This window comes from Caloenas nicobarica, chromosome 3 (assembly GCF_036013445.1).
Source record: "Caloenas nicobarica isolate bCalNic1 chromosome 3, bCalNic1.hap1, whole genome shotgun sequence".
NCBI classification, from domain to species: Eukaryota; Metazoa; Chordata; class Aves; order Columbiformes; family Columbidae; genus Caloenas; species Caloenas nicobarica.
The window spans coordinates 56,093,205-56,210,452 of NC_088247.1; the positions used below are offsets into that span (position 1 = coordinate 56,093,205).

The following is a 117,248-nucleotide window of genomic DNA, read 5'->3' on the forward strand; positions in this document are numbered from 1 at the left end:
CACCTTTTCTGGGGCTTCAACATTCCAGTGTCATGAGTTACTTATTATTTAAAACAATAATAACAACAAAAACTCTAGGAGAGATGCTTCTTCCATCTGTTAAAAACAAGTACTCTGTTCCTTCCCTCCATCATGTTAATCTAAGGCCCAGGAAACAGGGAGTCAGTCTTAACACTGTCACAACCATTCAATTAATGCTGAAGGAGAACACTTATTCTGAAGTGTTTTCAACCCAAATGAGGAGATCTTTAATCACAGTGGAACTGAGGTGGTAGGACACCAGCGAGAGGACTGGTTTCCACTCCTTACTGAGTGGATATTTGTCCTCTGCACAATGGCAAGCTTCAGGCTTGGCATCAGACTGAGAAGGGATTGGGAAGTCCATTAGGCAGCTTCTTCAGAGATTATGCTTCCATTCCTAGCAAAATACTGGAAACTGTACTCTTTGTGTGCAAGAGCTATTCTGGTGACTTTTCCAGGTTTCTAAAATCTTGCATATGATTATCCTTTCTCAAATGAGTTTAAAGCTGGACTTATGGTGCTAAGAGTGTGCAAATATACTAACACAAAATATGAGTTAAAACTGAAAAAAATGCTTCTTTTGCCACCATTCTGTAAAACCATACCTATACCTTTTCTAGAAGACTAGTTCACTCCTGAAATTCGCTTTAGCTGCTTCTAAAATGATGCACCATTTTCTGAAGTAGAAAACAGTAACTTCTTCTGACAACTTGGTAATGCATTTCATTGAGACCGAAGAGACAGAGGGGAATGTAAAAGCCCCACACAGCTATCTCAGTGCAGCTCATATAAGCTGGTAATTATAAGGGAAAGTCCAAGATGAAATAACAAAATTAGGACTTCCAGAGCCTTAGGAGACCCTTGGAGCTATTCCCCCGGCCCAGCCTGAGACCTCCAATGAGATGCTTGCCCAACCTGCTCTTAACAACCTCTAGCCACATGAATGCAATAATTCCTCAGGTTACATCCTTTGGTCCCATTGCTCAGCTATTGTTGGACAGCTTTTCTTAATATCTAAATGGTGACAACCGCCCTTTTGACTTTTTGCTTTGTGCATTAAGGCAAAGGTGATCCCATTCCTTTGAACCCCTTTAATGCTTCCTTGTCATACAAAAATATAGGGAAGTACCTTGGTATTTCTCATGAGATGCTCCTGTCTGCATCGGAGGGCAGCCCAGGCTGCAGTACACCTCTGGCACACCCTGGGAAAGGCAGCCAAAACCATTATTTCCAGTGGTGCTTTCACATCAGAGCAAAGTACTCCAGCATAAAGCGTTATCTGACAGCATTAAGGAGTTACACAGGGGACACAATGGCCATGGCTCACTCCTGGCAGCAGCGAGGATCGCTGCTAAATCATAACTTGCCAGGTATGCTAGCCTCTGTTTTGCAATCTGTCTAAGGTAACTATTGCATTCATTTATTACCAATATTTCTTGTTTTACCTGTAGCAGTGTATTGGATCTGACTGGGTTGGAGTTAACTTTCCCCATAGCAGCCCTCATAGCGCTGTGCTTTGTATTTGTAGCTAGAAGGGTGTTGATAATACACCAATGATGTAGTCACTGCTGAGCAGTGCTCCCACAGCATCCAAGCTGTCTCTCCAGCATTCCCCCTTCCCAAGGCCAGTAGGCTGGGCATGGGCAAGAGTTTGGGAAGGGACACAGCTGGGACAGCTGACCCAAACTGACCAAAGGGGATATTCCCCACCATATGGCAGTCATACTCAGCAATAAAAGCTAAGAGAAGGGGGAGAGATGGGTAATGACACCAATTATTAAGGTGTTTTTCTTCCAAAGCAACTGCTACATGGGGCCCTGCTTCCCAGGAAGTGGCTGGACATTGCCTGCTGATGCAAAGTATAGAATAAATTTTTTTTTGCTTTGCTTCTGTGCACAGTCTTTGCTTTCTTTCATTAAACTGCCCTCATCTCAGCCCATGAGTTTTTCATTTTATTTTGTTCCCCTGTCCTGCTGAGGAGGGGGAGTGAGAGAGCGGCTGGGTGGGCAGCTGGTGGCCAGCCAAGGTCAACCCACCACAGGCAAGGCACTGCTCCAACCCAAAAGAAGAGGTCCTCCCACTGCCCTCTCTCTCACCCCGTAAATCATGGGCAGAGGTGAGAGGTGTGGGACTATGGGGGGAAGAAGAGCAGCTTGTGCTGGAGCCTGGGATGCAGGTTTGAGTGTGCAGCCGATGTGCTCTGCTATGGGACAGAACTGGCTGCTGCCAGCCAGCTCTGGGAGGAGCAGGGGAGGTACCCTGCTGATGCGGGGCTTCAAGAGGCTTTACCCTGCTCTCATCACCTCTCTCCTCCTCACCTTCCATGGCACCTGTACCAATTTTAGGAGCTGAGAAATTGTGCTGAGGGCTTCCTTGCAGGAGGCAATGGCAGGGAGGTATTAAAACCCCTTTTGCCCTCTCTGTTTATTTCTTTCCACCTCCCAAAGAATATCTGGAATCTCTCTTCTCTCCCTAACCATTTACCAAACAACCCTGCATCATGGGAGCTGTGCAAATACACTGCAAAGAGACAGTCTGTTCCTCAGGTGAGGAGACACCACAGAGGCTTGCAGCCTCTCTCATGCCAGGTGAGAGGTGCAGGAGACAAACCCTTCCCACCTTCTCTGGGGGACATGACACTTGTTCAGAGAGGCATGCACAGCTGGACAGCTAAGGAGGTCCCAAGGATTTATGACGGCAGCAAATGACCCTTTATCTGTGGGGAAAAAGGCGTGGGAACACCCTCAGCTGTCAGAGCAGCCCAAAAAAAAAAAAAAAAAAAAAAAAGTATTTCTAAGCAGTGGCCAACAGCCCTGCCTGTGCCCCTCTAGGCAGACATTACTCAGCAGCCATCTGCTGACTCCTGGAAAGCCTGCAGATGGGCATGGGGGTGTCCATAGGCAGTTTTGTGAAGGTAAGACCTCTAGACAGATGCTACACCTGGGCAGGCTTCCTGTCCCTGCCTGTACCTGCCCAGGCTGGTGGGACTTTGGATGCTCACATTTGGCACGACCTCTCCAAGCTCCCAGGTATCCCTTAAAACTCCCTGCTGGGCAGCAATGCCAATGCCTCGGGCTCGCAGAACAGCCGGCTGGATGGTCCCTGAATTGTACGAGAAGAAGGTCGGGGGGAATACTCAAAAGCAAAACAATCCGGGTAGGGAAAACGAGTAGAAAGAAAAGCTAGCTTCCCTGACCGGGAATCGAACCCGGGCCGCGGCGGTGAGAGCGCCGAATCCTAACCACTAGACCACCAGGGACTTACAACAGCTTCCTACGAGTCCTTCCTCAAGAACTAATTTACATAACCACATTCCGCCCCGCCTCCCCCCCCCAGGCCTTCCTGCCCTGCTGCTTCCTCTTCTTTGTGGTCCCCCACTCTGGGCAGCACCAAGTCCCGGAGACAGCTGTGTGTAGGGTGGGACGTTCCATTCTACTCCACGGAAAGGGGGAATCGGCGGCGGGGCGGAGAGGAGAGGGACCGCCTCAGGCAAGGCGGGTGAAGGTCCCTCGCCGTGGGCGGGAGGTGGGATGGTCGTGAGTGGCCGCGTGGGACAGGTCCCCGGGCCCTGCCGTCGGTCTGGCGGTGCAGGAGTGGGAGCCCGTCATCCCCGCACAGCCCGACAGGCAAGAGCTGCGAGGCCAGAGCAGAGGGCGGGTCGTCAGGAGGAAGACCGCGGGGCGGGGCGGGGCGGGCCTCCCTCCTCCCGCCGCCCCCGGCCGCTGCGCGGGTGGCAGCGCCCGGCGGGAGCGGGGCTGAGCGCGGTTGTTTTTGCTCACTTGGGTGTTGCCTGTTCGGGCTGTTCCTTGCGAGACAGGCCCTCTGCGGGGTGTTGTCGTAACGGCTCCTGGCAAGGCCCCGTCAGCCAAGCGCTCTGCGCGGCCGGTCGCGGCCGGCGGCTCCCGGGCCGGGAGGGCCATGTGTGCCGGGGGTTTTCCGCCGCTCCGCGCTAATTGCTTTCCAGGCAGGCTGTGGGAACAACAAGCCACACAGCTTCTCCGGTGTCTGGTCTGCTTCAGGTGGGAGCCCGTGGCGCCACAGCGGGAAACCAGGTCGGCAGTTCTCTTGCCTTGCGCTGCTAGGGCCGCCTTAGCCCATAGCTGTGAATCTGTGACTGCTTTTTTTTTTTTTTGGTAAGGTTTCAATGAAAGGAGTGAAAACTCTGCCGTCGATGCAGATGCTCTCTCCATAAGTGCTTTTTCCTCTGGCGCGTTGATTTCATAAGCAGAGCAGATCTGCGAGCTGTTCTAGCAAAATAAATTTCCCTGTTTAAAGTGTCTGTCAGAGGGTTTCCTCTACACAAGGACATTTCTCTAGTTCTCAAACCCTCTGCCCCTGAAATGCGTTATCTAAGAAACCTTTTCCATGTTAAGATAGGTAAACTTCAGACTTTATGCTTGTGGACTCTGCAAATATGCATTAGCTTATATCTAAAGGCTTTAGAATCTGAAAGCAAACCTACCGAGACCACTTTCCTCAGGGGTGTTCTCAGGAGGTTTGTGTGTTTGGTTTCTGTCTCACCGGAGTCCCTGTTCAGCCAGCAGTTCCTTCCATCCCAAACCCTTCACAGTAGCAGACTTGAACAAAACGTGTATCTTAATTATGTTGAAACTTTCTTTTGTCCAAACAGCAATTTTACTGTGCAGTGAGGTAGATAACTTATAAAATATAGTTTACAATCAGGCCCTGTTAGATACAGTCCGATGGACTATATACTGCAGGAACTGCATTTCACATGTGTGTATCAATAGCAGCTTCTTTGGTAAGACCAAGGCATTTCAGGCCTTAAGGAGACCAAGCTGTGGAGCACTGGAGGCAGAGCACAGCTCAAACTGAGGCACACCAGGGTCTGAGGCCACTGCAAAGAGGGTGACGTGATTAGGTGAGTGAGGTCACCTGGTCCCGGCAGGTCACCTGTGCCCCTTGTTGAGAACCTGCAAGGAACACCAGCGAAATAAAATGGTTCTGCACTGCAGAAACTGAGCTAGCTTTAAAGGAATTTTTATGCTCTGCTAGGTCCACAGTGTCGTGGTTAAAAGCATAGGCTGGGTGCTTCTCAGGTGGGTTTTGCAGGGTACCGATTTCTGTGTTTTGACAGCTGTGATACTAGCACACTTGAGACAGCTAGGTTAAAACTAGGGCAGGTCCACACCAGCTGCATTTGCAGTGTTGAAGATATTTGTCACAAAAGGATAGTTTGTTCTTCGAGTGCCTCTGTTGTGTGACACCTCAGAGGAAGGTAGGGGTGAGCTTCCTGATTCTTAAGCTGCTGAGTGATAGAGATAAAATATTCCTCCTGAAGATTTCGTAAAAGTAGCTGAGCCTATGAAAGATCTCATGATCGACGGCAGCGTGAGCAAATGTGTTTTGTCCATGTCTTAGGAAACTCTCAGATGTAGAAACAAATAATTCCTGCTCTATTATGCTTGACAATCAAGAAGTTGTTTTCAAGATGTGTAATATGTCATACTAAATTCCCGTTGACCAGCGAAAGTGTAATTGATTACAACCAGAAGAGTAGTGAAAACTCTAATGTGTGTTCGAGAGAAGTTTTACTGAAATAAGAAATCTTTTCCTGGATGTGAACGCAGGTTGTGGAGAGTGGGGGGCTGACCACTAGACCATCAAAAAAGTAGCACTGAGACTCATATGTTGTCTAGTTATTTTTAGAAGTATCTTTTCTGTACAAGTCATGTGCACTGACAAAAGATGATGCCGCTTCTCTGGCTTCCTGTACCCGGTAGAGAAATGCATCAGTGAAGCTGCCAGCGATTCAGCCTCCTGCCAGCGCAGAAGCAGCCGGTGCCTGTGCCTGCATCCCTGCGATGCTGGTTGGAGAAGAATGCTCTTCCTGAAAGCGCCAGGGAAGGAACGTCTGAGGCCAATGCTTCTTTTCACTCAACACAATGGAACGGCAATGTGTCAGTAAAACCATGTGAGTAACGTTCAGTGTTAGAGGTACTGTACCCCAGCTTTCAGAGTCTGGTATGCAAAGCTGAATTTTGGAACCTGAAAAAATAGAGCGATTACTTTAAATGCAAGCTGTAAAGCAGCATGCAATTAACTTGTCTGTTCCATATGAATATATTACGTATTATAATTGCTTTAATTTGCCACGTTAATTGATGTGCGACCATAGACTTATTATGTAAAAATGAGTAAGAATAACATCAAAGTAATGTGCTAATTTACTGAAAGTATTAGGGTATGTTTCTACTATATAATGGTAAATACAAATAGTCTTCAGTACCTGGGGTACATGCTTCAGCAGTAGCGAAAATCCTGATTTGCACAGAAGCTGTAAATGGTATTTATAACTATGTATAATGTGTGCATTTTTCACTTCTCTCTTTCCTCAACTGTGTATTTGATCTGGAAAGTCTTAGCATCAGCTTTTCTTATTTAAGTTAGCCTGATTTAAAATGTACATCATCCTGATTTCAGGGAGGTGGAAAGGGGAGGAAAAGATGGTGCGCAATCTTTTGCTATTTTATGTTTAATTTCCATGTATGGTCAGAACGGTTACCTAACTGTTAGCTTGTAATGATTTTCTGGGGGGAAAAATACTATTGTAGTTTATATTTCTTATATCTATTTTCACTGTAATAGTGTTTTTATGAAAAGAATCTAAGGAAAATCTCAAAAGGGTTGTCCAAATGTTACAGCAGTTCTGATAGTCCTCTCTACAAGATCGTCTTCCAAGCCATGCAGTGACTTGTTCTATCTTCTTGCAGTTTAATTTAAATAGAGCAAGGGGGCAGTATGTGAGAATGTGCAGTGTCATGTCTTAATACTGTGCGGACTAGTCATTTAGTATTTACAGAAAATATTTTAAAAATCCTGAAGTAAAATGAGGGAGTAACTCACTAAGAGTATTTTTATAAATAATTTTACAGGGTTTTGTATTGTTTTCTTTGATCTTCTGTTCTTTCCCTCGCACTATATTTGATCCAGGAAGACCTGTGTCAGCTTTTTTTACCCTTAGCCTGTGTTAAAATGCATGTGATTCTGGAGTTCAGAACAAGGTATGGCAGTGTGGTGCTTCATCCAGTGTCCACTGAGCTCAGCAAAATACCTTAGTTGAAACAAATACAACTTTTTTATAATCTTCTCATGTATCTGAGCAAATGCTTTTTCTTTTACAGTCTTTCTTCTGCAAAGCATTTTGGAAGAAACTTCTGGTTTGCTCTGTTAGACAGTAGAAATGTGTGCATAGAGCCGGTTATTAAGGCAGAACTTCTTATAAAGGTTTCAAGCTCTAGTGTCCTTTATTTTTGTGAAACTTGTAGAAATGTTTAATACCTCTGTCAAACTGAGGGATATCTGGACAATCAATTCAAAGTTACAGGGTTAGTTGGGGACACTCAGAAAATTCATCGTTACATAAACTGAAGAAACCAGGCTAAAAATAGCGATGTATTGTTACAGAAGTCAGCCCCCAGTGCATGGTAGGATCAAGCAGAGCCTCAATTATGCATAAAAATCTGCCTGTATGAAACCTATTTTGTGACTACTTCATGGTGAATAATTCTAAGAGTAATTGGGAAAACCAGGATGACTGCTAGTGGAAAAAGAAAATATTTGTGTCACCTTAATTTTTATGCCTTTTCAAAACTGGACTGTTATGGTATTCAAGCTCATCAGTGTAATTCTTTATGGCAGGTTGTCTTTCTTAAATAAATGAGCCATAAGCTAACAGTTGCAAATGTTGAAATTATTTACATGAACTATACATGAGCAATACATTTTTTTTTCTTAAATTAGTGTAAGCTGATCAGAGTGCAGGCCATAAACTTCTTGCCAGTAACTCTGACGGTTTTTCTGTGTAATGTGTGCAGCTCTATTAATATACACTGAAGTGTGTATTGTGGGAGATCAAAATCCATTCAGACATTGTACTTAAGTGTCTCAAGTCTGTTCTGTTTTCCACGTGTTATGTCTGTGAGTTTGAGTGAGAAATATTAAAAAAGCAAACTTGCATTTTGTCTCTATCAGAATAGTGCAGTGATAAAACAAATTTACCCAATCCTGAAATGAATGAGCGACATGAATGTAAGATTTTCTCAGATATTCTAAGCATTGATATCACAAAGACAATGAATTAAACTCTATTAGATCATTTTTTTTCAAATCAATTGCCATGGAGCATATTGCCGTGAGAAAGAGCAAACCATCCAGGCTGTCTTCTATCCTCCAAGCAGTAGAAGGACGAAAACTAAATTTTATTCCAAAGGTTTTATTTCAAAGGTGATGTGTGTGTGTATGTGTGTGTGTATATATATGTATATATCTTGTATTCATTGTTGTAACAGATAGGCATTACCTCTTACTTCTAGACTTAGTAAAATAAAATGCGTGTACACATACGCAGGCACATCACAAGAAGAGCCAGAGGCCACGAATGCATTGCAAAGAGCAAGTTTTATTTTAGTTACCTCTCTACTGGGGGATCTCCGAAGTCGCACCTGAGCTCCCAGGCAGAGGTGACACAAGCGGGGACGCAGGCGCTGGTAAGTTCAGCCCTGCTGGAAGATCACTGGGCCTGCTGAGCTCTCCTGTATTTCAAGGCTTCAGGCAGGCGCAGCCTCCCGCTCCTTCTCACAACAAAGCAGGAATCTCAGACATAGTGATAAGGTCCCCGGAGTTTCTCACAGGCCTATGTTATCTAACACAGAGGTTCTACTCATCAAGCACACAAGGCCAGTAAAACAACTAGTGTGATGTATGTGCTTTTTCTACAGACAGGTGCAAGTCACTTTGAGCATATTTACATTTAACTAACCTCCTCGCCAAATCTTCCGCTACATTCCCATACAAAATGGTATATTAGATCCCACTCAACAGTTTATTCCAATGACATGAACTCTGTGGGTTGAGCTTCAGGCAATAATCCATGGCGCAATACCCAGAACTTGTACGATGCTTCTGTTCCAGTCCTAGCCTGCTTATTCTGTTCCTCTGACAGGAGATTGAGTGATTTCTTCCCTGTGCCAGCAGGCTAGAATATGTATTTGAAATGCTTGTGGCAATGCAAATACTGTAGAAATGTGTAGTTACTTTGTCTGCTGTATGGAATGTATGCATTGTCCACATAGAGCTTTCTACACAATACAGTAGAGGTGCTTGGAATGATGATGGAGAGTGAAGTGGTACATGAGGACAGAGACACGTTTTCCTGGAGCTAAAATAAAGTGTTAGTCACTGTCATTGTTGTGCAAGTTCAGCTAAGAGATAAGTAGGTTTTCCACCACTTTGATGGCCAGGGCTGCATATCTTCTATTGCAATTTGGCAAATGCAAAAGAAGTCAGGTAAGTGGTACTATTTTAGGTCTTTAGTTTTCCTCTTTTTTTTTTTTTTTTTTTTCCAATTTTGTTACCTAAGCAGTGCCAGAGGAGTAACTGAGAGCAGGGCCCTGTTCTGTGCTGTGTTAGAGAACCCTAGTGCTAGTGAGGTCTTTGAGATTTTAACCAATGTAACCTTAGGCTTTCCTGTCTTTTGCCTGGGTAATGATATAGATATAATAGGTAGTAACTGCAGTACGCCATCAAAATGTATCCTCTAAGCAGGAGACTCTGTTTTAAAGAAAATCTATGTCTTATAGAATACGCTGGTTTGGAAAAAAAATATATCAGGTGCAAACTTCACGTTTAGCTGGAAGTACAGCAACAAAGGTTAGCAGAGGAGTCGAGACAGTAATTGTCCCAGTACTGAAACTGAGTGGTAGAAAGCACATGCTCTGAGTAGGGTAATGGTAGTGCTGGGAGATGGCCACGTGTCTGTATTGGAGTTGCATTTGGTCCTCAAAATGACACATATGATTTTGAAATAGATCTTTAAGCAGCTTCTGACAAATACCTCTCTTAAAAGTAACACGTGTTGGATTTGTAACATAGCTACAAAAATATTCTTGAGACACCTCTGCACCACTTGCTATTTTATTTTGGCACGTTCTCTTAGCATGTCTAGTACATGTGTATGTATATACTTTGTGTTTTTATTTATGCAGGTATCTGTCTATCTTCAGGCTTTTGCCTTGCAGAATCTGACATTTAATGGTGTTGCAATACCGTAGGCCTTTCCCTAAGCTTTCCGATCTTTCAGAGCTGATTACTGATGGAAGGAGGGAGTAGGAAGCTAGGTCTCATTTACGTGAGAAGCCAACGTCTAGAAGGGTTACCTGGAGTTACCTCAGGTAAGGGAATGGTAATTATAGCAGGTTTTGATTTTGGGGGGTTGGGTGAAGAAACCTGAATGCTGGCAATGTGGAAAGAGCAGATAAAGTTTGTAGGCTTTTCTGTTTCCCGTGGATCTAAAGGTTTTGGTTAACCTCAATCTTCAAAACAGGTTGTTTTGTTTTAGTACTGTCCTTGAGAAAACTCCTCTCCAGCGGCAGAGCCCGGCACTTGCGCTTTACGAGGAATTACTCGGCTTTTTTTTTGGTCTCAAAGGCAGCCCCCTTTCCCCAGGACAGGGCTTGCCGGCACCGCAGGGGGTGCCGGGGCCCGTGGAGCGGCTCGGGAAAGGCGCGCCCTTCTCCCCCCGGTCCCGGAGCGCTGCGCCCAGCCCGAGCCTGCCGACCCCCGCCCCGCGGCGACCGCGATCCGCCGGGGCCGAGCGGGAGGCGGGATCGCCGGGGCGGGGCGGAGCGGCGGGCTGGGGCGGGGGGGAGCGGCAAGGCCGACGCTGCTGTGGCCGAGCGGGGAGCGCTGCAGCCGGCGCTGCCGCAGCCACCTCCTGCCGCCGCCTGGCAGCGGGGCCGGGGCGCAGCGCCGCGGGGCCGCCATGCCTCCCGCCCGCCCGCCCTGCAGGTGCGCGCCGCGGGGGGGGGGCGTACGGGACGCGTTGTTTTCCTGTTTACGCTGTGCCGAGGGAAGGCGGGCGGTGGGCGGGCGGGCGCGTCTGCTCGGCCACGGCCTTGTTCCCTGGCGGGGGGCGGCGCGGCGGGGCCAGGCCGGGAGCTGAGCCCTGGCGCGGCGGGGCAGCGCGGCCGCTGCGTTGCGAGGGAGCTGTGTGCCTGCTCGCCTGTTCGCAGAGCCAGCCGGCATCGCAGCGCGGGAGGTGAGGGGCGGCCCCGCGCTCGTCCCCTGTGTCCGCGGGTGCGTGTGCGGCCGCGGTGACCCGCCCGCCGGCGGCGGCTCTGCGGGGGCCCGGCCGCCGGCCCGATGCCGCTGCCTGCGGCGCTGCTGCCGCCAGCCCCGGCTTTCGCCTTTGCTGCCGCGCTTAACCAACCGGTACAGCTGAGTGCGGGGCTTTGTTGGCTGTCACGGCTTCAAACCTCATTTATTTCCTCCCACCCCAGATCTTGGATGATTTACTCGAATGTTCCAGGCGCTCTTTCTATATATTTAGAGTCTCAGGTTGTCGTGATAAAGCAGTGCTGCTGGCTGCCAAAGATGTGTTAGTAAATAATTTTTGTCGCTTAATCTGTGCAACGGACTTTTCCTCTGTGTGCCTCATCATACACTACTTCAGAGTTGTTTTTTGGCTGGAGGGGCTTACCTGTGTGTTGGTGATGTGTGTGCAGTATTACAGTGCTGGAGGATGCAGTTACTGTCCTCTAGGTGATGAAATAAGATGATGGACGCTTAGACTCAAAACCAAGCTTTTACCATGTGTTTACTTTACATGCCACAATTATTGTTCTCTCATTAGGCAGTTATACGTTTCTTGTATTAATGCATAATGATGGACTTTTAAGATAGGTTGGTGCCCATTAATCGATTATGGTTTGCCTCAAATGCTGTGACCCAGATTAGGCCTGTGTTTGGATGATACTTAAAATGCATATTGATGAACTCTCCTAGCATATTGTATCAGCAAGTCCTTACATAGTATGGAAATCATGTTTTGCTAATATTGTTCTTTTGGATGTGTATGTATACACACGCAGACTTCAGAAAATTAATGGAGAAGGCAATAGAAACTGACAAGAGAAGTATATGTGCATGTGTATTTTCTGAATAAAAAATACTTTATCAGGAATATATGTCTTTAAATGTAAGTCATGGTTAAAAAAGTAGAAGTTCTAGTGCATTTAATTTTAGGCTGCTTCCTGTTTCATCCTTTTACCTGAAAAATGTCCATAAATATGCACAAAATATTCTAAGAATCTAAGCATGCAAGTACTGTTAGTCCCGTGAAGAGCTGTATTGAAGCTGATGGGACTGTTTGTAGAGAAAGCGCTCGCCCTCTTTTTTAATCTTTTTTTTTTTTTTTTTAAATAATAGGTCAAAATCATGTGCTTGGGAGGAAATTTTGTACTTCAGTTGAAGTCAGCACTTTTTTTTCTCATTGTGTATTATGTTATGAAAAAGAAACACTTTGAGAAAACCTGACTTGTCACAGTCGGTTGTGAGGCACGGTCTCTGAGTCTCACTCCTGCCTTTGCCCAGCGTCCTGTTCTCACTGCACCAGCAGCCACACTCCCATTTGGATTCGTCACATCTGCTGCCGGAATGATAAGCGATTCCCTTGGGAGTGACTTAGAATTGATTGGAACAGTCCTCGTCTTGTCGTATAGGAATACAGCTTTGTTGATTGCGCATCCAGGATTTTAAAAGAGTAAAATTGGCTGGGGATTTGCTGTAGTAAATATTTGGCTAGCTTATGGTTCTGACTTCAGTGGACAGCTTGCAAATCCCTTAAGGTGTTAGGGAATAAGTCCTTCTATTCAAATAGAGGTGAATTCATTGGAGAGTGATTTGGGTTGGAGAAAACATTTATTCAAAAAGGTTATTAACAAAATTGTGAGAACCCTATAGAAGGGCACTGCAGCAGGGGTAGGTCCCTGCAGTCACCTGTCTGGGTGAGTGTTTCAAAGGTGGAAAATTAGTGTGAGCCTCTGGAGTATGATCTGACACAAGAAATTGCTGCTCCAGGAAGCTGGATGTGTTCACAAACAATAATTATGATGGAATTGAGGGATGAATGGACTCAGTTTCGCTTTACTGTCCAGTAGGTTTTGAAGGAAAGCTTGAACTTAACCAGTGTCAAGAAAAAATGGTAAAACTCCCTGTCTGGCACCAGGCTTGTGCCCTCTGTGTCTTGACAGGTGCCCAATGCAGCAGCAGGCGGTCATGGTCCTCAGCTCTACTGGCGAGGTGAATCTTGCCATCACCCAAGAAGCAGCAGACTGACACGTTTCTCCCTCTTTGTGATCAATGAGCCAAAAAATTCCAAGGTTTTGTGGGCGCAGCTCTTGTTTTCGTGAGATATCCGCTCGCTGGTGTAGTTATTGATGGTGGGGATGGCTGCCTGCCATGGAGTTGGTGGCTTCCCGGGCTGGGTCTCGGGATCTGTGCCCTCATGGAGGAAAATGCATGAGTCACGCTGTTACTGCTGTGGGTTTGTCCTGGGGCTTAGGATAACTCTCCCAAAAAGAGGAAGCGTAACAATACAGTTGAGTGAAGTCAGCATTAAGAGCACTTACCTAGGCAGCCCCCTTTGACCAGGAGGAAAAGCAGAGTAGGAGAAACAAGTGTTCAGATCTTTTTTTTTTTTTTAAATCTGACTGGCTTCCTTATTCCCATGTCATTTTTCCCTAGGGTCGATTCACGAAACAGTGAGGCAGTGACAAAATTCACTGCAAGCTAGAGGGATTATATTCCCCCTGCAAACATCATGTTTCAGATTGACACATTAAATGCATACACAGCAGTACTCTTTTTCTTCCCATTTTCTTTGCAAACCCTCCTGATTGCAGGCAGAAAGCTATAGTTTGTTCTTGATCAAAATGTCAGGCAGGCGTGAGCAGCTGTGCTGCTGCTGGAAGGTGTGTGTTGAGTTTTGGGGTGGGCAGCGCGCTGCAGCGGCGCAGGGGCTGTGGTTGCGTATCTACAGCGTCTCCTCTGCTTGCCTGCAAGGGCAGGCGCAGGCGGGCTTCATGGGGTCTGTTGGTACTTCCCGGTTGCAACACAGAAGGCAGTATTAAGTGCTAAGAAGAATGAGTTAGTCCAGCGCTTTGCTCTCACATTTCTGCTGCTCCCAGTGTCTGACCAAGCTTTGAGAAATAGTACCAGTATTTCAGCTTGGTACTGCATGGCATCCTAGTGACACGCCTGTACTCACTTGAGTCTTAGTGACTTGTCATGGAACCAAAGTTTATCCTTTAAGACTTCTGGCTTAGACTTGGAACTCTCAGTGGGTAGAGTACTTATTATTATCTTAATAAGCCTTTCTGATTGTTATTGATCTTGTTTTTAAGATGCAAGGTGTGCTTTCAGTTGCATACCTCAAACTCCATGTGTTGTGTGGTCCTGTAGCCTTTTCAGCTAAATGAAGCTGTTCCCTGTTCTCAGTTACTCTGTCCCCCGTAATACTAATTGTAATTAAGCATGAGGCCTCTTTGTGGGGTATGTGTAGATCTCACTGAGGTGCCACTTTTTTTTCTTTTGTTGCCTTTGTTATGGCTACTATGTATGTTTTACAGGGCTTTTTTTTCAACTTCCTTTTTGAAATGCAGGCTCTGTGACTACCCATCATTTAAGTAATGGTAATATCAACCTGGTTTACAGAAACAGAAGACATCCAACCTGAGCAGAGATGTTTATACAGGCAAGATTTGCATTTACCTTTTGGTTACAGTGTCAAATCAAGATTGTTTATGTTTCATTCCATGTTCACTTAGTAGGATTTAAAAGCCTTTTTTATTAGTAGCTACCAATTTCTAGAAAGGAAATTTTTTTACAGTAGTCTTACTGATTTTAGGATCTTCCCATAGTGTTTCCTTAAATACCTGAGAGCCATTTCCCTACAGTCTAAAACACCCTGGGCAGACAAAGAGCTGTCCCTGTGCACCAGCTAGAGGAAATCACAGCTTTGTTCTACAGAAGTTCACAGTGAGAGCTCCTGCTTCCTTGAACTCAGCCTTATCTTAAGAAAAGGTAATTTATTCCCTGACTCATTTTTCAAGTAAATTTCACCTTTTCTGCCAGCACTCGCTCTATCTGCCACTACTCCTGTTTATTTTTTGGGGTTTTTTTTCTACTTTCTGTCCCACATACCATCTGTCTTATGTTCTGGTTTGTTTTCTTTTTAAATACTCTAAGCTAATGCAGCAGATAGAAAAGAAGCATGAATATTTATGAACCATCACTACCACCTTCCTTCTGAGGGAAAGAGGTGTGGATGGCTTCCTGCCAGGTCAGGTGATGCTGTGATCACAGACACTGATTGAGATCTGCCTAGGTTGTTACTTGGAGGGGATGCTACAAGGAGCAACTCCACATCGTCAGTGGCTCAGCAGTGTTTGCATGCTGTGTCAGTAGTCACTGCACACAAATAAAGTAGTGGGTACCCCTAGTCTTTTGTTGTAGTTAACTGTCTCATGGTTAAGTAATGCCCCGGTGTGATGGCAAGGGCTTTATTTCACCATCGACTTAAGAAATAGCATTTCTATAATGGTTTTTCAGTAGCTGTATGAATGCCAAAGACCTGGGCACTTCTGATAAAGCTGGTTATAATTCTGTATGCAGGTTTTGGTAGCTGTAACAAGCTTGGCAAAACTTTGTAGGCCAGAGAGTGGCTTGAGTTTTTTATTTTGTACTGGTTTTGGCTAGGATAGAGTTAATTTTCTTCCTAGGAGCTGGTATATCGCTGTGCTTTGGATTTAGGATGAAAATAATGTTGATAATATAGGGTTGTTTTGGTTACTGCTGAGCAGTGCTTACACAGAGTCAAGGCCTTTTCTGCTTCTCACACCACCTCACCAGTGAGTAGGCTGGGGGTGCAAAATAAGCTTGGAGGGGACACAGAGGGGACAGCTGATCCCACCTGACCACTGGGATGTTTCCTACCACATGACATTATGCTCAGTGTATAAGCTTGGGGGAGAGCTGGCCGAGGGTCACTGTTTGGAGACTGGCTGGGCGTTGGTTAGCAAGTGGTGAACAATTGCATCGTGCATCACTTGTTTTGTATATTATTTATGTTTTTTTTTTCTCTTTCTTTTCTGTCTTTAGACTGCCTTTATCTCAATCCATGAGTTTTACCCTTTTTTCCAATTTGCTCCCCCATCCCACTGAGGAGGAGTGAGCAAATGTCTGTGTGGTATTTAGCTGCTGAGTTAAACCATACCACCTTCATACTTTCTTACAAAGGTTCAGATAATTCAGAGAAGCATTGAAGAGTATAAAAAAGTAATTTTACACATTAAGATTATTTGTATGATATTTAGAATATATATTAAAAAGAAATTATTTTCTTCTTATGTATAAGTAATGTTTGACTTTTTGAACTCCCTTTTTTTGCATCCTGGTTGCCTATCAGTCCTTTTATAGTGAAGCTGCTGAAAACTGATGGCTAAAGGTAGCAGCTGTGATAACGCATGACATAAAATCCAGGCAGTTCCAGCTCCAAAAGCTTCTGAAATGCAGGTGTTGTCCAGTAGATGCGTAGTGCAAGTGGTAACACCGTGGTGACAATAGGTGGAGACCCAAAGAGATAAAACTTTGACTCCAACTTTGTTATGGAACAGTGTGCTGAAATGTGTCCAGCTATGTGGTGAAAGATTGACTTTGTTGTAAGCCAGTCACTTGTGTAGATATGGGGCAAATGATTGACAGCTGTGCAACAGCTGCTGAACATGAAAGCTACCCAGATGTGCGGGGTCAAGTAGCAAGCAGTCTGAGTAGTCATCAAAGCAATTAGGACATGAATTGAGAACCACAAAGGAGTGACAAGGGTGGCTTTCTGCCAGTGCAGTGAGTTCTTCTCCAGGCCTTCTGCTTTATGGATCAGTTGAAGAAACTGAAGAAATGTCATTTGATTTTCAAGTAATTTTTTTGTTTGTTTCTATGGGGTTTTTTGGTGTGGGATTTTGTTTGTCTGTTTGTGTTTTTTGTTGTTGTTGTGGTGGGGTTTTTTATTTTTTTAGTGTATGATGCTGAGCTGTGTTGGTTAGGTATGCCTTCTTGTTAGGGGTGAGTAGCTGGTGGGAGGTGGCTGTCATCATCACATCACTGTGTGGAGGCTAGACAGGAACTTGCAGTGACATCTACATTTTGTGTCTTGCTACAGTCATGCTTACAGAATGGAATGTAAAATCTCCTGTGTTGGGCTAGTACCAACGTGATTGCTAATTGGGGCACATTTGTTTCCTTATATACAAGAATTCTGGATTCCCTAAAATTGAGCCCTGCTGCTAACTGATCACTCAGTGGATAAAATTTTTAAGTGGGTTATTTGCTTTGAAAATTGGATTGCCCTTTGTAATGCATAATTTCTGTTAGTGCCAGTAACACATTGTTTGTCATGAAAAGAGATTAAGGAGCTGGAGATTAGTTTTCTTTTCTCCTGCTCTGTTGACACTGTGCACTTGATGCTATTGTGTGAGTAATAAGTTCCAGTGTTTTGTCAACTAGTTGTGTCCTTTCCTGAGCCCTGCTCTGGTAGTTCCCAGTCCCAGGCTGAGCTTGGCAGATAAGAGGCAGGTTTTACTGGAGGGGGCCTAGAGACAGAACTTGAGACCAAAATGGTACAGCAAGTACAAGAAATCCAGAATCTTCTACAGGTAGGATGGGAAGAGCAAGTAACGCGAACCCCAGGAAACAGCCAGATCTTATGCAGTGGTGCATGTTGGTGAATTCTCCTGAGCTCCATGGATGGTGAGCTATGGAAAAAAACACTGCACCCAGGAGACTGGTTCCTAGCCCTTCTCCTCAACTCCGAGCGCACTTTGGATTAAGCTTGTGAGAAGAGCAAGGAAGGTGCTTTCCCGTCCTTATTTTCCTCTTGGGAAGGAAATGCAGACCCAGGCCTGGCAGAGCAGGGACACGCTGCTCCTTGCAGGGTGGGACTCAGCTCTGCCTGGGGCAAGCCGGGACTGCGGAGCGCTGTGGGCAACCTGTGCCAGTGCCAGCAGAAAGCTGAGGAGCTTTGCAAAGGGAAGGGTCGCGGAGCTGAAGGGGTCACCTGTAGTACCCAACCTGATTTTAAACTGCTTCTGAGGAAACATGTATTTCTTTGTACTTGGTAACTGCAGTGTGTTCATTTTGTCCTGTGGACCCTTGCAGGATTTGACATGTAAGGGCTTCAAGTTAGAAAACATGTTTCTTGGACAAAATTATTGTAATCCCTGAGTAAGTGGTAACAGGCCTTGAAAAGCCTCTCTTCTGGCCGGTTGTTTTGTTTGTTTGGTTGGTTTTAGTATCTAGAAACTTTGTAAACAGTCAAACTTCCATGGATATCACTGGAATCAGGACTTCATCTTCAATACTGAGTACAGTTTTCAACTCTTAACTGCTTTGCAGTCAGCATTATATTGCATTTAAAATAAAAGTTTTTCCTGGTACTGTGTTTTGTAAATGTCGTTCAAGTTTTGGTTTCATTTTCATCCCATGTACAATTTGTTGTGAATTCTGTGATGAAAGAGCTGTGGATGGTTATTTTCTAACTGAAAGGGTCTGGGATGACAGCATACTGTATTATGAATTGGAATTTACTTTATCTGGTTTCGAAACCTTTCTTCCTGCTTCTCTTGTTTTTCTTTTTGCTTCACAAGTCCAGCAAGCTGATAGCTCAGAAAAGCAATTTTGACCTGTGGTAGCTAGTGCCAGGTATTACCTGTTCATTAGGTTAGCCCAGCCATATGTTTGAGATTGGAAGTGTGTATTTTAATCCTAGGTTTTGTAATAGTTAGTGATAAGAACATGAATCTAGCTCTGGGGTCATACACTTCTCACAGTTAATGTGTCAGTCCTTTTTAACTACAAATCACTAATGCACCCAGATGGTGTAGATGTAAGATGCTATTCCTGTTTTTTTTTAAAGGTGTAGGTCTCTACCCAGTTTGGACAGATTTTCAGAGCAACTGTGGAAAGATCTGAATTGCTCTGCCAAATCTTAAGTTTTAACACCAAAACTGAATGCACTACAGCCCCTTTAAAAAAGAGGCTTTAATATGGACCAAAAAAAAAAAATCACAAATTTATTATACATTAACTGTTTGGGCTGGCTTCAACCTGAGGAAGGGCAAGCACAAGTGAAGGCAAGGTTTTGTTTGGAACCTGTTGGGCAATGTGAAACAGCACTACCAGCTACATCAGGCATAACTTGTGGTGAATGGAAAGTTAGCAGCTCCAATTTTTGGGCCCTGATTCTGCAAATGCGTGCTTAGGTATCACACGCATAACTCATGTAAGTGAGTCGCCCCTCTGAATGCACTTGGTACCTGAGTAGAGAGCTCAGCGACATTGCGGTACCTGGTGATGTGGCTGAGATGGCTTGCATGAAAATGCAGCGCTGGAGGAACTGAAGCTATTTGTAAAATTAGATCAAATTTTGTAGAGTTTTTCTTTTTTCTCTCCCTAAGGGGGAAAAAAAAATCTAGCTTCAGCAATGCCGAGTTACTTTGTTGATACTGTCAGTGTAAGATGTTTGAATTTTAGTTTCAAAATCAGCCTGTTTTGTTCAACAAGGGCACCTTGGTTCAATAATGATGTTTAAAACACTTGAATAATCTGAAAGTATATACTGCTAGTGTTTTACCAGAAAATTTCTACACTTCTGTTTTTCATGCAACAGTACTCAACCTTAATTCCAGTGTATTTTTAACTTTTGTTTTGGTAATTAAGCCCTGAACCATCTTTACTGTCTGATACATCCAGAGTTAAGCAAATAAAGTCCAGATTAGATATGCCGAAAAAAGAATAGCATATAGCTGTTTTGTGTGAACCATTCAGTGGTTCTGTCTTTTTGACAGAACACTTTGACAGAACAGGTTGCTAAGTTTATTTATTTACCCAAATAATTTAGACCAGACACTTAGCTGTGCACAAATTGTTAGAACACAGAAACATAGAGAAGACTTATTTTTTTCTTTCTGGAAAGAAGCAAGCATCTATTCAGAGTGACTCTCTAATTAGGTAGGTAAATGTAACTGTGCTACGGTATGTAGCAAGGGGAATTCAGTTTGAGAGGGGAGGTTTTGTTTTGTATATAGTGCAAGGCGACTCTCAGTACAAGGCCAGAAACTGTGTGTAGTGTTGTACAGGAATCCGGAGATGGAGGAAGGAAAAATGGTAAGATAACAAAGCTTTTAAGGATGTTTCAGAAGAGCAAGAAAATGAAATCATTCTCGGTTACACAATACCTAAAGGAATTTTGCAGGAAGGAAGGAAATAATTAGAAACATTGCTGCTTTTAAAACAGGTTTCAGACTACACAGAGGGTGGAGGGCGGTTGTTGTAATTCTAATGCACCTGATGCTGCCGACATCTGAGCACCTGTGAAGCTGCGTGTGCTGGTGAAATACAATGTCACACTCAACAGACTGTAGTGCAATAAATGTTGCAGGTCGAGGAACTGAAAAATAAACAAATGTTTCCAGTGTTAATTTTGTATGTTACAAGTGTATAGGATTTTCTATTACAATTAAACTGTTCAATGTGTTACTTAATGTACGGTGTCTGCAATGTGACACGGTTAAGGTTGCTATAGAAACCTGGCTTTTTGTTTCTGTTAAGGGTGTTTCAGATGGGAAAACATTTGCATTGCATTACTGTGAGACTCCTTTCTCCCCCGCTCCTCAGCTCCTTCGCTTCTCAGTTGGGAAGCAGGTGACAGAGAACAAGCCACAGCCTGGGATTTGCATGAGTCAGGGCTGATTGAAAAAAGGGACGTTGAGCTGAAACTTAAAAATTATAGTTTTCCCTTCAAGTAGCTTTTGTGTCTTGAGCTGCTTTTTGAAGCGAGGAAGTATTTAAACATTAATCTTTCACGATGTAGTGTCAGTGGACTGTAAATTTGAGGGTCTTTTTCTAAATACTTGAAAATGATGGTTACTTTCTAAAGAAAAGATTCCAGCAGTTTTCGCAACCTGATTCTGACCATTGTTGGAAATGTACTTGACCTAAAAAACAATGACCAATTCTAATACTTCCTGTTAAATCGATGGGTTTATTCATATTTTAACACTTAATTGTTGCCTGGCCTTAATCTGTAAAGCATCGAGAACACGTTAACCAAGTGTCATTGAGTATAATGGGAATACTTACAGGTATAAAGCTAGCTTTATGCTTAAACGTTTTGGGACCTAAACTAATTGTAAGTAGAAGGTGATTTATGGTACCCGTGATTTACAGTACAGGTATTTGTGCGAAGCATTAAGCCACATCTTTGTGCTTTAAGTGACTCTTCAAACACGTGTCTCTTTCTGCTCTCCCTCTGCTTTATTTACTGTTGGAACAAAAGCCTTTATTTGGTCAGTGAGGAAAGAACTGAGGAACAAGTGAGAGAGCAAGTTTGCTGTGGAGATGAGAATATGCATTTGTCTTTTGTCTGTTTCTCGTCTGATGCAGGCAGCCGTAGGTCTGGGCAGCGCTCCCCTTGCCAAGTGTGTGGCTCTTGAGGGCCACCGAGCAAAGTGGCTGCTCAAGGAGCAACGTCAATGGTTCTGTGCCCCAGCCTCTGCTGCGGGTCAGGTCTGCCTTCTGTGGCAGACGTCAGGGCGTGCTTGCAGTTCAGCTGTGTGCAGCCGGGCCTGATGGAAGCGGGTGTGAGCTCGCATGGAAGGATGTAAATAGAACTGCAGATACAGAGCTGCTTCTGCTGACTGTGCTGCAGGTAATCTGTGTGGTAATTTTGGGTGGAGGAGTGGTAGCAAACAGCTTTAAGTAGGTGAAAGGGAGGAAGGTGAAGGGCAATAATACTTCAAACTGGCAGTGGCTTGCTGTGTGGGTGCATTTTTACAGCTTGAGACAGGTGAGTGAAAGCCCAGTTTCTTTGGCTTGGCATTTCAGCTGGCCAGGGTCCCCTCGATCACCCAAGCATGTTTCCTGTGTATGTGTCTGCAGTGGTGCTGCTGTTTCCCCAGTGCAAATCCCACTCAAGCACTGTGGAAGCTGATTCATAGAAGCAACTCTGATGTGTGGTGGGGCCTGGGGTATGGGACACTGTGGATCCAGTGGCCCTTAACAGCTTTCTGTATATGGGACATTGGACAGTTCTTCTGGTGGCTCACCTGGCTTGAAGGTGGCACCAGGCAGCTGGCCAGTTTTGTTTGCTATATGTCTTGCTCTCGTAACACACGCTGTGTGTAGGAGTGGTGAGGGTGGAGTAACTTTCTCTTCACTGCTTCTGTCCCTTTGCTTGGTTCAGAGGGAGGAATCTAAGGAGGACTTGGTTACATCCCTTAAAAACCTGGTAGAGAACCTGTAACTCAATGGCTGTGGGAGTGATGCGGTTATCTGTACGCTTATGTTTTGACCTTGTCAAAACAGATGTGCAGGCTTTCTTTGAAATGTTTCTAAATGGATCATGATAGTTGTTATGAGCAAGGAACATGCTGGTGTCAACTGCCAAATCAGCAAGGTAGTCCTACGGGGATTGTTTAAATGCTAGTTGATGTGTTGAATGTTCATAAATTTTTATTTTTTAGAAAACTTGGTGTTTTAGTTGAATGCTGCTGAGCATGTACATAAAAATCCTTTGTGTGTGTGGCTGCATGCTCCAGGGAGAGGTAAGAGAACAGTGATATCTGTCTTATCCTCTCTGGGTATGGTAAATTGCATCCTCCTCTTGTTCTGTCTTGATGGAACTATAATGCTTTACATCAATTAAGATCTGACTCAGAAATGCAACAGAAACTGTGATAGAAATGCCTTAGTATGTGGTGTAAGCACAGACTTTGCTTCATTCAGCGGGTGTCCCAGGAAAGAAAGGCACGAAGGGTAAGCCATTTGCCTTGCAGATAAAAGATCTGCGGTTTTGTAGTAACTTTGCAGAATGACCACAAGGTCCTTCTGGGTCTCAGTCTCTCCCTGTAAAATGAAAGCAATGTTCTTGATGAGGAATGTTTGAAAAGCTTAGTTTTTTGAAAGTAGCTAAAATTTACTGGAATCTCAATTGACTGGAACCAGCACCCTGCGAATTCTTGGGTGTTTCTGTTGTTTGTATGTATGAGGTTTTCTTTATTTCAGTGGCTACAGAATTAATTGAGTTTATCCAAATCTAATGTTTTTCTGCTGTCTTGTACCTTTTGTTACAGTATTTGGTAGGAAGAGACCAGTGTTTTCTGTCAACAGTCTGTAAAGATGCGGGATTTTGGCGTTTAGACTCCGTATACTGTGTGTACCTATACAATGTGAGCTTGAAGGGCTGCGGGGTTCAGAAGGCTTGGGGCTGATGCTTACTCGAACCAGGGTGAGTTAACACAGTGGATACAAGAAAATGAAGGCATTACTTTTTAAACTTGTGCAGTAATGTTCTTGTTGATTCAAAAATGAAAATATTCCCAAGTGGCCTGATTTCAAACAGCACTACACTATTATGTTTGGCATGGCGTAGCACTCTACCTGGTAATAGTTTACACTATGTTTTGTAACTGGTTTCTGTCTAGCAACCACAGCTGAATTACACAGTAAAATACATTATTGTTCCTTATGGAAGATGCATCTGGTGATGTTCAGCTGCCAATGAGGAAAGATTAAATGTGGATGTTTTTCTTTCTTGACAACTGTCACTGGTGATGTGGAACTTCTGGGAGCTCTTTTGCTTCCCCTTATTCTGTGTGCAACATGACAGTCTGAGTTAGTGGGTAAAAGTCTCCTCCCCAGCAAGGCAGAAATAATTTGTCTGGGGGGTCCATTGGAGCTGAATCAAGTTGTATTGTTCTGTTTCTGAATCAGAAATGTTTCTGTTACATTGATTCTTACTTATTTTATTTGAACTTTGTGCATGTGGGCAGTCTGTTGCAGATCCAGTTTATGAGCTGAAGGTGATCTAAGCTTAGCCTGTTCTTACTGCAGTAGTAGAAAATGAAAATGCTGGGACGGTTAGCTTACTAGATCTCTGTAATGGTGATAATAACCTCCTAAACATTGCAGCCAGTTGCTCAAGAGCAAGGGTATTTGTTTCCTGTGCTTAACTTATCTCCAGATCTTATCTTCACTGTCCTTGAGAGTCCACAGGGTGCAATAGCCACATGGAATCTCTCCCTCTCCATTTGGAGATACAGAAGTGGTGATACTGGCCTGCGTTTAATCTGAACAAGAAGTCCAGAAATCACTTCTGCATACAAATTTATTTTCAGTCTTTTAATGTTTGCATTTTAATTATTTGGGTTTTTTAAGAGTGTTATAAGAAACATGACAGGCTTAATGCTGTAAAGGTCAGTGGCGTTGTGTGCATAACTAAGAGTTTTTCACCTAAGCAAGGGTTGAGTCATCGGCCTCAACTTCACTGAGGTGGAGAAGCTCTCCTATGTTAGTTTAGCACCCTTCAGTTATGTATAATGGACTGGAACTTGTTTATAGAGTTTTTTAATGTTTTAGAAATTATGTTACACTTTACATGGTAATTATAATGTAACTATATAATTATTTTAAAATAATTATGTATTTATCTTAAGTTAGCTTTAGAATAAACTATTTTTGTCCATTCTACTGAATGTGACTTAATGTAATTAGTCTGTGCTGAGTTTTATTGGCTTGAGCTAGTGCTATCCTGAAAGCTTCCAATCTCACTTTTATGTAGGTTGTTATGCCTGAAGAAAAGACTAAAAAAGTTGTGGCTTGCTCTCCTTTGTGCTGGCTCTGCATTTCTGTTACCTTTCATCTTGAGATGCTGTAGTGTTTATTCTGAAACTTTTATCTTTACTATTAGCACCAAATGAAATACGGTAGCAGAATATGAAAGCAGTAAAATACAACCCCATTAGTCCAGTCAGTGAGGCATTAATGAAACACTGCAAAGTTTACCGTTTCTGATAGGCTCGTAACATGCTTTCACCCTCCTGGTTTTAAAAATGGGATGTCTGTTGAAATGAATGCAAGAGTTGATGTTAGCACTTTGGCTTGTAAAGCTTAGTCATATGCATTTATATGACCGAGTAGCAAATTATAATGCCTCTCCCCTTCCATGTTAACTTATTTGTGTTGCCTTACACTCAAAGGTGTGATGTGTGACCGTGTGCTGCAGCCTTGTTGGTGTGTGTTTCTATCTATTTGCATCTGCATAGTACCCTGGAAACTGCTTTGAGCTCACCGGAGGTGCAGATAGCAACCCCAAGGGTTCAGTTTCACAACTGAAAGTGCTTCCCCTCTCTCTGTGATTTGTTCTACAATTTCTTATCCTACCAGTTTGACAGGCATTTTTTATATTGCTCTTGAAGTACTACATACATATCTTTCCTTTTTTTCAGTCTGACTTGTTCATGTAATCCTTGAAATTTCTCGTGGTGTACTTTTCTAGGAGTCAGAATTGGCAGATGTACTCAAAAGACTTGTAGGAAGACACTCTGCTGCGGAGTTGCAGATCTAAGCAGAATTATTAGTAATGCTTCATGTCCAAAAGTGACCAGTGGCAACATCTGAATGTTCAAATTGCAGCAGGTGATAGTAAGGAAGCCTGCAGTGGTATGAGCAGAAGGGTGCCATGTTTGTCTGTAGTGTCAGGGGCAGAGGTAAAATGGAGAAGCAAAAATAAAAAAATGAATGTTGTGTGAGATGCTGCCCTAGAGAGCAGGTGCAGACTACATGGTGTGTCTGGGCAGCATCCTGTTCCCTCAGCATTGTGGGGTGTCCCTGTTACATTCTTGGTGTGACTATGTCCACTTGGCTGCATCGCAGGGAGTCTTCTGCCTTAATCTGCTCCATCTTCCTAATCGTGGAAAATTTGTGCTTGGGTCTCTTACCTTCCCTGCTTGCTTTTCACAGTGTGATCGTTGCCACCATTGCTTGCCTTGTGGGGGCCCTGCTAAGGTATGGGATACTACTCTTGACTTGGTTTCCCTAAATTCAGTTCATTGCTTTTTTACATATTTCCTAACAGAGCCAAAAGTGCCATTTAAACGTGGATCCTCAGATGAGTTAGGCTTCCTGTTTCCTTTTGTGAATCTGAGCTTTAATTTATATGCATTTGTCTACAGAGCCAAATAAAGGTGAGACTGTGTTGTGAGTCTCCAAAGTTTGTCAGTTTAAATTTTACACAGAAAATAATAACTGGCTCTTTGTCAAATTAGTCTCGTGTTCTCATCGCTGCTGGTTATTTGGGCTGATTTGATTAAAGCTGGTGGGAGGATACCTGTACATGTTGCTCTTCTGCTCTCATTTGAGTGTGTGGGGGTACTTCATGTAGTTCAGTTCCCCATTTGCAAAGTAGGGATTTACAGCATTTTCCTACCTCATTGGTTAAGAGGTATTGACTCTACACGATTGTGAAAATATACAGAGAATTGCATGATCCTGAACATTTTTTTTTTCAATCTGTTTGTCTTTCCAGGACTTGCAGAGGGCTCAGATGGCCAGAGACAAGCTATCAAGTTCATTGAATGTTCTAAAAATAATCAGACAGTTCATTTGCTTCTTCATTGCTAGTGCTGTTGGATGTGCTGTTGTTCATGTGCGTGGTTTTGGAAAGTAATGCTCACAATCGGAGGATTGATTGTTGATCCTTTAGAGCCATTAAACAGGATTTCTGGGTGCTTACCCTTGAGCACAACAAGCAGGTCTTTTGTTGGCTCATGAAAATGCAGACTGCTTAAACTGCAAGTAGCAAGTGATATTATTCTTCAGGGAGGAGGGAGGAAAAGTAATTTTTAAAAGGTATAAAAATTTATCAAAGTCTTTAGAGGACTTCAGGTGCTACGTTCACATATTTACTTGCTTTTAATGGTCCCATCAAAAACACAGTCCTCTTCCCTTTTGTTTATCCTCACACTTAGAGCATCTTCCTCTTCTGCTGCTTTGAATGTTGTGAGCTGGGTGGCTGCTGTCCTGCGGTGCCAGGTGGCAGGGTGGGCAGCACCAGTGCTCAGCAGCATTTCTGGAGGTCTTGGGAGGTTGGTGGCAGTTGCAGTGATGTGGGTACCCACGGTCAGGCGTTCAATCTGTTCCTGTGTTGTTTTTTTTTTTTAATTATTTGGGGCAGGGAGTTCCTTGCTGGAGCATTCCCACCTGCATTACAAACTTCCAGCAGCCATCCCCATTAGCTCCCTGGCAGCAAGCTTAAACACTCAAAGCAAGTATCCAAAAATATACTATTAGAAAAAAAAAAAACAAACAGTAATAGGACTAACAGCAAAAAGTACAGTGTATTTTGTTCTTTATATAATTATCAGGTGAGACGGTGTTACCTGACGTTGGCTAAATTTGGAGAATGGAAAATTTTTAACAGGATCCTTACTTAAGTGCATTGTTTCCCATCAGGAATGTCTTTCCCCTTGAAATGATCTAAAAAAAGAATTAGCATTGCTGTAGAAATGTAATGCAAGCTTTCACTGTCTATTTCAGTTTCAGTGTAGAGGTGGTTAAGCTGAGCCTGAAATTTCTATGAAATCAGCTTTGTCATCATTTGAGCTTGGACTGTACTCATGATATATGAGTAAGATGTCTGTCTCCCAGCATATAAATATTCCCCAAATATGTGCATTTTTAATAGTCTGCCCAAATCCGTCTTCATCTCTACCAGAACGGAGCTACCAGGAAACCAAGATTCATTTTAATCATATATCCTTTAATAACGTTTTAAGCAGTTAATATTATTAGAGAATACTAGGGATTTATTTATTGGAAGATACAAAAGGACAGGTAGAGGGAAAACGTGGAGTAGGTTTGCTGTTTTTTTGATAAAACTTTAAAACGTCATTGACAACCTATAAAGTAAGTGTGGCTTTTGACTGTTACGGCTGAAAGAACTACAAATTGACAAGGGCATTTCAGAAATACCAGTTTTCAGTAGCAATTACTGCAGGTTACACTGTGATCCTCCTAGCTTTCAGGCTTTTTTTTTTTTTTTTTTCCTTTAAGCCAGCTGCTTCTGTTGGGAATTTTTCATGTGCTAAACTCAGAGGTTATGAAGTCTGCAGTCCTAATAATTTTGCTTTTCCCAGTAGTACTGGAATGAAGTATTTTCAAAGCACGATTTTCAGCCTTAAATATGCCTTCCTAGAACAACACCACTGTTTTTTCTAAGAAGGTGAGTTAAATAGGTTTTAAGTCAGCAGAGTGGGACCTGATGTTAAATTATTTTATTGTGAAAGTGTTCACAATAAAAAATGTGAAAAATGTGGCTGGATATGAGATGCCTGTGTATTCTTATTTCCAAAATAAAAAGAAAAGAAACCATTTTCAACTGAATGCCTTTATGTTACTTCTGCTCTATGGATAACATTCTAGTTTTCAAAGTTCTTATCTGTTCTGAGTACAGTTATCTTTTGTGGTTGTGGTGATGTTGTTTTGGGGGTGTGTGTAATTTATTTGGGGGAGGAGGGGAGTTGTGTGTGTTTGTGCATGTGTTGTGTTTTGTTGTTGTTTTTGTTTGTTTGTTTTTTCTTTTTTTTTAATTTATTCCTCCCTCTACCTTGTTAAAGGACTTGGAGTTGCATTTAGCTGATGTGTGAAGAACAGGTTCCACACTTGCGTTTTCATTGCTGGCTTTGCTGAGCGTTGGCGAAAGCAAACAGCAAACCTTGTACTTGTTGAGCCGAGCAGCGGTTCGGTGCTGGCACCTCCTGCCGCGTCTGCGGTGAGGTCTGGGGCCTCAGCCCGACCTCCTCTCTGATCGTGTCCCTCTTTGCCGAAGCAGGGGGTGGCTGCTCTGGCACTGGGCCAGACAGGGCTGTGGGCAGGCTGGGTTTTCCCCTCCTGGCTCCCTGGGCTGTGGTGCTCCCTTCATCTGGGCTGGTGTCCCCCTGGCTGGGGACCGTAGATGATGGGAGAGGAAGGGAATGGATGGAAGGAGCACGGCACTGGCTCTTGCACGGGGTGAGGCCCTGAGGGCAGCTGTCACTTCCCTCCATTCATCCCAGCTGGTCATGTTTCAGTGAGGTGAGGGGGGCTCTCCCCACTTTAATATTAGCTCCGCGCTCTGTGGTTATTTGGTAATTCTTGGTGTCAACATGTGGCTCAACTCTGGCCTGTCAGCGCCCTTACGCACATATCCCAGAGCGTAGTGAGGGCAAAGCAGGCAAAGGGGACAGATTCCTCTTTGAACTCTTAGTAGTTTGCTGTAGAGGTTGCAGTTGTATGCTTTGAGGGGTTTATTGTAGCTTTAAATACAGTGCTAACAAAGCCACCATTTTTAATTCTCCGAAGATCCGAGCACCAGCCCCAACAGGGAAGATAAGGATGCATCAAAATTCTCAGGAAGTATGTTATATCTTCATACAGACTGGACATCTGAGCAGGACGATTTGTTTTGATGCTGTTCTTAGGCTACCGTCATGTAGGTTTCTGTTTCTGGCTGAAGACTGTGACATGCATTAACGTGCAGAGATAAAATAGTGTTCTCTTTATAAAGCCAAAGATGCCATTTACAGAGTGACCGTTATTGCAAGACTCTGCCTGCTGCATAAAGATCAGAGAGACTAGATTCTTTTTGATGCACTGGATGTATTCAAAATTAATGAGTAAGAAAAGGTGCATTTTGAAGCAGGGGACTTTAATTGCTGTGGACTCATACTCCATAAATACGGAGAGAATATTAAGGCAAGTATTTCTGATAGTCTAGCATGATGTGTTCCTGGGCTTTCCTGCTAGATTACTCTGTTTTTGCTAACATTATCTCTTTTGTTGACATCTTGCAGTTTGTAGCTTATGATCTCTTAATGGAGAGGAAAATAATGGGAACTGATTAGGTCCCAGAAGAATCTTTCTTCTTTTGCTACGAATCATAATTTGTGTGGCTTCCATGTCTTTGTTACACAGCCCATTAGACTAAAATGTTTAGTAGTAACTTCTGGTTTGAACTTTAATCTGGAATGCTGTTAAAGAACTCTTAAGAAATAAACTTATTTTGTGCATGTGCACAAGCCATTGGGGTAGGTTGAATGTGTGTTGGAGAGGGGAAGAAGATAAAACCTCCTGGCAGGAATCTTGGACAGCAATTCTGGCGTATCGTTAATTGCAGTAATTACCAAGCAGTTCTGAAATTCCCAACTCCTGGTTTCCAGGTGCATCAGTACGGCATTGTGCAGAGGCAGTGGGTTTGTGTCAAAAGCCAGTGTTACTGGCCTCTTTTTTAACTTCTGAGAAAACCTTCTCTAGTCCTGTCAGTCTCAAGGTGACTGCAGTTCATCTAGAGAACGGGGGGTCCCATTGCGCGTCTCTTTGTATGCTTGTTTGAACTTGTATATTGTTCACAACAGACAAACTGGTGTAAAGAATACAGATCACTCTTTTATTTTTTTCTTCATATTGTTTTAAAACTTCCTTATTTCTCACTATTTTATGGAATTATTATGAAGTGAACATCATGTGTCTTTCTGGTTATATTGTTTGTACTGGTTATTTCCAAAGCTTCTGTTGATCTTCCTGTCTATAAAACACATGTAACCAGGAAGATGTTTTGGTATAAACTATGTAACAGCTTGCAAAATATTTTAATCCTCCCCATGTTTTAAAACTTGGTACTTCTCTTTGGGTTACCTGCTTTGCAGTAGCTCTCTTCCTCTACTGGAGAAACTGGCCTGAGTGAATTTATTGATTTTTGTCTCGTATACTAAATGGATATCACATCGAAACCATTTACTGGTTAAAGTTTTACTTTGCTTTGTCCCTGGGTCAGTTGCATTTCCACAACCCTGTTGTTTTTTGTAGGTGTTGTTAACATGTTGATTTATGAACTTCCTGTTTTTAAATGTTATATACAGGGAACTCTGCCTGGATATGAGGTACTGAGGGGAAAAAGAGCATCGTGCTTGGCTGCTTACCTGGCCCATTTGGCTGTACATAATGGAGACCAAGGAAGAGAAGAAAGAACGAAGACAAGGCTATTTTGCTCGGTAAGGTTACAGGGTTTATTTCAATGTTGATTCAAATATGGAACTCCTCATTCTGCCTTTCTCACAAGGCTTTACGATTTTTCAAGTTTGTATAAAAATGAAACCCATGCTGCGTTATGTATCCAGAAAGTGCTTTCCTTGCTGTGTCCCTAATGTTGGAGTGCATTTTCGTTTTCCATTTGGATAGTGGAGATAACGTGAATTATAATTGTTATTTGTGACACAAAACTGTTCTTGGGTTCTCAATTGCAAATTGCACTGCATTTGAGCTTCCAGCCTTTAGTTCCTGAAGAGTGTTTATAAAAACACTAAGTGTCTAAACCTAAAGTTCATCTGATTTCAAATGAAGCACAGACTAAGTAGTATTATCTCATAGAACAAGATCAGCTAAGAAAGGGTAGTTATATGCTGATAGGTTAAGCTGCCTGGGCTGTATCATCTTTACAAATACAAGTGATGTTTTTTCAATAATTTTTATTATTTGGAATTAACGATTGGTAATTTTTAAGAAATAAGTGATGTTGATTTCCTAATATCTTGTCTTTGTTAATTTAACAAGTCTGTAATCATCTCTGAACTGCGATGTACAAGGAGAACCGAAGCTCACTTACTCTTGGGAGAGTAGGATGGGGAGGAAATCAGTATAGAAAATGTCTTTGACTCAAAGGTACTTTCTGCACCATTGAAGAGGAAAAGCGTACACTCTCTCTGCTCTGTACTAAATAACTATTATCGAAACTGCACTAAAACACTAGCCTGAGTGCATTACAGACATCTAAAGACATGCTTGTCACACCATTTAGAAGTAGTAGCATGGATAAAAGTTACAGCACTTTTTTTTTTATTGCTGTTCAGGTTGCACATAGTAGTGGCTAAAGGCTTGAGGAGGTTTTGTGGTGAAGGACCTGTGTTAATGCCAGGTAACTTGCCTTCCATTTAAAGAAATGCAATTATGTTGATGTTGACAGAAAAGAGTGGTGCAGTTTGGGATTTTGAGAAGGGTAAATAAACAATGGCACCTATAGCAGAGGAGATAGAATAAAGCAGAAGTAGCTGAAGAGATTGTACTGAGGAACAAGTAATTTCTTGTCAAGGAAGACTTAGGCTTTGAGAGAGATGTCTGAGTAAGATGCTTTAGTACTGAAGAGAATGTTTTTAGTCGTTTCCAAATTCTGTCTGCTAAACGAAATGGAAAGCCACAAGAGGCTTTCAGCAAAGTCCTTGACACTTTATTTAAATCTGTTTTGCAGCTTTCTCATGTCATCTGTGGCTATTCTCTTTTAAAAATTCACAGGGGCAGTGTGTCTTGTATGGGCAGAGAACACTAGGCAAGGGTCAAAAGGACCTGAAATTAATTTTTTGTTCTAGCACTTACCTGCTATATAACTTTGGCTAGGTCATCTGTCTCTTCCCCTTCTGGCTTGCGTCTTTTTCCTTTATGTAGGTCGCAGGCCATTAAGTGAAGTTCCCACTCTAAACAAACCCGTGTATAATTTCTACAAGAGTGTTCTTGCAGACCCTCAAGTCATATTTTAAAAGAAGCTAAAGTAGGTGAGAAGGTGGTCTGCCCACCTCACGTTCACATACATTGTCTGCATGTGCAGTCAGGGACAGAAGCGGAACTGAATTTACACGTCGTTGATTTTAATCTAGCATTTTAAGTCAAGCATGCTTCCTCTAGTAAACAGGTGTTCCGATGTGTTCCAGGTAAATGGTTTGAGTGCTTTACATCATGACCTGTGTAAATGTCATGTGAGTACCTGAAAATAACAGGCAGCTTATATTGCCTTTAGTACAAAGGGAGTTCTAACAATGTCCCTACATATTTTTTTAAACTTTTAAAAATTTCGCTTTTGACTGGGTGTAGACAGAAGTTCTCAGCTTAGGTGCCTTGATATTAGGACACCAACATAATTTCATCAAGTGCATGCTTTGATGTTGCTGTCAGTTTTGGTTGCTTTGTGGACACCTGTTCTGTCCTTAAATTTAAGCACCCAAATTTAATATGATTTGGCCCTCATATTTTGTGTGCTACTTCAAACACCCTGATTTTCCTGCCAGCTTGGGCTGATATTTGTTAAGCCAAGAGCACAATCTTAGCTGGTTCTGCAACACATGCACCCCTCTACTTCCTTTACTGTTTTTTTCCAGCCCTTACCTCTTATTTCTGTTACATTTTGTTAGTCGAAGATAATAATAGTATTTACAGAATCTACATTTATGTATAGTAAACATTCTTATGAGACAAGGACTCTCCCCCCTCCTTATCTGAATCTCGTTATTTTTGCCTGTGATCAGACGTTCATGGGAGAAGACTTTACTGCTTATCAGGGAAGAGAATGGGAAAGGGGTTAGACTTTTTGCCAGCATGAGGGAAAACTCTGCTCAATGATGAGAGGGTGGGGAAAAGGGCTCTGCTCTACCCAGGGCTGAGAAGAAGGATCCTGCTTATATTCTGGTTAGAAGGAAGAAAATTTCGATGTTAAATGCTAATGAAATAAGATGGTTTACAGCTACCTTGTGGACTATATTAATGAAAATGCACGATTGTTAACAGAAAGCTTCACTCTTTAATGCGAGGGGAAAGGTTGTTGTGGTATTAACAAGGACAGAGGCATTAACTGAAAAATGGGAGGCGGTGGCTCTTTCTCTTAATTTCCTGCTAACAGAAACTCAAGTTCTCTGTGCACAGAGCAAGGGAGTGTGTGGGCATGAACAGCGGGACAAGCAGCGGCCTTGCTGCCCTCCCGGCATCCCGAACTGTCTGAGTTCTCATCAGAAGCGGCTTTTGGCCCTCCTGGACAGCTTTTGGTAGGGGTGGTGCTCAGTGTCTGACTGGTTCTGTTAGCAATTGTGGGAAAGGTTGGCTTGAGAATCCCAAAATATTTGAAATGGTTAGCATGGTGGTAGTTATGTGCTGAAAAAACAGCTCCTGAATTGCTAGAGAGGGAGCAGGATTAACATGAAATAACTGTCTGCACCTCTGTCCCCCAAATTTAGTGTTGTAAATAAGCTCATTTAAACATTTATCCTTCAAAATATTTAAAATGTATCGTAGAAGAGAGCCACCCGGACATCGTGTATTTCTACTACAGATCTTCATGGTCTGAGTGCTTCAGTCTTCCCAGGTTTCTTCCCCTCTCTGTTGCAAGTGAAGCTGAAATAAAACCCTCACCATTCATTTTTGCTTCTTACCAAATGCTCCTTTACCTGCTGTGTTTTGTGGTAAAGGGCTTATTTTTTGCCTTGGTTGGCAAGAAATGAAACAAGTAACTTTTCAAGCAAATTAGAAATCTCTACAAAACTTTTTAAAGACCAATTTAAATTCCACATGCAGGCAAGATGGTACAGCTTGTGGGAGTTTAACAGGCAAGAAGTAAAAGAGTAACATGCAAGCATAAATTTCTCTTATGCAATAGGTCCTTATTTAAGACTGCTACTCCTACTTAAAGACTATTCTGTGTAGTTAAAGTTTCTTGCCTAATTCTTCAAGCCTTGTTTTTAGGCTCTTCTGTTGATTTCTGTGTCATTAGCTCCCAAATGGACCAGTATTACTCCAGCTCTTGCAAAGAACTGTCTCCTCTTGCTGTGAAGTCTGTCCTGGTATCCAACAAGTCCAAAAATAAATGGTACAGTGTGTTATAGATGTACAATGGCACATCTATGTGTATTGGGTCCTTGACTCTAATGTGGCATTATGTGCTTTTTATTGTGATTGTGCCCTCGAACCCTGGTACCATTTCCCTCTGCTTGTACTCCCTTTATCTTCCCTATCTCCTTACAGAATGGAGAACCTCTTGGTTTTCCCCTGCCCATATCGTAGGGTCAAGTTCAGAGGTGTGTTACCTTGTGAAATGAATAGCTATTAAAATTTTAATTTAAAATGAGCGACATATGTCAAATGTAAAGAATTGCCTTGGATATAAGTTGGTAGGCTGGAACACTGAATGTACAGCTTGAAACTGGAATTGCTTTGCATGCGCTATTGTGTGATACTTGACATATTTAGACAAGAAGGTCTAGGAGATGAGAAATCATAAGGGAAGAGTTTTGAGTAGTTTTCTGAAGGAATGACAAAAGGGGCTCTTTTAGTTTCAAGTTTTCTGTCTCTCTTAACGTTCCTGACTGTGAGTTACTCAGCATTTTCCATGCTTTATATGATCTGTCTATGGTCTATGTCAAGTAGCTCTCTACTACTTTGTTAACAGAAAACAACAAATAAGTAGTGCTTTATTTGAAAAAAAATGTTACTTTTCAACAGACGACAGAGATGCTTACATTAGTTTTGTTAATAGTTATGAGTCCAACTTGTGATGACCTTAATCTGAAGAGTGCTGTATAGAGACGAACCATAAAACTGATACTTGTATTGAATGGGGTTTTTTAATAGTTTCCAGGGAATTACAAATTTTAGTTCTCAGTCTCTTTTTTTTGGTTACCACTGAGAGCCAGATTTCTGAAGTCAAGGATGAAGTGCTTGTATTAGGGAAAATATTCTCACTGGGATTTGCGTGCTTTTGTGTTTACTGAATTTACATTGGTCTTGTTACCATCATTCTTTCGAAGAAAAACTACATAAATGTCTGGGACATGCTTCAAAGCCCATCTGAGTAGACAGAGATTCCCTTTAGCTCCAGATTGCTAATACTCTGTCAGAACCTGAAGCCAGTTGTACAACCTGATGTTCACCTCGTGGTGCCTTATGGTGTGAGTATTTAAGGGAAATAAAGGAATTCATGGCATGTTTCAATTTAATTTAGATGCTTGGCTTAGATAGCTAAATTTATATTCATACAGATTAAGATTTGTACATGAAAACCAAGATTTAAAAAAAGTTATATAGAGACTGTTTAGTACAGTTATCATTTACTTGTTAGCAGGCTCTAATTGACAGCTTTTTTTCTTCTCCTAATTAATACCTAAAACTAAGTAAAACAAATCATGCAACAAATGCTATACAATATTCTAATCACATTGGTTGTTTGTGGCCTAACCTTAACTTTCCTATTAAACAATCACAACCCATGACAGCAGGAATCATTAATGCATCGGTGCTGAGGTGTAAACAGCCAGAGTCTGGAAAGCTTAGCTGGAGAAGGAGACATCGGTACTTGTCATATTGTTACCGTCTTTCCCTGGTCCTTGCTCGTGGCTGCTGTTGGAGGCAGGATATTGGCTTGCACGGACCCTTGGTCTGACGTGCTGTGGTCACTCCTTTGGTCAGTCTTCTGCATTTTATAAACTCACAGGTTTATAAACTTCTAACTGGGAATTTCTCTGGCTTTGTTCTGTTTTATTCCTGTATTCAGTATTTGTACAGTTCTTGTTTTTCATTCCTGTGGCTGTTAAGACATAGGAAGACAATGACATGAGAAAAATGGGAATAAACATAATAATGGGAAATAATGAGAAAAATGAGAATAAAGAGGGAATGTGTGGAAAGAGAGGATATCAGTGGTGGCAGGAAGGAGGGAAACCCAGATAAGGAATATTATGCATAAACATACTTTCTTGAGGGCATCTGCTATATGTGAGACTTTGTCATTGGTTTTTGTATTAGATGCTTTTATTGACCAGACTCATTATATCCACACAACAGGCTTCAAATGTTGGTTGCTCCTCAGATCACTGTTTCTCCAGTCGTCTCCTTGCAATCGTTCTTGCTTTGCTGAGCCAAAGTGTTGATGTTTATTCAGGTTTCCTGTAGCACCCATAATTTATTTTTTGCTTTTAGAAGGAAAAGTTTCCACACATTGTTTTTAAAACAAACCATTGTGGAGATTTATCTTGGGTGTGAAGAATAGTCAAGCCAAGATCCTGGAGATGCTTAAACTTTTAAAAATGACTCTAGGAAATAATACATCATTTCAGTTCATCTGTATAATGGAAATTTCTTAGCTCTGCTTCCAGACATATAAACATTACCTCATAATCCTATTACTGAAACTAAAAACAGTATTGAGTTTTACTTGTATTGTTTTGACCAATAATACGTATGGCTGAGGTGGTTTGTTTTCTAAGAAAAAGCTGAAGATATCACTACAAATTTATGGCGTGCAATGGATATTATTTTCTCTGTTTTTCAGGAGTGTGTGTGTGGGATATTTGATTTGCTATGTTGGAAGCTGAGAGAAGCTGTAGAATATTTTCTGAAACATACAGTACTGTGATTTGCCTTCCAGTTACTTAAAATGGAGGGGTTTCAATGTTTTCAGCAGACTTTCTGCCTGCTGCTGTGTAGGCTAGTATTTCAGCTGTCCTTTGCAACCGTTGTGGTTTTCAGACATTAAAGAATGTCTAGAATGTCACAGACAGCAGCAGAAGGAGCATTTGAGTAGAGTTTTGGGAGGCCGATCAGGTCCTTCAGATGCTTGAGAGACACTTGCTCTTCATTGCTTATAAACTTACTGTTGTATATATTAAAAAAAATAGAAGTTTTCTTTTTGTCATTGGTGTAAACCTAGAGAATGAGAGTTGGGGGCCGGAAATTGAACCTGCTTTTTGTGGAGAGTGTTGCAATGAAGGAGGAAAGTGTGTTGAGCAGCTGCTTATCATGGGAAAGGTTTCTTCATCTCACATGGCTATTGCTTTCTGGATTTTCTGGTTTTTATATTGGCAGTCCTGTAATTTTGTGGGGCAGGATGAGAGTCAGCAGAAGAGCATGAATTATCGTTGTCTACTTAGCCTGTGAATCACAGAATTATTCCCAATGTGATTGCTTCTTCTGTGAAGCATAAATAAGACAGTGGTTTGTGCAGTCTCAGTTCTTTCCAGTGCTTTCATCCTCAAGAGTACTAGAGTCATTTAGGATTGAAGAAGAATTTTGTTATTGGATAAGAGAGTTAGTGAAAGTATATAAGGGGGCCCCGAGGCTTTCTTCAGAGCTTCTCAAAGTTTTCCAGTAGAAGAATGCTATTTATGGAGATAAAAAGCTTGCGTAAGATGGGAAGCATGGTTAATCTCCTCACCCGTTCACTTCCCTCTGCATGTGAAGTGAGACTGGGTAACAGTGTGGGCTCTGTATAAAGAGGCTTTTTTTTAGGAAAGAGAAGAAAGGGAGAGTTTCACAATGTTCTTGATATCTTTGAGGGCTATATCACAGAATATATAGACAAGAGAGTTTCTGTTTATTTAATCTTCAAACATGCTGTCTCATACCAGCAATTTCAGAATTTTGACTAATCACCTTGCAAGATACGTATACGTCTGGCTTGTTCGGCAGCAAGCATACAATGACCTTATATTTGCTTTTCCTAAAGGGACATTTGGATATCTCGTATCAGCCTTTAAAAAGAAATTGAAAAAAAAAAAAAAAGAAAAAGAAAAAGAAACTTATTTAGTCTCCTTTTTAGAACATAGTTACACGATAGGCTTTTTGATGTAGGGGTCTGTGCAGTTTTGATAAGAGTTGCTATTAACATAGTCATAATGTATGTTGTCTTCCTCCCCTTCCCCGTGGCCCTCAGGCGTGTGTGCTGGGCACGAGGGCTGTGCTGGAGGCTCCTGCTGGGCTGCGCCATTCACCTTTTCGCTCTTGGAGGGATTTAAAGATGTTCGCATCTTAAAGGCTATTGAATTTGAGGGCTTCAAAAGATGGCTTCCTGGATAGGTGAGATACAGACTTTTTACTGTTGTCTGTAGGAAACTGATATAATAACCTTTTAAAATCACACTGTGTTTCTGTAGTGTCAGCAGGTATGGGCTTGTCTCTTCAGCCTCCCAGTTGTGTTTCCTCTTCTGCTCTTAGGACCTACTACGTAAAATTCTGCTTCATCCCAGTGGACTGTTTTACAACTACGCCTAGCTTAAACCCTGGTGCAAATTTAGCATTATTACTTGGCAAATGTGTGGTTCTGCTGTCAATTTAAAGCAATGCTGTGTAAGATGCTACCGAAAGAGGTGGTCCCACTCAGCCTTCTGGTTTTGCCACATCTCTTACGGATGGCAGAGCTTCTGCTATCAAGGAGCTGCTGTGGCCTGAGAGCCAGTTCCAGAAGCAGCCACAGTTGTGTTTAAGTGGCATGGAGGCACACACCTAAGGAAATGCTTAATTGTACTGACTTTTTGGTGGTGCTGTTAATCATCTCTTGTTCATGCTCTGGGAGGTCCCAGCTGTTCTCCCACCTTGAGGCAGCAGCGCCGGTCAGCTCTCCTGTGCTTTGTACCACATCATGGTAGGGAGTGGGGTGTACAGTGTTTTGGGAAGGAGAAGAGTCAGCATCGTGAGATGTGTTAGAGTTTGCTGGACTGAAGTAAACCCAGGTTGATCAGAAGCTGGGCATGTGCCTTCATGGAAGGGTGCTGGTGTTTCTGGCCCACAGATGAAGCTGCCTGCCTTGTATCTGCTGCCGTGATTCAAGACTTGCCTGTTTGTTTCTGGCATGTGCCATGCTACATTGGATTGTTGGTTTGGCTGGTGGGATGGCCTGTTTCTGGTATTGGTGCTGCACGTTCAAAGGGAAAGATATGAATGATACCTGCAGAATGTGCATTTGGAGAGGGGCAGTATTTCCCCTCTGACTGAGGAGTTGCAAAGCATTATGTAGCTATTATAACTAAGGGAATTCTGTTGATAAGAGAAGAAACGCTGTGGATCCCGCATGGGGACACTGGATGATTGTCGGCTTGCACTGTATTTGAACAATTAGTTGCACGTGCTGTAGTTTCTGCCGCCTTCCCTGGGGCTTTGCACAGGATAAGAGGCTGTGTGGGTATTCCTGACAGCGTTAGGTTCCCTGTGGTGCCAGGCTGGTAAGATGTTGTGCCCTCAGCATTAATGCAGCTTCCAGACTGGGTTTGGACAGGATTTCTCCTGTCCTTACCCTGCTCCTGCCAATCTGATTAGGGGAGGCTGGGTTGTAAGTGTAGATTTGTGGTGTTTTATTTCTGTCCTACTCTGTAGTCTAGGCAGGAAGTGTTTCCTAGGACCATCTGAAATGTAAGCTTGTATGATAGCTATGCTTTCTTATGCTATTCCACTGAGGTCTGTGGGATTTGTCCTATTGATTTGTGTGAGAGAAAATCCCAAGGAGAGCAGCAGAGCTGGTTAGGAATTTGGGGAGGAGGGAGAGAATTGTCCTTATGCTGGAAAGCCTTTGTAATGTAAATGAGCCATAAATCAGCTCTCTCCTTCTCTTAGTGCACTGAGTATTTTCCTGTCAGACAACAGTCTCTGGCACAGAAAACTTATCTTTGTATAACACTTAATATACTGATAATAACTCTAATGTTTTACTACTGTTTTTCTGGAGTGGCTGTTTTTATTTCAGTAGACGTAAACTTAACATCTAGCCAATCAGAAGTAAACTTAGTTTAAATTATATTTTATGTTTTTGACATAACATTGCATTTCTGTCAGCTGCTGGATTTTTGCTTTCAGTAATGCTTCCATAAATATATGCCTTCAAGGTGTTAATCACATGTTTCAATCAGACTGTCTTTAAAAATCAAATCTCCTTAAGCAGAAGATTTATCCTTATGTTCACTATCTGCATTAAAAAGATGATGCCCCTCTTTCCACCTGGATCACAGCAGGTGCTGTGTGTAGCAGTTCTGCTTGCCTGAGGCTGAGAAGGGTTTTTTGTTACTATAGAAGTGTTTTGCGTTACAAATGCTGCCAAAAAACCTTTCTGGAACTCCCATAGAGTGTCTTAAAACTGCAGCATATGACTCTGGTCCCATGAACTGATGCATTTGAGCAATTTTACGCGTATGAAGAATCATACTGTTGGCTTTAACAGGATGGTGACAGCAGCTAGCAGAACAGAGCTGTAGCAAGGGTGGTGGGAGCAGGTCCAAGGCACGGCTGCTGTGGGGTGAAACACTGGGGCAGCCAGAGGAGAGGAGGCCAGCAGCTCCCCATACACGTAGCAGGGGTAGGACCAGCGTGCTAGGATGCTTCCCTTCCCAGCCCAGAAGGGAATGGGCAGAGGGGAACGGGGTGTCGCAGAGCACCTGCCTTATCTGGCCCCAGCCGACCGGGTTTGCCCGGAGGCTGTTGTCCTTGGACGCAGCAGGGCACTGAAGATATCTGGTGGCTTCTCCCCACCACCCTCCTGCTCTGCTTCTGCAGGGGGGGCGAGGCAGCGCTTGGCCTCTGTGCGTGTGGGTGCTGCCAGGAGCCCGGCCGCTCAGTGCTAAGCAGAGGAGCTGCCTCGTGAGATCAAATTCAGGAGCATCGAAACTTTCTGGTTTCCTCAGCTTATTATTCTAGTTCGGTATCTGCCTGAAGTGTGGTGAGACCTGGACTCACAGAGTCTAGAGAATGCGGAGATGGAGCAGAACTTCTTGCGTTCTTCTGTCGCCCCGTCGTGCTGATGGAGGGCAAGATTTACTTTTTGCCGTTGTCTTTCCCCTGCAGTAATATCTGCTTCTTCCAACTGTAAACATATTAATCACATGTTAAAACTTTCAGCTGAAGAGTAAGTGAAAAAATCCAAACTATTTGTCAGTCAAAAATAAAAGCATAAGTGATATTTGATATAAAAACCACAGAGAAATTTTAAGATGCGGTAATTAACACACACTTTGTCTCTTGCAAGTGTAAGCGTAATGGAGGACCTGCTACCCTAGTATAATGGGAAGGCTACTGAAGAATATCAGACCATGCCAAATACTCATTTTAGCATACGGTATATGCGTATCAGAAGTTGCATTGGTACATGCCTGCCATGTGACTATCCCATGTAGACAAGCCCTGCCCTGTCTTGTCATCTTTATGGTTAATGATCTTTTAACTACAGTATTCAAAATGTAATGCCATATTATTTTGTACAGAAGCATTGATGTGAACACTTCCTCTGGGTGGAGGGCAATTATCATTCTCAGTTATGAAATACCCACTGTATGAGACAATATCAGTTATTATTCCAAACACTGAAGATTCCTCTTTTTCCCATCCATTGTCAGCATTGCTGGGTATTTCTTAGAACTTTAATCCATGTAACAGGATCTTCAGGACACTTGGGCATTTCCTTTTCTGTGGTGTCAGCTAATGGGAACTCTATTCAGGAAGCCAATTAAACTGCTCAGCATGCAAAATAGGTTTCAAGTTGTTTGGGGACAATGAATGCAAACACAGAACTGAGACATGAGGTGGGTTGGTTGAGATTTGGTTTTAACATATACTCTGAAATACTTTAAATAGAACCTTTCTCCGCTTGTGTCACAGTGCTTCTTGCTGTGAATTTGTTCCTGAACAGATGGGTTTGCAACCTGTTTGTAAGCATGTGCACAACATGAGCTCCAGATGTGATTAACAGAATCCCTGAGAAATACATGGTGGCATTTGGATAATTCTTGTGTCATCATGAATGTTAGTGTATAAAACCATTAGTTTGGCTTCTGTTTTAGTGGTGGTGTGTGTGCTGTGGGGTTTTTTTTGTTTTTTTTTTTTTTCCTTTCATCCTGGTCTTCTCTATTAATAATAAGAAAATAAGAAGTTGTATATTTTTTGTGGTTTTTTTTTTTTTTAAAAACTACTGCTGTTTACTTCTGTATTAAATCTGTAGTTTTATGCTGTACAGAATGCCGCAGTGATGCAGAGAGCCTTGATATTTAAATGTTAATTTTCAAAGTAACTTTTTAAATAAAAGCAAAAGCTAATGCAGACAGATACTCTAAACCTTTGTCCCCTCCCTCTCTAAGATATCCGTTTTAGTGGTCATTCAAATAAATAATTGAATTTTTTACTTACTTTGATCATTGACTTCTTGACCATGGTTACTTTTGGATCCCCCTGACCTTGCTGGTCAGCAAAGTCAGCCAGGTGACTTCGCTTACCGAGTTGAGTCAGCTTATTCAGAATTAAGGTCCTCTTTATGAAGAAAACAATGATTTCTTCTCTTCCATGCTGGCCACTGGAGAAGCAAAGTCACTGTTCCCTTGCTTTTTGCAGCAGGGGAAGTTTCCTGTCTCCCAGCCCTCGCAGCTCAAACCCTTATGAAAATTTCCCATCATCAAAGCGCCTTTTCTGGGTAAGTGGGAAGAAGCTGCCACAACCACTTCGGTGCTGCATGGCCTGTGTCTGGCTTGGCTTTCTGGCTTCCCATTTTTGCTGATCTTAGCCTAATGTTACAGGGAACAAATGAGGCTGTAGCTTGACAAGCCCTTCAGTCTGGGCAAAGTGCCTTAGAACCAGCAGTGCTGGAGGAGGAGCAGCCTTGTCTCTTCCTTTGGCCTTCTCCTTATGTGTTGAAACAGATGTTAGCACATCCAAGTGGGATCTAATGGGGGAGTGGTCTGATTTTGCAAAATTAATTTATGTATTGGGACTTTTGCTGGGTTATCTTTAACGTAGATAACTTCACAGATCTGGTCCTTATGGGGCTGCAACAAGGACTTGTATGTGAGAATGGGGACAACTGCTGGAGACCGGATCGGTGCTGAGCAGAGAGAGCCTTCTTTTGCTGATGAAAGTGGCTTAAAATGCTTCTTTGAGCTACAAGCTTTGCGCTGAGTCTCCTTTACCTCAATAGTACCATGTTCCTCCTGAATTTTAGGGGTTTGCTGTACTTTTTGCCCCATTACTGATGCACTCACTGGGCTTTATATTGGTCAGGGGCCAGTTTGGGATGTTCAAAAATGAAAAACAAACAAACAAAACAAAGTGAGGGAATGCAGGGATCTTTCATGAGTATGCCCACAGGTGTGCGGGCTTCTCGCAGTTTGTTGTGTAGGTACCTGCTGAGAAAAACAAACAAACAAACAAACAAAACCAAAACAAAATAAACCCAAAGCAAAACCAACCAAACAAAAAAGGCTGTATTCCTGTGGCTGTGTTCTCCGTAGCCATTCGTAGGCCTGCCATCATGAATTTTCTTAGTTGCTTTTTGTACCTGTTTACATCCTTGGCAAACACAGCATGCCTAAGCTATTTATTTTTAGCTGCTTTTCACCGTATCTGAAAGTATTTATTGAAAGAATTTAATGTGGTGCCCTTGGTACTTCTCATATAAGAAATACTAAAATACCATTACCTTAATTTTTTTCCTGGAGGTGGGTTGAGCTACCTTATCATGGTATGATGTATGTCACATTTCCTGTGGATTTTGCTTTAAATGACCATTGATTTTTCATGTACAGTTTTATCGCTTCATTATTAATGTTTATTGCTGTTTGAGTCACTGAGTGCTAAATTACCTTATGACTGTTTTCAGTCAGTTTAATCAATACTCAAAGTGGTGCTGTATTGTCAGGAAAGTTTGGTATATACCTGATGTGAGACAGTGGGTGTGCAGCCACAACTGTATGGAGCAGCAGATGTCCCCCACAGCTCTCTGTGTAACCCCGTCTCCTTTCTTCTTTTGGGCTGTACTCAATTCTTGCCCTTTGTTTCCCTGTGTTAATAAATTACTAATTTAAAAGGGCCTTCCTTTTTGTTTCGCAGAAGTTGAATTTCTTGAAGAGTGCTCAATTGAGGCGGGGAGGGAGGAGTTTGTCAAGGTTTCAGGGGGAACTTGACATGTGCTTCAGCCAGCCTGATTACCATGTGCTTATTGTCCTCATCGAATGATCTTAACAGTTTTAACACGGCGTGACTCTCCTGTGCAGAAACTGCGCAGCTTCCCTGCAATATCCCCCTTTGCTGCCACGGGGCCTGGGAGCCTGGCACCGGCTGGAGGTGACAGGGCAGGGCTGTTCCTCCCTGGCCAGGCCTTCAGTGAGGGGACAGGGTCTTGCTGAGCCGCTTTGGGAAGAATTCTTTGCATGCGTAGGAGCGGTTTGGGGTGATTAATGAACACCATAGTAGGAGAAAGTATCTGGCATCGTCAGCAAAGTAGAAGAGGAGGAGCAGGATGGGAGTGTGGCTAGAGTTGGTATTTGTGACAAGACAGATCCGTGGTGCAGGTTTAATTGAACAAGCCTGTTAAATGAACTTCAGGCAAAGTTAAAGGAGCCATCCGAAGGGAGGGATTTCTTCATTTCGCCTTCTGCCTAAAGCTGTTCTTTGAGAGCCTGCAGTAACAGAGGTTGTAAGAGAAGGGTTTAGATAGATGTCTAAATCAAACAAAGCAGTTTTCCAAAATCCTTTCCCTGTGGAAAAGATTTTATTAAATTGTTGTCATAGTAACAGGGTGCTGAATACATCGTAAGCTCTTTCGCTAAGTAAACAGAAAAGGTGGTGATACTTTGTGCCTTTGAAAACAGAAAGTTTATTAATCTGTGTGGGAACATCGTATTCTTAAATTTAAGAAAATAACTTTCTCACAGCTTAAAACTCTCTCAGGTTTTACCCTAGAAAATGGTGATTATTTTTTTCCACTAAAATAAACATAGGGAGCTTAAGTGAGATATTTAAAATTCCCTGATATCAGCCAGAAGACTAGGGGGAAAATAAACATATTTTCATTTAATCTAAGAACCTTTTTCTATCAGAAGTTTCAAAGTCTTTAAAATTCCAGAACAGCTTTACTACAAATCCTTCCCTCCACATTACAGACGGTGAAACAGAGGTAGAGCGACTTGTTTTTCTAAGCTAATGGCAGTATCAGGAAGAAAATGGACATACGCTGATTGTCAGTACAGCACTTTACTCTTTGGAGCGTGCCAACTTCCTTCAGCGTTGCTGGTGACTGACCATGTGTGAAACCTGGTGCTGGTGTTTGTTGTAAATTAGTAACGGGAGTTCCAGTAAAAGTGGAGCTTTCCAGCTCTGACCTGTGCCACTACAATCAGAGCTTTCTGTCGATGCTCTTTGTCATTTGGAATGACCAGAATATGGACACTTTTCAATGTCTGCAACCACGCTGTTGTCCTTGATAACTACTTCAGAGTTACTTTTTTCATAGCTTTTTTTCCCTTTGCAGTGACTTGTTTAAATCTCTTGTAAAAAAAAAAAAAAAAAAAAAAAAGTGTTCCATACCTTATTTTTTGCCTTAATAGTCTGTTTTAATAGCAAACATACAGCATTTAATAGCAAACATACAGCTCATTTCCAAAACAGGATGCATACCAGCTTGAAATGGCTGGTGTCTCATGGAGTGTGTTTTCTTGTGGGGTGGGTGCTGTTTAATTTTAGGAGGATTTCTCACTGAGGATGAATGCTTTTGTATTCCTTTCTGTAGTGAACTGAACGTGTCCGCACTGTGAAAGTCAGGAGTTAAGTGTTACGATCTGGCAAGCAGTCCGACTTCCTCTGGCTCTGCAAACAGTAATGATTTATTTTGCCCAAGATTGCTTATTTTGTCAGGTTACATCAGATGGGATGGGAGCACAGCCGTGCCCGGAGCTGGCCAAGCCGCGCTGGCACTGAGCTGGGAGATGGATGATCTGTGCGGGCGGGAATAGAGTAGCTGACTAGGATCAGACCACTGGGAGCCTAACGGGGATTTTTACTGTAAGGTTTCTGTATGTAGGTCTTTCTAATGTCGTGGATTTGATTTAACTGTTCTGGATGGGTGGAGAAAGGCATATAGGGTTCAAAGAAATTAGTACATATTGAGTGCAGAGATTAAAATTAACATGAAAATGGTTAATCCTGAATGAAATAATTGAGGTGTATATAATTTTGTACGCATTGTAAATTAACGGGTATCTTGATGGGAACAAAACAGTTTAAGATGTTTGAAGTGTTTTAAAGTTCTTTTTTACAAGTTCTGTTAATCTTCTTGCATATATACATAAATGGATTAAAAAAACTTTTGTAGAACAAGATCCGTTTGTGCCGTGCAGGATGTTAAGCTGATTGTATGCCAGGTATCAAGGGACATTTTAGAGGATGCACATTGTGGAAAATTTCCCAAAAGGAAAACTGTGTCAGCTTCAAGATAAAATGAAGATTTCTTCTCCCTTCCCTCTTCTTTTTTTATATTTTTTGGAGGGCTGCTTTGTTAGATGCTTTTGTTTGTGAAGTAAGAGTTGTCCGTGCTGTATGATTTTTATTAATCTAATACATCATAAAAATCATGCCTACAATATGGGCCTAGTGCTCTTCATCTGTGATTAATTATTTTATATTAAATTATGTCCTATTCAGTTGTTTGTTAGGCATTTCTGTTGAATAAGTGTTAACCAAAACCAAATGGAATTTCTAGAAAAGAATTGTTGTCAGATTTCCATTTCTTTTGTGTCTCGGTGTTAGAGTCGCACAGCTTTACTGGTTGGTTGTCGTCTTGTAGTGAAAGGTGTACAGATAACGTTATCGCTCCATTCTCTGCTCAGTTTTCCTTTTACGCTAACCACCTACCTTGTTAGTGTAATCGGAAATTCAGGCTGTTTTATTCTAAAAATGCAGTTTTACTTCCCTTTTATAGGCAGCCAAATAGACTTGGGTATAGAAGATGAAGTAGTCTATTTCTTGAAATCTTTCCTAGCTCTTTTCCTGTAAGTCAGTGCCCAAGCTATTAAGCAGTCCATTGCAAATTAATTTAAGTGAGTACTGCTGACTTTGTATTTTTACCTGCCTACTCTGAAATTACATCTGTGTCAGATCATTAGTCTTTATTAAATGGTATAAGAATGGTTGTCATGTTGCAGAAAGTTTCTGCTCCCTGTTCCCACTCCAGGGTAGATGCCTGAAAGATCTCTGCAACCAGCTCACAGTCCCCATTAAGAACCAGTTCTTCTGATTCTGATGAGATTCAGTGGAAAAGCCCCCATGCCATTGGTTGTGCACAGTAACACACTGGAAACTTTTACTGGAAAACTCTGTATTTGGACAGACACAGAAAATGGCTTATCAGTTGTTGCTCAGAAAACTGAGGAGCTGTGAAAGGATGCCTCTATATAAATTCAGAAGAAATGTTTTGCCTGTCAGAACCAATTAGCTTGAAAAACACTATCTGGCTTCTAAATGAAATTACAGATGCATAAGACTCTTTCCTCAGAAACTGGAGTGTTTTTGCAGATAAGCTGTTTGCTTATCCTGCCCTCCCCTTTTCTCTCTCCCTTCCCCAGACAACCTTCCTAGTGAAACCCAACATATCCATTGACTCTGATACTTAAAAACAAACATCTTCTGCAGTAACACCTTATCCATTAGCTGGAGAAGAAGCATATTGTTTTGTCTGAAAGGCTGATTTAATTGCAAAACCTGACACTGGTCAAACTGAGTGGTTTCACTTATTTGGCCTTCAGCTCCCTTTTGCTCTCATAACAATTAGGACAAGACTGAATATTGGCTTTGTTCAGAGAAATCCCCTTTAAAACTGAATACAACCACTAGAAATCTTCTAAAGAAGTTGAAAAAGGAAATAATTTGACAAATGGTGTTCTTAAATCCATCTTCCATGGCATCTCTTGCTGCAAAGGGTAGGAAACGACTTGTTGGAGAGCAGTGTAGGGGAAAGGGACCTGGGGGTCCTGGTGGACAGCAGGATGACCATGAGCCAGCACTGTGCCCTTGTGGCCAAGAAGGCCAATGGCATCCTGGGGTGTATTAGAAGGGGGGTGGTTAGCAGGTTGAGAGAGGTCCTTCTTCCCCTCTACTCTGCCCTAGTGAGACCTCATCTGGAATATTGTGTCCAGTTCTGGGCCCCTCAGTTCAAGGACAGGGAACTGCTGGAGAGAGTCCAGCGCAGGGCCACAAAGATGATGAAGGGAGTGGAGCATCTCCCTTATGAGGAAAGGCTGAGGGAGCTGGGTCTCTTTAGCTTGGAGGAGACTGAGGGGTGATCTCATTAATGTTTATAAATGTATAAAGGGTGAGTGTCACGAGGATGGAGCCAGGCTCTTCTCGGTGGCAACCAATGATAGGACAAGGGGCAATGGGTACAAACTGGAACACAGGAGGTTCCACTTAAATATGAGAAGAAACTTCTTCACAGTGAGGGTGACGGAACACTGGAACAGGCTGCCCAGGGAGGTTGTGGAGTCCCTTCTCTGGAGACATTCAAAACCTGCCTGGACGCCTTCTGTGTAACCTCATCTGGGTGTTCCTGCTCTGGCAGGGGGATTGGACTAGATGATCTTTTGAGGTCTCTTCCAATCCCTAACACTCTGTGATTCTGTGAAATACGTGAGAGCTGGGAGAAGAGTGAATGAGACCTTCAGCCTCCAGCTTCTTTGGGAGACGATGGGTCAGGAGATGGTGGGTTTAAAATCTGAGTGGAAGCAGGACTGGCAGCTGGTGTGGGTGCCCAGTCTGCCTTGCTGGGATGCGCAGGTCTGTGTGAGGGAAGGGCGAGTGGAGGCTGAAGAAGGTCCCTCAAAGGGATGGAGTTTTGATCCAGATGCAGTAAACCATCTGGGCCTGCTCTTCTCTGCTCTCTGCAGCACTGTACCAGCACGTGTTAATAATGAATTGCCTTGTTTGTATACAGGATTTTGTATTTGCTTTACTAAGAGAGTGCATGTAATGTCAAAAAGCATGGTAAATTTGAGGCTGCTGTTATGGTTTTAAGTGCTGTTGAAAGTTTGTTTTGGTTCCTTGGGATATTATAGTTGAGTGAAATGAAGGGGTTTGGGTAATTTTGACCAGGCTTTAGAGACCTCTAAAAGCAACATCTTCCAAGCAGAGATCATAGCCTTAGGCAGAGTTGCAGTAACTCCGAGTCCTTGTGATGAAAGTCATACTTGGTCCTTACCTGGTATTTTTTCTGGTGTGAAGGTTGTCGCTTTGACAGTTGATGGTCATTGCCTTGAAACAGAGCTATGGGAATCTGATGTCTGCCATGAGGATGGGATGGAAATAGTGGCGTGCCCAGATTCTTGGATCGCTCTTACCTGAAAAGTGCCTGTGGCACTGCCCATCCACAGCAGCAGCTGTGGGCCATGGAAGCTCTAGGTCGTGTGATGAGCTCTGGATGGGCTGTGGGATGTGGGAATCGGGCAAGATGAAACATTACAAGGAAAAGCATCAGTCAGTGATGTTGCGGTCAGTCAGTTCAAACTGTTGCTTCTGCTTTCCTCTTTGCTATCACAGTTCTGTTTTAGCTCTTTATTCTTGAAGTTACCTAAGGCAACTTTGAAAACTTGAGTTCAAATGAGTGTGTTTTAAGGGAAGTGCTGATGGAAGCCGTTAGTATAGTCACAAGGACTGTTAACCTCTAGAGAAGTTTTTCTCTTTTTTTTTTTTTCTTCCCTTCCACAAAATAGTTCTGTTTCCATTAGCAGGTTTTTTGTTGTTTTGAGGTACTGCATATATGCCACAGAAAGCTTATTTAACAGAGTTCGTGATCGAAACAAACAGACTAGGAATCTGAGATTGGATGGAAGGCACTGATGCAGCGTGAGTAGAACTGAGGCTGCCAGCGGGTGCTTGCCAGTTCTTGTCTACTGAAGCAGATGATTTGGGTGCCCTGTGATACACACATGTGCAGGAAGGTTATTAAGTCACTACAGTAAAACGTCAGGGCCATGTCTGATTTACAAGTCTGGAATCAAGTACAACCGTGAGGTAAGGATATGCATTTCAGTGTAAAGGGCTGCTTTGCAAAGATTTCTGCCAGGGCTAAATATAAACATTGTGTATGCAATGTGACTGTAATGTTTTGCGGTTGCTACAGCAGCCTTTGATCAGGGCTGTGGCTTATTAGTCAAAAATAAGCTTCCTTTCCATACTCAAATTTTCATTAGTCTAAACAAAACACTTCATTTGTTATATAGATGTACTCACTTTTATCTTTTAGAAATCCCTGTAGGTTGTTTTAATATGTAGTCAGGACCTGATCCGTGAAGTTTCACACACACTAAATCTCTTTTGCTGTGCAGAGCATGAACTACTACTGGCTGTCTTAAAATCAGTGGGTTTGAATGAATGGGGAACCACAGAAGTAGGAGTCATTGTCACTGAGTTGGCTGCAGAACGTGGATCTCCTGCTACTGTACTTTGGGGGGACATTTAAGAAATATGTGTACACATGTGTGTGATAGATACACATTTTGCAAGACAACCTTTTGAGATGTTTCACTAGAAAGTGTTGATCATGTGGTGTGAGAAACTGAGCCTTCTCAGAGGTCTCAAGCTAGATATTCTGAACTTGGGAACTTGTTTTAATGTTTTATTTGAAAACAAAAAAATGTGCGTAGCCTGAAATGTCTTACTATAATTCTCAAATGCTCTGTGTATTTATGTTGTACCCTGAAAAAATACATTGATAGAATATAAATATAAAAGGTGGAAGGAAGAATCTCTGAAATTCCTACATTACATTAATAAGTTAATACATTAGGTTTTTCCTTACATAAGCTGCTGCTGTGAGCTCATGTAACCTTTTCCCATTTGTGGTGACTCATTGTCTGTATTTTCTGTGCATTATTCTTCCTCTACACATAACAGTTTTTATCATTAACAAGATTAATTTACTACTCCCTCCCTTAGGTACCTTGTAACTGAGAAGTTAATGTACTAGAGAGAAGGTTCATTAGATAGATTAGTTTTTCGTTTTGTGTGTTATGTGTCAGTGATTCTTAACTGAGGACTATTTTAGTGACACTGACTCAGCCCGTAAAGGCAGCCTTTGCTGTCACTAAGCAAAGTCAGAGCTAAAGATGGTGATTTAGCAGAAAATCCCATGTTAGAATTCCTGAAGCATCTTTCTCACTTGAGCTGCGCTTTAAGGAGTCTTCTAAAAAGAAAATACTCTTGTCGCTATAGTGACAAGTTGGCAGATTTATAGGCAGCTTGTTAAGATTTCTCCCAGGCGAGCTGCAGCAGCTGGAAAATGTTCTTGCACAAGCAGTTTGCGGCCACATTGGTTGCGCTGTGGAAGGAGCTGCCGGGTGACACTTGGAGCACCAGGTGGTGTGGGTTGAGCAAGAACAGATGTGGAGTAGCGTGAGTGGCTGCTGGGGGATAACCTTGAACAAAATGGAAATAAATAACAAGTTTATATCAAAACAAGTAGCTTTATACAGCAAGAGCGGTTGACTGTGAAATTGTTATGTTAGCTGTTGCATGATAATACATTACGATCAGAGGTTTTGTTTTATCCTAAGCTTCATCTTGAGAACGTGATTCAGTATCTTGTTTTTCTATGTTTAGAGGTATAGTGGTTTTAAAACAAAACAACTTTTTCATGGTTTTTGTTTCTTTTTCCCCATTCATCCTCCCCAGTAAACAACAGTAAAAACTTTATTACCTTTTTTATTATTCTTGAGAAGATTTCCTGGAGATAATTAAGAGTATTCTGTAGGATAATCTTAGTTACCAAATTACTGATACAAAATATATGGTTTTGACTGAGTTATAAGGAATTCCGATATCAAATTAATTATAAAAACAATCAAGTTAGCAAGTGAGTTAGCTGGTGTGTGGAGGTTGGCTACATCTTAATGTTGTGGGTTTTTTTCCTTTATGCTTAGTTTGAAAAAGAAAAGGCAAGCCAAACAAAACACCGAGACTGTCTCTGCCAATTCCCCTGGATCTCCTGTTTCCAAAACACCTTCTGAGAAAGATGATGAAAGTAAAGTTATTTTGGAGCAAATCAGTTCCTCTGAAGACAACTGTAAAATTGCTGGGGAAAAGGAAACCGCTCCAGACAAAGAAAAGAAAAAGAAAAAATACAATCAACTGAAAGACATCAGACGCACAGAACTTAAAAGATACTATAGTACTGGTGAGTTATGTTAATGCTATAGTATTTTGAAATATGTTTATTTTGATAGCTTGTTAATGTACTTTTCTCATATTTTATAGGCCTTGCTTAAAAGGATAACTGACTTCGGATGTCATTCCCGTATAAACAAACAAAATTACATAGTTCTGCATATCATCTGCTTCTAACTTTGCAGTTCTTAAAATATAGTTATTTCTTGTTTCTCAGTTCTGAAAATCAGTGTTGTTATAGTCAACAGTTATTATTGCTCTCTTTTTTTTTAAGATTTGTCTTCAGCGTTTATTGCATCGGGGTTCAGTTTTTTGGTTTTTTTATTTGTTTCATAAATTGATGTATACTGTTTAAGACTTCACTCTTCATTTATATTCATTTTGTCTGCTGAAGTGTGAACAAGTAAGTAAATTAACTACATATTTTTAAACAAGATGTCAAAGGACGTGGGTGTTGGAAAGATTGTTTCCCCCACACCCCTCAACTGCATCAGTACCTCGGTTAATCATAAATATGTTTTTTAGATTTATTCTTGCAAGTAATTCAGAAAAAAATGATTTGTGCTTAAATATATGTGAGATGAGTCATACACACATTTGTTTGCAGTCCTGGATTGTAATTTCTTGGATTCTCTTAAGTACTTTTACATTTATGAAATACTTCTCCTTCCAGATTTTTTCTTGGTATTTTCTAGGAATGATCTTTTAGATTAAGACAACTGTTAATGTTTCCTGTGGACCGGCATTGTTGTGGAGGGTGGCTTGAGATGCTCCCGGCCGTTCTGCGGGTGTGCAAAGCATCTGGGTTCTGCAGAAATACAGAATTTCTGTTGAGAAATACAAAAATTTAGTGTTGCCGTTGAGCTGAGTACAGAGCTGACTGACAAAATCCATAGGGTGAGAAACTCCTGTTATTTAAATGCCTGCTTTCAGCTGTTCCTAAGTAAAGACTTTTTACCCACTGGAGCATTGAAATTGTGGAAGTGAAAGTTTGAAGAGACATGAAAAATAGCTGATTGTGAAATGAGTGCAATAGCTCCGCGTTCCCTGTGCAACTCTCAAAATGAAGTCATTCCACTGGAATAATTAGTTGCCATAGCTCTAGTCTGCATGTCTTACACCCGCCTTCATCCCCGGCAGCGGTACTTGGCAGCGGTTCCCTGCTCACCCGTTTGTTACTGCTGCTCTCCCCAAAGCTGCCGCCCCTCAGCAACACCCCGAGCAGCTTCCGAGAGCTCTCCCAACACCCGTAGCACTTGTAGGAGCTGGACTTGTTGAAACATTTGGCCTTCACCTGCGTGTGGCAGAGGACTAACCTGTCTGTCCCTCCTAGCTGAGCTCTGTCAGGTGTGCGTTCACTGCTGGGGGATGTATGAGCTGTGGTGGGGGGAAGGTACTGCCAAATCTGTAAAGGCTTTGGTTTTTAATTGTTGATATGCTTTCATATGAAACTGGCTGAGAGGGATTATCCAGGCATATACATCTGTCTTCATTATTTAACATTATGGATGCATATGCCCCATTTTTTTTTTTCTTCCACGTGATTTTTTTCCCCTCTGAGTTGTCCCTTTATTGATGTTGCTGAGGTGCTCTGTTCTAAAACAGTCTGTTATTTATGGTTAACCATTTTTCTAGGTGTGTTTGCATGAGGGCTTGGAGGTTTTGTTTGATGGTTGCTTCTTCCCAATTACCCAGCTTTGACTTAATGTACAGAACTTTAAGAAAATCTGATACAGGAATTAGTAATTATTTTTCTAAATGCTTTCTGCAGTTTGCCAAAATGCTTAGGTTTCCTAGTCAAAAGAAAAATGCGTTAGATATAGCAATAGTCTTGCATATTCTCATCTGTGTTGATGTGATTATGCATGCATATTTTATTTTGTGGCTTAATAGAGGTCTTGTCATAAGCTGCTTTGAGCTGAGAAAGGTCGTGTCTGTCAGTCTAACAGAGTGAAGACCCCTGTCCTCCGAATCATCACCCTTTCATATTTTGCAGGACTATAAAACCCTCTTTATTTACTATTCTAAGAGAAACAGGGAGGGAACATCACATCTCACTATAATTTGTTCCTTGTACACCACGTCACTTTGTTAGAAGCTTGTGAATGTGCTTACCTTTATGAATTCGTAGATGCTGACAGTGACATCCTCGCTCTTTCACTTTGAATGTCACGTCTTTTAATAGATTTATGCAAGGGCTGATACTCTGTCAGAAGGATTTTGTTGATTAAGTAAGCCCCTCTTCTCCAATGGAAAGACTGTCACGCAGTTCCTGAAGGCTGCAGGGAACTGGAGAAGATGGTGATGCTCCCTGCCACACTTTGTGGACAGCAGAGTGGTTGAAGGACTCTTCTTATTCTTTGCAGAGGATGGAAGCGCAGCGCTGGGGCGAGGAGCTCCTCACGCAGCATCCAGCGAGCGCTGCGCTGTTGCCGGCAGCCGGCGGGTGGCACGGCCGAGCTGAGCAGGAGGGGTCGCAGCTCCTGCACCCTGTAGAAAGGAACCCTCCAGCATCCCTCTCCCCAGCCAGGATTGTTCCCTACAGCATATCTGCTAGGACTGTGGTGGCGCCGTTACAAATAACCCAGTGGTAGGGGATATTGATCATTTCTCTTGAGGAACTGCTAAATGGCTGAACAGGTCTCGCTGCCAGAAGGTTTCTGCTGTGCAACCTCGTGTTTTTCTTTTCTCTGAGCACTTGGCTCTGTAATTCTGGAATATATTTGTACCATTCAATCTCCAAATCTCTAAAGCAAGGACAGATATAACCCTTGTTTTCTTAAAACAGCAGAGGCTCTGATACTGCTTGTTTTCTTTTGCTGGAGACCAATGGAAAGAATACTCCTTTTCCTTATTTTTGCCTCATCTCTTGGTTTATGTGGCAATCAGCTTCTTAACTTTGTCTTCTCACCCTTTCTGCTGTTGTTGCTGCAGTAATCTTCTTTCAGACTTGCAAGGATGTGTCTCTTTGGCACAGTGCAGTGGTTGCATAGGCACCCTGGCTGCTACACACAGTGTTCAGGATGCTCTCCCCTTCATCTTGGGATAACCTGATTGACCTGTTTCTGCAGCTTGACTGCTTAGTTCAGACACACGTTCTGTGGGAAGCCTGCTTTTGTTGGAAGATGTTGACTTGCTAAGCTTTTTTTTTTTAATTTTTTTTTTTCTTTCTCATTTTTTTGCCTTTTTTTCACCCAGCGTCACAGGTTCTAAAAGACTTTCACAAACACAAGGTGAGCTGCAGGAACCCAACACTGGAACTGTAACAGCCTGGAAGCACCAGTTTATTTGCCCTAAGGCAGGATGCACATCTCTGGGACAGACTTGTTAGGTGGAGTCCTGTGAGACTAGGAAACCAGGATTCCTGTCAGGAATTTCTAAAATGGATGACCATTTGTGTTTCGCCACTGAAGATACTGAAACAGGAAAAAAGGTGACCTTTGGAAAGCAGACAGCCTAACAGTGGTGCAAATTAGGCTCGAGCACAATCCTCTGAATGTTGTCCATATATTATTCCAGCATGATATAGTGTGTCTTTTTACCAAATATGCAGAATATTCCCAGATTACACTGATTTTGCTTGAAATCATAAGCAGTCAGCGTATGTGAGGAATTGATCTCCATTGAAAAATGCATCATAAACAAAAGTTTGGCTTACGTGACTTGTCCTACATCACAAAGTTACTTTTATCAGCCAAATATAATCAATTTAACTAGTTTATCATTCTGTTCTCTAATCATAAAGCCATTCTTTCTCATTCACTGTACAGTGTTCAATTTCTGCAAAAAGCGAGTGGGAGGTGAGACCAACAAACCTCCTCTTACTGTAGCTCTTATTTCTGTCCAAAACAAGCAGGAGTCCTAAACACTGAAAAAGGATATGTGCCCATTTAATGAGACGGTATATCGTATGTTGAACAGAAGTTGCCAGAATATCTCCCTAGAGTCCAGAGGCAGAAAACTGACACCTTTTTGACTTGTCCTCCCTGCCATGACTTGTGCAGGGGGCAATGTGAGAGCAGCACTGCACATGTGTGGTTATCAAGCCTCCGAATATTCTGGGTAGCTGGCCAAGAACAAATGTTCATAAGTGAAACAGAGAGGGCACAGCAATTTTCATCACCCATAATGTGGTGAGTTTTGCCCTGACTGGCACAGAATCAGCAGAGGCAGCTCCCATGATACCAGCAGTTGCAATGCAGTGAAATTATAATTATATAGAATTTCATTTTAATTAAAAAGGCGGGACACTTACTGAATCCACTTTGCATAATGGTTTCTAATATGAAGGTCATTTGCTAAATAGGCTTAATCTGAAGTGGACTTCACAGTATATATTGAGTTGAAAATTGACACTTCCTTCTGTTAATGAGTCCTGGTTTTGTCTTTTCTACTACCTGGTATGGTTATTCAATTGTAGGATACAGCTACGGACTTAATTAAGGCGCTAGTCATAAAAAGGTAGGGTGCATTTAAAAAGACAAGGAAATCCATATGAATTCTTGCTGATAATTAGTTAACTAATCGGCCATAATCTCTGGGGGCTTGATTTGGTCAGCCTATTCATAGAATCATTTCAATTGGAAGAGACCCTCAGGATCATCGAGTCCAACCATAACCTAACCTAACTCTAGCACTAAACCCTGTCCCTAAGAATCTCATCTAAATGCCTTTTAAACACCTCCAGGGATCGTGACTCCACCACGTCCCTGGGCAGCCCATCCCAATGCCTGACAGCCCTTTCCTAATATCAAAACAAGTACTTTGTAAAGTACTCCACGTGATTTACAAACTGGATGACTCAGTGTTGTGTTAAGTTGCCTAATACAAAAGTAAGAGGAACAGGATCTGAATTTTTGCAAGTTCTGAGACCTTGCTTTGATCGTCTTGTTTCAGGTAGGCTTCAGACAGCAACAATGAGAATAGAGGCCAAAAGGGATGAAAAGAGAAATAATTTGTTTCTTCCAAAATCAAGATCTCAAAATTAAAACAGTGTAGGAGAAAGTTTATTTGGTTGTAATTGCCTGTGTAGAATAGCAAGAGGTTTGAAATAACTTATGTATGAGTGTAAACTGCATGTAGTTGGCAGTGGCTGGTTGGGAAGCTTCAGGCAGTTGTTATATTGGCACTGGTCGCTGAAACCATGTGGAAAGAATGAGGTGGGCAAATGGCTGAAGGGCAGATGGTTTCAGATCACTTGTTTTGGAGTAAGAACAAATGATCTTGAATCCCAGTGGATCAGTGTTAAGGCCACCAGTTTATATTCAAGCCGAACTGTTAATTGGTGTTTACTAGAAACTGTCGCATGCAGAAGGGATGCCTTGTCCGCAGGCAGGAGAATTTGATCTGAACAGTAAGTACCAGAAATAATGCTGTTCGTGGTTAACTTCTGAAAATTTGGACGGAAACACCTCAATGCTGCTTGAGCTCCCCGTGTGTGGAATCCTCTTCTAGTTCTCATCTTGATGGATAAGCTCCTCTTTATAATAAAACTAAGTAAAAGACACAAATAAGTGAAACTCGGTGTTTTGTATGCAATCCTTGGGTATTGCCTATCAACACATGACAAGTTGCCTCAAAACCTATAGCTAAGACAGAAATTTTAAAGTCTGCTGTTAGATGGAAGTGAAGTTATATGGATATGTAAAACCAAATGGTAAACTTGGCCATCGACAGTAAACTTCTATTTCAAGTGAGAGGCGAGGGAGTTAAAATGGGAAAGTAAAGGACAGAACATCAAAACTGTGCCCACTAATATAAAAATAACAGGATTTCTTAACTGTGTTAAGAGCAAAAGAGAAGATAGCAATAATTTTTAGCTCATTATGAGATGCTAATGGTTGAATTTTCAGTAGTTTTCTGGTGTGTATCTGGGCAGCAGGGAGGAAGAAAGGCCATAGAAGGAGAATTGATGCATTTGTACCCTCTGGTGTGATTCTCTCCACTCAAACAGTTAGAAATGAAGGTAAACATTAGCTTAATAGATGTAATACCTTTAATTGGCAGAGCTGCTTTACATGTAGGAGTCCTCAGTTTATTGATGAACCTTCTTGATCACTGATGTGGCTTTTCTTCAGTAAGCCTTTAGAAAGGATTGATACAAGATTTTTATATTTCTTCTTTTAATTTTCAAATAGCCAATCAAGGCCAATTGCATTTGTAAGAATTATGTTGCTGATGTTACGTACCAGTATTTTGTGAGGCCCTTGAGCTTATATTCTAGAACGTTATAAGTTTTGAATTTAGATGGTATCTCCCTCCAGTAGCATGAGTGAACAAACATGTTTAGCTCTGAAGTGATCAGTTGTTTGCTAAGATTTAACGCTTTCATAGGTGGGGGAAAAAGTACCTGTCATGTTTATACAAAGTTCTAAAAATTGTAAGCAGCGCAAGTTACCAATGCTGAGTTATGCGATTTGTTTGGTAATTTGAGCACAGGCAAATTACATATTTTAAAGGTAGGTTGTAGAACAAAGATTTCCAGGAGGAGGGGTGTGTTAACTCTGACAAATTACTTGGGGTACTTGATGTGCATATCTACCAGTGTATAAACTTGCCGAACATCACTTTGGAGAAAAATAAATAGTACAGGTATTTGGAAGTTTTATGCAAGGGAGTAATGGGAATTACTGCGTGACTGCTGCTGAACAACTGTGTCCAAGCCTGGTGTCTGTGATTCTAGGTCCAAGTGCCAGAGAGGCCATAGGAATGGCCATGCTGTTTCAGACCAAAACCTGTTTACTGCAGCTTTTATTCTCCCACAAAGGCCACACCTGGATGTCTGAAGAAGATTAAGAGCACAGTGAATTTTGTAAAATTATCCTCACTAATGTTCTCCCATCCTCTTGATGATTTTCAGCTGTTGGGCATCTCCTAAGCTGCTTGTAGTTTGTGTATTTAGGGATTGTTCTTCCATATGCTCACCGTGCCTCTCCCTGGGCTTGTGCAGGTTTCTTTCATCTATGATATCTTTTGGTAAAGAGTGCACGGGTTTGCTACCATTTGCATGAAGAGCAGTCTTGCTCCTGCTGACTTTGTTTGATGGCCACTGGTTCTTGTAGAAGAATCTGAACAGTCAATCCCTACTCACTACATCCGGGCCTCCCGTGACTTTTTTTTTTTTCTTTTTTGATACTCTTCTCTCTATAAAATACCCTCTCTTCAATCCTTTCATTTCCAGGGTGCAGCATGTAAGCTGTTTCATGGCTATGCTTGTCCTTGTTACCCTTCTCTGAACCTCCAGGATGCTGGGACAGGAGGTGTTTTTGCTCTTAACTCAGATTCTCTGACTTGATTTACTGTGAGCTCTTTTTAGCACAGCGGAGGGAGGAAGCAAATGTTTGAGGACAAGAGGGAGTTGTGAGAGACTCCTTCAGTTAAAACTATTCCTGAGGAGGAGAAAACCCAGACCATTATCCTAAATTACTTGTGGAAGTAGTTGAAATACCACAATAAAGAATTTTGGCAGTCTGAGCAGGCTAGGAGGTGGAGAGAAACACATAGAGATTAGAAATCAGGGATATCTTTATAACAGTGGCACTAATTATTGAAGGGAGAAAATTTAACTGTTACAGTGGAATTTCTGTCACTGGGGGAAAAAAAAGCCCAGGATTTGATATTTTCTAAAAGTTTAGTTCTACTGTAGCAGTTACAATAGTGACGTCTTGTGATCTGTTCCACAAAAGTTGCACCAGGGAATGACACGACTGGTGTTTGAACAGCTTAAACTGATCTCACTGCTGAAAGAACCAGGTGCATTTCCAGGGGCTGCCTGTTTTCCCAGCGCTTGAGTTTTCAGGAATGGCGAGTACTTATATTCTTAATGACATTTAAATGCAGATGTACTTAGCATCTCTGAAAAGCAGCCCCCGGAGGAAGGGAGGAAAGCTGCGGAGCAGTCAGTCACATGGCGCATAGCAAGGAAAGAGAAGCGTGTCAAGAGAATTAATGAAGAGAGTTGTCATACTTCTGCCTGGAGTAATGAAGGGAAATACGTCTGCAGAGTTAGTGAGTCCTTCACTTCCAGGATCCACTGACTCATCACGTTTGGGGAAGTCTGGACCTCCCCAGGTGCTGCCAGCTGCCTGCCGGGTCTTGCACTCACTGGGCGCCTGCAGGGAACGTGCATCTCCTTGGAGGTGATTTTGGTAGTGTAGCTCATCCTGGGGGGAAGGGTTGGACTCTCTTCCCGATTCTTCTCTTTGGCATTTCCTGGGAGGGCTGCTGACCAGGTGGACTGGATTTTTTTGCCTCTTCACCCACCCAGGTTTCCAGAACCTGTTCCCAGGTGCCTGTGGAGCAGTTGTCTCCAGCGCCCAGGTGTATCAGTGCTGTAGTGTCTCTCCCCTGCCCAGTGATACCCTGTAGCTCTCTAGGGATCTCTGCCCACAGGGAAGAGGCAGAATATTCTCTTTGTAGTTTCAGACATGAGGTTAACATTTGCAAGACTTTTTTTCTCTTTAAGGCAGGAATATTCATAAACCAAGTACATAAGGAGTACAAGAGAGTGCATTTGAAATCATATTGCGAATGTTTTAGCCTCCATGCAGAGGTGTGGGGGTCATTCTCAGGGAGTCTGCCTAACTTAAGCCTGGTATCCTCAAGGCAGGCTTCTAATTTCTCTTCTTCAACAACATCCCATGTTGTGCTTGAAATACGCCATCAGAAGTTTACCTACAAAGTCTAAAAAGCAGACTTCCTTCCATCTGCATTTAAATAACAATACAAAATTACGCAAGATCTTTTTTAGTTTACAACAATCTTGCTCCCAGCTTTCCATACTGACACCTTCTTGTGTCTCATCAGTCTGTCATGGTGTCTGTGATTGTGGTTGGGATCAGCACTTAGTATAAATTGAGTTGCTCTTTTCTGTGGCTCCTGAGGATCTGCATGATGAAGTGCTGGCAGTCAGGAACACATCAGATGCTGGTGTCATCTTTGCACATGAAAATCGGGCATGTGTCCCACATCTTTAGAGTCTTTGTGATTTTTCATCTGTATTTTTTGACCTATGACCTTGTAATCACCAACCAATAGACAAGGCAGTACAGCATGTGTTTTGAAGAGATGTTGTCTTGGTTGAACTGCATGGCATAGCCTTCACAGGCAAGCTGCTGTGTGTTCAAGAAGCAAAATGAATGAAGGAAAACAGCATGTGTAGTGTTAACAGTTTTCTGAAATACAAGTCTTCTTTTGTGATGCCTGAGTACAGGTTCCCTAAGCCCTGCTCTGTTGACAGGCTGATTTTCTTCATTCTATATTGTCTTGGTGTTCCTGATGTAGGGGATAGTCAGAAGGTTTATGGTGGTAGTGTTGTGACAGATGCATTTAGGTATGGACACGTAACCTGAACAGGTTCATAAGCAATGCTGTCTGTCAGACCACAGCAAGACCAGTGGGCAACGTCTCTTCCACCCATCTCCAAAATACTCCTGAGCCTACCTACACCCAAAGTGAGTAAAAATTCACTGAACCTTTTTTGTCTGCATCCCCTAATCTCTTTAAATAATCACTGAGGCTTTTTACCTCCATCTTTCTGCAAGAAACCTGGAACTAGGTCTGGTTGTCACCGTATTCCTCCTGGGGTGTACTTTCATAACCAGTTTAAGCCAATCTAAGGTGTCCACGCTGCTGCTAAAAGAGGATGCGCTGCCCGTCCTCCTCCTGAACCCAGCTGGGTGGTCCCAGTCCCGGCCTTCTGCTGTCACCAGCCTAGGGAGTCAGGAGCTGCTTTCCCCTGGCTGGCGGCTGGTCACCCTGGCCAGTGCAGGGCTGGTGGCAGGAACATGTGGAGGAAGAAGGCTGGTGGAATAATTCCTTTTGGAAACAGCTTCATCGTAGGTTGGTTTAAGCTGCTTGTGCCGCAGCTTAAACTGCTCCAGAGGGACTAATGTTGGGTCTGTTTTCAGGAGGAGCTGCACGGAGTCATCTGCATTAAGCCTTTGTCACTGTCAAGGTGCATTTCTCGAAGAGATTAGATGTGTGAATGGTTGGTTTTTAAGCATTGCTTATTTTGAAATGTGTATCTGGTGATTTTTTTCTTAAAACAAGGAAACAAGCAAAACCAAAAAGACCCAAACGACAAACAATGTGCAGTTTAAATTATATGTTGGGGATTTCTAGTGTTTTCTAATGGAAATCTTTGCTTTTTCGCATTCCTACTATTTTGTTTATTAACTTGGCCTGAATGAACTCCATCCAGCAGAAACCTGAGGAAGGCAGTGTGAAATCTTTCCTTCCTGTACCTGGATTTTCTCCAGTAACTGAAAACAGGATGTAGAATTTATACAAGAGTTGGGTTCCTGACCACACAGATTCCAAGTGTCTGAACAGCTCATCTGGGCAAGTGACAGAAAATAAGAATGACCTTCTCTCTCTGACCTAAGGATACATGTGGCATTCTTCTTGCGGTTCCCACTAACACAACATATTTCTGTACTGCGTTCAAGGATTGACGTACTTCAGCTATGCTGTGCAGTTTGATCTGGTTTTTGATTTGATAGCACAAACACCTGCATGGACTATACATCTGCAGGTGGCCAACTTAGCCGGAAAAGCTCTTTCACATGCAGTGAATAGTAGGAGAAAACGCTGTCCAAGGGAGCACTTACCAGATACTTTATTACTGTCTTTATCAAACTGGAAATTTAGAGTTTTTTTTCTTCTAGATTTTAAAGAAAAGCAGTGAAAGTAATTTCTTCTATTACTTTCATGTAATTCACCTTGCTGTTTTTTGGACTGTAGATGTCTATTTTGAGTCCGTGGGCACTGTTGCAATGTAGTATAGTAATACAAGTAGGATCTCACTGGCTGATAAATCTGGCAAAGCACAAAGTTCATTTTGTCCTGCAGCTCTGCCTGGCTTTATCAGTGCACCCAAGAGGGTCTTTCTTCCTACGCAAACACGCAAGAGCAGGATATTTTAGAGGAAGACTGTCAAACACAGAGGTCTTTTGGTAGAACGAATGGTCTTGAACTAGAAACTGGAAGAAGTGATGATAGAATGAACAGCTTCTACTCTTGAGTCTGCACATTTCTTTCATATGAGTAAAGCCAAATGCTGGATGAGGAGGAGGTTTCTGGAGAGTGAATCTGTGAGTTGTCTTTTGCAAGTTGGTATTTCTGTAGAAGGCTGACTTAACGTTGTGTATTTGTATCATGCTAATCATGCTAGCAGGGAACTAGATCATACTTTTTCTAAAGAGTCGGGAGGATATAATAATGCAGTTTTGGGATTCTTGTTGTGTGCATACTCACCAAGCTGGTAGGAGCACATGCTGAAGCATCTATTGCTTCATCTTTGCTTTGGCTGTTATTCACTCTTCCTAGGTTGAAGCTAGCATGTGTACCTGCACACTGTGTAATTACTTCCCTAATAGCTGTAGACCTCATGGGTGGCAGCTTTTTAATCTGCCCTTAGGCAGCAGACATCCATTACTTGCAGACCATCTTTTCTGTGGCTGATAGATGTGGTTCATAAACTTTTGCTCTGAAGGAGGATGAAGCACTTAGCTGAAGATGCGGTATTTGGCTGATGACTGCGGTTAATCTAAGGTGGCGTTGATGTGAAGCAGGACTTTGGTCTGTCTTGTGGATAGGTCGGGTGAACAGTGTGCTCCCAAGTCCATCTTACATAGGCTGTTGGAGGTTGGTGAAGTAGCAGTGGAGAGAGACATAGACATAGATGAAAAGTAGGCCAGGAAGAGTCCACAGTTGTGATGACACCACAAAGGAGTCAGAGTGTGTGGGAACAAGCTCCTGTCATGGAAATTATGATTGCTTCCTGTTGTTACAGGCATGTCCGTATTTCACTGTGGCTATCCAGGGCCAGAATAAATGTATAGTTGCAAGTACTTCCACAGTAAGTACAGTTAGATCCTGTATGAAAAATGCAGACCACTTGCAAATATTTTCCCATCTGATGTTTTCTGTTGATGTACGTTTGAATGTCACACTTAGAGCTTTGTGTGACAAGATCTCCTTTTGTTTCACCACTCCTTTGTCTATATGCAGGAGTGTGCAGAAGGACACCTGGCTGTGGGATGGAAAGCTAAAATTATGACACATGTTTTTGTACCTAGACAGCATCAGTAGCAGCTAAAGACAACCTTCGAAAAGGAACTGTGATAACATATATCAGACGTAAGACCGGAAATGAAGAGAGAAGACAAGTAATTGTCCTTTTCTAAAGGAAAGAATAGAGTTAGGACCTGGATCTACCACCCAACTGCTTCAGCTGTGGTGGGGCTGTTTTTTTCAGACACCCCTGCCCTTCCTCATTCTCATCCACTCATTCTCCCCCTGCCCCATCCCTCCCTTCCCTCTCATCCTCAGAGCTGACACTGAGCCTGGTGAAATGCCACCTTGCCCTGGGATAGTTAGGCAGATTTGGATGGGATGAGAGTCAATAAATTAATATAGGTTGAACAGAAATTAAAGCTAAGAAATTATTTTCTGTTTTAAAGCATAATCCAAACAATTGAGCTGCCCAGAAATGAGGAAGAGAAAACTTGTTTTTATATGATAATATGGATAGATCCAAATTGTATACTGTTGCCTTTTGAAATAGTGTTGCTTAGGCTAAAACCTCACATATGAACGTGATTCATGGTGAAGAGGAGCTGTTTGTATCTTCGATCTTGTTCTCTGCTATAGTAATAGTTGTATAATTCCTCAGAGATAGTAGTTGTTGTATAATGCCTTGTAGAGACTAAACAGATCAAGCTCCATTTTGAAACTAATGAGGGCTTCCTTCCCTCTTATATCTGTTACTTGTTCTTACTGCTGTCTTGTCAACCATCCTATTTGTTGCTAAAACTTAACTGATTTTATGCTGAGTCTTTCTGGTTGTCCCTCAAAATCTTGAAGTATAATAAACAAGTTTCATTTGTGTAAAATTGTTTTCTTTTTAAAATTTCTTCCTGGAAGTGGCCCAGGATAGATTTAGACTGTGTCCATGTGTCTGGTGGCGATAGTTTTCTTAGGCAATACTTTCAAAGTACAGCCGAGTGCTATGAAGAGCCTGATGTTCCACAATGTGAATTTACACCTTGCTGCTGAACAGAGAAGTCTTGTGCTTCCTCCCCCTACGCTGAACTACGTTTTTTCCCCTGCCTCTGAACTGGCACTGACATTCATCTGATCACAAAGTGTAAGATGAGTCAATTCACTAGACCAACAAAGAAAAAAAAAAATGAGATAATTGATTGTTTTAATTGGTTGTGTCTCTGTGGCATCAGATGAACGCTGGAGCCCAAGGTAGAAAGAGATGTGAGAACAGCTCCCCTCCTCTTAGGAGCCACTAGTTTGGCTTATGAAACCACACACCTCTGTCTGCCCTGAAGAAGAATTGGGCATCACTGTCACTGCTACGTAATGTGAGATTGAAGGAATCCAGAGCTCAAAAGTCATGCACTTCTCTGTGGTCTAACTTAATAAATCTTTTGAAACTCCAGTCCTGGATATCTTTGTGTAATTGTACTGCATTGCACGAACACTTTTCTTCTGCTTTAAGTAAGCTACGTTTTAAAAGTAAGCTACCAAACTGATCTTCTGGGCTACCGCACCTTCACTGAACTCAATTCAGTAGCTGTGTGGGTTTTGTTCTGTCGCACCTCCTAAACCGGAATCAAGCGAATCTTGATGTGTGATTCTTTCATTTTATTTCAAGTATTTGCATATGGGGGAGTTTGGTTCATCCTGTAAATGCTTTCCTCTGTGTAAGCAGTATTGACTTTAGTTTTGAAGCTCAAAGTCTTGTATGGTTACTTTTACAGTTATTTAACATGCTCAAAATACAATCTAATTTAAGAACTGTTCATATGTTTTTTTCTTTTTCTTTGAAGTATTCTCCTTTAGTGTAAGGAAAATTACCTGGTTTTGGTTTTTTTTTTAATTCCCGTACCACTTTTATTTCTGTTTTTCATTTGTATAGCTGCATTGAACAAATATAAATTTGCTAATGATATATCTCCTACAAACTTAAAAATATTAACCTGATTTATAATATGAAGACTACCTCTGCAATTAATTTCTTTGCCCAGCTGGCAATGTACAGTCTTGGACAAGTCAGAGGTCTGTAAATGTGCAGCTTGTGTTAAACTTCAGGCATCTGAGCAGTCCCTTTTGCTTTTGACACTACTCTTTACCCACGTCTGGTGTTTGACACTATCTAGTATTATAGTATAGCAGCATGAACTGTCAGTTCTAATAAAGTAAGGAGTAAAACTTCAAAATGCCCTAGTAGAAAATCTTCAAGAGGGATGCAGTTACTTCAGAGCCCTAATTTGCTCTTGGAAAACTTCACCCAGGCACTTACGCAAATCTTACCCAGAATGAAGCAGGGATTGGTATCTCAATGTCAGTGACATCTCCAAGAACAAAGCTGTGTATGGTGTAATAATACAATTAACAGCTGTTAACTTTTTGCTCAGTTTCAATGTGTATTTCACTCTTGTGTAAATAGGTATTCACTTGTGTCTACAAGAACTTTGCTTACAGAAACTTTCCAGTTGCATCATGGAGACTTGGTTTCCAAGTCCAGAGAGGTGGTAGATGCCCCATCCCTGGAAACATTCAAGGCCAGGCTGGATGGGGCTCTGAGCAACCTGATCTAGTTGAAGATGTCCCTGCTCATTGCAGGAGGTTGGACTAGATGACCTTTAAAGGTCCCTTTCAACCCAAAATATTCATGATTTTATGAAAAACTGTATGAACATTCCCCAAAATACAACTAGCAGAAGTGAGATTGTTTTCTCTTAACTGTTTTCCTTTCGCATCTTGAAACATAAACCACTCCCTTGGAGAGATGTTCAGGATAATTACATTTTTGTACATAACGTTCCCTACGGACAAACAAAAATGTTTCTTGAAATCTAAACAGCTGTATAAAAACAGTCTCAGTATGTGTTTTAGTTCTGCCTCAAACCCAAAAGAGAATGTGATCTTTGTTTTGATTCACAGACAGCTGAAGATGTTTGTCCGTGCACTCAGTCTATCTCAGAGAGGCTTAGGACACAAAACATTTGCACCATGTAGGACATTTTCACCAGCATAAAAGAGAAGTGTGTGTAACCAGTTTATTTAAGGGTAAAAAAGACAGATATTATCATTGCAGCTGGGAGCGATTCTCCTGTCCAGTTGATACATATCTTAACTTGCTCCTAATGTGTATTTAACAGCAAAGCCTGGTCCTTTTCAGACCTGAAAAGCATGTTCGTGGTCCGAAAGACTTCTGTCGTTTTTCCACGTATAGTCATTACTCTATCAGAAACCTGTTACCTCTCACGATAGCCTTGTCTTGCCCCCACGTCCTGTCTTTGTTTTCTCTCTCTACTTCCTCCCCATGACAGCAGTGACATACCTGGCGATGTGGAAAAATATGACTAGTATCTTACAGTTTTAAGAAAACCCTCATTATGTCATTGTGCAAATTAATAGGTTTTTCATATCTTAAAATCTGCATGTGGTTTTCCTTCCTCCATCTCAAAAAGGTTATAGTAGGAGAAGAAAAATGAATGAGAACGGCAGCCTGTGTGATAAGAGAGTCTAAAGTGTGCTAGTATTAATCAACCTGAAAAAGTGAAATAACTAAGAGAGGATGTTGGAAATCTGTGACGTCATGAATGGTATGCAGAAAGTGAATATTTATTTGTTCATCCTTAAAATAACATTAATTAGGAGGCTCAGTGAAATAAAGCATCAAGTACAAGAAAGGAAGCACTATTTTATGTAGCACATCACGGTACTGTGGGTTCATTGGCAATAGGAGCAGTGTGGAGGTCTTGAAGGGACAGGGCAGTTCAGTGGATGCTGCTCTTCTGCCCTGGGAACTCCATGATTTCTAGAAGCCAAGGGGGCTGATCAAGGAAAAGATTTCTCTATTTACATGCTACCTAAGTGTTTGGTAAGACGGACATTAATGAGTAAAATGGACTTTTGGTCCAAGTGTGCCATTGCCTCTATTCTCTGAGGCTACTGAGTTTATCTGGTGTGGGAAGTGGTCAGTTCTTTGGCCCCTTGTTAACTTCAGAATTCCTGCTGGCGTTACCAGACATCAGCCTGACTGGTGGCTCCGGGAACTGTCAGGCAGGTTCAGCTGTCACTGCCAGTGCTGTGATACCTTGCACTGGTTTCGGCTGCCAGCAGGTTGGTCCCTAACATTGGTGATGATGGTATTGTCTTGCAGTGACACATTGTACGTCAGTGTAAGCAGCCTGGGATACTCTTGTTAGTTCTTGACCTGTTCTATCTACTTATACAGCTATTTACAGAGTGGCAGAGGCGTAATTCTCCTATCTTGCGTCAAGGTCCTTTGGATGATAAACTGATTGACCTCTTTGTCACACTCCTTCAGTAGTTGCTTTCCAAGGTAACTCTTTTTTGTAATGTTTCCCATAGCATTACAAAATGAAATTAGTCTTGCAAAATATTCTGCTAGGAAACCAAGTTACGTATAAATGCATCAATAAGAGCAGAAAAAAAAATCCATTCTAGACCTCTCCATTTTCAATAGGCCTGTATTTTCTTGACTGTTCTCGATTGGCATTCTTCTTCTCATTGCTCATTTATTTTACTATTTTTACATAAATCTTATTTGACATATTTCCTTAAATCACAGATAGGCTCAGTCCGCCCCATCCACCCTTTTCCTAGAAATGCAATGTGATGAAATTTGCATTAACACCCAGTCAGTTCTCATGGTTGTATGATCCCATCTTCAGTGTACATGCAGCGCAGGAAAACTTGGGAGGCAGAACCGTGAGTCACTTCCCCACTAAGCAAATATCTAAGTTCAAAAAGTATCCAGTGGCTTTTATTTTAAAGCCTGTGGAGAGGTACAACTCTTACATCTAGATGTGTCTGAAAGAAATGCGGTGACCAAGGACTCCATCACGCTTGCTGTGCTCTGGGTGCCTTTGAGACTACTACTAGAGCTAGCTGCCTTCAGATTGTGTCAGAAAACATTTGGCTTCCTGAAGGAGAAATGAGGAAGGATAAGGGAATTACGGAAATCGTATATTGTGGTGTTTTGCTTGCTTTGCCAAGCTTCCCACCCCCTCCACTGTAACCATTCATGCAGAACATAATTTGTGACCGTGGCCTCGCTACATATACAGTAAGTGAGGTTAGCAGTATCTGTCAGATTTAATGGATTCACTGGAATTTTTTCCTCTGAAGGTCTGAATCTTTTATGACTTTAAAGCTTTACATGCACAATTAAAAACATAGACTAGTTAAGACTTTCCACTATTCAAAGTGATACAGTGTGGTTTGGAATTGCCGAAGCCTGCCAAATATCTATGCTCAGTGTAAGGACGGTGTCCAGAACCTCTTGTTGGTGGGACTCAAAAAAAGAAAGGAAGAAAAACTTCATCCATTCCAAGCAAGAAGTGTCAGGTTTGGTTTCGGAAGACTGGTAGGTTCACAGGCTGTGACTGCCCCTTTTAACCTGTAGCTAAACAGGCTATACAATGTGTATTCTTGCACATAGATGTGAAAGAAAAGCAATCCATCTAATTGTTCGGCTTATTTAGGATTTATTAACCTTTATTGACAATCATCGTTAGTTAGGAAAGTTTCTTCAGGCAGGAATATGTCCATATTGGCAGTTCTACGTAAATAACGGACTAGGGAAACATCCACTACTTGTCACTTCTTTGTCTGTCATATTGGCATTGTTTCTGATGGTTTAATACTGTGCTCTGCTAAGGTTGTCATTACTTGTTTTGCCATCCTTCATTACAGACTGCTTTGGCTTTGGTGAAAGGAAGATGGTGTAACAATGGTAGAAATACAAATGGTCAGAAAAAGGCAGCAAGAATACTAATTTTAAAAGTTTTACTGTGGGTCTCCAGTCTCAGAAATGGAATGTCTGAGATCATTGAGTGATGCTCTGTTCCGAAATGCTATCAGGCTGGCATTGTCCTGATCTTCCTCTTCCTACCTCTGTCCTTCATGCCACGTGTACTATCCACATGTTCTTAAATTGCGTGTGTTTAGGGCCTGCGTGCTTTCTGTATCTATTACATTGTGTGAGAAATGTCTTTACTCTCTGTTGCATCAGTTACTGACCACGGTGCTGCCCGTGGCTGCAGTACCCCTGCAGTAACACCTGGGTGTGTGTCCAGCCTCGTGCACCAACCTGGGCTCTCCTGAGGCTCTGTTGGCTGGAGGAGACAATCTCTGACCGTGTAGCCTCTGGAAGACGCTGAGGCAGCCGCCAGCAATAATCTCTCTGTGAAACGGCCCGGCAGAAGGGTCAGCAGCAGTGCTCTTCTGGGCACCTCCTTTCTGCTTGTGTACATTACAGTGGGGCAGGCAAGGTCTTCGCCCTTCTTGTTAGAATCTGCCTCTTGCTCTCTGGAAACAGCAAAGGCTGCAGCGGAGCCAGAATGCGAGGCAGAGGCCCTGCGCTGCCATTCCCCGTCCTTTCCTCCCCGACCTCCTTCCAGAGCCGCCGGCTTGGGCTGCAGGAAGGGTCCCCCAGGAGGCCAGCGTCCCCCTGCTCCTGGCCCCGGCTGCTGGCTGTGCCGGGCCCAGCCCTGCCTTGTCTTTGTGCTTCTCTCCACCTTGGCTGGGCTGCAGCACCCTGCCAGAGGCAGCAGGACCTTTCTGGGGGGCCGGGGCCAGCAGGCTGGGTGATTGGGGGAGCCACGCGTGGTCTTACCACATCCCAGCCCCGCTCCTGGAGCTGGGGCTGCGTGTCGCCATCGTCCCCCCCCAAGTATGTGGGTCTGGGTGTGGAGGGTGAGCCCTATGGGGCTGGGGCTGGCCGGGCAGCTGGCATCCTCCCCAATCCTTGGCTTTGCTCACCCTCTGCTGCTGTGGTGAGAATTGGAAATCGCTGCCTTGCCCACGCCACTCAGAGCTCACGCCTGCCTTTTGGGTCCTGCACGGGTTTCGGCAAGTGCAATGAATTTTGCATACTACAGCTGATGGAAAATGTTTCTGAACAAGCTTTATGCTTTCTGATGCTTGACTCCATGCATGTTTTGCAGGACTCTTGGCATACTTTTACCTTCAGAGTTTAAAGTAGTATTTAAATATGGCGTAATGGTGGTGAAGTGGGGATTTCTGATCATACCAGTGCAGTGTCGGTGTGTACGTTCATCTGCTGGTTTCTACCTAAGCCGGTGGTGAAGTGGGGATTTCTGGTCATATCAGTGCAGTATCAGTGTGTACATTCATCTGCTGGTTTCTACCTAAGCCGGTGGTGAAGTGGGGACTTCTGGTCATATCAGTGTGGTATCAGTGCGCACATTCATCTGCTGGTTTCTGCCTCAGCCTTGATAGGAGCTCATCACACAATGTACTTGTATCCAACAGCTAAATTGTGTAGGAATCACGGAGAAAAACATGGGAGCAGTTCTGTATTGATACGGTACAATAGATACATGACTATTGCAGAGTGTCTGAATGATTACTAAACCTGCTGTACTTGAAGTTTCTCTTGCCTTGCAATGCAATTTTAAGGCCTAATAGATACTTTTGATGTGTCGTCTTGTTCCTGTTCATAGCTGCAATTTGCATATCCTGTAGATCTCTTTCAAAACATGTTGATAGGCAAACACCTTGAAAGTCAATTACTTGAATATTTTTTTTCTCTTTAGATGACAATCAAAACAAAACCAATGAGAAGAAAGAGAAAAAAATGGTTTCTCAGAAACCCCATGGTACCATAGAATATACCGTAAGTATTGGTGTTTTGCTTTGTTCCTGTCTGCTTTTTGAAAGTGGGGTTGTTGAGGTCGAGAGGAAGCCAGTGGCACAAAACTGAAAGCCCTAAGTGAATCCTGGCTGCAGTTTGTACCTGTCTCAATAGGGATCACTCCAGATATCACTGTGCGGGGAGAGTGAGGCTCATATCCTGAACCACTGTTCCACCCAGGTCCTCTGCTTCTTCTCACAGCTGCCAGTCCTATTTTTACTTCTGCACCATGGCACTTTGATAGAACAATCGGTTTTGTTATCTGAAAAATACTTCCATTCCACGGTGTTGCTTAGGTCACCAGGTGGTTGGCCTGTGCTTGGTGCTGAGACGATGTGAGACCTCTTTCTTTAAGCTGGAGCGGGGCTCAGCGGTGCTGCCGCAGTGGCTCAGAGAACCAGCTCTGCCCAGAAAGTCTGGGTGAGCCGGCCAGGTCCCCAAACACCACGGGGACCTGAACTGCTCATCATGCGGAGCAGCTGTGGGAGGCACCTGTCCCAGCTGGGAACAGTACAAATGGCTGATGTTTTGCGACTGTTGAGGGTGTTATAAGCTTTCCAGCGCATGTCCTTTGCTCGCTTGCCAGGCCACTTCTAAATAAGGTCATGCTGCTTTCAAGTTTTGTGAGAAACATCGGTAACATCTCTCCGTTTTATCTACTGTATAGTATAAAAGAATATTTTTGTATTTTTATTGACACTAGCTCATCACGTAAGCTATTAAACAGAGGGTGTGTTGATATCATCAAATCTATTCCCTGTGAACAGTCTGTTAGACAGTTTTAGTTCAGCTGGTGCGGTGAACGTGTTCACTATGGTATCTTAAGCTTCGACTCTTTCTTCAGGCTGGAAATCAGGACACCATAAACAGCATAGCATTAAAGTTTAACATCACCCCAAACAAGCTTGTGGAGCTCAATAAGCTTTTCACGCAGACAATTGTGCCAGGCCAGGTAAATATTTTATGTTTGGTGGGGGGTTTTTAATACTCAAAATGTGATTATTTGCTATGTATTTAAAAGCTTTTTACTACTTTCACATATCTTTTAGGTACTTGGGTACAAAGATAATGGACAGTAATTTAAATCCCTCAAAGGGGAACTTACTACATCGTCACCTGGAGTTTGGGAGGGAGTCTTGTAATTGCCATATCTGACTTCTGTTATCTATTTTCTGTCACTAAAGCTTAAAGATGACTCTGAAGCTCAAGAGGGTAATGTAGCTGTTGCAAGAGTCTTGGGAAGCCTAGATAAATGCTATATATAATACATTAAAGAATTTGAGAGCTAGATACAGTAATTGAAATGGCTCTTTGCCATTGTGTTGGGAATGAGTCAGTCTTCTGCAAGATGAGAAATAAATGGAGATAGACTGTTTTTGGGAGAGTCAAGTAATGGAAATGCAAACGTGAAGGCAAACACCTGGTTCATGAAGAGCAGATCTCTACTTCTGCTTCACAGACATGAAGAGGCTGAAGTGTCCAGATTAGGAAAATGGTTTTATTTTTGTAAACACTTCTAGTTTAAAACTAAGCTCTGAACAATTTTTTACCTTTAGAAGTGTCTTTCTTTGCTTTGACAGTTTTATTTGGGATGGAGGTCTAGAGCTGTAGTGCAATTTTAGTACTGCGCTACTAAAAATCTGGAATGTTCACTGTGAGGGAATGTGAAAATTCAAATAAAGCATTATAATTTTATATACACATATTAGTGCAAGAGTGTTTTCTTTTTTGTTTGTTTTTTAATGTACATGATGCTAAAATACTGGTTCAAATAAGGAATATGCTCTTAAATTTGGAGATGCAGATATGTTTTTGGAAACAGACAACCTATAGTGAAGTGTTATGAACTTCTAGCACTGAAAATCCCCCATCTTCAGCAGTGGCCTTATCTTTGGACCCCAGTTTGCTGTTACAGGTTATTGACTATTAATAGTCATTTTACAGTTACTTGTTTTGTAGTTGCGATAGTTGCAAGACAACCTGGGATTGTAAATTTGGGGAAAAAAGGAGGTACTCATTCTGTGGAAAAAGTTTTATTTTCTTGCTTCTGTCTCAAAACAAAATGTAGAGCTAGATCCTGTAATTAATTTACCTGCATGTGCCCTGCCATCACCACCTATGAAGGACTCTAGAATAAGTAGTTGTTAAGGAGTGTGTTGCAATCGCGAGAGATCAATATTGATTTGTCTTTCTAGTAGAATGTAGTATTTATAGTGAATAACTTTTTAAAGCTTGTGTCTTACCGTTTTGACATATGCGTTTGTATTTAGATTCTCTTTGTGCCAGAAACAAGCTCTGCGAGGCTGTCTTCATTCAGTCCTGGCGCTCCTGTTTCTCCCTCATCATCAGATGCCGAATATGATAAACTCCCTGTAAGTCAAACATTGGCTCACTGGTCTTAAACTCACAATGTAATTTCTGATTCCGAGGCTGATACTCAGGGCTATGTAAATAACAGGTTTTTGAGGTTACAGTTCCAGCCTTTTGTGTAGTGTATTGAGTAACAATTTTAATTTGTTGTACTATAAAATTTACCATCTCTTTAAAATATTCCAAATTAAGGGAATTCTGTCTGAGCGTAGAAACCAAGTACAAGTTCAGTTGGCCCAGAGTTTATGAAGGCAATTGAAAATGGTGTAGTGTGTAGTTTTTAAACAAGAGAAAGTTAAATGTGAAGAATTATTTAGTGTTTCACCCCAGAGGTTTCTGTGCTGCTCTGCAGTCCAGAGCCTTGATCTTGCATTGAGATCCTTCAGCACAGAGCCTGTTAGTTTAGTCTGAGCAGTCCGTTTCCTTCTAGTTAAGCATATTATGGTGGAACCTTCTATAGACTTGTCTTACATAGACAAGACTGCTGGATTTAGTCTTTGTGAAAGGCCTTGGCATAGCTGATCCTTCATTTTCCTTAGAAGGGTGATTGGCCATGATGATTTTAGATAAGTCGTTTTAGGAAGTTTAGCTGTCTACCTGCTGGTGCTAAAGCAAGTAGACATTTCAAATCCATAACTAATGAAAAGGAAAGTGGAGGGAAGCCTGGAGTAAATAAGTGTGTTTAACTTCAGTCTTACACCTCCGTGCCACCTGCATGGGGAATCACGCCAGTGCACTGTGTGCAGAGCTCTGCAGTATAGATGAGGTGGCAGGACTGGCCCTCTCCTAATGGGAATACCTCACTGAAATTTGGTGAGCTGACTGGTCATTTTTCATTTCTTGCCTGTTGTTTGTATGGAGGTTTTTTGTAATGTTACAAAGTTTTTCTTCCATACAGGATACTACGAGAAGTGTCCACACATACGTACATACATACATAAATGCATACATGACCACCACATTTCTTCCTTAAGCAAAAGGAAAACAGTTGGTTGGACCTGGCCTTTTAGTTGTCCAAAATCAAAAAGTATATGATTCTGGTCCTGTTGCTCTGCACTGAACTTTTTCTTTTTTAAGGATGCTGATTTGGCAAGAAAGGCCCTCAAACCGGTTGAGAGAGTTCTGTCCTCTACTTCAGAAGAGGATGAGCCTGTGGTTGTCAAGTTTTTAAAAATGAATTGTCGTTACTTCACAGATGGTAAGGTAGGTGGAACCTGGCTTTTGGGTATTGTTTGAGATTCTTTGAAAGCAAAATCTTGTTTGGATGAGTGAAAGATGCATACTGGGGGAGTCAAACGTGCTCCATATTTGTAAAGAACATTAATGTTATGGTGGCTTTATCTGTCACTGCTGTGTTTATTGGTACCACGGTAATATGCTGGATCATTTTGTTCTTTCGGTTGTTTAACCTGTTACGATAGTTGCTTTATGAGAGAATAGCTCTTCCACTCATCATCATTCCCTTACCATGTCTACCAGAATTATCTGTTTAAGAGCATATTGCTGGATACACAGGAACAACTGTACTTCAGAGTTATGACGTGTCAGGATTAGTTGTCTGGTTCCATGAAATTGTGCAACAGCTTAATAAAATGAGCACATGCTTATCTATTTCATTTATGTCTTTAAGCTAAATTTTAACTGTTTCCAGAGCAGCGTTTCCAAATAGGTCCATGTTGCTTCTGTACTTGCTAGTGAATGTCATGCAAACCCTAATAAAGAGATAAAAATTGCATGATGCAACCTTCTCTTTCTTTTTCTTGCAAGCATTCTTGTAACGTACATGTTCCCACTGGGACTGCAACACTAAATTTTACAGCTGCTGTTTTAGAAGCAAAGGCACAAGGACTGGGCAGTATTTTAACCCTCTTTTCTTCTCAAGGTTGCAGTACTCTGTCTTCTTGAACTATCTGCTCTGATGTATCTCCTCTTGTTCACTCTGGTTTCAGTTAGATTTCTGCATGTTTGGGTTTTCAAGTTCTCTGGAATTTATAACACTGGAGATGCTAACCATTGTAGTTCAAACATATTTTTCCCTTACTGCTGACTTTTGTAAGATGGATGTGTTTACACCTGCAGTTCTTGGCTTCTTCTCACATTAAGTGGATGTAGACTGTATTTAACCACTCTGCAATTTTTCAGTCTGCTATTTTGTAGAAAGCAACAAAGGGCTACTTGATGTCTCACACGTAAATTAGGGCAAAACTGTCGCTTTGTTATGTGATGCTTGCTAGGTGCAAAGGATACAGGTTGCCAATTTTGTGGCTGCAGAACTGAAAAAGTAATTTGTGGTCAGAACAATTAAAAGTGGGCCAGCTTCTTTGCCAGTGTAGCTAAAATCCCTTGTTGCCTGCCTTCCTGCAGTAGCTGGGTAGGAAGCAGAGCCTACTGATGGATTGCTCTTCTGGCTAACTAGACTTACATACCTGTGAGAGAAGCCTCTGCACTCGATTCTTTCATTCAGACACAAACCAGACATGTGTACATGAGTCATGCAGAAGAAGCAAATGGGAAATTCATACAGACTTTGCTTTACAAAGGAGCAGGCACACATGTACTCACTTTGCCAGTGCCAAGCCATCAGCTTGGCATCTCCCTGATGTAAAAAACAAACAAACAAACAAACCAAGCTTGTGGTCTTTTACCTACCTATTTGTTAGTCTCCTTGCCTTCCCTTGCAGATGACCTTGGATAATTAATAGTATCTGCAGTGTAGGTCGTTCCCGTTGATCTGTGGCTCCTGTTTGTCAGATGTCATGATCTATGCACAGCTTCTGAGTTGGTCTGGTGAATTGTGTAGCTCATCTGGAAGAGAGGGTGCAGGAGCAAGGCATTGGGACTCTCATTTGACAACCTTGAAAAATGGTCAGTTGTCATGGGTTGGATGCTGAATGGCTCTTAGTGAATCCACGGCTAGAGCACTTCTACAGCTTGTGTCTTCTACAGCTGTGCAAAATATGCTTGGATCAGTGGAAGAAGCTGCTTCTAGATCAGGAGAGGCTGATTCATATTAGGTCCCTATATATAGAAGCTTTTTGCATGTGTCTCTGGGAGAGCAGATCAAGAGGACCTATAACATACCTTAGCATGGTAACCTTGACATTTCCCATGAGTAAGACTGCCTTCAGGTGTGCTGGTTGCATATAAATTCATGTATCAAATGAGGGTGGCTGCATCTAGAACAAAATAGTACTTTTTTTTAATACACTAATCTATTTTGTCTGAGATTGATTAACAATTTGCAGTTTTAGCTTGTAGCAGCCAGCACTGGAAGTTGAATAGTTCAGATGTTCTTCCTTATTAGCGAGGAACTTGGCTAATTTTTTTCTTTGCTCTCCTCACAATGTCTGACTTGATGCCGTTGGAAACCAAAAATAATTTGTTGGCAAACATTGCATGATGGGGTATAAAGAGGCAGGAGAAAGGTTTTTCTTTGTAGGATAGTAGCCTAAAATCCAATCTCAAATGATAAGTGAATTACATGTGATGTGCTAACTTTTTCTTCTCCTATTTCAGGGCGTAGTTGGAGGAGTCATGATAGTAACTCCAAACAATATCATGTTTGACCCACATAAGTCTGATCCTCTGGTAATTGAGAATGGCTGTGAAGAATATGGGCTCATCTGCCCCATGGAGGAGGTTGTCTCAATAGCTCTCTACAATGACATCTCTCACATGAAGATTAAAGACGCATTGCCATCGTAAGGAGTGTTCCCTGAACTTATGTTTGCACATTTTCAGTAAGGGTTATGGAAAAGGAGGGAGGGGAATGGAGGGAAAGAGTTTTAATGCAGCAGAATAAAACAAGTCACAGGAGGAAAGTGCCAGCAAAGGAGTGATTCACTTGTGTTGCTCTTCCGCTTTCTTTTTGGAACACTTCAGTGGCAGTAAATAGAAGTGGGTCATGAATATGAGAACCAAAGTGCAAAGGAGACCAGTAAAAAATGGTAACTAAAAGCACTGGTCGCATACTGTGGTTTGGCTCTTGCACTGACCCGTCTCTGGGGTTATGTAGGTGAAAGTAAAGAGGTTTAGATTTGGGCCATTTGCTGTGTTACTGGGACTGATCTGAAAGGACTATTTAAAACTTTTCTTGAAGATAACAGCACCTTAACTGCCAACTTCAGTACTTGCAGAAATAGCAGTCTGTGGAATACTTCCACTTCAGAACCAGAAATGCATTGATAGTTAGCATTTATAATACATAATAGACCTTCTGGGGTGGGCTACCTTCATTTATGCTTAGTCTAGGCACTGCTTATGCTAAGCAAGGTTTTGTCCTTATAGGCAACACCTATTTGATCAGTGAAATTCATCTACTTCTCTTTTCTCGTTTCAAGAAAAATTCCCCACGTATTTTGTTATGCTCATTACTAGAGTGTCTAGTAAGTTCTAAGTGATGAGAATCTTGTATTCTTATTCACCTCAAACCTTTTAGCAGTAATGAAGAGCTCAAGTTGTATGCTGTTAAGGTTTTGAGAATTTTCCATTTTGAAATGTTTTGCAATCGTCCTGCTTGAAAAAAGGGAAGTTTGCATTCAAACAGTGCACTTGAGTAATGGGAAGAAAAATAAAATAAAAATCCAACCCTGCTGCCTGTTACTGTTTTGCAGTAAACGTGTTCGAACAGGTACGGCTTATCTCCGATTTGCTTTGTTCTCAAAAATGCATTTGTACTGACTGGGGAAGCATGGATAGTCATAGAGGTTGACTCATTGTCAGGTGTGGGAAATAACAATATTAACGTGGAATGAAAGAAATTCCAGCAGCTAAATACATGTCCTGTGGTTTGTGGTTACTGGACTTCTGATGGCTTGCACGTTGTTGTTATGTGTGTACCATTTCTTCACCTGCATGGCATATTCTGCCAAGTGATTTACTCATTTTATTTTGATATTATGCCGTTCGCATTCTTCTCCATTTTCTTTAAAGTCACTTATTTCCGCTGGTGTATGTTTATTTTGGATGAAGTAATTTTTTGTTGAGTTTCAGAGCTTAAATTAAGTTGGTATATTATTTGTTTTTTGTTTTCCATTTTTTTTTCTGTTTCCATTTTGCTTTTAACATCCTATGTACATCCATCATTTTCCCTGACAGTGACATACCAAAGGATCTTTGTCCTCTGTACAGGCCAGGAGAATGGGAAGACCTGTCCTCCGAGAAAGATATCAATCCTTTCAGCAAATTCAAATCCCTTAGCAAGGAAAAGAGGCAGCAGAATGGGGATCCATCCATCACTCTGGGTGCCAAACAGATAAAACCATCAGATAAGGAAAAATCTGCTGATTTTGAAATTCTTCAGTCATCTGAGAGTACAGGCTCAATCAAATCAAAGTTACTGGACTTTCCCAACAACATCACTGCCACTGAACATTTGGAAAAGTTTGCTGCGGAACCATGTGCCAAGGAGCCTTCTGGGGAAAAAAATGCTTCAGACATCAAAACCAAAGAAAAATCCCTTTTGGGAGAAGGAGCGGATGACTTTGAGCGGGAAAAGACGTCTTCTCGTATGGACAGAGGGTTGGACAGGAAAATCTCAGTAATGGAAGGCTTTCTGGCTGACTCCAGGGAGTTGGGGAGAACTAAGCAGCAGGTAACCAAACCCACTACAGAAGTCCAGGAGCACTTGACAGTTGATTCCTTGGAAAAAAAGGACAGTGTTGAACCTAAAGCTGACTTAGACTTAGAGCTGTGTGAAAAGCAAGATGTTATTCCAGAAGTAAACAAATGTGTCAGTTCCCCAACAGGTAAGGTGGAGACTACACTGGACACTAAGAAAGAGCTAGAGAAAGATAAACTTATTGAATTTTACCTCAATAAAGATGGGAATGGGTCTCAGTCATCTGAAGACTTACACAAGGCTGAAATCCAGAAAGGTGAAAACAATAAAGCAATTGGTATAGACCTTACACTTAGCTGTTCAAAGTCCCAAGCTAATGAAGTCCATACAGTTAGAAGTATGGAGCTCGATTCCTGCTGTGTTGAAAGGAAAGCACCTTCGTTAGAAATCAGCTCAGCAGCAGCAGAGGAAAAGGATCTGAAAGAGTCTGTGGACTCTTCATTAGTACCAGCTATAGACAAGACCTGTCAAGAAACACAGTTAGACAATCAATCAGAAATCAGACTGTGGCTGCTGCAGAAAATTCAAGTGCCAATTGAAGGTAGGTCTCTGGTTATCCTTGTTTCCTCTGAGACTTGGACAGCATTATGATGGTAACCTTTGAATGGATAGCCTTCTGCTCTAAATTTCCTCCTTCTGTAATACCTGGTCTTTTTTTTCACTCTTGTATAGTATATTTTTATATGATGTGCTATTTAGAAGAGAAAAATACCTTCAAATTCGCTAAGCTTCTAGTTTGATAAGTAGTTTGTGTGCTTTTTCCATCTTCAGTGACTACTGTTTATATAATCTTCAGCTCTGTTTACTGGCTTTAAGGATAGTGAAATGTCATCTAGTCACAGTACTGGCAGGGGCATTTCATGGCTTAGGAATCGTCACTCTGTATTTGTCACTTTTGTTGCTTCAGTGAAATCTGTCAGTGTATTTCTGGTCATTTCCAAAGTAGTCGTATGTTGTTGCAAAGCAGGGTACTGAAGTATTCTTGACCCTCTTTGCATCTGTCTGGTGTCTGCTGTGCTATAGAAACCCTTCAAGAAGTGATAAATAGGATTATATGTAGAGCCTTACTGACCGGTCATTTTCTCCTGATTGGTCATTGGGTTCTAATAAATAAAATTTGGGCTGTTACTGGAAAGCATATAACAAAAAGAAATCTGAGTTTAGATACTGTGTACACATATTACTATTCCGCCTACAGCCCAGTACCTTTAAGCACTAATCCAACCCAGAGTGCTGCCGCTCCTCTCTTGGTAGTTTAATGAACCAGTGGACATACCCTTGATTCATATGAGGTGATGGGAGATTATGAGTGGAAGTCTTTATTTGAAAACCAATTATTCTTAAAATTTTTCCTTTCTTTTGAAAGGGTTTAAATCTCAGTGGTTGTATTTGGTGATTATTCTCATTGGCAGAGAAAAATAAAAAAGATGGCTGTATGTGTACTCCTAAAATGAATGAGGTGCCTTCAGTGTGACTCAGGCTGTAATTTAATAAGCAATGTTTTTGTCATGCTGGTAATTTAAGGAATTTAAACTACTCTTATGTTTGACCCTGTCTTGTACAGACAGACGGTTTTTGTGTGGCTGGCTGACTGTCAGAATTGAGGAACTGGTCGGGTGCTCTGTGTGTGTGTGTGTATGTGTGTGCAGGGTTACTCTTCTACTGGATGGGGTACCAGGACGCAGTGAAACAGTCCCCTCTGCTTGCACCTGCTTCATGTTGCAGTTTGAACCCAGTCTGATGGTCTTACTGATTTGCGTTACAGGGCTAATCTGCACATGGCTGTACAGCTGAGGGGGATAGAGGCTGTGACAAAATGGGAATAAATGGCCACAGTTTAGGGTGAACAAGGATTTATTAAACCAGTTTTGCTGTTGAATGACTTGTCAGGTGTAATTCTGTGTACGGTGCCCCTGAGTATTCCTTTGCACAAGATTATTAATCTTTGTGACAATGTTTTATCAGCTGCAGTATTTGTACTTTCCTGTAAACAGCCCATTTCTTTTGTCTCTCACTCAGATATGCTCCCTTCGAAAGAGGAGAAGAGCAAGACTCCTCCGATGTTTCTGTGCATTAAAGTAGGCAAGCCCATGAGAAAGTCCTTTGCATCTCAGAGCACCACCATGTCTCAACAGTACAGTAAAAAGATAAAGCAACCAGAATACTGGTTTGCTGTTCCACGGGAAAGGTAAGCTGCAGTGCATAGCACGAAAACTTGTTTTGTCTCATATTTTTAAGTGTGTTGTGCTTTCTAGAGCTGAATCTGACTTTCACTACATGGTCCAAGGTGTGAAATGCAGCAAGGATGGTGGGATGAGGAGAGGGGAGCCCTCATTTCATTACATGCCAGAGACCAGTGGTGGTCTAATGTGGCTCCCAGTGGGAAGGCAGAAGGGATCAGGTGCCACTTGGAAGATGAAAAGAGGGATGTACGTGCAGATAACATATGGGAAAAGCACTAAGGGATGATCTGGGTTTCAGCCATAGTCCAGGAAGTGAGGGAAAGGGGAAAAGGGAAGCAGTGGCAAGAGAGGCAAGGAATCCACTAAGGTGCCTGTGCTAAAAAATAGGTATTTCACATGAGCAAAAGGGCATGATGTGCAAAAAGGAGACACGCAGCTCTCCACTCTGTTGATGAACTGTCCCTGAAACAGGGAAATCAGTGGTAACGCTTCTGGTGAATTAGATACCAGGAAGGAAGGATCTGAACTGGTCATCAATCTCAGAGGTGTCTTTAAGATGCAGACACTTTTTTTTCTTTTTTGTTAATAATTTTTCAGAATATTTCATTTTATTTTCAAATTTGTAGCTTATGTGTTGATTTAAGTCTTTATTTCTTGTATTTTAGAAATTAATGTTTTGAGCAGAGCAGTAGTATGGAAGTTGCTGACCTGGGGGAGGAGGGGGAGAGGTTTAATCCATCTGGAATGTGGCCATCGGGAGTGCAGCTGAAGATAGCTTTTGGTTTGCTTGCTCTCTGCTGAACCCAGTCCTTGGCTCCTCAGGGATTGCAAAAGGGCAGGTTCAGAAAATTCTAGGTCGAAGTGTGAGTACATACTTCAAGGAGTTAAAGTGATGCTGTAATATAACACAAGGTCAGTTTTTGCTTTAGGGATAGTGTATCTAATGTTGAGTAGAGCTGCTGAGCAGAACTGAGGTCATCTCTGATCGTTACTCTACGCAACAGGTAAATCTGTTAAGCGTCTTACCACAAACTTGGAAAACAGCTGCTTGGCTTGTCATTTTATGAGCAGAAATTTTCTGATTACTGAGGGGACCTAATCCATATATAAACTGAAGTGTTGACAACTGGTTTATACTTAAGTTTTTGGAATGAGGAACAATTCATTCCTGCAGTGAGCTGTTGCAGCAGCACTTGGCTATGCTGGCTGACAGGCCAGATCTTTGCTCTCGGAGCTGCTGTTCAGATCTTGGTCAAAATTAGTGGTGAATATAGTATAAGATGGGATCATTCTGGTGCTATTCATAGTGCCTGTTTTAGCAGCACAGAGGTGCATAAAAGATCACATAGAACTTGAGGCAAAAATTAAATGTGAGACCTACTCTCTCATATTAATGCAAGATGTATGTTTGCCTAACAAGTCAGTGTTTTCTCCAAACTCCCAGATGCCTTCCCAAAGCAAAATGCATCGCTTCCTATGCACTGGTGGTATTCTTGCTCCAGTATTGCATAGCATATAATTTTTATGTCACTGTTGCATCTTGAGAGTGCCATGGGCAGTTGGTCATTTGGGATAGCTTTGCAATGTATTTTTGATATAATGTATCAAAATAATTTATTAAGTTAAAAACATTCAAAATGCTATGTATATTCATGTATGAAAGTATCAAGAATACCACTCTTATCTCTTTAGCCATAAAGCAGCATAAATCAAACACTATCTGTCCAGTGCAGTTGCAGTAGCAGTAGCTTGTGCAACGTCTTAATGTTTCATAGTAATGAAAAACCAAAAAACAAATTGGATTGAGATTTTGAAGAAATTAGTGTTGGGTCTATAATCCCTTCGTAAATTAAATCTTCCTCTGGTTTGCATTTAATTGCATTTTACCATTACCTCTTGGTGTTTGCTATTAAAACAGGTTCTGTCATAATCTGCGAAAGTGGCATCATTTTCAGTCTGGGCCACATCGCCCACCGCTCCCAGAGGAGCTGCAGTTCAGTCCGCAGGCTCAACAGGCAGCAGGACAGAGGCATGGTGGGGGGAAAACTCACCTTTTAAAACTCTTTTAAAAATTATTTTTCATGAAAGCCTCCAGAAACATCAATAGAGAGAGAAAACTGTTAGTCCGATACTCTTTATAAAGGCTGTTAACAAGTGTTAAGTCTCAATTGGCCTTCTGCGGCTGTTCGAGGTCTCGTCTGGGAACTACGTGGTTTCTTGGGCACCGAGAGCGTCCCAGCACACGTCGCCCCGTGACCTGCAGGGCTCGGCTGGGTTAATCAGTGACTCCAGGGCTGTGCTCACAGCCGTGCTCGCCTTGACACATAACAGGGGTGATGGACATCTCCAGATGCCTTATATACAGATTAACTCAGTCTAGGGCAGCATCTTGTCGGGTTCAGCTGAGCCAGAGGCACCCACGCTTTTGGATGCTGATTGATTGATTCCTCTGCTGAGAAGCCTTGCAATGGGTATAGCTTACAGTATTAGGGGGTAAGTCTATGCGTGCTTGTACTACTTGGATTTGTGTTTACGGATATTTAAATAGCATGCTGATTTTTCCACCCTAGTAGATTTTGAGTATTAGTACGTCAGTGATTCCGCCGCTCACAGATTTCATCAAGGACTTGCAAAGGAAAATGCCTTGCACTGGGACAGAGATAGTCATGCAGAATTTCTTTGTTTATAAACATGTGTCTTAACAGGCAATTTTCTCATTTTAACAGTGACTAGTTCCTAAGTCAAGAAGTAAATTTCACTGATTATCTGTAATAGGAATTTGGCAGACAGGTTTGGTTTATGAATGTATATTTTGTGTTGATCAAGACATTGCACTGAGATCGTGCTGCTGAGGGGGCATTTGCTTTTTCAGAAGTTTCTTTTTGTGAAAGCAGGCAGATTTTCAAGGAGCAAAAGTAGCAGGGGTAGAGCCTTGCTTTTGCACTCTTAGCTTCCTGCCCCATTTATTTTTTGGTTGGTTGGTTGGTTTTGGTTTTGTTTATTTGTTTGGTTTGGGAAGCTGGGTGAGTTTTGGTTTGAGTTTTGTTACTATTTCTGGAGAGGTTTCCTTTTGTAGTGCAAGGTGCTGCTTGGTTGTGACTCATGTTAGTATCTGGTGCATGATACGCTGTAGTTAATAGGGTTGAAGCTGAGATCTGGAAGAACTTGCAGCACAACTAGCTGGAGTCAATACTGACATGATGCTTCCATGCACTTTGCATAAAGGGACAATGACTGAGGTGGTCCTGATGCTGAAGGATCACTCTTAAAATGCTTATCTTAATGGAACGGAATAGGTAGCATAAAACTTCGATATAGACTCCTTTTGAATTAGCCTAGTACAAGTAGAGTACTCGTAGACTCCTGATAAATAAGATAGCACACTATACAGATGAAACCTATGAAAACCGGTCTGTATCTATAGCTTAATATCTTATAATGATGGCTCATGTAAGCTCATATAAGCATATGAGGGCTTATGATACCTTAGCCCTCATAAGATTCATGAAGGATCATCACCATCATCTAGTTGGGCATGTTTGTAACAAAGGTGTAGGACTCCTCTGAATTAATTCTTGTTTCTAGGCCAGTAGCTGTGGTTGGACTTGGGGCCTTTGTACATGTGTCACAGGATGCACAAACCCTCCACCACTACCCATATACACAAATTTGGAAGCAGCCCCCCTCCCACACACGACTGACCCAAATACATTGATTAATGGAAGACTGGTTTGCCTCTGCCGTCAAAGAAGTCAGATATTGTTGCCATATCAACAGAAATGGTGGCGATGGTGATGTTAGTTTGGGACCTCCTAAATTAAAGTACATCTTTTAGGAGAAAAATAATTTGTGGTTCCCCCTAAAGAATCAACTGTAAGTTGACAATTTGTCTAGTGTGTTTTATTGACAATTGCCTTTGCTCTTTTTCAGCGCACTAGATACCTACTTTAATTTTTTTGGCTTCCGGTCCCAGGTTGTGGTTGTATCTGCATGACCTGGATTCAGTTCCTCTTAATGTTGGCTATCACAGAATATCGCTCCTGTAAGCTGAATAACTTTTGCTTCTCACTGTACAACAGTTGGTTTTGCATCTCTTTAAGCTGCAGCGCTTGAATGTGACTTGGGAATGGTACATCAGAGCTGAGCAGAGTGTTCCAGCAGTGGTCACCAAAGTGTCAAACACCAAACTAAACACAATCTCATTCTGCTGAATGTTACTTTCTCAGTGCATTCAAGGATTGCACCAAGTGTTGTCATCAGTGTGCTGGTGTGGAGCTCTTGCTCTGAAATTCAGAGCTGTTATCCCAGGTCTCTAGGGCCCTTCTGCCAAGGGTAAGGGAGCACCCCGCAATCACAGCCCTTGCTTGCTCTTCTTCTGCGTGCGCTCCCCTGTTGGGACAGACGCACACACGGCTGATTGTGCCCAGGTTACTATGCAGTGCAGTGGCATAATACTCCACCAAGCTTTTGTCTTACACTAATTTTATCACTTGGCTGTCATGATTTAAGTCATGTTTTCTACTTTCCAAAATTAGTTTTCTACTGAATTTATATCCTTCACTATAAACTTTCCTTTTTGCATTTGTTTTATGCCCTTTGTTTGTATTACTATGAACTTTCCTTTTAATCTGGCTACAAATGGGAGGGGGTTCCCTCTTTAGTCAGTGTTCCATCTTTCGTTTTTGATTTGTGTCTTCTAGGTTTTTTTTGTTTGCTTGGAGTGTTGTGTTTTTTGGTGGTTTTTTTGTTTGGTTGGGGGTTTTTTTGTTTGTTTGTTTTTTGGTTTTGGGGTTTTTAAAATTTTCTGTTATCAGTTTTTCATTTTGAATAATTTCTTTTTGGAGTGATTAACTTCAGATTTCTGAAGTTGTTCATTTCCAAGTACTTCATGTTTTATTGATGTTTCCCTGGCAGTGCATAACACACTCATAAGCATGTGATCTCTGAAACAGCTGTTGAATTCTAGGGTAAATTTCCTCACAACTGTCAAGCTGGCTGTAAGAGAGTTCCTCAGGCAGTGGTTTCTGAAGTTAGAAATTGTCTTTTTTTTTTTTTTTTTTTTTTTTTCATTTTGGTCACTTGGAAATACCACCATAGTATAATGTTATTATTTTATTAACAGAGAATTTCACAATGACTTCACTTTTGTAATCACCTATTTCTTACTTTCCACTGCCGCTTCTTAGATCTGGAGTGTCTGGATTTATTTGGCATCTGTTCATGGCAGAGGAAAACTTATTTGTGGACCGTTTAGATAAAATGGGCATTTACAGGTCCGTGGGGCCTGACAGGAAATATTCTGAGTGCACTGAGGAACTTGGTTGATTTTGCTGCAGGGCAGCTTTCTATAATAGTTAGCTTTCCAGACTAGGACTACTGCACATAAAACACACAATGGTCAAGTTAAATGTCTCTTTCAGTTAAAAGTTACATTATTTAGCGAAGAGATGATCGTACTGCTCCTTCTGAAGCCTCCGTGAGCAAGTAAAGAGGTTCAGGGCACGCTGAGTGGCACGTGTTGATGTGGGAAAACTTCTGCAGTTAAAAGAAAAGATCTTGATTAAAATGAGATGATACAGCTTTTAGAAGTGTCTTCCATAGTTCACTATTTTTAGATCTGTGCAAACTTCTAAGCGATCACATGGCTTCTCACAAAGAAGCGGGGAAACCCTTGGCAATGGTAGCGTGACCCTATTTTAGCCTTTTGCAGGTCATTATTGGAGAGGACTATCCCGAGGACTGATTGTTTGCATGGTGCTACTTTGATCTCTTTTGTGTGTGTTGCTGCAGCGGAACAGACAGCAGCTAAAATTTTTATTTTGACGTCAACATTAGCTACCTGACTTGTTCTTGATGAAGGGAGACTGCTTACGCCCCAGGAACTAGGGTGTTGCATGTCATTCACAAATTTAGGACAATTATGCTAGAGCTGTATTTGGTTGTATCTTAGAAATGTTGTGTAGATACAGTTCTTGTTTGAGAACAAAAATTTAAATTCAGCTAGGTCATTTGTTAGCCACACACCACAGAAGCGTTTGTGAATATGCAAAGGAGAAGAGAAAAAACTGAAGGCAATGCTAATTTGTTCAGTTTTCGTGGTTAGAAGGACATTTGAATGACACAGCAAAGTCAATCCTTTATTCTTTCTGAGGGTAGTGGGAATTGGAGCAAAATTTATCGACGCTAAAGTGAGTCAAGCTCTGCCCTCCAATGTCTCACTTTAATTATGAATTAATATACCTGTCATGAGCGAGCAACAATTTCAGGGCTGGCAGTTTATGCAATTAGAACTGACCTCAGATTCTAGCCATTACTGGTAGAAGTGTAGAACAGAAAATGTAGACTTGATTGGAGAAATCTGTGGAATAAAATAAATGAACCTGAACAGAATCCAACAGTGCTGAAACGGTGTTTTAAGACTATCTGTGCATATACTATAAATCCAAGTAACTTGAAATATAGGGAGAGAATGTCTAGGTTTCTCTAAGATTTTAATTGTTCTGTATGGATCAAGGAACTACTGGACAAAACTTCCTAGTGAATAACTGGAGAAAGATCCGGTGTCGTAAGTACTTAGTATCTTTCTATCTGCCCTCTTTAATTACCTTTTTTTGCCTTTTTTTTTTCCTGGCAATTCATCTTCTTGTACAGTGGATCCACTAGTGTATTCCTGTTTCAAATTGCATGTGTTCATTTTAATCCTTAGTACTATCTGGGTTAAAGGAATATATTACCTAAATTCCTTCTTGAGAAATTGTTTCACTGTTTGTTACGGATGTTGTCAAAGAACATCTCTTTCAAGAAATTGATTGAGAACTGACCACACTTATGGAAGTGCATACACTGCCAGTACTGCATCATTAGCAGAACTGTCAGTAACTGCTTATTTTCATTATGCTAACAAAATGAAGAATTCTTTTGTGGTTAGTCTCTGTAACTTTTAGAGGGCAGATAGAAACGTGGTGTAGACTTTACTGGTGCTATTTTATGGCTTGGTCAGTGCAGGAGGTCGAACTGAGTAATTAAAATGAGTTTTTTATGGACTTAACTTTTGTGAACATGATGTAAAAACAGGCAATTTGTCATCTTAATATGAATTGCATGGGACTGCACAAACCACTTGGTGTTTCCATGATGCTTTGACTGTGTGTATACCAAAGGGAGGAAAAAAAAATATTGTGGGATGGAAAACAGAAACCTTGAAATGCTTCAGGCTGCCAGGTGGAAGGAGCTATTTATTGGCTTGGGGTGGTATGCAAGGGTGGAAGTACATGGGTAGTACACTATTTGTGTGGTTGTCCCTCCTTTGTCACTGGGCAAAACCTCTGTAACAAGGCAGCGCTGTGTTCATGGACCACTGCACAACGGTTGTCTCCTCCTCTTCTGTTTACAGGGTGGATCACTTGTACACATTTTTTGTTCAGTGGTCACCAGAAATATATGGGAAAGATGCCAAAGAGCAAGGTTTTGTCGTGGTAGAAAAGGAGGAGCTTGACATGATAGACAACTTCTTCAGTGAGCCCACTACTAAAAGCTGGGAGGTGAGTGCTTTCTGCCCTTGTGTGAAGCATATGAAGTGTGCAGCCCCTGTTAAGAATCTCAGCACTTGCTGTTTTGATGATTTTTTTATGGTGTTTCTATATAATGCTTGCTGCTTATATAGAAGTCTCCTCCAGGCTTATGTCTGCCTCACAAACGTACTCATATTCCTTCAGTCCTCCTTTCTTCTCTCCCTAGAAAGAACTGGCAAACAACTGGGAGCTCTGTGGTGTGCAAATATTTTGGTGATATGAGGTTAGCCTTTTACAAAAGTATACAGGTGTATGTTGTCAGCATTGCTAAATCCATATTGTATTTATATACTACAAATAAAACCTCCGAAATGTATATGTACATGGAAACACCAACAGAGACTCCTGTGTGCTGGTTGGAATGGGTTGCTGTGGGATGTTGTGGCATACCCTTGCATCTCAGGTGCATGCAGCAATGCTGTTTGAATATTGACTGTAAGATGGATAGGTTTTAGACTTGGACTTTCGCTTTTTCATATGGGGGCTTTTGCAATCTGTTTTAACTACTTGGCATGGCCTGTGTATGTTATCTGTTGCTTGTGCATACAAAACCTCATTTCTAAGGTGAATAAGCTCACACACATTTTTTAATGATTATTCTGAATGCTGAAGCACTTGCTGTGCTAAGGATATGGGTTAATTTTAAAAACAAAACAAAACAAAAAACAAAAAACCCACAAAACCCCCCACAAAACAAAACAAAACAAACAAAAACTCCAAGCCAAACCAAAACAAAACAAAAACAAAAAAAACAGATTAAATCCCTAAATGGGAAATATCTTGATGGTGATTTACAAAGTGATCTGATTATTTGTCTTAAATATGAATGCGTTTTTAAAATTCTACAGCCCTTTTTATTTTTTTGAAGCATTTCTATCTTTAAACTACATTGTCCTATTCAAAAGTGGAGGTTAGGAGTGGGGCTTGACATTTGAAATGTAGCAACGTCACCTCTAATCCCACATAGCTTTTATTTTTACAGTTTTGTATTTTTTAATATTGGTGCTTTGTGAACTGCAAGTTTGGGGGGAAAAAAAAAAAAAAAAAAGGAGTCTTCATTCCTTGTTTTGCCCAGAGCTGAGTGCTGTCATATCTTGCACTAGATTTCACTGTTCAGGTGTTATTTGCATGCCATTTTCGTAAAACCAAAATGAACAGAGGTGAGAGAGATCTGTCTGCACTGGGAGCTTTTCTCTCATTGTTTTACTTCATATATGTATTGGAAGAAGAATTATCTGGAAACAGCTTCTTAAAGGTGTGTTTCTCTTATTTGTAGTATATTCAAGCTTTACAAATTCAAAGGAGGTCTTTCAGGAAATCTTTATCGGAAGTCCAAATTTGGGCATGATCACTTACATAGTTTCACTCTCCCTTGTGGGGAAACAGAAAGTGTAGAGGAGCATAAAAGCAATTTTATCACAGCGTGCCATGGGCAGTCTGTCGTGCTTGCTGGTGAGAGCTCTTGCCACTAGAGCAGGGAAGTGTAGTGGATACTGCAAAATAAACTGGTAGATGATGAAAGGGAAGCAAATGCCTTTGAATATTCGAATTCTTTACTATGCCAGACCTGACCAGGAGGAGCCTTTTGTGGAGGTATGTTGAACTGTGTCCCTGTTTGAACAGTGTGGATCTGATACAGCGCTTCTGTCCCAGTAAAAATGTGCTCCTTCCTCAGACTGATTTTAACACAGTATTTCCACACCAGGTAGCTTGCTTTCTCAGTCCTGTAAAATCTTGAAAAGATTTTGTAGATCCACTTTCTGTAGCAGTTGATTCTTTTTGTCTCTCTCTGCTTTTGTGTGGTCTGTAAACATCTGATTCTGCAAATCCCTTTTTTTGCAATTGTTGACTCTGAACTTCATTCAAATGGGCACTTCGGTTATAGGCTGAACAAGTGTCTATGCAGTGAAGAAAGGGGCTGGTCTGTCTTTGGAGTTGATTTGTAATTTACAGCTGTGTTAATAAATTTTCTGTGATTGCCTATGTTTGCAAGTTTGGTTGCATTTTGCTACAGATACCTGTTGCTGGTTAATTTACTATGATACTTTCCCTCCCCTTCCTGGGGGAAGACTTTGAAAGAGGATCAGGGTACTTTTTATATAAGATGAAAAAAGTGTTCATTTAAAAAAAAAAAAAAAGGTAAAATAAAATAATGGCCTGGAAGATGAGGAGGGAAGTGAAACCATTCAGGAGGCAGAAAAAGAGCAAGGATAAAAGCACAAAGTCCATTTTCCTTTAACAGTTTGTTGAGTTTTTTTTAAATTTATGTTAATTTTTTAGTGCAAACCTTCCCTGAAATTTGACATACGAAAAATTTTCCAGCACAGGATTCCTTCTAGTCTCAGAAGACCCAGGACTAAATCCTGCTGAGCCTGGGCTGGAGGGGCAGGATGCAGCTGTACCGCTCTGCCAGCATCACTGGCAGGAATACCTGTACTGCCCAGATGCACAGGGACACGTAACAACATTAGTTCTGTGGGGTGGATTTTGCCTTGCCCTTGAATTTTGTCCTGCCCCCTTTCCTAACCCTGCTGTGTATGTTGGAGTGCCAGTGCTGGGGTGCCCTGCTCGGGGTGGCTGCCCCAGGCTCAGCTCCAGGTGTCTGCAGGTGAACATGGGCTGGAGGTGAGTGCATCCAGCAGACGTGTTGCTCGTGTCCCACTGGAGATGCTAGGTGTGACTGACAGTGTGAGCGCTTTCTCCTGCCCACGGGGAGCTCTTCACTGGTCCTGGTCTTCACAAGAAGCTCCTTCTCTGTGTTTTGTGGTGTGGTTAAATCTGCAGTTGGAGTCAGTCCAATGGATTTCGTTTCTCGCCTGTGGGACAGGTGTGCGTAGGACCTCCAGGCGCTTGTTGGCAATTGTCTTGACTGTTGACAGCTTTTGCAAGTTCAAGCAGTGATTGTGAAGTCACGGAGGAGTTATGCAAAACTTTACCCACATGTAATGGGAAAGTCGTTTGGAAGCCGTATTTGCAGGGCAGTGTGTGGCAGCAGCGCAGTGTGCTTGGCAACCACATCCTGAGGTTCTAGCTCCAGGAGAAGACCTTCATGGTGATGTGCTCATGGAAGAAAGGCGGTTTAAGGTTTCCTGTTTGTTTTGTGGTTAGGCCCCCTTGTTTCCCGTTTTCCTTCTCATCAGCCCCGTCTCTGAGCTTTCGCTGTACCTTCCTGTTTGCTGTGGTGGCACCGAGCCCCAGCTAAAGCCCCGCTGCTGGGCGCAGTGTGCTTCACCTCACCGAGGCTCCTGTCACTTGCTAAGCACCCTGAGCTGCACTGAAGGGTGAGCAGCTTTCCAGCTGTGCCAGGTGATGCCGGGAGGCTGAGCACCCCAGCAGCATCTCTTCAGGAGCCAGGACACCCAAACCGCTGCCGCCGAGAGGTGACACAGTGTCCTCCCCTCTGCAGTGAGCTCCAGGCACCCTGGGTGCTGCCAGTCTGGGAGCTCCTGCCCCACGCCATGTCTGGGCTCCTGTTTGCTGCCTGTGCTGCCTGGGGTTCAGAACTTGTCCTCTGTCTCTCTCAGCACCTCGTAGGCTGCTGAGTCCTTTGATAGACAAGCGTAGACAAGTATTAAGTGTATGGACTTGCATTCTCTTTTTTTACCAGCTTTATGGGAAACGGTAGTGTGGCTTACCTGTAGTTGCTGGAGAGAAATCTGTGCTTCGTTTTTTAAGTATTGAAATTCAAACTTGATGTTAGAAATATTTATGTGGATTTACTTTTAAAATATTACAATGTGCTCTCTTTATGGAGTCTTAAGCAAAGGAATAAATAGAAGTTTCCAAAGAGCTGTTTGATCATTTTAAACTAACAATGTGTTTTATAAAGATCTGCACTCTCAGAATGAGTGTTTTCAAGAATATAGCTAAACTGGATGCTCAGAGTCTTACTCAATATATTTCCTACAAGACAGAACTTCAAAATATCTATTCAAATTGATCTACATTTTTAATTCTTTGCTTTATTCATTCTGTTTCAGTTTGTGTATACAAAACCATGTCAGAGTCAGTAAACCAAGAAAAAGTTGCTGTTTTAATCAAAAGGATAAGTGAAATTTTAAACTTTTTCATATTCTCATGCATTAGCACCTGAGAAAATAACTAATGTACTCAACTATTTGCATGGGAGAAAGCAAAGATGCTTCTGCATCCTCCTCATTTAGTCTCGGCAAGACGCCTAGTTCAGATGTGTGTCGTGTCCCTTGGAAGCAGTAGGTGCACTTTAGCCTTCTGGCTTGGGACGAGCTGTATCTGAGACTGACCACATGATGTCACCTGGTTACCTCAATATTTTTTAATCCCAAAGGACTCTACAGCTATGGGAGGTCACCAGGGCATGAAGAAGTTCTGGCCATGCTGTCTCAAAGACACCTTGCCAGTTTAGAATTTCCCCATTTGGTTAAGGCTGTCTGTGCTTGATACAACCATCCCATACAGTGGTTTTGCTCCACACAGTGTAACAGCTCGGGCTTATATTGTTTTAAATTAATTTGCTTCAAAAGAGGATTGACAGCATAAGAGCTATGCTTATGTTGGACACTTGTTCTCTTGCCTCAGATCATTACTGTAGAAGAAGCAAAACGACGAAAGAGCGTTTGCAGTTACTATGAAGAAGAAGAAGATGATGATACTTTGCCTGTCTTGAAGCATCACAGCGCCCTCCTGGAGAACATGCACATAGAGCAGGTATGGCTAGAAAAACCTCAAGTTTCCTTGTTAGCTCTGGTGTGGTCTCTGCCGAGTGTGGGACGTTTACCTTCCGGAGGCAATGCCAATGCTTTTTAATAATTTGGAAAGTACTTAGTATGGTGGAACGTCCTTGTGCAAGGTCCTGTTTGCTGCAGCACTGGCTCACCTGGAAAGCTTATTTTTGTGTTTTGCAACTCTGGAGTTTTGAGTTGTGATATTGAGGACTGGCAACTCTTGCAGTGCTCGGAGAGGGGTGCCAGTTTTGATGCGATGTGAATGCAGACAGTTGAGCTCAGAGTACAAGGACACATGCATGTGGCAGAGGTGTTAAGCTGCTGGCATCAACTGCTCCCTTGACAGCCATTTTTTGGCTCAGAAGCCCCTGCAGAAAGGGAATAGTCTGGAGCACCAGCTGTGACCCAGCCTGTTGAATATGTTTCTGTTTCCCGCTGTTCATTGCCCAGCTTGCCCGGCGCCTGCCCGCACGAGTGCAGGGATATCCGTGGCGGCTTGCGTACAGTACACTGGAGCACGGGACCAGCCTGAAGACTCTGTACCGTAAATCAGCATCTCTTGACAGTCCGGTTCTCCTTGTCATCAAGGATATGGACAACCAGGTAAGGAGTGCTTGTTCTGCGGGGGTTGGACTGAAAGGGTAACATCATACAGTGATCATTCAGAAGTGCCAGTCATTCTCTGAGGTGACATCATACTAAAATAAGACACTGGTGTTTTCTTTTGTATTTTCTATGGCTTAAACTAAACTTACAGGCACGAAAGTACATCAGCACTAATAGAAATACACCCCCCCCCCAACAACTTCATAATTGCAGTGAGTGCTCCCTTTAAGAGTCCCCATGGAAGTATCTTCCTTAGGTATCTCACTAAAAAGCTGTCACAAATAATGCCTCTGTGGAGGTCTAGTACTTAAGTAGCTCCTAGAGTCAGCGTTCACGTTCCTGTTGCCATTGTCATCACCTGGCTTTTAACATGCAGGATATAAAAGATTTGCAGGAGTATTTGCTCATCTGATGTACTTCACTAGTTGGTCCTTCTAACATGAAACACCAGCTCAGTTGTTCTTTAGAAAGTATTTTTAAATGTTTGGATTTTTTTCTCTTGAATTTTGCACTGTCCTCAAAAGTTGTTTGATCATTTTATTCTGACAGATATTTGGAGCATATGCTACACATCCTTTCAGGTTTAGTGACCATTACTATGGCACTGGTGAAACGTTCCTCTACACATTCAGTCCAAATTTCAAGGTAAGTGGGTGTTCACTTTCTCAAATAAGATCTTTGGGTTCCACTTTTGAAACATTTATGAGATTTTTGTGAAGACAGCATATTTGAGTTTAGAAGATGTGCGGGCTGTTGATGAATGCAGTTAATTGCTCATTGATTCAATACAATGCTTTAAGCAACAGCAGCTGTTGTGCATCTGAAGTGCCAAGAAGACAGTCTGTAGGGGTGAGGAGAGGGTTTTAAGTGGATTGAAGTGGAGGGGAAGCAGGGAGGAGTAAGGAGTGGACTGTCAAAGATTCACCTTGGAAGACAGTGACATTAAGAACAGGGTATAATTTCACACACGTTTAGGATCACGGTGACAACAAACCAGAGATAAGAGTGCTACTGAAATACCCTTTACGTTCATGGCTTTTGCATCTTTCAATATCACTTTGTTCTTTTTTAACAGAATGCCTGTTGATTTAGAGATGCAAGCAGAATTTTAAAAAGGATTAGGGTGCCTTGTTCATAGTTTTAAATATGTATTGTTCCTTTACTTTCTACCTATTACTTCTTCCTTCCCCTTCAAGAAAAAAATAAAACAAAATACCTGCTAAGAGTCAGTCCCCAGTGGTCTAAGAGTACAAGAACCCTTACATTCTAAATGTATGGGGTTCTTTTCCCTTCCTCAGGTATTCAAATGGAGTGGAGAGAACACCTACTTCATCAATGGAGACACCAGCTCTCTGGAGCTTGGAGGTGGAGGGTGAGTGAATGTTTGGTTTTTGATCATGTAGCTCACTTTTTTTTTTTTAATGAGAATAGGGACAATGATAGTTGAAAGAAAAACTAATCAGTAAAATGGCTGAACTTACTTTTGCCAAACTGTTTAGGGAAGATACCTCAGCAATCTGATTTCTGTTAGTCCCAGAGCATTTTCCATTGCTTAGAGAGAGTGAATGATGTTGGGCAGCTAATTTTTTTTTTTTTTTTTTTTTTTTTTTTGAGATTGGGGAAAAAACCAGATGTTTTGGGTAGATACACGTCTCACTGCTGAACAGGTTTGCCACTGGAAGATAGTCTCTAATGGCAGTTTAGCCATCAGCTTCTAAGGTTTTTTCATGTGGTCCTCATTAAATTGTTATTATTCTGTTGCTGCAGAGAGCGAGGATACAGACAATGCTTAATCAGGTTCTAATTTCAAAGGTCAGTGGGCATGACATCAAGGGCTAAGGCTGCATGGTTAACTAAAGTGAGGTTACTGCTCCGTGAGTGTCTTGGCAAGTGCTTGGCCAGGATTGAGCTCTTCACATTCAGTCTAAGAGGTCCTCAGAATTACCTAGATTCCTCCGTATCGCTCCTCTGGTTGTTTCTACAGCTTCCAGTATTTTTACTGTTACACATAACCTGAAATTTGTTGTGTATTTCCTTTTTAGTGGCCGGTTTGGCTTATGGTTAGATGCAGATTTGTATCACGGGCGAAGTAACTCCTGCAGCACCTTCAATAATGACATCTTATCGAAGCAAGAAGATTTCATTATTCAAGATGTAGAAGTATGGACATTTGAATGAAATACTGACTGCCTTAAGGACCGGATCCGTTAGGCACTTAAAAGCTAACTAGAAGGTGCAGGCTGCCTCACAATGTTACACGCTTTTTCCTCGAGTTTGTACCAGAGCATGACTACGCAAAAAAACCCCAACCAACCAACCCAAGAAAAAACGGAGCAGGTTGTCAGGGGCAGTAAGAGACAGAAGAGTAAGAGATTAGTCTGAAGTGTTTTTTACTTCCTCCCCCAACACTACTCCATCGAAGAAATGATGCTTACGAAAACATTCATGGTGTATAAGTTGAAAATGTTTTCTGTAACTGTGAAAAAGATCCTGTGGGAAAACTATAACTATCTCATACATTCCATGTGTATTTATGTTCAACGTACAAATGCTAACCAAAAATAAAAGGTTACTTTACCAAAATCTGCAGTATACTGTTTGCCATGGGAAAGAATCACAAATGGGTGTACACAGCACTTAAGGGAACATGTTTTTAAAATCTTTTTATTTATTGTTATTGTGTAGCAGATTTTTTTTTTTGTAAATGTATTAGCAATGAGTTTTTTCTTTTAATGTTTCAAATTTCAGTTTGATAAATAATTACTATTCAGGTAGGTTTCTTATGCATTGGCATTTATTCTGAATCAATTTATTTGATTTCTGAAGTTAATTTTTATATTTTTATTTTGTAAATGAGATTGGGTTTTCATTTTACCCTAATTAGAGGGTTTCTTTTCTGGCAGAAACACTTGAGTGCATAATTCTGGTTTGGGTTTTTTTTGGGTTTTTTTGTTTTTCCTGAGAGAGAAGGTCGGTAGTGCTTCTCATTAACTCTGCTGCCATGTTCCTGTTAATATATTATTATTATTTTGGCACTGTATAGAGACATCGGGCAAACTGCCACCTGGTGTAGACTGTATCAGCTCTGCTGCAGTCAACAGAATTGGGACAGCATGGTTGGAGCATTTGACTGTTTACAAAGGACGTGTCTCAGAGAGGATTGTTTTTCTGTATCGCCACCAAATGATTCAAAATAAGCCACCCACAGTGCTTTTATGAGCACTTCCCAACAAACTGAAGAATAACTGCTTTGTTAAGGAGAAAATATAATTGAGATTTAGAGAAGAACACTATTCCCTTAGCTGGCCAGGTCATGTTAGTGTAATACTTGTTTTCTTAGTAATTATATATATGATTTCCTTCCTGAAAAAAAAAATATTTGAAGCAACAAGCTGGCTTAGGATTTGACAGGGAATAAAATATTCTTTATTTTTCATGAAGTATTTTGGTACTTTTCCCGCTCCCCTCTTCAACACTGAAAAAATAGCATGTTATGAAATGAAAATTATGGTAAATAGTGAGAGCGTGGCAGGAGTGGCAATCTCCACCGCTTGCTAAAGTATCGTGCTTTCCCATTAAGCCGTGGTTTTGTTCATGCAATCCAGACCCAACCAACATTAGGATGCTGTCCTGCCCTTAGACTCGAATGTGTCACGGTCCTGAGAAAGGCAGGTTTTAGAAACAGTAGTGTGCTTCCAGGCATTAAACAGTACAGTCTAAGTTTGGAATATTATTAACTGAGTAATACAACTCAATTTAGTTACTGTTCTTCCCTTTTTTAATAGATAAAAAAAGGCAGCCAAGTGGTTTTCTTTCAAAAGCATTACTGAATTTTAATCCTGCACAGAAATTTCACAGCCTAAAACCCAGTGCTATATACAGTAAGCCTGTAACACGCCGCACGTAAGCTTATCACGCTTCCCTTCTCTGTGGTCTACTACAGCCATAAATAAAGTTCTTATTGGTAATGCTGTGAAATATTTTGGAAGTTGCTAACAGCATAATGCTTTGAAGATACCAGGAATATCTAACACTATTTGCTCTTTTCAATGGTGGCAGACCACTTAATAGTTAAAAAAAGAACCCAAACCAACCAAGTTCAACATTTTACATACATTTCACTATTGCTGCCTACAACTTACTCCATTATATTATCCTTGTCAGAGCATATCTAAATGCTGTGGTCTATATTCAAAACAGTGTTGTTCAATCAAAATTCTGTGACCCTTGAAACTATGACTATTGAATATATGTAATGCAGTGCTATCACAATATTTTCAATAAAGGAATTTATGCATTCAGAAACTTGTTACAGATGTTTCCTCTTTTCACAAATTTTAGTACATTTTAAAGGTGAAAGGATGCAGGTTATGCTGACAAATACCTATGCCTACCACCAAAAAGAGACTTCCAGCAACATCATATTTTAGAAACATGCCTAAGCAGATGTGAGGTTTTCGGTTGTTTAGGTTTTTGGGGGGTTGTCTGGGGATTTGTTGTTTGGTTGGTTGGTTTGGGTTTGGTTTTTTTTTTGTTTGGTTGGGGTTTTCTTGTTTGGGGTTGTTTTATTTTGGTTTTGCCTTATTTATGGTGGGTTTTTTGTTTGTTCGTTGTTTTGTTGTGTTTTCGTGGTATTGCATCTCCTAAAATAGAGCTGTGTTTTGAGTTCAGTCAAACACAGAATGTGACAAAGGGCTAAGAAATACCAGTGGACATTTAAACAGTTGACCTAGTAGTTCTCTTTGCTTCTCTCAGCTGTAGTGAATGACATATATTCCTTCATCTTTTTTAACCCACTTGTTCCCAGAAGTCAAAAGTCCATGTATATCATTTTTGGATGCACCCTTTTTATATTGCTGAAGTGTTCACGTATTTTTCTTTCTATCCAAGCAGGACAAAGCCATAAAATGTCTTAAACGTACTTGGTTCTTGAAGGTTTTTTGAATTTATGGTAGACAGAGATGGTATTAAGAAAAACCAAACTATGATTACACACAAAACAGAACAAGTGTGCAATCTGTGAAACTTGCTTTCAGTGAAATGGCTTAAGAATTTTCTTGAGGAAAAGTACAGCCACTAGTAATTCCTCTCGGAGAACAAAAGCTTGTTCCTGCAATGTGAAACGTGTACTTTAGTGGTACTCGGATAAGGACTTTTGGTTCAGGACAGTGTTGAAATGCTGATTCACAATAAGGTCTGTAAGCACCCAGGTGAGTGCAGATGTTCAATTTGGTGCTGGTTCCAGTGCAGTTTTTGCAGCAGGTGGTTTGTACAAAGCTGGCTTTAGAGCAAAGTAAGACCCAGTTACTTTCAGACTAATGCTTGTGTGTAAACTTTCAAGATGACCCTTGTGTGTAGCAGAGAAAAGGAGCAGGTTGGCTCATCGCAAAGGGATCACCTCGCACTCTGCAGGTCAGCAAATGTGCTTCTTCAGGTAGCGTAGCTAAACGTGTCCTATTTGTACAAGCACAACTCACTTGCTCTGGAAGAAATGCATTTCTGAAAAACGTCATTCTAAATTTTACAGCTCGTTACCTCAAACGCTATGGCCTGTTGTCTGCGGGGCAAGTATTTTGTGCCATTTGGGCTGCGTGAAGAACAAAAACATGGAAATCCTGGTTTTAGGGATTCAGCCCTGCAGCTCTAACCTAATGACCTGTGCAAGTGATTTAAAACACAAATTATTAAGAAAACATTTTTAGAAATGGAATGTTAGCTACCATTTAGAAACACCTTCTGTTTTGGAAGCAGTTTGTACCTTTATTTTTAGTGAAAGCTTACAGTGCGCAGGCCACGTATTTTTCATTGGTGCTTTGGGCTGTATTCAGTGTGGGGTTCGGGGTTTGCTTCGAAACATCAGGGGAACTTGGTGTTTTGCCTGCTCAGCAGACCCTGCCCGTGTCAGGGGTGAGCCTGAGCTACGGGCCTGCTTGAGCCATGTTAAGACTTAACACCTGGAGCACTGTGTGCAGTTCTGGGCGCCACAGTATTAAAAAAAAAAAGGGTTTGGAGTGGAAGCCGTGTGAGGAGCAGCTAAACTCACTGGGTTTGTTCAGCCCGGAAAAGAGGAGACTGAGGGGAGACCTCACGGGCCTACAGCTTCCTCACAAGGGGAGGAGGAGGGGCAGGTGCTGATCTCTTCTCTTTGGCGGCCACTGACAGAACCCAAGGGAATGGCAGGAAGATGTGCCGGGGAGGTTTAGGTTGGACATTGGGAAAAGGTTCTTCCCCCAGAGGGTGGTGGAGCACTGGAACAGGCTCCCCAGGGAGGTGTCACAGCCCCAATCCTGACAGTGTTGAAGAAGAGACTGGACAAGGCCCTCAGACACATGGTGTGAATAGAACTGTGGGGTTGTCACATGCAGGGACAGGAGTTGGACTCGATGATCCTTGTAGGACCCTCCCAACTCAGGCCATTCTGTGATTCTGTAACACAGGGGCGCTCGTGTGGGGGTTCACGTGCAGCACGCCCTTCACGCCCCCGCTCGGGGAGGGTGGGGGGGGCTTTTCCTCCCCGCTGGCGGCGGGGGGGGCGGGGCGGCGCTCTCACGCGCTGGCCGCCGGCACCAATGGCGGGGGCGCCGGGCCCGGGGACCCGCCCCTAGGAGCTCGCGCCGGAGCTCCGCCCGCCGCCGGCAGGGGGCGCGCTCGGGGCGGGCGGTGTGTGCGGGCGCGGGGCGGGGGCCATGGCGGGGGAGGAGGCCGCGGCCGCAGCCGCCAGCACCGAGCGGGGAGAAGCCGGTAACGGCGGCGGCTACGACAGCAAGTGTGTGTTCTGCAGGATCGCCCGCCGGGAGGAGACGGGCACGGCGCTGCTGCCCTGCCAGGTGGGTGAGGCGCGTCCCGGCGGCGGCGTCCCCCGGTGTCCGCCCGGCGGGGCTCCCGTCGCCCTTCGCCGCCGCCCTCGTCCTCTCCCGCAGGCGCGGGTCCGGCCGGCGCCCCGCTGCACCGAGAGGTTCGGTCGGCCTGGGCGGGTGGTTGAGAAGGAGGCGGGTTGTGGCCGTGCCGGTGTGAGAGCAGCTCGGCGGGGCCCGGTGCCCGCAGCGGGGCCGGGGCTCCGGGACAGCAGGAGGGGGCCCGGGGGGTTAATTTGAGGATCACAGAGTCACAGAATGTTAGGGATTGGAAGGGACCTCAAAAGATCATCTAGTCCAATCCCCCTGCCGGAGCAGGAACACCTAGGTGAGGTTACACAGGAAGGCGTCCAGGCGGGGTTTGAATGTCTCCAGAGAAGGAGACTCCACAACCTCCCTGGGCAGCCTGTTCCAGGGCTCTGGCACCCTCACTGAGAAGAAGTTTCTTCTCATATTTAAATGGAACCTCCCGTGTTCCAGTTTGTACCCATTGCCCCTTGTCCTATCATTGGTTGTCACCAAGAAGAGCCTGGCTCCATCCTCGTGACACTCGCCCTTTACATATTTATAAACATTAATGAGGTCACCCCTCAGTCTCCTCTTCTCCAAGCTAAAGAGCCCCAGCTCCCTCAGCCTTTCCTCATAAGGGAGATGCTCCACTCCCTTCATCATCTTTGTGGCCCTGCGCTGGACTCTCTCCAGCAGTTCCCTGTCCTTCTCGAACTGAGGATGAAAGATCAAACCCCTCAAGTCGTGCGTGTGTCAGCACCAGGTGCCAGCCCTTGGCCTGGCCTGGCAGTGCCCGGGCGGCCTCAGCGGCCGTGCGCTCCTGTGCAGGTGGGAGTGAGACGTTGATTGGAAATAAAATGTCTTGCCAGCCCTAAATGTTGGCACAACAGCTGGAAACAAAGCAGACACCGAGGCACCCTGGCTGCAGAAGGTCAACTGAGGACACAAACCGCACTTACAAGCCTTTCTGTCGGCTGGCTGCAAAAATGCTCAGATTTTTGCTAGTTGCTTCAAATATGGCATTAACTATCACATTGATATGGGGAAGATGGACTTTGTTACCTACTCTTTGCCAATGTCTTCGTCCTAATCAGTTTAATATGTTTGTATCCTTTTTTTTTAGTATGACGACCTTGTTTGCTTCAGAGATATCAGACCCGGTGCCCCCCACCACTACCTGGTGGTGCCAGTGGAGCACATGGGGAACTGCAAAACGCTCAAGACAGAACATGTACCTGTAGGTAAGGCTGGCACTGTGTGTTTAGCATGAAGGAAAATAATTTGGCACAATTTAAGTGCGTTGTCGAGTAAATTGCACCTTTGAGCACCATTTGGTTAATGAGTAAACATGGAAATAGTGAGTGCGTGTAGGTAGAGACTTAACGCTTCCTGGGAACCTCCACGTGCAGTTCTAGAATTGCACTTTTTTTTTTCTTTTGTGCATTTCTAGAAAAACCCTGCACTAGTGCACAAAATCCCTTTTGTTTGCATGGAGTACAGATGCCTCTGCACTTTGTTGGAACTGCGACTTTATTTTTAAAGTGTTTATGTGCAGCTCTATTGTATTTTTTAGACAGATATGCCATTTTAAATTACACGGAAAATTACAGAGGAACTTCATAAAACATGTATTATTTTAAAATAAGTGCAACATTATTTTTAAGGAAAAAAGGAGTGAGAGAAGAAAGAGGGAAATAGTGTTCCAAAAATCTTTAATAATTTTTTAAAAGATAAAATTCTAAAATATTGAAGCTATGACTTATTGTTGACAGGCTTTTTTTTTTTTAAGAAAACATTGTTCTGGATTTTGTTTCACAAGAAATGCCTAGCTAAGTGTGTTGACTAACAGAAGAAACTATAGCCATACATGCATAAAGATACTCCACCTTAGGGAAATTTGCAGGTGATGCAAGAAAAGAGTTAGAGTTGCATGTTGCAAATCTTGCATCACGCTATTTCTCTTCTAAACGTAGGGTTGTTTTTGTCTAGAAACAACTTTCACGTGTTTGGCTTTGCAAGGATTCGTTAGATTTTGCCATGAGTTTTTCTATTAGAGTTGCTTCTTTTCTCAGTGATACAGCAGCGATATGTAGGACTGAGAGTTTTATTTTAATTTGTTTACCATCTCTGAACCTTCCTAACTTAGGCCAGGCTGCACAGGACCTAGAGATCAAAGTCCAATAGCTGTGTAAATGTCATAATTCTGACCAATCAGTATTTGTTGGTTGATTTTTTTTTTGTTGTTTCTTTGGTTTTTAGTAAGAGTGTGGTGATAGCATGGCTTTGGCCAAAATTGTGAGAATAATACCACACTTAAAAGCATCATTAGTGTGGAGATTGGTAACAGTGTCAATTTTTATGTCGATCATTGCGCAGCACTGTCTTGACAGTCTTTTATTATGAGTAGTTACAGTATATTTTTAAAAACCCATGTTTGTGATCTAGTGTAATCAGTTTGAAGTTAATATTCTGAAGAATACCTTTTCAAAGTACTTGATGACATATGATGTGAAAATATTACCTAAATATTAAATTAAATTTATTTGTGTTTAATAGTGCAGAGAATGGTGGAAGTTGGAAAAGCTGTCCTCCAGAGAAATAATTTTAATGACTTGAATGATGTAAGGTATGTAATGGAAACCCTCTGTATTTTTTGAGTATGTTTTTTACTGTTTAGAATGCTACTTTAGAGATAGTGGCAACAACTGCAGTATGATTTGTTGAAGAAATCAGTTCTGCATTCATTTCTCACATGACTTCTCAAGTAGAATGTGCTGGCATTGAATATAACTCTGTTTTTCTGATGAATTTCCACTGCAGATTGCGTTCCAGGTCTCAGGTCTTTCTTGACCATGTCTTCAAACAACTTATCTAAAAGACTGCTCTTTAATTACATGCTGAAAATATGCTCTAAATCCTAGATTCCGGAAGAGAGGTTAACTTTGTCCTATTGAAGCAGGGCACTGCATTGTGTTTCAGTCATACTTGCATTTGTTTGATTTCAGTGCTGCACCTTTAGTTTAAGCCAGTGCCTTTGCTAGCCCGGATAAACTAACATAATTTAAATAGTGTAGAGTATAGGGAGCTGGGCCTTCACGATTAAAATAGGTAGAAACGACCTTCATCCAGTGACAGTTGGCTTTCCAGCTGAAAACTAAATATGATACATCGAAGATACGTTTTATTTTTTAAACACTCCTTTTGAACAAAATGCATCTTAAATACAGAGATGTGAAGGAGGAGGTTAATGGGCTTTGGAAACGTTTCCTGAGAGCATAATGAAAGGAAAGGGCATATTTTTGTTCCTGCCTTTTATGTGCAAGGAAGATGTGATGAGTTGAGTTCTCAATTCAGTTGATTGTGTTAAATAACTTGCGATGTTCCACCAGTATTTTTTATCTGTTTTCCTTTTCTGAAGAATGGGTTTTCACTGGCCTCCGTTCTGCTCGATATCCCATTTGCATCTTCATGTCCTGGCCCCAGCCAGTCAGCTAGGATTCTTATCCAGGCTCATCTACAGAATCAATTCGTACTGGTTTATTACGGTAAGTGTAATGCAGATGAGCTTTTCGGTAGTTTTTCAATTGCAAGCTGAAAATGTGACATCGTTCTAACAGTTTAACTATGTTCAACTATGTCTATTTGAGAAAATATAATGATAAACCCCTTAATGTTTATGCTTATTGAGGGGAATGGAGTGACAATAACATTAACAGCAAACGATTATATACAGTAGTTCTGGATCTAATGTGTAGCTTAGGTTAATGTGATGTGCTTCTGAGGACACTTTATAAGTATTCGTTCTTTAATTTAAACGGATATATTCACATATGGTGGCCTTTGTATTGTACACACAAATTTAGGTGAAAAACCTGGCCACTTAGTGGTTGCTCTTCCTGGTTCACATGTTTTTTCTCATCTAGTAATCTTTAGACTAAACCAAGTGTCTGCTTTACAAAAACATTGTTTGTACTGATTTATGTCAGTAGAGACAAAACAGTGAGACTGAGCTGGCACTGACTAAATCACTGTTTGAAAATCTCTCTCTGGAGGACTAGAGCTTACTCTCAGTGCTTTGACGCAGCAAAGAACCTGTCCTTGCAAGGCTGCTACAGCATCCTGGTGTCATTGCTCAGCCCCGAAACAAAGATGCTGAAACAGGTCTGTGTCATCTAAAGAATATAGACAGCCTCTTACTTAAAGGGAAGAAAACTCAGCTTCTTCACAGTGGTAGCTGAGAAGCTGGAGATCTTGCCTAGCTTGAAAAAAGCAGATATGTGTCTGCTGTATTGTAGAGCATTACACAAATATTTGGCCCTCAAATAAGTGTAGCTGTGTAGTTTTACTGCTTACTATCTTTGATTAGCTCAGGGAGATATATACCAAGTTTAGTTATCTGATATGGATGCGCTTCAAAAGATATTTTGCCCTGTTGTCACATTGGAAAATGTTCTTGAGTTATTTTGGGGTTTAAATGGCTTGGGTGTAATACTTGCTTAAGAATGCAAAACAAGGTTCAGATAACTTCATTTTCAGTTGCTCCATGCTTTGTCTTGCTTTATTTGCAAATTAACTGCAAGAGCTACTTAACTCCTTTAAGTTGTTCCTACCTTAAGTAGCTAATTGCATTTTTACTGTGCGTATTTAAAGCATGCCAAACATAAGCTTTTCACATTTTAACAGAGTTCCTTTGGAGATCTTAATAAAACCGCAAGCACTAGTTCAAAATACAAGATTAGTTCAGCTGGACTGGCAAAACCAGACTGTCAGTAAACTGTTTTTTTTCAGAAGTGCCTGTGTTAGTCTCCATGTGCCCAGTTTGGCCTCTAGAACAATGTTGGCAGCCTTCCTTCTGCCCTGAGCCTTTCTGAGGGCTCTGTGGGCCGGTGTTGTCACACACACAAAATACAGCTGCCCTAGTTAGAGACTAGATGCATAAATAGCCATATGATGAGAAAAGTACATGTGAACGTGGTGATGTAACCAAATGGATGTATATCTCATGATGTGAACCATATACGTGAATGCACATCCCTCAGCAACATAGGTGGCTGGTATGCAGCTTGTTGGGTGATGAGAGGCCCCTACATGCTGTTCTGGAGTGTTTCCCAAAGAATTCCAGGTCTCACAGCATGGTTGTTCTGGGCACTGCTGTCTTCTGAGGTCTTTAAACCCACGCAGCTTTATCTGCTATTGATTTGCTCAAACATCCTCTGACTTTCATAGGTTGTGTTTCCTTTTCTGATCACCTAATGGGAGTTTGATGGAAACTGTGAAAAAGAGTTTGCTGATTAAAACTGTCATTGTACTCTGCTTCTGTTGTGTGCTTTGTAAAAATGAAAAGTAAATGCTCTGTCAGTGTTACTATTTTTAAAATGGAATTTTCAGGAAACTGAAGGTCCGTGGTGTAGTTCATGCATTGTTTTCCCTCTTTTATAGGCTGATGAACTGATTGAGCGACTGCAAACTGAAAATGCTGCCAGTTGAAAGCGCTCTTAGCCTTGTGTCGCTAGCCAGTTTGTTCTTTGTCTTTGAACTCTGATTTAAGGTTGCACAGTTTGGTGTTACTGATAATGTAACAGGATAAAAAAAGCTTTAGTTCCTTATGAGGAAATACACACAATTCGTAGCTGCCAACCTAATTCTCCCATTTGAATACTTGAGTCTGTATACTTCTCTGACAATAAGGCGATGTATTTTATTATCATGTGTATATATATACTTATATAAAATACATAGTACATACACACACATATGCACACATTCAGAGAACTTTTCCTGTAAAGGGCAGGGTATAGCAGCAGAATGGATTCCAACTAAGGCAACAAGTTACTACTAACAGCATGTATGTGGTACCAAAGGGATTATTTGTTGCGGAATCAAGCTTTTATTTTAAAGAGGTGTTGTTCTAGGATTGCAAATAACATTTAAAACATCGAGGTTTCCATCTGTATTTATATGATATGTTACTCATGCCTAGTTATTAGTAGGTACGTTGCTGAAAGTACACTACCGACTTTCTGGTGCTAAACCACTTTAATATAATTACCTGTCTTATTTGCATGACAGCGACAATGTAAATGTTAATACAGTAGGTGCCCAAGATGTGATAATGATATATAACGTAGAATATAGTTTAAATGTATGTGTAAGTGGTTGTATGTTGGACTTAAAGATTGTTTCCCTCTTATGTGCACAATATTTTAGATTAGTTATAGTATGTTTACAAAAAATGTGAAGAGTTCAGATGTATTGATTTAATGTACCGTTCTTCTGCATGATGGTGGAAAAAAAATCCAATTTTTTAGATGGTTCTGATACTGTTCTTACTGGAAGTCCCTTGCAGATTACTAATGCCTTGGCTAAATTTGATTTCTAAATGAAGTCATAAGAGAAGCAAGTTTTTAGTTCAGTGAGTATGTGGCAGGTTCCTTAAGGAACCTGCTGAACATTTGCGTTTGCTGTATGACTCTAATCAGTAATACTAGTGCTCTGTTTCTCGGTACCATATTAAGGCGAACTGTTTGGAAAGTTAAAACTGCAGAAAATGCAGAGTGGATTTTCTTCATTCACGTTCTTGGTGCCTAACTCATCAAGTGTCCTTGGCTGATGCATTTAGATACAGCCGAGGTGATGGTCTGTTCCACCTGCAAGCTTCCCTGAACTTAATCTTCTCAGTGTTTTCCACTGATCCAGCACCTCTTGCCTTAGTGGTACAATGAATTGTAATATTCTTACAGTAAACTATATGTAATAACTTCAGAAAGTTCACACCTTTCTGAAGAATGTTTTCTACCCAGAAAAGTTTATATCTCTCTTTTCTCTAAGACCTTGCTCACAATGCCTTGTTATTCTTATTAGTGGGGTGCTTATGTGTTATTTGCAGTCCTTTGGGGTTTTAATTTGTAACAATAGGTAGGAAGAGTGTGAACTAAAGCCACTGAACTTTGACTGCTTCTGTGCAATAGATTAGGAGGTTTAAGCTGACTCCTGGCTTTGTGAAATCTCTGAACATCAAGATCTCTCAGGAGTTAATACTGTGTGTGTGTTCTGATTTGTAATTAATTTATGTAACTGTACTTAACTGTGACATGTAATATTTAAAGTACTAACATGAACTGCTGTCAAAAAGGATTAATAAACAACAAATATTAATCTTGGAATGATCTTCCACTTCAATGGAATAGTTGACTGTGGGGGTTGAACCCTGCCAGCCCTTCGCTCGCTCCTCACCTGTGACCTGGTGGGATAGAGGAAAGAATGGCAAGACCAAAAGTGAGAAAAATCCTGAGTTGAGATAAAGACAGTTTAATAAATGAAGGAAATAGGAATAAAAACAAAAACAAGCCACGTGATGCAAAGGCAATCACTCATGACCTCCCACAAGCAGGCCAGTAACAATAGCTCCCTCACTCCCCCCCAAACTTCCCTCAACTCCTGTTGCTGAGTGTGACACTCCATGCTGGGGAATATCCCTGCTGGGCAGCTTGTGCCCCTCCCAGCTTTTTGCCCAACAGAGGGGCAAGAGCAGGAAAAAGAGGCAGCCTTGGTGCTGTGCAAGCACAGCTCCGCACTCGCCAGAACACTGGTGTGTCATCGACGCTGTTCTAGTCACAAAACACAGCACCTCACGGGCTGCTCGGAAGAAAATTCTCTCCATCCCAGCCAGACCCAGTACATTCTCAAATGTACGCAGAAGCACAAAGGTCAGCTTATGCATCTTACATTTGAGAAGGGTTCCACTAAGACAGGAAAACTGGAAAGTTAAAAATCAGGATATAATCTAGCTTCCAAACTTTTGCTGATGAGCAAGATGTGGAATTCAACTTCTTGTGTCTGGCACTTGCAGCCAGGCCTCAAACTCGCTCAAACGAAGTGTTGAACGGAGCCACGTTAATTACTGAGATGAATGCTCAGTATCTCATTAGTGGTTTTCAGCACAGAACCGTGTTCCATTTTCCTTCTGTATTGACAAGCACTCTTAGACTCAGCAGATAATTTTTTTAATTGGGCTAAGAATTATTTTCTGAAAAGCCTATCCTAATGCTTTGAATAGGTTCCAGAATTACTGAGCAGACCCCATTAGCTCTGTCACCCTCTTCTATAGCATTATAGCATCGTTTTAAAACTTCCAAAATCACCTGTAGAGCTTTCCAGTGAGCAAAGATCAATAAAACACTCCTGGAGAGTTAACTTAGCAGCTCCTGTTCTCCAAGAGCCGGGAGAAGCAAAGGAACGTGCCTCAGCCGCTGCCCCTGACTCTGTTGTTCTTTGATCCAGCATTAGCAGTCCTGAGAAAAGCTGCTTTTTTTACTACACATTTAGGAACAACAAAGCTTTATTTGTACTCTTTTGCTCAATTGTTTTACATAAACCCCAACCTAATGTGAACTCAGAAAATACTGCTTTTATGCTGAAGTACTAACTGCCCTCTCTGAAAGGATGAAACAGATACACATGCAGCTCTTAACAGAGTTAAATGTAGAATAAAAAAAAGTTTGTGTTTTGACTAAGGACAGCATTTTCAATGTGATTAAACTGGTAATAGCTCATCAAGCTATTCTGAAGCCTTCTTAAGTGTGAGCTGTAAATAAAGGCATAAAAAAGGGAGCAAACCAGTGAAAAATGTATTTGAAATTCGACAAACTTGGAAACAATAAAATGTGGCATAAAAGCTCACTGTAATTTCAAACTGACGTGCAATATTTATTGAAGTGCTGAAAGTGCTTTCAGTGTTGGACAAGATAAAATACAGATGATCCCTATACAACGTACAGCCCAAAACAGATGGAGAATTCACAGGCTTCAAGTGGAAGAAGAGGAAAGACCACTGAAGGAACTTGCCACGAAGAAGTGAGGTTTAGGAAAGATCTGAAGAGCTGAAAGTTAATCAGTAGGACAAGAACACCTTTTAGATGGTCAGATACTCTAAATAATCTGTAATGCTAGAAAACTTCACACGCTACAATTTTTGTGAAAATTATTTTGTTCAATTTAGTCTGAAGGTGGTCTGCTGCAAAAAGTTGCCTGTTGAAAAGTTTAAATTCCTGTTTCATCTGCAGAGGAGGAAGCAGAATTTTGGAAAACTTGTAAACTAGTAGCTAAAGTGAGTCATGTCCGTTAGATATGATGCACTCCTGACTATAGTCAGGCTTCAGGAGTATTTTTTCATCCCGGAGTGTACCAGTGAACAAACTGACCAATTGCATTATCTATCTTTTAGACTTAGAAATATTGGCTGTTGCCAGGAGCAGGAGAGGAGAGCTTTGTCAACCTGCACACTGACCCAGTTTGGCACCTTTTGGTCTTTGTAACCATTGCATGAGCACATAGAGAGATTTCAGTCACTCTTTAGAGAATGTTCATGTAAAGCTGGCAGGTAGGAAATTTGGCCCTATAATTGTTTAAAAACATCCATCAGTCTAGAAATAATATTTTTTATAATAATCCTTGGTTTTAATCAAAATATCATGATAGAGCAAGCTTTTTATAGTTGCTTACAAAACTGGTAAGACCATTTCATTAAGGCTTAATTTGCTTCTATCTCTTTTGATCAGAAATGTGCTTAAAGCCCTTGTACTTGTGCTCAAGTGATGTTGAACCTAACCAGCAGCAGGAGAGAGTGCAGCAGAGGCCACGTAAACATCTAACGCTCACTCCTTCCACAGCAGCACAAGCCTGGATTCCTGACATTTAACTACTTGAGCCAGACTTAATTAAGAACTAATAAGTCTGCATGAGCTGGACTTGCATCTCAACTATGCGCCTTTTAATATATTAGTTGTACAATGTGTAGTAATGTATTATTTCTCTAGATATTACCATCCTGTTAGTCAGCTGGCAACACCTGAACCACCTGACACTGCTTCCTGCAGGTGCTACAGCAGCCCTGACTGAATTTGCAAAGTGTTAGAATTAAACAAACCACGTTCTGCAGCTCTATTATAAAAAGCCTGATTTGTTTTGAAATCAAAATGCATGTCCAGTTTTTATTTAATGGGAGCTGAAATCCACGGAGGTGCGCTCGTGTCATTTTGGCAAGAAATGCTTTTCAAAAAACCAAAGCATTTTAAATGTGTTGAGATCACTGATTACGTGTCTTGTTTTCAGCTGCAAGACAGAGATTTGTTTAGGACGAAGGAGTGGTTTTGAGAGCCAAGGGAACACACACCAGCAGTACCTGGTGCAACACGCATTCCTCAGTTTCCTACATGGTAAAATTATGTGGTGATTAAAACCTACCCTTTGTTTTCCCTTCCATGCTGTACGCATCTGGCACCCCTGTCCTCCAGATATACTTATTTCAGCACATTCATTTCCTCCTTTTTTCCTACTTCTATTGTCTTTTCACTATGAAAAAGAGGCAGAGGGATAATTAAATCCATATTTTAATTTGCTGAGTCAAAAGGCTTATTTTGATGCAAATCCCCATCAGATGACAATGTCAAAACAGAAACGCATTATTTTAGGCTTTTTCCAAAAAAACCCCCTTCTTTTATATAAAAAGCATAAAATAATCTCTTACTTTTATCAAGTTCATATTTTATATTAAATTTCAATACCCTTTTGAGGCAAGAGTTTATCTTACGTTAAAGACCCATCAAGTAGTGTAGTTAACACTACATAATAACTTTTATTTGCACTGATAAAAAAAAAATATATATATATGTCTAGTTATACAGTTTTCTTGGTAGAAGCTATCATGAATACAGCTCCTGATTATTTTTAATAGCATTATTACAACTATTGTATATAACCAATGGTTTTTATTTTCTTTTTAAACATAGAAAAAGTTCCCCTGGAAGAACCATAAAGGAAATTGTTATTGGTCATCTTTCAGTCACAGTTCTCACTAGCTGCTCATTTTTTTCTCCCAGTTTGGAGAACTCACAACTGTGCCATGAAAGCAAAGCTCTGCCTCAGCTAAATGAGGTACAGGACTGCACTGCTACACGTTTACTTATGCATTTGGCACTACAGGATCTCTACTCTCCTATTATAAACAAAATTGCTACCTTTTGGTGAAAGAGCCTTTTTTTTTTTCTTTTGATAAATGCATAGTGCCCCAACATACCGTTTCAGTTGTCTTCTACATCTTTATGTTATGGCGCCCTAAGTTCTATGAAGGGATATTAGCTGAATTCACCAAGAAGACTGCAGAGCTTTGTGATCTTCTAAGGTGTGACACAGCATTAGAAGAACAGAACAGGTAAAAATGATGAGCTACAGAGGAAAATGAGCAACAGACATAGAAAGTTTGGAGAAGATATGATGACAATAGACTATTAAATACCAGGACTAATGCAGCTCTCCAAAATGCATATAAGACACAAATAATTTAGGAACCATCACATATCCTTGCTGTAATATTTCTTTAAATTTGGAGATTTCCATATCCTTCATGAAAGTAATGTCCATTCAGTTTCACCGTGTGAAAACAGCCCGAACTCCTGTTATATACCAGCCTCTTCTTTTTTAAGAACTATAAGAATTCCCGTAACAGTTTTCCATTCCATGTTTTACAAATAAAATTCCACACAACAGCAAATATTTCACAGCCTGCAGGAATCAGTATTGTATGGCAGCAAGTTAGTAATTTAAACTTTCCGTAACCTAAAGCAGTAAGCCAGTGGAGTTATTCGAAGAACTGCAGCATACTTTGTAGTTTATAATAATAATGAATGGACAATCCAATAGCGGCATGATGGATTAGTTCATTATTTGTGATTTCTGTCCAAATCTCTACCATTTTTACAAAAATATTTTTTATCCTTCTCACCCATTTTCTCTCCTGTCTCAGTAAGCAGCTGAGTTGAAATCCTGTAATGAAAACCTCTTTCAAGATGGTATTCAGATATACTCATCCACATGGAACTAGGCGGCAGAATTCATTAGATGACAAAGCTTTATTGTAGTAAAGTGATGATCACGTCATCATCTTTTCCTTGCCAAAGCATTTCACCTTCAAAATGAACCAGACCATGTTTTCTGGCCCTTAACAAGATTCCCACTACTTTATTGGAAATAGTCACATACGTTTCAAACAGCTGCCCGAAGGTCACACTCACGTGTCCATCTTCTCCCACCTCTCCGGTGCTTCTAATGATCAAGCACAGCTCTTCTACTTCCTTACCCACATGTGAGTGAGCATCTTTCCCCCTCTGCTCTGTCTGAGACCCTTCAGGGGGTCTCCCGTAGGTAGGATCTCCTCTGTGAGTATGCACTGGTTTAGATGCAAGCCTGTCATCACTGCCGAACGGGTTCTTTCTCTGATATTCAATGTGATCCTCTGCCCAGGTCTGCCAACTCTTCCTCAAGTCACCCACCGCACTGGGGGCTTTAGCACTCTGCCCTTTATCTTCCTCCATTTCTCGCGAACGTTTTATGGCACTCGAACAGGAAACCAACCAGTGACTGGTTGTAACTGTGGTTCTTGGGTGCACTCTCAGCTGCAAAGGAAAAACAACAAAAAATCAGCCCAGTAATTTGGGGAAGAGTTTTGGAAGAGTGAGAGAAAAGGGCTGCTGAAAAAGATGTTAAAAATCTGAAGATTTTGTTAAGTCTGCCCACAGTTCTACAGCAATGAAGAAAGTAAAAGTGATTCAGCTAAAATTCAGAAGTCACTTTGTAACACAGGACAGTAAGTTATGTTTATAAGGCCACAAGGCGTACCAGTCCCACAGTTACTGCACGTACCCCGCGACACACAACACAAACGTAGTGTGGTACTTACTCTTCATGCAATGATGCCTTTTAGAGAACTTTATCCTTACAGCCGGCAGCCCCGCGGACTTCCCAAACAATCGGATGCAGAGCTGGGATGCAGGGCTGGCTGGACTGTTCCGCACAGCCCTAGTGACAGGAGAGAGAGCAAACTGTTCTCTGAAGGGGCAGCACCAACCCACGGACAGGGGTGGGCAGCCCTTCTCCTGCCTGCACGCTGATTAAAGGTGGACAAACCCACGCTGCGCCGACCGACGAGGTGCCCGCAGGCTGCTGCACTTATAACGCACAGGAAACATTACCTGGAGCTGAAATGCCGATGCGCGGTGGGAGCAGGGAGATTTTCCTCATCAGGCACTGAAAAGAGAAGTAGAAATGCAGTTAGTGAGCACAGCACTGCCTGCAACACCCTATTTAGCGAAGACAAAGCCAGACTAGCTAGCTCTCCCTTAAAAGGCCGTGCTGCACAGCCGTGGCTGCCCGCTATTAATAAAACCTGCAGGCAGGCTGCAGGCAAAGGAGCTCGCACTCCCTGCCCAGCTCCCCCAGGTACACCGGCTGCCCGCCACCTGGAGAATTACATGTGCTTAGATTATGGCCTGTCCGTGCAGTATGTAATTATATCGATGAATTAGTGACGGACTTTTGTATACCTACAGAGATCCAACTGTAATAACCATGTCTTTACTTCATCATATCCACCACCTGTTGAAATACACAAACTAGTTTCCATTTATCACACTAGCAGAGCCGATACTTTTCTCACAGACATTTGGAGATAGAACAGAGGATTAGTGCTAGCTTTTCTATGGGGAAATGAATAGAAATGCAAATTCTGAACGACTTAATAACTGAATTATACACAGATTAGGCATTTCTTTACTTTTTTTTTTTTTTTTTTTTTTACAGTAAGGTTTCATGGGTATATGCCCATATGCAGGTGTTGATGCTGCTGCATGTGAACCCCATGAGCAGTGAAGAGGTCAAAAAAGCTTGTGTTTCCCTTGGGTCTAGAAAAGTGTATGGGGTGAGCACGAGATGGCAACACAACAGCTGAGGAAGGGAACTGAGAAACAGCAGCACAGATTAAAGAATGGCTTCTCATTCACAGTCTTTCACTTTTAAATTGAAACTCATGGTTGTCACATGATCCTATTGTTATACTTTTTTGTGAGAGAAAGGTGGTTAATTCTAGCTTCCTGGATACATTTCAATTTGAGTAATTACGTTTTGTATACTTAAAATTCTGCCGAAGGCTAAAAAGACTAATTGTTTTCCCTTTCCTTCTCTAAAATAGTTACGTAATGTTGTCAACATAAGATGACTCCTCAAATCCACGCTAACCAAACTGCTTGATTATTTTCAGTGGCAGTTACAGGAATGTATGCTAAGTTTACAAACACGGCATCTGAAAAGCACTTTGTTTTTATGTCAGAATCAAATACACTGTAGCTCTTATTTAGTAGTGTACATACACTTTCAAACTATGCTGAGCAGCATATAGAGACTGCCAGTGAGTTTGCATGGATCCTCAAGTCAAAAGAAGGAAAAAACAGGGCTTCAGTTAAATTCTTCTGTAGAAAACAGTATCACTAGAAAATTGAGGTATTTGGCTTCTGAGAACAGACAGCAGTGCTTTGCGGATCAAGTAGTGCAGATAAAATAAGAGAATGCCAGTCTCAAAGAGATTAAGCTTAAACAATACCAATAACCCCTCCTAAAGAGTTTCTAAAATGGAAGCCATACAGCTAAGAAATTTAAAGTGAGACAGATTGGAACAATAAAAGCAGACTTCTTCCACTAAATCTCTTTCAGCAATTCCAAGATTTTGTAAGCAATCTCAGACTTGCAGGGCTTGTCAGCAGTTCAGCGATGTGGTTATTGCCAGGTCTCAGGACTCAATCACTGAGATGAACAAGCCTGATCCACTTCTACCTCTTTTCTTTCTCTTCTAGGAAAGTTCACATTGAGATGCCAGTTCATATTTAGATTGTTTTCTTGCCAATCGTCAGGGCTAGAGCTTCATAGCAAAGCTCACTTTTGATTATCGCAGGAAGAGGTAACTGGGGAAGCTGCAGGATGAGATTACGGAGATGCATAAAGAACTCGGCCCATGCAGTACTTGCGGGTCATGAGCAAAATCTTCGCTATCCAGAAAAAAGCTGCCCAAAAAGTAGCACAGAAAATACCGAACATGAGTTCAGTGCTGAGCTGGCCTGGGTCTAATAAAAAGCTTACTGAAATCTGGATAAACTGAACCTTTCCGCTTAACATAACAGGGAGATCAGTGAGTACGGGGTTCCAGTTATCAAGTCTAGATGTTAAAATAAAATCATAAGATGCAATCCAAACCCTTCACCTCCGACCCCACCGTTGGATAGTCAACATCTCTGCCCTTTTCCTGGCAACCTGTTTCTCTATCTGCTCCTCCGTTCAGATCGCCGGCGCTGACCTCCTTCCCACGGAAAACTAACGCGACTCCTTTGGCGTCTGTTAATTGTTAATGCTACTTAATGACCCGCTCCACCGATGCCTGCGGGGGGGGGTTATTGCCGGCAGGAGAGGCCGCAGCTGCGCTGCCCCAAGGGCTCAGCCCGAGCCAGCCGCCCGACCCGCCCTTCAAACCTTCTCCATCGCGCACCAGCGAAACGCTACTGAGCCCGCGTCCCCAGTA

At 41.9% G+C, this 117,248-nt stretch overlaps 2 protein-coding genes and 1 non-coding gene across 6 annotated transcripts; 2 read left to right on the forward strand and 1 right to left on the reverse strand.

The window, feature by feature from the left end:
- Positions 1-3,208: 3,208 nt before the first annotated feature.
- Positions 3,209-3,280, reverse strand: TRNAE-CUC (transfer RNA glutamic acid (anticodon CUC)). Its single transcript has one exon. It is a non-coding gene; the product is annotated as a tRNA-Glu (tRNA).
- A 327-nt stretch (positions 3,281-3,607) lies between these two features.
- NCOA7 (nuclear receptor coactivator 7) lies at positions 3,608-99,270 on the forward strand. Of its 4 annotated transcripts, none has more exons than XM_065631614.1 (17): positions 3,608-4,073; positions 5,766-5,956; positions 30,609-30,740; positions 51,984-52,237; positions 71,838-71,917; positions 72,780-72,887; positions 74,206-74,307; positions 75,383-75,508; positions 77,822-78,006; positions 79,403-80,466; positions 81,945-82,113; positions 89,502-89,649; positions 94,237-94,365; positions 94,833-94,985; positions 95,538-95,633; positions 96,287-96,360; positions 97,031-99,270. In XM_065631614.1, the coding sequence occupies exons 3-17, from the start codon at positions 30,691-30,693 to the stop codon at positions 97,164-97,166; spliced, it is 2,874 nt and encodes a 957-aa protein (XP_065487686.1). In that variant the 5' UTR covers positions 3,608-4,073; positions 5,766-5,956; positions 30,609-30,690; the 3' UTR covers positions 97,167-99,270. The 4 variants fall into 4 exon arrangements, with proteins under 4 accessions (XP_065487686.1, XP_065487690.1, XP_065487687.1 ...); XM_065631618.1 differs by having other exon boundaries at positions 79,436-80,466; XM_065631615.1 differs by lacking the exon at positions 3,608-4,073 and adding an exon at positions 4,721-4,903.
- A 2,379-nt stretch (positions 99,271-101,649) lies between these two features.
- On the forward strand, positions 101,650-109,006 carry HINT3 (histidine triad nucleotide binding protein 3). Its single transcript, XM_065632743.1, has 5 exons — positions 101,650-101,815; positions 102,975-103,092; positions 104,408-104,477; positions 105,270-105,396; positions 107,291-109,006. Exons 1-5 carry the CDS (start codon positions 101,675-101,677, stop codon positions 107,336-107,338), a joined length of 504 nt encoding a protein of 167 aa, XP_065488815.1. The 5' UTR covers positions 101,650-101,674; the 3' UTR covers positions 107,339-109,006.
- Positions 109,007-117,248: the final 8,242 nt, after the last annotated feature.

What these genes read in the sequence shown, in the direction of transcription:
- NCOA7 (XM_065631614.1), top strand. Translation starts at nt 30,691, where the DNA reads ATGGAGACCAAGGAAGAGAAGAAAGAACGAAGACAAGGCTATTTTGCT. An exon ending in AGACAAGGCTATTTTGCTCG is followed by an intron (nt 30,741 to 51,983) that starts GTAAGGTTACAG and finishes CTTTATGCTTAG; the next exon opens with TTTGAAAAAGAAAAGGCAAG. An exon ending in AGACAATTGTGCCAGGCCAG is followed by an intron (nt 72,888 to 74,205) that starts GTAAATATTTTA and finishes GTTTGTATTTAG; the next exon opens with ATTCTCTTTGTGCCAGAAAC.
- HINT3 (XM_065632743.1), top strand. Translation starts at nt 101,675, where the DNA reads ATGGCGGGGGAGGAGGCCGCGGCCGCAGCCGCCAGCACCGAGCGGGGA. An exon ending in CGGCGCTGCTGCCCTGCCAG is followed by an intron (nt 101,816 to 102,974) that starts GTGGGTGAGGCG and finishes CTTTTTTTTTAG; the next exon opens with TATGACGACCTTGTTTGCTT. An exon ending in GACAGAACATGTACCTGTAG is followed by an intron (nt 103,093 to 104,407) that starts GTAAGGCTGGCA and finishes TGTGTTTAATAG; the next exon opens with TGCAGAGAATGGTGGAAGTT.